General features: G+C 45.4%; 7 protein-coding genes across 10 annotated transcripts in view; 5 read left to right on the top strand and 2 right to left on the bottom strand.

Moving 5' to 3' along the window:
- The window catches only part of LOC142216237 (uncharacterized), a 17,052-nt gene extending 2,412 nt beyond the window's left edge, over positions 1-14,640 (top strand). For both annotated transcript variants that reach the window (XM_075283909.1, XM_075283910.1), the window contains 13 exons: positions 313-1,332; positions 2,866-3,079; positions 3,461-3,603; positions 3,801-3,908; positions 4,065-4,256; positions 5,077-5,606; positions 6,102-6,426; positions 9,286-9,496; positions 10,377-10,525; positions 10,943-11,056; positions 11,156-11,326; positions 12,660-12,753; positions 13,105-14,640. In XM_075283909.1, the coding sequence (XP_075140010.1) occupies positions 429-1,332; positions 2,866-3,079; positions 3,461-3,603; positions 3,801-3,908; positions 4,065-4,256; positions 5,077-5,606; positions 6,102-6,426; positions 9,286-9,496; positions 10,377-10,525; positions 10,943-11,056; positions 11,156-11,326; positions 12,660-12,753; positions 13,105-13,168 (3,219 nt within the window). In that variant the 5' untranslated portion in view covers positions 313-428 and the 3' untranslated portion in view covers positions 13,169-14,640. The remainder of the gene's footprint in view (positions 1-312; positions 1,333-2,865; positions 3,080-3,460; positions 3,604-3,800; positions 3,909-4,064; positions 4,257-5,076; positions 5,607-6,101; positions 6,427-9,285; positions 9,497-10,376; positions 10,526-10,942; positions 11,057-11,155; positions 11,327-12,659; positions 12,754-13,104) is intronic.
- Positions 14,641-15,928: 1,288 nt separating this feature from the next.
- Positions 15,929-22,887, bottom strand: LOC142216299 (uncharacterized). Of its 3 annotated transcripts, none has more exons than XM_075284036.1 (5): positions 22,866-22,887; positions 19,190-19,670; positions 18,890-19,071; positions 18,700-18,807; positions 15,929-17,096 (listed from the first exon to the last, which is right to left on the bottom strand). In XM_075284036.1, the coding sequence occupies exons 2-5, from the start codon at positions 19,620-19,622 to the stop codon at positions 16,788-16,790; spliced, it is 1,032 nt and encodes a 343-aa protein (XP_075140137.1). In that variant the 5' UTR covers positions 19,623-19,670; positions 22,866-22,887; the 3' UTR covers positions 15,929-16,787. The 3 variants fall into 3 exon arrangements, with proteins under 3 accessions (XP_075140137.1, XP_075140135.1, XP_075140136.1); XM_075284034.1 differs by lacking the exon at positions 22,866-22,887 and adding an exon at positions 22,733-22,817; XM_075284035.1 differs by lacking the exon at positions 22,866-22,887 and adding an exon at positions 22,655-22,744.
- Positions 22,888-22,974: 87 nt separating this feature from the next.
- RNPS1 (RNA binding protein with serine rich domain 1) lies at positions 22,975-29,260 on the top strand. Its single transcript, XM_075283901.1, has 7 exons — positions 22,975-23,083; positions 25,044-25,199; positions 25,285-25,479; positions 26,344-26,446; positions 26,682-26,835; positions 27,203-27,347; positions 28,494-29,260. Exons 1-7 carry the CDS (start codon positions 23,007-23,009, stop codon positions 28,591-28,593), a joined length of 930 nt encoding a protein of 309 aa, XP_075140002.1. The 5' UTR covers positions 22,975-23,006; the 3' UTR covers positions 28,594-29,260.
- A 3,422-nt stretch (positions 29,261-32,682) lies between these two features.
- IFT140 (intraflagellar transport 140) lies at positions 32,683-84,070 on the bottom strand. The gene is made up of 30 exons (XM_075286079.1): positions 83,986-84,070; positions 82,660-82,827; positions 81,179-81,400; positions 80,629-80,750; positions 79,031-79,152; positions 77,420-77,595; positions 76,718-76,809; positions 75,193-75,299; positions 74,737-74,882; positions 73,334-73,537; positions 72,913-72,985; positions 71,643-71,734; positions 70,142-70,269; positions 69,745-69,862; positions 67,886-68,004; positions 67,124-67,286; positions 66,735-66,866; positions 62,220-62,422; positions 38,643-38,820; positions 37,136-37,326; positions 36,877-36,972; positions 36,538-36,670; positions 36,313-36,456; positions 36,105-36,233; positions 35,677-35,859; positions 34,824-35,030; positions 34,272-34,484; positions 34,029-34,195; positions 33,598-33,739; positions 32,683-33,448 (listed from the first exon to the last, which is right to left on the bottom strand). The coding sequence occupies exons 2-30, from the start codon at positions 82,804-82,806 to the stop codon at positions 33,248-33,250; spliced, it is 4,350 nt and encodes a 1,449-aa protein (XP_075142180.1). The 5' UTR covers positions 82,807-82,827; positions 83,986-84,070; the 3' UTR covers positions 32,683-33,247.
- Positions 48,419-58,816, top strand: TMEM204 (transmembrane protein 204). The gene is made up of 3 exons (XM_075285617.1): positions 48,419-49,329; positions 55,066-55,221; positions 58,066-58,816. The coding sequence occupies exons 1-3, from the start codon at positions 49,068-49,070 to the stop codon at positions 58,308-58,310; spliced, it is 663 nt and encodes a 220-aa protein (XP_075141718.1). The 5' UTR covers positions 48,419-49,067; the 3' UTR covers positions 58,311-58,816.
- Positions 84,071-94,058: 9,988 nt separating the features above from the next.
- On the top strand, positions 94,059-119,957 carry LOC142216155 (kinesin-like protein KIF19). The gene is made up of 20 exons (XM_075283756.1): positions 94,059-94,112; positions 94,493-94,573; positions 97,266-97,376; positions 97,487-97,574; positions 98,169-98,305; positions 98,878-99,003; positions 100,799-100,993; positions 101,250-101,399; positions 101,693-101,815; positions 103,046-103,208; positions 107,316-107,484; positions 107,981-108,161; positions 108,707-108,977; positions 110,452-110,573; positions 111,494-111,651; positions 112,315-112,417; positions 113,113-113,523; positions 114,356-114,563; positions 115,169-115,276; positions 119,860-119,957. The coding sequence occupies exons 1-20, from the start codon at positions 94,071-94,073 to the stop codon at positions 119,955-119,957; spliced, it is 3,045 nt and encodes a 1,014-aa protein (XP_075139857.1). The 5' UTR covers positions 94,059-94,070.
- Positions 119,958-122,092: 2,135 nt separating this feature from the next.
- CHST12 (carbohydrate sulfotransferase 12) lies at positions 122,093-129,659 on the top strand. Its single transcript, XM_075286088.1, has 2 exons — positions 122,093-122,258; positions 128,005-129,659. Exon 2 carries the CDS (start codon positions 128,049-128,051, stop codon positions 129,351-129,353), a length of 1,305 nt encoding a protein of 434 aa, XP_075142189.1. The 5' UTR covers positions 122,093-122,258; positions 128,005-128,048; the 3' UTR covers positions 129,354-129,659.
- Positions 129,660-137,586: the final 7,927 nt, after the last annotated feature.

Below are 137,586 nucleotides of genomic sequence, written 5' to 3'. Positions count from 1 at the left end.
ACCATGTTTGTAAATAACTCAACCTAACCCACAATCTGCAATAGTCAACTTAGGTGCTCTAGATATCCGGGCAAGCAATGGGGCAGGTCTAGATCTACGGATATGGGTTCTGGTGGAGGAATCCCAAAGCGTTTATAGGGAACATGGATGTGGCTGTAGGGAGTTGCAGAGTCCTGGAACCTCGGAAGGCAAAGACCAAGTACAGCTCATTGTACGCCCCTTTCTCGATATATTAGCATATGATGGATGTACTATACTATATTTTGAGATTCGTTTTAGCTGTGGCTCTTATATTATTGATTTCTTCTTTAGACCTTTGACATGCTGAAACACCATTCCCAACTGTTTAGAGAAGAGAAACCATCTCCAGACCTCAACGTCATCTCCCCATATTCTTTACAAGATTGAATCCTCTCTCTTCTTTCTGTATGAGATTGCCAAATTTCTGTGAAAGTATTAGAGGACTTGGTAGAGAAGTAAAGAAAGATATGGCGTCTTTAAAGTTACTAGTAGTAGTATTGCTTGGGATGTTCTTGGTCATCGAGTGTCAGAACCTTATTAAAAACCCCAAGGAGATGCCATTGGAAGGACGACTTTACATCAGTGAAGTTAACCCAGATACCCCTGGGCACGACACTCTTGAATTCATTGAGCTTTATCATACCAGTGGACAAAACGTCTCTCTTGATGGCTTCACGTTGGTCTTCTACAATGGCAAAACCAACACAGCTTATAAAGTGCTCAACCTGACTGGATACTACACAGATAAGAAAGGGTTCTTCCTCATTGGATCCCCTGGCGTCAGACCAGTTCCCTCCATTACCCTGCCACCCAACACCATCCAGAACGGACCCGATGCGATAGCTCTATATTTTGGAAAGAGGCGTTACGACACGTCAATGGACGTTACCCGTGATGGGTTGGTGGACGCTCTGGTGCACAAGACTAAGAGTACAGATCAAGCTGATGACCTTGTCAATGTGCTGACGCCAGGAATAGAGGCCTTCTGGGAGGATGCTAGTTACCAGGCCACAGATGAGTCCATGGGACGGTGCATGGACATAAATGGCCAACTGACCTTCCAGCTGACACATCCCTCACCGGGCACTGAGAACACCTGTAGCGTATCTTTAGTCACGCTGAATGAAGTTTCATCACCTTATGCTGAAGATTTATACGTAGAAATCCATGGGCCATCCTCCACCGTCCTCTATGGTCTGACCTTGGCTTTTATTAGTGCAATGGATCAATTGGTCTATTACGCTGTGGACATTAGAGGTCAAACTGATGCCAATGGCTTGTTCTTGCTTGGAAATGGAAAGTACGATCAAGGTAAGTTTAATGGACATTGACTTCTGCATGGATTGGGTAGGACTGTTTTCTACTTGGGGTGACAACTTCTTATGGCGGCTCCATTGTCTTTTCATAGACTTTTTGGGGTGATTATTATATAACTGCCTAAATACACTAGTGTTATAGAGGGCTCCATAGACGGCTAGTGACAACGCAAGGCCCCCGGGCAAGAACCAGGACTGTGGAGTCAGAGTTAAAAACAGCTTTGGTAGAGTCAGAAGTTACCAACTCCGACTCTGTCTTCAAAATACAATTCTATTATATAATTATTGATATTGTATTATTCATTAGATTCGTAACATATTTTGTGAATTAGAGGAGCTTTGAGCTTCTCACTGACCGTGGTTGTCAGCCATTTATGAAGGAGTCAGAGTTGGGCTGTGAAAAATAGAGGAGTCGAAGGTGGCGTTTGGCTCCCTTGCTATCCATGGACAACCACCATAATTCATAAACCTTCAGAAAATAATATTTTTTTTGTTTTTCTGTTTTGTTGAACATTTTTGTAATATACTTTATTAACCTATCTAACTTCCTTTTAATAGAAAACAGGCTGTAAAGTTCCCACTATCAAAGCTCTAACTAAGCATTGCCAGGAAGACACGATCCATACACCAGTACTCAATGGAGTACATGGAGCTGAAACATTTGCCAAAGGGGAATGGTCACTTCAAATGCCTGTATCCCTGGTTTTATACCACATAGAACAGGGGTTGGGAACAGTCGACTCTCCAGCTGTTGCAAAACTACAACTCCCAGCATGCATACTTGTTCTGCTGTTCTTGGAACTCCCATAGAAGTGAGTGGAGCATGATGGGAGTTGTAGTTTCACAGCAACTGGAGAGCCGAAGGTTCCCTACCCTTGACCTATAAAAATTGTTTTGGTATCACATGTGAGCTGAGATTCTATTTCATGTGCTTCCAAGATTGCAGTACAACCTAGAAGAAAAATGTAATTTTATGTACAGCATGAACTGCCTGTTTTATAATAAAAAGGAAGTTAGATAGGTTAACTAAGTATATTACAAAAATGGTCACCAAATACTCACAACACAATATAAAAAAATAAAATAAAATGGGAGTTACACTTTAAGGTAGCAGTGGGCCCCTTTGCCTTTAGGGTTAGCTGCACAGGTTGCATATATCACGTGTCTGCCCCTGGATCTGCAATATGGTACCACTAGCCTGGACCATACCTTGCCTTATATATCACCATGGCGTGCTCCACCGTATGCTGAATCTGTAATGTAATGCTGGGATAGAGGTAGAATACTGTGTTTCATGGGGGCACTCTAGAGCAGGTGTACTATATAGGCCTCTATGTGTCAACCTATAGGGATCTTATACATGACCTTGCCCTTATTCAGTGCCTGTGAACAAAGCTAGGAAGGCTGAGGTTTGGGTAGTTTTTAGAGTTTATTGGGATGTTTCTTATAGATGGACACCAGTATAATAATAGCAGTAATTGGTTTTATCTTTGGACATATGGTGACGGTTTCTTTTCCGAACATCCAGCTCAGCAGTCACTGCCGGAGAGCGTCCATGTCCTCATGAAGGGCGGTGGAGCAGTAGCCTTGTATATGGGGAAGAGCAGTGAGGCTTTACTGAAGAAACGGTACACGACGAGCGGTCTGATCAATGCCCTGGTGTATGGCGACTACGAGGACATGGCGGCCCATCCCCTTCAGGATATGACCATAGGCAATAATATCATTTACTGGCATACATGGTAAGAAGGAAAACTCAGGCAGATTACTAATAAAGGTTTCTACATTGTTCTTGTATGAGCTGTGTGTCTGGTATTCACTGTCAAGTGGGTTGAGGTGCAATACCAGGCACAGCCTATGGGTAAGTGTGGCGCTGTTTCAGTGATTCCTTTTTATTTATAATCTCAGACTACGCCTTTAAGTAAAAAGTTTTGGTTTGTAATGAAATGCTTAAAAAAAATGAATTGAAAAAAAAAAAAAAATACAAATTAAACAACAGTATGTAAAAGTGGAAACTAAAAAAATTGGGATGTCAAAACTGGCCAGGGGTTAATCATGCAGTATGGTATATATGGATAATATCTGATGATTTCTGCTGATGTTGCTGTTTTTTGTCACCTTAGGGATGTAAACATTTCGGCCAGTCTTTGTAGTGAGGACGAGGACCCCGTCTTCATGCTCGGAGGTAGCACTCCAGGACAGCCGAATAATTGCCCCCAAGGGTTGCCCTATCAGAGTGTGAGACTTTGCTTCGAGATAACCTCAGGTAACTAAATCCACAAAGTTAAGTTAAAGGAGATACTTGAATGTGAATAAGTTGCAATACCTGGCACAACCTATGGATAGGGGTGGCGCTGTTGCTTATTATTGAACCAGATTATTCTTACTTCTCTTACTTATCCGTTTTAACATGGGCATCCAGTTATATTGATGGATTCAGTGCTGACTTTTTCCTCCCTGTAGATTGCTCCGATTGGGAGGGAGACCAAGTCTCCTCCAAGGTTCTGAATGCCGTGATCAGGTCCTGGCAGTCTCTCTGCAAATGCCACATATCTTCAAACTTATTTACAGGTGAGAGGTGGGATTAAAATGGGACTATACATTAAGGGATGGTTGGATCAGAAGAATCTTAGTACATAGCCTTCATCTCACTTCTATAGTAGTTATGTTGGACCTGAGGCTGCACTAATGTTACTATCTGCAATGTCTTATTTTCTTTGCATGTAGATGTCAACCTCACTTGCCAGTCACACCAGTTAACTCTTCATGTCAAGCCGAACACTACATTGTCTCCACAAAATGCAGAACTCGATGTCGCCCTGCCTTTCCTGTTATTGGGGCGAGTTATAACCGTGCAGAACCAGAATGCCACCTTCACAATCTGTCCACATCCAAGTCTCCTTCCAACTCTACCTTCAGGTAATGTGAGTGTAATGTGTAACCATTGAAGGTTGTTGTAGATGTGTAACCTTTGCCGCCGCTCAATGGAATTCCAGTGCAACCACTATTGCGGTAGCTTAACATATATCCAGGACATGGCCTACTTGGTGGATCACCTCCTAGACCAGGGGTAGGGTGTGGTCTGGTCTCCACATTGTCATATTTAGAACTGGACACGGGGGTGGACTGGTCCACCAATTTACCAGAAGGTTTCCCGGAGGTCTTGAAGTCTTCTACAGTAGAGGACAACACCATTTGGAGGTGACTTGAGATAATCCTTGAGTAGGGTCTATTTATGGGTTTATAGAAATTGGGTATACCTCCCTGGGAAGCAGCAATTTTCTTAAGCATGAGAGTCCAGGAGGGAGGATCCATGGGAGGACCTGAGCAGGATGCAGCCTGGAGCAGACACGGAAATCCAGAGACTGGGTAACCTCAGAAGACGGGCTTGAATGTGAAGGTGTGTGCATTGGTACCTGGAAGTAATGTCCATGAAGAGGTGGACGTAACAACAAAAAATATGGTCAGTTAGAAATTTAGATGGATGGTGGCCCTTAGAATCATCTCCTCTGATGAGACCAAGGAGCCTGCAGGTCCAGTGCTATGAGTAGCTCTCACTTCTGCCCAGTAACAACCAATAAACCCAATCCGGGGCCAAGGATGAAATGGTTCTCTCAAGGGATCTACTTAGACAGTGGAATTGTTTTGCCTTCATCTCGGATTTTAACGCGTGCCCTTGTGTTTTGTATTCACGGTACTTGCCAATAAACTACTGACCTATTTGATTCCATTTCTGCAGCACAACCGACCAACGCGCCCACCGTTCTTCTGATTAATGAAGTGAACCCAAATACCCCAGGATCGGCAGAAGATTCTGAATTTGTGGAGCTTTACCATACAAGTGGCGGCTCGGCCAGCCTGGCTGGTTACTGGCTTGTGTTATACAATGGGAAGAACAATTTGGCATACACTGTCCTAAACCTGAAGGGGCACTACACGGATAAAAATGGCTTCTTCCTGGTGGGCAGTGCCAAGATGACGCCGAAGCCTCACATTCTGTTACGTCCTAACACCATACAGAATGGGGCCGATGCTGTTGCGTTGTATTATCGTCCGGGAAAGGAATATGTTGTCAACATGCCTGTGACAAAAGATGGACTGGTGGATGCCATTGTATATGTCTCACAAGCAAAGGATGATGCTTCTGGGCTTCTAAAGGTTCTAACCCCAAGGCAGGAGGCCATACACGAAAATGAACAATTTATGTTGGAGGATGAGTCCTTGAGTCGTTGTCATGGATTTGCACCATTGGACCATTCCAGCTTTCAGGTACATTGGAAACTATGTTAGATGTTTGGGTCACAATGGTTGAGATTGGAGGCCCACCTGTATCTAGATGGAACATGTTTGGAGGGATGACTGGGATCCTCCATTGTAAAATCTATGACAAGGTCTTGCACCTAACATGTGCCATATAGAATATTGGTTTGGTAGAGGAGCACTTGACCCCCAGGCACAAAGGTTTGTGTATAGCTGCCATCTTTGTACTTCATGTAGCTACAACCATGAACAGGTTTCAAAGCTGATTTTTGAGGTCAGATGACTTCAGTGAGGCACAAGTCCTCCTGGGGTATCACGGGGCATTCACATACAGTGACTTCCTAAATCCACATAATGGTAACCCATCTGGTACCGGTGTCCTTCATCACTTTCCATCTGCAGAAGCCACCAGCATACCAGTCATATTGGTACATGGGAATATATGGCACATTGAACATAGGAGATGATAACATTATATAATGGGCCATGTGTTTTATGTTCCAGATCACTAGGATTAGTCCTCTGACAAAGAATGAATGTGAGAACGTATTAACACCCAGAACTCCAATGGTGACCTCAAGCCAGGCAACAATTTCTACATATCCTGGAACTCCTTCCACCCCCAATATGTTTTCGATCAGTGAAGTTGGGGTGTTGCCGGGATCTGTCCTATACAGCTTCATTGAACTTAAGGGAATCCCTGGAGCTCCAGTTCTGGATCACACATTGGTTATGTATTCTAGTGATGGAAAAGTGTATTATAGCATTGGATTGCAAGGAAAAATCCAAGATAACGGATTGTATCTCATTGGCATCAATGAAACTAGTGGTGAGTAGCACTTATTTTACAGCTCTGCATATAGAGCTTTAGAAGACTAAGGTTATTGGCAAATAGTGATATCAGAAGACCAGGATGTGGCCACATGGTAGTATTGGAAGACCAGGATATGGGTGCATGGTGGTATTAGAAGACTAGGATATGAGTGCATGGTGGTATCAGAAGACTAGAGATGTTGTGCATAATAGTGGTATTAGAAGACCAGGATCTGGGCACATGGTGGTATTAGAAGACTAGAGATGTTGTGCGTAGTAGTGGTATTAGAAGACCAGGATATGGGTGCATGGTGGTATTAGAAGAATATAGGTGAGGATGCATGGTAGTATTATATTACTCTGGGAACATGGTGGGATTAGCTGATAAGGGAGTGGTTGCATGGTGGTATTAAAAGACTAGGGATGTGGGATTGTTCTTCAAGGTGTAAGTTCTGATGTATTTGATCTGTGTATATGAGAGAGTGATGGTATATGGTGGGGGGTGTAGACTAAAACAACCTGCTTCCTACATGTCCCTAAGAATATGTTCAAGACAAGGGTGCTTATAGGGGGCTGCTTAAGACTACAGTAACCCCCATTATACATCTCCTTCTCAGGCCATACAGCTGAGATTTAGTTGTGAGCAGCCTATGGTATCTGGTATATGTGGGCGGCCAGAGTGTCTGCTGACAGGAGATGTTGAGGGAAAGTGGAATTGAGCAAGTTGGATTTCAGTTTTTGGTTAAAATGAACTTCTGTTCTCCATGGTCTGACATAACAAGGTTATTATATTCATGTCCTGACAAGGGATTTCTTTAATTAATTAATTGGGCAATGAAATGTTGATGATGTGACATGTGCTGTATGTATCCAGTACTGAGAGATTATGGAGGTTTACAGTGCTACAGTATCAGATATTAGGATTACATTTTCTTGGTCTGCTGCGCGGTTATCTATTCTTAGCTCACTATTGGCCACCAGTCAGGGGATGAATCCAGAGATATTCCCAGCTGGATCGTGGGCTGTGATGTTTGCTGAAACTGAAATGCTAACAAGTCACTGCTACAAGTATTTGTTAAGCACAAAGTAATCTGTCAAGGAGGTGATGAGGCTATCTATCTATCTATCTATCTATCTATCTATCTATCTCCTATCTATCTATCTATCTATCTATCTCCTATCTATCTATCAATCATCTATCTAATCTATTTATCTATCTATCTATCTATCTATCTATCTCCTATCTATCTATCTATCTATCTATCTCCTATCTATCTATCTATCTATCTATCTCCTATCTATCTATCAATCATCTATCTAATCTATTTATCTATCTATCTATCTATCTATCTCCTATCTATCTATCTATCTATCTATCTATCTATCTATCTCCTATCTATCTATCTATCTATCTATCTATCTCCTATCTATCTATCTATCTATCTATCTATCTATCTATCTATCTATCTATCTCCTATCTATCTATCTATCTATCTATCTATCTATCTATCTCCTATCTATCTATCTCCTATCTATCTATCTCTCTATCTCCTATCTATCTATCTATCTATCTATCTATCTATCTATCTATCTATCATCTATCTATCTATCTATCTATCTCCTATCTATCTATCTATCTATCTATCTATCTATCTCCTATCTATCTATCAATCATCTATCTAATCTATTTATCTATCTGTCTATCTATCTATCTATCTATCTATCTATCTATCTATCTATCTCCTATCTATCTATCTATCTATCTATCTCCTATCTATCTATCTATCTATCTATCTATCTATCTATCATCTATCTATCTATCTATCTATCTATCTATCTATCTATCTCCTATCTATCTATCTATCTATCTATCTATCTATCTATCTATCTCCTATCTAATCTATCTATCTCCTATCTATCTATCTATCTATCTATCTATCTAATCTATCTATCTATCTCCTATCTATCTATCTATCTATCTCCTATCTATCTATCTATCTATCTATCTATCTATCTATCTATCTATCTCCTATCTATCTATCTATCTATCTATCTATCTCCTATCTATCTATCTATCTATCTATCTATCTATCTATCTATCTATCTCCTATCTATCTATCTATCTATCTATCTATCTATCTATCTATCTATGTATCATCTATCCCATATCTACATATCAATCTATCCTAAAAGATTTCTGTGGACAGATAACAAGAAAAAGAAATCGTAGCAGTTGTCTAACCTTATATGCAGGTCGGTGACCTGGTGACCAGCGACGGCTCTCCATAGTTTATAATATGGCGGGCTATGACAGCAAGAGAAGCAGAATATAAACTACTTGTACATATTAACTCACAGGCAGGTCAGGGGGGTAAACATTTTGAGAAAAGTATCAGAATGGGTAAAAAAAAAAAGATGCAAAACTGATGAATCCTCTGCAGCTCCCCTTCTGACACGTCCCAGGTCCCCTGTTGGGCTCTTCTTCCAGGTCCCCTTTAATACACAGGAGATTGGCTGAGAGGAATGAAGAACCAGGAGCGAGGGATTGGCAGGTGGACCCTGGAACCGGTGGAACGGGAGCAGTGCGGGGTCAATAAGGAGAGGATTGACTAGCCTGTGTCTAATGTTCCGCTACAGTATATTAAAGGATTAGCGTCGACTTACCAGATGTGGCGAGACGGTCGGAGCATCTAAGTAGTTGTATCCCCTTTTTAGGATTCAGGTCCATGGTGAATTGATTTCTTAAATCCAACTAGCAGAGAAATATCCATGTGTCTATACACAGTATACGTGGGTATAATACAATGTATACAATTCAATTACTATAAGAATTCTCTACTTAACACTTTCCATGCTCCTCGCTTTATACTCACAGACCAGCAACTTCTTCTGATCGCCCGACCCCATAGCCTTAGTGCTGAAGCTGTGGCTCTCTACAGGGGGCGCTCTGACCTATTCCCCATTGGATCTTTCCTGACTAAAAAAAATATTTTGGACGCCCTTATTATTTCATGGGAAAATAGCTCAAGCACAGAAAATCTAAGGGATCTAACTCAACGGAGCGTCACCATCTATGAAGCTAACCAGTGAGTAGTCGCCGTTCCTATCACTTGTGTTATTTTTATTTTGTTCTTGCAATTTTTTGAACTTTTGTGGGCAGCAAATTTACTTGTAAGACGAAGGCCCCACGTTGCGGAAACGCAGCTTTTTTTGTTGCAGATTTTGCTGCGGTTTTTTGAGCCAAAGTCAAGAATGGCCACAAAAGTGATGGGAAATATCTAGGAAGTTGTTATACTTCTCCCTCCTGCTCAATCTATTGCAGCAAAAATCTGCAACAAACAAAACTGCGTTTCCGTAACAGACGGCCTTAGCCTTAATTTCCTAGACTTTGTTCTTTGGGCACCAAGTAATTGTAATACCATAAAATAGGGCACCAACTCACCTAGTAGTAACTTACCAATGCAAATGGATGAAGTTGCATTGCAACTTATTGGATGTTGCAACTGCTACTCGTCCCTGCACGATCTTCCCATAACGCCGCTCAATTTTTGGTGACTAGTAGTCGCAGTCACGGCATCCTCAGAATCACAGCCGCGACTCCATTCATTTACATTAGTGAAGGGGCTGCAGGGCGACACAGCCATCTTTGATAGCGCAACAGTTGTTGTGTAGCCCCAGCCTAAATATTACATACCCACTCAATTTTACGTGCATAATGCATTGGAACTATACCGTAAGTATCCCAATGTATTATAAAGTCCACTAGTGGGGCAAAAGAAAAAAAGAAATTTGGGAACTGATAAATTGCAATGTTCACAGTTGGTATAGCGCCTCATAGTGGTGATCAAGTCTAAGGCAGTTATAAATAGAAGACTCGCTCTCTTACACAATGGCTGCCGCAATCTTGGGCTCGCAGTTATTGATCTCTGTGCTTTATATGTTGTTTTGCTTTCTGTCTCTCTCCAGATTGGTGTCCCTGAGTCTCTGTACTCTTCCTGATAGATTCTCCACCTTAATTCTGCCCGTCCAGCAACCAAGCCCAGGCTCCAAAAATATCTGCCCTTCCACAGTCACCGCAATACATCTTGACTTTTGCAGGAAGGGCTCCAGCATTGGTAATTGAGGACTGTTTTGTGACATGGTGTGCTGTCCATAGAGCATAGACAGGAGTCACTGTATACAGTAATGTCTATCTAGTCTTCAATACAACAAGAGCCATAAGGTATCACAGCGCTGCTGTCTATGCAGGTGCTACACGACTCCATAGACGTCCCATATACAATAGCTTGCCGACCAGATGATATACAGATTTAGCAGAGTGAATCCAAAATTTTGCAGCAAGAATTTCTATTGCAAAAAACGCCAATGAAAAGTCATCAAAAATGTTTCTTCCATTCATTTTCATTGTGTTTTGTTGTTGTCCTCTATGGTCAGATATCATGGTACAACAATTGATGACGCTGCAGATGACCGGATTAACTCTGCTACATCCATCCGTACGTGCTGATGTGTCCTGTGTTCTCTCCTTACAGACTGCTCTGAATGGCAGAACGTGAAGCAGAGTTCAATGGATAGACTGAAGATCGCCATCAGCCGCTCCATGCAGCATCACTGTTCATGTCCAGCCCCGCCATCCTATATACAAGGTCGCCCCACATCAAAATTTATTTTTTTTCCCCAGAAATCATCATTATAACGCATTTCAAATGACCATTTCTTCTACTATGCTTCTTCTTCTCTTTTAGATGTGAATGTTGATTGTAGCCAGGAGAAGCTGTCCATCTCGGCCAACGTCTTGACCTCACCCGGTTACCAGGACCTCATACATAGATGGAGCACAGACCTGCTCAGCCAAGAAGACTCCTTCACCTCCATTGGCTCGTTGATGAGGTGTACTGCACTCTCGGAGAAACAAGGTAAACCAGTGGGAAGATGGAGCAGCTGCTGCGGGCAACAAGGAGAGTTTGATAAATGAGGCCTACTGAGTCGTATCTAGTGTAGGGCCTAGAAGGCAGGAATCCTCTTATTGGTTCTCCATGGACTCCCTTGGGCCCTGCACTTGGCATAACATAATATATTAGATTTGTGCAGAGTGTTCCTTTAATTCCAATGATTTGTTGTTTGATATATTTCAGGGTCATGTCGAACCTGCGCCCTGAATCTCATCGTTCTTTTCCATCTTGACCTTTAACTTGCAGTGTCATCTTTTACTTGGCTTAAGCCTTGAGTCGATCTCTTTTCCTGATACCGCAGCTACAGTCGGGTGCCAGATAAAGACACCCAATCCTTAGTTATTTATAGGGCCTGGTAGGGCAGAAGTAATGGATGATATCATGAGTATATCCTTTCCATCATCTGGCCCCCCATGTGTACTGTCAGTCCGTCTTTCAGACCCAGTATATAGGATTTTGTGTCACCTCAAGTATAAACCACATAGAGTAGAATTGTAGGACTCGGTCATTAAAGGGATTGTCTTGTCGCAACTCCCAGCGCCCCCTGTAAAGAGTGGGATTCTGCTGGGGGAAGTAGGAGGAATATGACGCAGGACATGGCGGATAGTCTAAACCCCGTACAACAGGAACATTTGCTGCTGTGTACAAGCGACTAATAAAAGGTATAAATCTGGGCGGGGGGGACTTACTACTCCCTCTACAACATAGAGCACCCCTGAATTATTAAGAAACCAGAACCCCTTGATAATTCAGCTGCGGGCAGCACAGATGTGGGAACGGATGAAGACTGGTGTACAGAACGTCAGTCTTAATAAAGTCACCTCATTGTGGGAGATTTATCGAGGCTGGGATTTCCTAGGTTAGGCTGAGGCCCCGTGTTGCAGAAACGCAGCTTTTTTTTGTTGCAGTTTTTTGAGCTAAAGTCAGGAGTGGATTGAGAAGAAGGGAGACGTGTAGGGACTTCCTAGATATTCTCCATTCCTTTTCTGGTCACTCCTAGGTTTGGCTCAAAAAAAGCAGCAAAATCTGCAACAAAAGAAGCTGCGTTTTTGCAACGTTGGAGAGGAATACTAGAGCCGGACACATCTCACTCCATTCAAATCAATAGGACATGGCCACAGCCAATGTAACTAGTCAGAATACCCTTTATAGACTGAATGATATAAAATTTGAACCCCTTTTACATCTAACATTTTGGGTATTTTTAAGAACCTTGCGTCCTATTATCTTCTAAATATTTTAATATGTGCTTTTAACATTTTGAGAATGAGAATAACTTTCGTCTTTGTGCTTCCAGCATCCATCAAAGCCTGGCAAGTCTCCCTGCTGGTGCTGCTGTTACTGCTCATGATATGTGGATTCCTGGGATTCATAATCTACCTACGTAAAAGGTAAAGTGACCAGGGGCCTACCCAAATAATATCTCAAAGGGGTTGAACTAGATTAGAAAAATATGGCCGGTTTCGGAAACAGCACCACACCAGTCCATGTCTGTGTCGGGTATTGCAGCTCAGCCCTATTGACATGAATGAGGTTGACATGCTATACTACACATAACCTGTTTTTCTGGTTTAACCATACATTGGTGCCACCAGCACTGCGGGAGTTATGAGGTCGAGCCAATGCCCAACCATCAGGTATCCAGAGATCACATAGTTGTGCGACCAACTTGCTGGGACTTGTAGTGTCATGTCTATGACTATGAAATCAATGGTCTTAATGTGTTCACTTTTGTACCCCAGGAGCCCTCAGAATTATACTACCATCGAGATGAATCCGCAGACTGAGTTAACATCTGACTACTGACAACGGTGGAATGGAGGCGTCAGACATGGACTCACCTCAAACTCGGCCACGTCCAGGATCACATCAAAACTGAACAAACATTGCACCGCAACGTGGTCTTATCTATGGAACTCTGACTTCTTTACTGGAATACCATGTACAAGGATGGACAATTACTAGGAGGACGCGGAGCAAAGACATTGGAATACGTGTCCTTGGCCTGGTATTAGGACTCAAGAATATACCTAATCCAAGATGGCATCAAGGCGCATTGACTTTAGATCCTTCTTCTGGGTGAAGTGGCCATCAAAGCAGACGCTCCTTATAGTAGGAAAGTCTTTATGTTACACTGTAGGGCAGAACTCCTGGAGATTGTGGCCTGTGGCTCTCAGCTTTACATGGAAGGTTCTTAGATCATCTCAATGAAACTAAAGACACATTGAGGAACCTTCAAGGACATTCAGTCCCTCGGCTGTAAATCACGAGTAGGTAGAAAGTAGTAAATTTAGTTCATACACAAGGTACGAGGAAGACAAATGCAGTTGGATGGTCTCGAATTGTTGGAGAGGTCGGATCTTATGATTGTCTCAGCAGTGGAGAATCACCTTGACCTTGAACGTCTGAAGATTTGTTCGGTTTTAGAACCAAAAGGACAAGATTATTTTTGTACTTTTTTTTTGTTTTCCAAGAAAATTAGTTTTAATAATAAAAAAAATTGTTGATGTTTTTGTAGTGGTAATAAGCACAAGGTCCTTATACATGGGTCAGATGAGAGAGCAATGATGGAGTGTGGACAGTGCTAGTGACGGCGACTTCTAGTCACAAAAAGATCAAGCATTGCTGGGCTTGATGGGGCTTTTGCGAGTAGAAGTTGCAGTCGTAGAACCCAAATTTTGTTTGCTGGCTGAACTGCTCACAGGGAAGGGTAGCAAGCATGACGAAACGTCACAGCTGAGGTCATTGACCTGAAAATAAATCAGATAAAAGGAGCTGGATATATATTAGGAAGTGTTTTCTATTGAAGCATCCTGTTATTTGGCCCAAATTTTGTAAAAACTGGATAACCCCGTACAGGAATGTCACGGTCCTTGTTCTCTAATTTTTATAGACAGAAGAGAAAACAATAAAAAAAGTCCAAGAATTTTTTTTATCATAATAATTCTTCTAAACCATACAGCGTGTATATTGTTACGCAGGTACAGAGACGGCTATCAAATCAGGACGGATTTTATCTACAAATAATACGGTAGCTTTCCGTGTCCTCGCTGCGCGATTATAAAAGTAAGAAAGGAATCCGTGATCTTACCTGAAGGTAACCGCCTGCTCAACGGCTTATAAGAAAGTGGCAGAAAACGAAAAAATTCACATTGCATCTGTAAAAATCATTGCTGTATGTTTGAACTTTGTAAAATCCACAGCCCCGCTCCCCTGCAGCAGCTCCAGGGGGGAGGGGGGGGGGGGCAAATAAAAGTACTAAAATTTGTGGACTAGTTTAAGGAAAATCCAAGATGTCACAGTTTACATCTACATAAAATTTTGAGCAAATGTGCAATATTCTTATTGACTTCTTTATTGCTGAACTTTTTAGTTATATTATGATTTCTACTCTGTTCACATCCAAAGCTAAATTCAGATTTCCAGGGCACAGTTAGGTTATGCTGAAGTTCGCCTCAAGTTCCTGTTCACTTTCTACAGTGTGAACTTGCCCTAAGGCAGTGGTTCTCAACCTTTCTAATGCCGTGACCCCGCAGTACAGTTCCTTATGTTGCGGTGACCCCATTCAGTTTGGAACATGCATCCATAATGGCGTGCGTTCCAGCTGAATAGCGCTGCTGCAGACAGTAGCGCGGCTTCTCAGTGGCTAAAGCCATCAGAAATATGTATTTTCTGATGGTTTTAAGCATACCTCGCAACTATTGAAGATTAGAAAGAGGGAGAAAATATGCGGCGCGCACAGCGCTTCGGCGAATTTAGCTCCGCCCACTTTTATGTTGACTCCGCCCGTTCTCATTCATTTTTCATGTGCTCCCACACAGTATAATCCTCCTACAGTCACCCGTACATTATATGTCCCCACGCCATCTCTGCCCCCAGTTTCATATAACCCCTTCATCTGCCCCCAGTTTCATGTCCCCCCTCCATCTCTGCCCCCAGTTTCATGTCCCCCCTCCATCTCTGCCCCCAGTTTCATGTCCCCCCTCCATCTCTGCCCCCAGTTTCATGTCCCCCCCCATCTCTGCCCCCAGTTTCATGTCCCCCCCTCCATCTCTGCCCCCAGTTTCATGTCCCCCCCTCCATCTCTGCCCCCAGTTTCATGTCCCCCCCTCCATCTCTGCCCCCAGTTTCATGTCCCCCCCCCATCTCTGCCCCCAGTGTCATGTCCCCCCCTCCATCTCTGCCCCCAGTGTCATGTCCCCCCCTCCATCTCTGCCCCCAGTGTCATGTCCCCCCCTCCATCTCTGCCCCCAGTTTCATGTCCCCCCTCCATCTCTGTCCCCAGTTTCATGTCCCCCCCCATCTCTGCCCCCAGTTTCATGTCCCCCCCTCCATCTCTGCCCCCAGTTTCATGTCCCCCCTCCATCTCTGCCCCCAGTGTCATGTCCCCCCCCCCATCTCTGCCCCCAGTGTCATGTCCCCCCCTCCATCTCTGCCCCCAGTGTCATGTCCCCCCCTCCATCTCTGCCCCCAGTTTCATGTCCCCCCTCCATCTCTGCCCCCAGTTTCATGTCCCCCCCTCCATCTCTGCCCCCAGTTTCATGTCCCCCCCCATCTCTGCCCCCAGTGTCATGCCGTCCTCCCCTTCATTATGTTCCACCTTAATGAAAAAAAACAACCTCTTACACTCACCTTCCAACGCTCCCCCGCTGCCCGCTCACTCATATAGCTGTAGGCGCGATGTGACGTCACCACATCGCGGCTACACATACAGAAGCCGCAGCGCAGCGTTAAAGCAGGAGCTGGCTGTGTCAGCTCCTGCTTTAATCGCCTGTGTTTTCAACTCATCGGCGTCCTCCGGGTGCCGATCAGTTGAAACCGGGACATACCTCCCACCGACCGGGACGGTTGGGAGGTATGTGGTGACCCCTGTGTTTTGGTCGTTCGACCCCCGCCGGGGTCGCGACCCACAGGTTGAGAACCGCTGCCCTAAGGCCATGTGTAGTGGAAATGGCAGAAATCTGGATGCAGCTCTGGATGTGACTGGAGTACAAGTAAGGTAATGGCTTGTTATACCCATCGCTGGAATGCAATGGGGCAGATTTATTATACCTGGAGTAAATACTTAGACAGTTATGTAATAAATATGGGTAGGGGGCTTCATAGTCACACAGATTCAACCTATTGTCATTTTACCCTATGACGGATATAAGGTGTGCTCATATAGTGTTCTGTATAGTGGGACAAATCTCCCCCCTGACAGGTAAGATGGGTTTCCTAGTGCCGGTGACGTCCGCTCTGTAACTACTGGGGGTATCAGAGGGGTGTAAGCGCAGATGACGCCAATGTGCATGTAGTGTCGCCCCCACAATACCTCTAGAGTGGAATGTATAAGAAGATAGCCAGAGCCTACAAGCATAGCCCCCTATAAAACATGGAGCCCCTATGCTCTGGCGATCTTCTGTCCTCTTATACCAAACCACCTTCACAAAAGTTCCATCTTGAAATGTCCAAAATCGGGCAGCTGAGCCTCCGTATCTTGGCCATTGCTGAATGGCACACAGGTTTGAGAAAGTTTTGCCCCCAGCTGCTGGATCTGTGATAGCACCTCCTGGTGGTTACATTGCCGCTGCCTCATCTGTTCCTGTTCCCAGCGAGCCTGCCTCTCTATAAGAGTTTGCATGACTTGTGTCAGTCTGTGCAGCTCGCCCCTTATGGAGTCCAATTGCTCTGTACTTGCTTCCGGCCTTGCAGGAGGGTAGGAGGGCGCCGTCTGTGTGCTTGCGTCTTTTATCTGGTGGGAAAGACAGATGAGCATGAGTATCTATAGACGTAGCCGCAGACTATAGGGGGTCAGTATACAGCAGGTCTGTGGTGTCAGTGATCAAGAAGGTCATGTACACTGGGCGCCGGCAGGAAACCTACAAGAGCTGCTCAGTCTCAATATATGTTTTGTCTCTCCAGGCACAAAGCTTCTACTGGATGTCGACGATGGCCAAGCACTGCGACACCGGGACGTTATCAATGACAAACATTTTGTAATGCACTTTTATCACAGGGACTGAAAGCTCAGGGAGCGTTGTGGAGTCGGGGAGGTAGTGGCCGCTGTGCAGGCGCTCATCCCCAACACCCACAAGGGGCAGATGGATTATGGGAAGCAAAATTACCTAGCACTGTATCTTTGGCATGTGTGAGGAAACCCACACACACAAGGAGAACATACAAGCTCCATGCAGAATGCAGATGTCGTCTTTGTTCGGATTAAATCCAGGACCACAGTGTTAACCACTGAGCCACCATGCTGCCCTAACAGCAAAGCGACGGTAAACAGCACGGATGTTATTAGAAATCCACTAGGCCACCAGGAACGGATTACCAACCCCACTAGACATCAGGGACAGTATTATTAACCCCAGTAGACATCAGGGACGGTATTATGAACCCCAGTAGACATCAGGGACGGTATTATGAACCCCAGTAGACATCAGGGACAGTATTATTAACCCCAGTAGACATCAGGGACGGTATTATGAACCCCAGTAGACATCAGGGACAGTATTATTAACCCCAGTAGACATCAGGGACGGTATTATGAACCCCAGTAGACATCAGGGACGGTATTACGAACCCCAGTAGACATCAGGGATGGTATTACCAACTCCACTAGACATCAGGGATGGTATTACCAACCCCACTAGACATCAGGGATGGTATTATGAACCCCAATAGACATCAGGGACGGTATTATGAACCCCAATAGACATCAGGGATGGTATTACCAACCCCACTAGACATCAGGGATGGTATTATGAACCCCAATAGACATCAGGGACGGTATTATGAACCCCAATAGACATCAGGGACGGTATTATGAACCCCAATAGACATCAGGGATGGTATTATGAACCCCAATAGACATCAGGGACGGTATTATGAACCCCAATAGACATCAGGGACGGTATTATGAACCCCAATAGACATCAGGGACGGTATTATGAACCCCAATAGACATCAGGGACGGTATTATGAACCCCAATAGACATCAGGGACGGTATTATGAACCCCAATAGACATCAGGGACGGTATTATTAACCCCAGTAGACATCAGGGACGGTATTATGAACCCCACTAGACATCAGGGATGGTATTACGAACCCCAATAGACATCAGGGATGGTATTATGAACCCCACTACATATGAAAGATCTCATTAAGGATTCCAATAATAACTAACTAGACCCCAGAGACATTATAGTGAGATGCACAAGGACACCGGGAGTAAATGCAGTTATTACATTCTGGTTGACCAGGGACTTCTCACTACAAAACCCCGGGCATTGTGCACCATACATTCTCCCCACATTATGGGGTACTGATAATTCCTCTAGTTTGTCATACCTGAGTGCTTGCTTTGGCTGACGGCCTTATAGCATGCTGCTGGCTTGTTGCTGGAAGCGAATATTGCCCCCCCTGATTCAAGGGCTGTCCTCCATTTTGAAATGTTACCTAATAACAAACCAAGATAAACCATGTCACTCTCTCGCAGCTGCGGTTGGACAGACTCGTCTTACAGGACCTTTCATCTTACCTTCTTCTGTAAGATGATGGCTTTGTCTACTAACTTCTTGGTGACAAGCAGCGCAGGGTTTCTGGGTGCGGGCAGGGGTGTCCTTGCTCTGCCATTGATGTGATTATGAGATGCCTGATACGTAGGACCGGGGCGAGTCAGACTCAGTGCGGGATGCTGAGCAGGACGGATGGCAATGGGTCCTTACAAAGCAAATGGAAAGGAGTCTGGTTAGAATATTCAATGTATCTCTTCGACATGGTCCTGAAGTCTCGGGTCGTGTCCTCCTGAGGATTCTCAATGTCACTTTGGTATACTCACGTGTCTCCTGCACCCTCTGTCCTGGTGACACCGCCGGAGGTGCAGACCTCAGAGCGCTGCTTGGTGGCTCTAGTGATGGATTTCCTTGAGAAAGAGACGTCACACTCACAATTTTGATGTTTTTCTCTTTGTCACCCGCGGTTTGCTGGGCATTGGGTACCTGAGGAACTCTCTCTTTATTCTGACCACCATTGTCCTGCAGAAGGCTCCACAGCTGGGCTTGTTCCCAGGGTTGTCCTTTTGCAGGCAGGTTTTGGGTGGCACCACTAGACTTCTCAGGTTCGATATTCTTACGCTTCAAGAAGAGGTAGATGGCTTGTGGCGTCACCTTTATATTGTCCAGCTCAAGAACCTTTTTGATTTTCCGAAAGCTGAGACCGGCTTTCCTCAGCACCACAATCCTATGTTTTGCCTGATCATCCAGACGACCCATGTCTTCAGGTGTCTATAAATCTACAAGACGTCTGGAAGGTAAAGAGTCCTGAAAGGGAATGAAAGAATCAGGTCATATAGTCATATTAGAAGCAAAGGAAATATCTATGCAGAAACCACTGTACCTTCTTATATACAGACCTCTCCTCCTAATACACAGACATCAGGACACAGACCTCTCCTCCTAATACACAGCCATCAGGACACAGACCTCTCCTCCTCCTAATACACAGACATCAGGACACAGACCTCTCCTCCTAATACACAGCCATCAGGACACAGACCTCTCCTCCTAATACACAGACATCAGGACACAGACCTCTCCTCTAATACACAGCCATCAGGACACAGACCTCTCCTCCTAATACACAGCCATCAGGACACAGACCTCTCCTCCTAATACACAGCCATCAGGACACAGACCTCTCCTCCTCCTAATACACAGACATCAGGACACAGCCCTCTCCTCCTAATAAACAGACATCAGGACACAGACCTCTCCTCCTAATACACAGACATCAGGACACAGACCTCTCCTCCTAATACACAGCCATCAGGACACAGACCTCTCCTCTAATACACAGACATCAGGACACCGACCTCTCCTCCTAATACACAGCCATCAGGACACAGACCTCTCCTCCTAATACACAGACATCAGGACACAGACCTCTCCTCTAATACACAGCCATCAGGACACAGACCTCTCCTCCTAATACACAGACATCAGGACACAGACCTCTCCTCCTAATACACAGACATCAGGACACAGACCTCTCCTCCTAATACACAGACATCAGGACACAGACCTCTCCTCTAATACACAGCCATGAAGACACAGACCTCTCCTCTAATACACAGACATCAGGACACAGACCTCTCCTCCTAATACACAGACATCAGGACACAGACCTCTCCTCCTAATACACAGACATCAGGACACAGACCTCTCCTCTAATACACAGCCATGAAGACACAGACCTCTCCTCTAATACACAGCCATGAAGACACAGACCTCTCCTCTAATACACAGACATCAGGACACAGACCTCTCCTCCTAATACACAGCCATCAGGACACAGACCTCTCCTCCTAATACACAGCCATCAGGACACAGACCTCTCCTCCTAATACACAGACATCAGGACACAGACCTCTCCTCCTAATACACAGCCATCAGGACACAGACCTCTCCTCCTAATACACAGCCATCAGGACACAGACCTCTCCTCCTAATACGCAGCCATCAGGACACAGACCTCTCCTCCTAATACGCAGACATCAGGACACAGACCTCTCCTCCTAATACACAGCCATCAGGACACAGACCTCTCCTCTAATACACAGCCATCAGGACACAGACCTCTCCTCCTAATACACAGCCATCAGGACACAGACCTCTCCTCCTAATACACAGCCATCAGGACACAGACCTCTCCTCTAATACACAGCCATCAGGTCACAGACCTCTCCTCTAATACACGGCCATCAGGACACAGACCTCTCCTCTAATACACAGCCATCAGGACACAGACCTCTCCTCTAATACACAGCCATCAGGACACAGACCTCTCCTCCTAATACACAGCCATCAGGACACAGACCTCTCCTCCTAATACACAGACATCAGGAGACAGACCTCTCCTCTAATACACAGCCATCAGGACACAGACCTCTCCTCTAATACACGGCCATCAGGACACAGACCTCTCCTCCTAATACACAGACATCAGGAGACAGACCTCTCCTCCTAATACACAGCCATCAGGAAACAGACCTCTCCTCTAATACACGGCCATCAGGACACAGACCTCTCCTCCTAATACACAGCCATCAGGACACAGACCTCTCCTCCTAATACACAGACATCAGGACACAGACCTCTCCTCCTAATACACGGCCATCAGGACACAGACCTCTCCTCTAATACACAGCCATGAAGACACAGACCTCTCCTCTAATACACAGACATCAGGACACAGACCTCTCCTCCTAATACACAGCCATCAGGACACAGACCTCTCCTCCTAATACACAGCCATCAGGACACAGACCTCTCCTCCTCCTAATACACAGACATCAGGACACAGACCTCTCCTCCTAATACACAGCCATCAGGACACAGACCTCTCCTCCTAATACACAGACATCAGGACACAGACCTCTCCTCTAATACACAGACATCAGGACACAGACCTCTCCTCTAATACACAGCCATCAGGACACAGACCTCTCCTCCTAATACACAGACATCAGGACACAGACCTCTCCTCCTAATACACAGCCATCAGGACACAGACCTCTCCTCCTCCTAATACACAGCCATCAGGACACTGACCTCTCCTCCTAATACACAGCCATCAGGACACAGACCTCTCCTCCTAATACACAGACATCAGGACACAGACCTCTCCTCCTAATACACAGCCATCAGGACACAGACCTCTCCTCCTAATACACAGCCATCAGGACACAGACCTCTCCTCTAATACACAGACATCAGGACACAGACCTCTCCTCCTAATACACAGCCATCAGGACACAGACCTCTCCTCCTAATACACAGCCATCAGGACACAGACCTCTCCTCCTAATACACAGACATCAGGACACAGACCTCTCCTCCTAATACACAGCCATCAGGACACAGACCTCTCCTCCTAATACACAGCCATCAGGACACAGACCTCTCCTCTAATACACAGACATCAGGACACAGACCTCTCCTCCTAATACACAGCCATCAGGACACAGACCTCTCCTCCTAATACACAGCCATCAGGACACAGACCTCTCCTCCTAATACACAGCCATCAGGACACAGACCTCTCCTCTAATACACAGACATCAGGACACAGACCTCTCCTCCTAATACACAGCCATCAGGACACCGACCTCTCCTCCTAATACACAGCCATCAGGACACAGACCTCTCCTCCTAATACACAGACATCAGGACACAGACCTCTCCTCTAATACACAGACATCAGGACACAGACCTCTCCTCTAATACACAGCCATCAGGTCACAGACCTCTCCTCTAATACACAGAGCTGTCACATGACTGGACATGCTGAGCCTTGTAGTTCTTGTAGTACCAGCCGCACATACCCGGGCCCCCTCCTCGTCTCTGCCGCCGCCATATTCCAGTCTTTGTTTGTTTACATGGTGTGAAGGGCTCAGCAGAGATTTCTGGGAATGGGCGGGGACATGGGGGGTGAAGTTAACCCTTTAGTGACGGGACTACACAATCCTTCCCATTGGTTCACGCATTCGCGCTGCCTTCCCCTTTAACAATTTCCTCCCTGCAGCCGCCGTAGACACGCCTATTTTCTCACCACCGTGACGTCATTTCTGGAGCGACCAGAGTTCTGTAGGCTGTAGGATGGCGGCTCAGCGTCATAACGAGCGCGACAGCTTATCAGAGCTCAGGAGGGAGAAGCAGAGAAAGTCCGGGAAAATGTAAGTGCTTGCCCCGCCATCCGCCTCCATCCTGCCGACTGGTCACCGCGGTCACCCCGGGGTGATATGACTGGAGGTGTGCGGGGGCTGGAGGTCGGTTATCGCGCTGTATTGCCCCCGGATGATGGATGGTTTGCGCTGGGCCTTAGCCTTGTGTATATGAACCCTATTAGCCTTTCCTGGGGTAAGATGGCGGCTCCCAGTGCGACCCTTCCCCCCGCCGGCCTATAGGGGAGCAGACGGGGCTGCAGCTGTTGTGTAGACACAGGGTAATGCGTTTTAGGTTATTTTTTTTATGACCTTTTCATTGTGTCTGAATGGTGTCGTGCGGTTATTGTAACCAGTGCGTTTTTGTTGCAATGTTGGGCTTCCGGCTTTACTGATACACTGCAACAAACCCTCAGTGCTGAGGTTTCCTTATGGTGCATATTCACATGAAGCAGCAGTGCAGGTTATTTTCTGTCCGGGTAGAAAATCCACTTTTTGGAATCTCGTCCGTCTGCCCCATAAACGCATCAGAGAGGAAATGAATCTGCGGCGTGAAATGTAACCCCTCTGTGTGTGCGTTTATTGTGGATTTTCACTATGGACACGGTCCTGTAATGGTTAAATCCAAAGTGAATCTGCTGCAAAATCTGTAGTGTGTGTATTATGTCCAGGGTTCACAATGCATTTTGCATACGGAACGCTGGTTTCAGGCAAACATTGTGATGGAGACCTGGGTGCAAATGTGAACATGGTCTTACTGGTGTAGGAACAGAAAAACTGAGATGTCTGTGTATGGCTCCATCGTGTGTGTAATAAATAAATAAATAAATATATATATATATATTATACACACACTCTATATTATTTTGATCCCATGGACTGTCAGGTTTTCCCTGTGGTGTCCGTTATTCTCCCAGATGACGTTCTGCACACAGAGACTGTCCGGATATTTTGATGAAGTCTGACGTTCCAGAGATGTGACCACAACCAAACAAGCTGTAATACTAAGCCTATGTTCACACATATGAGGATTTTGGTGCGTTTTCTGTGCTGAAATCAATATTAAACCTTCCACACTGATGTTTTCAGGATTGTAATGGGAGTCACTGATGGGATGTGACTTTTCTTCAGTGCCCTGGAACTAGAAGCTCCTTGTTCTATGTTGCAATGGTTTCAGTGCCAGACATAGCAGGGGCGACGTAACCCCTCTAAATGGGCGATTTGGGCCATTAAACCATCCATAGGTCCTTATGGACTGGGGGTTCTAGTGACCACCGTTCTACTCAAGCTCCTGGTGAGGGGTCCTGGGGGGTGAGGAGCCTTATTCTAGTGATCAGACACTTGTCCCCGATCTGAGCTGTATGTGATTAATGTCATTCTTCTAATATCTGTTGTGCCTTGGAGGATCCCGGATACCTTTACTTTGTCGCTGCCTCCCCCCCTCCTTATTTTATATATTGTATACAGAGGTAGCCATCTTCATCTTCAGTCTGATAACTCACAGCATAAGCCATGATGGGTGATAGAAAAAGTTTGGTCCAAGCAATGGTTTACCTAACGCATTGAGTCATGTTCAGCTTGGCTCCATGTGAGCCCTGCAGTGTGGTCTCCATTTCCACGTGATGCATTGTAAGTGCAGGCTGTTCCTGTTTGTGTCATGGGCTGCATTGTGTAGTTTGTGTAACATTGGAGGTCGCTATTAAAGTGTTAATCACGTCTGACTCATTCGTCCATAGAATACAATAAAGGACCAAAATATTTCGCACCCCTCAAGCTGGATCTGATGCTTCCTTTATAGTCGGGGGATGCAAAGTAACTTTCATTCCAGGTCTGTGGATATTCCAGGACTTGCCGTCATCTTTGAGCCCTGATGCCCTCCATGCCCAGGCTCACACCTATGGACCCGCTGCAGGTTGATCTCATTTTAGGATGTGACCTGTAAGTGATTGTTCCTTTGTTGCTTTCTTTCCAGGGCTCCCTCTCCCAGCAAACGTAAAGAGCGCTCTGAGGACCGGGCTAAGGAGCGAGCCAAGGAGAAGGCCCCCAACAAAGAGGCAGGAGAGAAAGATCGTGGCCGGGACAAAACCAGAAAGCGGCGCAGTGCGTCCAGCGGCAGCAGTAGCAGCAGGTAGGAGCCATCCCTGTGTAACTGATGTTCTGACCGCTCTAGTCACTGACTAATGGCTCTTCTTCTCCCTGTTCCCCTCCTTTAGTCGCTCCCGGTCGAGCTCGTCATCCAGTTCATCCTCCGGCTCCAGTTCTGGGTCAAGCTCAGGATCAAGTTCTTCATCTGCTTCAAGTCGGTCGGGCAGCTCCAGCACATCGCGAAGCTCCAGCTCCAGCAGCTCCTCCGGGTCACCGAGCCCTTCCCGGCGTCGCCATGATAACAGAAGGCGCTCCCGGTCCAAGTAAGACTTGACTTGTAATGGTTTGCAGAGCTGAGGAGATTGCGCTGTTTCTTAGCTCAACTATAACTGACATCGGGGGCGGCTCCATTGCTCCCATACTGCAACACCCCACACTGCCAAGGAACGTTCTCCTTCCCCTTATTCTTTTTTTGAGTGACAGGGCCAGGGAGCGAAGTTGAAACTTGTTCCGGCCCTGTCCCTGAAAGAAAGGAGGGGGCATGGAGGGCATATTAGAGTAGTCTGGGGGGGGGGGGGGAGAGTAGTTTTGGGCAATAGAACGGCCGAATATCTCCGCAACAGAGACATGAATGTTCATGGGTAAGAAGGTGACGCATTCAGGTGCACTGACCCTATCCAGCCATTGCTGGTGTAATGTGCTGCACCCTGATGTCGCTCTTTAACTCTTTGGGGTTGGGGTGGGAGCTGTTATACCCATCTTGGCAGTGATTTGCTGAGAGGAGATTAACCCTTTCACTTTTAATGAAAGAATCCTGCAGTCCCTCCATATTCCTGGCTCTGCCCCACCACACCCCTTTGTTCATAGTGTGAAGTTGTAGCGCCCGTGCAAATATTTTGAGCTAGACCCTATAATGGTCCTATTGATTTACATGTAGGCTCTGATGCAGATGGCGATTGATTGAGGTGTTGGCGTGGGGGCAGTAGAGCAGGGCAGCAGCTACAGCCGGGTACTTGCATGCCCTGTGCTCTTCAGGAAGTGTTGTCATAGGCACATTGTACAATGTAACGTGCAGTAGATGCTTCCTTGTTATTGACACACCAGTCTTTTAGTAATGTCAGGATCCTAGAACAGATATTACTTGAAACCTACAAATGCAATAACTTTGTTTTTTTCCCATTTAACAGATCAAAACAACCAAAACGTGATGAAAAAGAGAGGAAGAGGCGGAGTCCCAGTCCGAAGCCCACTAAGGTGCACATTGGGAGGCTGACGAGGAACGTGACTAAGGTTAGTGAGGCATAATAAAGGGCCGGACATTGACTTATAGGGTTGCTCTCCTATAGGGGGCACTAGAGAGTCAGCTTTCCTCCTCTTGGGTGAGATCTTATTTGCTGCACATCAATAACAGTAAAGCTTTCTAGACTTCTGTTCCTTTCCAGCGTTTGTTATTTTAGTGCTCTTCGGCCCCACCAGCCAGCACACGAGTGGTTAATGTCTGCCCTTCTATTTCCTCTTCTCTTAGGACCACATTTTGGAGATCTTTTCTACCTATGGGAAGATTAAGATGATTGACATGCCTATAGATCGTCTGCACCCGCATCTCAACAAGGGCTATGCCTATGTGGAGTTTGAGGCCCCAGATGAGGCGGACAAGGCCTTGAAACACATGGATGGAGGTAATGGGGTGGGGGAGGTGAATTTTATTGTACTGTCCTATTTATAGGGGGGTTCTGGTACAGATCTCTTGTATCTAATAAGAGGTTGCCTGTGGAGTCCCTTTAGGTCTGCAGTCCCTTAGGCATTGTGTGTGTCACATTATAGAAGTGACCATACAGCAAAGAGGACCACAAAAGGATCGGGCACCTGAGCGTTACCACCTGAGGGTCCCATGTGTATGGCCAGCTCTAGGCTTGAAATACTTGTATAGCCAAAGCAAGAAGTAGAAGTCGTCTTTATATTTGCAATAACTTAATGTGATCGTGTGTGTGCAGGTCTATTGGGATGTACCAGGGACTGACCGTCCATGTTTTCTATCACTTTCAGGACAGATTGATGGCCAGGAGATCACCGCTTCAGCCGTGCTTACCCCTCGACCCATGCGGGTGGTGCCTCGAAGGTTCAGCCCTCCCCGTCGGATGTTGCCCCCTCCCCCCATGTGGCGTCGTTCTCCCCCGCGTATGAGGAGGAGGTAGTGCATACTCTGTTTTGTGCCAGCTTTGAACACTAAGCAGCCATGTGTTCTCTGCACGCTCCCTTTATACCCTGTAACTCTCATGACTTCAGCCGTCCTTCTTATGGCCTGGCGGGTATTTCCTCGTACCCCAGTGCCCCCTCTGAGCTTTGCCTAACCTCTGGATCTGTCAGTAACTTTGCTCCTTCCTCTTCCAACTGCCCGATCTATTCCTAATTTCTATTCACTGATTCTCTGTCATTTCTTACACATGGGCTGATCAGCAGGGATTGGACACCAAGCACAAACTTCCCTTTAAAGGGTTCCTGCAGGCAGTAATACTTTATTAAAGGGATCATCTTGAAATTGATGCTTAAAGGGATCCTGAGCACTAGAGGTGTCACAGCGGTCACTGGCAGTGTTGGGTGTAGGTTATTTGGGACACTGACCCATCTGTTCTTAAGGACCTGTTGGTGGTTTAGTGTCCTTATAAGACCTGAAATGTTCCCTTTTAAAAAGGACGATTCGCCAAACCCAACTCCTTTCTGCAGTCAGGTGGGCGGTCCCAGGCTCTCTGCTTAGGCCAGGACTGCCCACCTGACAGTAGAGAGCCTAATTAGCATGTTGGGTGCCGCAACTAATAGCAAGGACTGCTCAGGAATTGCGGGGGCTAGAGAAGCAATTCCAGCTGTGTCACAATCAGTGGAGCGCCACCTATTGAAAGAGGCAAGGCGGTGCATGGTTCTCTTTTAAAAAAAAAAAAAAATGTCCCTTTTGCCTATAGTGTCCCTTTAAGGAAGGAATCTTTCGCTTTGTAGGTGTCAGGTGTTTTAAACCAGGTTTTAGTAAGCATTGAAGAAACAGTGCCACTTTCGTCCTTTGGTTGTACCTGGTACTGCAGCCAGGCTAATTGATGACACATCCTAAGGATTAAAGATTGTCCCTGGTCGCTCACCTGTTAGAAGAGGCAGTATCCTCTTCAGTACTTGCCAAACGCAGTGGAAAATCCCTTTAATTGGGCCTGAGCTGTAATAATACATGCCGCCAGCAGACAAGGGTGGCGCTGTTTCTAAGCCTTTATTTTCCTACTCCCATATAAAGTATTGTCCACTTTAAAAAATCTAAGTCTATGGTGTAGCAGGTAACACTGTGTTCCCTCTGCAGGTCCCGTTCCCCTCGTCGACGCTCCCCTGTCCGCCGACGCTCTCGGTCCCCTGCACGCCGCCGTCACCGCAGCCGTTCCAGCTCCAATTCATCCCGGTGAAACTCCATCTTCCCTCTGTCACAACAACCTTCCCACCAGGACATCACAAAGCCAAAAGACCATGTTTGACAGCCACGTCATGGACTGTTGTACGGGACAAGGCATCAAACACGGCTGTAGCCTAAAATATGGCGACGAAGGACTTGATGCTGCGGAACATCATTGAATTCTCAAAAGTCTGTCTTTGTCATATAACGCCTTTAAGAATTTTTTTTTATTTTTTTTTTGTTATATTTTGCCCACACTTGACTGAATATCTGCCCTAAGTGAAAATTTGGAGACCTGTTCCATTATGTGACGTTTGGTTCCCCTTAGATACTGCCCATAGTGCTGAGTACATATAACAGACGCCTGGTCTTACTTGGCAGCCATGTTTGTTATTTAACCCTAAATTAAGAGACCAAACCTCCTGATTTATATTGTATTATTTCCGGATAACGCTGACCCTAAGCATGACCTGTAGGGATCCCCAATGTTCTGGAGCCTTTTAGGGTACAGTCTGTCCCATATTCCCGGTTGCATTGTGTGTCCTGAGACCTTCGTATGGAGGTAGATCCTGTACAGTCGACCTTTTACATTCAATGTTTTATTTTTTATTTTGTAGTGTAACTTTCTATGTCTGGTCCATATCTGTAAACGGAGAACTGTGGATTAAACAGACAATTTAATGGTGCCGATGTCTCATTGGATTAAATGGTTTGGAATTGACTACGCATTGATCTGTTATGGTGCTGTGATAGAGGGGGGGGGGGGGGGGGTATGCGTGCGCCATCTGCTGGACAGTGAGTGAACTACACAACCTCTATACATTGCTTGTATAGTGGGAGGCGAGCTGCAGTGATGGCGCCCGGCTGCTCTATAGGGGATACAGATGACTGGTTCTGGCCCTATGTTGTGTAAGGTGGAATTGTACCTCAGATCACTGTGTATATATATATATATAATCTCTGGCTATAAGTCCACTGCATAGCGGTGCTTATGGGGAGTCGCTGCTCTTATTACTAGAATAGTGCTGGTCTTGTACATGCTCCCTGACCAATAGACCTGGCACTAGGAATACCTAAATAAGGTTGCTCCTCCAGCCTATAACCTCTTCACAGAGGGAAGGATTTGATGGTGAGTACAAAAATCCATTTTATTTTTTTTTTTTTTTACTTGGGTGCCTTTTGGTTTGCACCACGTCCTCGTGTCTACATTAGTGACGCCCACGAGCTGCCAATTGCATGTTTTTGGTGAGAATTTGTGATGATTCTTTGGTATAATCCGCTTCCCTGTACCACAAGGGGGCGCTCAGATTTAAACAAGCAGGGGCTACGATACAAAAATTGGGCCTAGTAGAGACTAAATGAACATTTCAAGGGGTTGTCCAGGATATATATAATTTTTGGGAAGAAAAAAAAAAAATCCTGTCCCCGATGCTCTGGAGTCTCCCTCCACCATCTGGACCAGTGGTGCCCCAATGCTGCTTTGGGCAGAGAACGTCACCTCACATGGACCACTCAGACAAAACGGCATCTTAAGGAAAGGAACCAGGACATGAGTCACCTATATCGCCTGTGAGGTCTCCTGCCCTTTCCATAGGCAGCTGATTGGACTCGGCGATCACGTGTGATGGGGACTTCTGCCTAAACAAGGCTCAGGAGCAGACAGTGGTGGGAGGTCAGTGGGTGCAGGTGAATATATATGGATCCCCCCCTTCCTCCTCCTCCAGCCTCCTTGCCAAAAACTATACATATCCTGGACAAAACCCTTTAAAAAAAAACAACCTGCTGCTGTGCTACGCCTGGAGGTCAGAAATGGTTTGCACGTTGTCTTCTATGGTGCCATTTACATGGCGGGGGGCTATATTTCTATAATACAGTATATTACCTATACTCCGTGTGCAATGTGGATTGTATAAGAAACTGCTTTTAGCTGCGGTTCCTGACTAAATCTATTAAAGCTGAACTGACGTCTATGTACAGAAGTCTATGGAGGTGGAGCTGATTGAGCAGATAACTCATGCCCGGGCCTGCTGTGTTTGCAGACAGGTCTACTTACCTCTCTACCCTCCAGGTATGTACACAGAAAGATCAGTTTACAGAAACCAGGGCGGAGGGAAATAATATGGCAGTGCAGTTCAGGCCACAACTAAATAGGTCTCTCCTAAATGTAATGCTAATCTGTCCGTGGGCACAGGGTGGTGTCCAAATACTGGAGGTCACATGAGGGGATGTGGACACATGATGATGCCTTAACCTCCTATGAGCACATACATTCTAGAAAGCGTCCTACTGTCATGGAGGTAAATAATAAAGGTCTGACTACCTGTTTCTACCACAAGGGGGAACTAACTGCATACAGATTTCTCAAGTTCCCATTGATGGATGTCGATACACAAGATTTTTTTCCCCCATACCTTTTGGATGCATATTGATAATGAGTCCATACACGTCACTGCCTACTGTAGCCTGCGGCTGGTCACCTGCCCCTGTCTCCTCTATGGATAACGTAGTCCTGTACATTGAGTTGTATTAAGGACCCTCCATATTGTGTGTACAGCACTGAGGCCGTATCAAGCTATCCCAATTTGTTTCTCCCCTACAGTAGCAGGGGCGAGAGCGGCGGCCATGTTTGCTGTAGGAAATCAAACTTCCCTTTTCATGTTGTTTGACTGAATTTTACATCCTGAACAAAGAGTCCCAGGGAAGGAAAAAGGAACTGGCAGACGAAGAGTCACTCAGAGGACACACTATATTAAGCCAGGCTCATCCCATGCAAAAAATGGCTAAAAATACTTGTTGGGATCATCTTCTCACGACTCTGCGCACAGGGCGGCTCCTCCTGGCATACAAGCAAGTGGGAGACACCTTAGCTAGGATTCTGGGAAATCACTGGAGCCGACTAAAGAGCTGCTGAGCATTGGCTCTCCAGCAGCTGTAGGACTACAACTACCAGCATGCTTTCAGAGTCTCAGGCTGGGAGTTGTGGTTTTGCACAGAGTTGGAGAGCACTGTCCAAAAGAGATTTAATCTTGAGACTCCATGAGCTTGTGATTGGTGGTGAGTCCGAGTCCAGAGACCCTCAGAAAGCCTGGAATAAGGAGACCGTGCCAGAGGCCATGTAGGGAATATCAGAACAGCCCCATAACAGGGAACATCTGGTCACAAACCTAAGTGGCCTCTACTAGGAAATCTGGTCTCCTAGGAACTGGACCCCAGCACTGACCCTGCAAACCCCACAAGACGAGAGGACTTGAGGTTTGTTAGGATTATAAATACAGATTGACCTTGTTTATGACATGTCTGCAAAATACAGACTCTCTTTTACGGCAGCCTGTATTCTGCCAAAATGGATGTATCTCAAAATGCCATCAATAAAAGTCCTGCAAAAACTGAGCCCTAAATGGAGCTTTGTTGATGGAAAAATAAAAATGCTCCAGGTCTTGCAATCTGGCTCCTATCCTGTGAGACGGGGCATATGTATGGGGAATAATAAAGCTTACCACTGCATTCCCTGTACTATTACTATATACACCCTGGTCCCCCAGAGCCCAGTTCATTACCTGTGTGTAAGGCAGCGGGGGAGGCCAGAACTCTTGTTCATCTGCTGACGCTGCAACTCTTGTCTTGAGTCCACTCTAATCAATGGACCTATGGCCCAAGTAAAGACGAGTTGGTGACGACATGAGCGAGAGCCGGAGCAGGGGAGACAAAGGACAGAGTCCTGGCCTCCCCCACAGCCCTCCACATATGTAATACATGGGACTCCAAATGAATGGGTTTGAAAGATGCCGGCAGGTTTCCGTCTCCTGCCCAGTTTTGTACAGGAAACGGAAACCTGCAGAACGGAGACCGGGCGCAGATGTGAACGAGCCCTAACAAGTGTAGGGAATGCACTTGTACGCTTTATTATTCCCCTATAACCCCTTGAAGTATCATAAGGAACTACCTTGACAGTCTTTGTGTAGGTGAATGCTCAGCTTTCCCACCCATAGACTGTAGTACATATAGTGACGGCAGAGAATACAGAGCGACAGGTAATAAAATCTTTTTATATACACTTATATAGAAACACAATAAAAAATAATTTACTTACGTAGAAAAAAAAATGTATCTGCTTCTCCTTTTGTTGTGAATTTTATATCTCGTATAAAAACTAAGAGCGGGCGGGCGCTTTCACTTCTGCGGTGTCATATTTTTTGGGGGGTGATGGTCCTATAAATTACCCCGGACACTGAATTGACCTAGAAGAAAGTTGTTGGACTTTGGCTACATACTGGTAAGTGGCTGATATGATGAAGCTTCGTGTATCCCTCCCGTGCACCTTATCACAGGGTAGGTGCACTTTTACAACCATATATTTATTGCTATAATGCGTCCACATTAAAAAGGAAGCGACTTTTTTTTGTCTTAAAATCTCCCACCAGCTTGTATGTAGAGCTGTGTCTCTCCAAGTGACAGATTTTTTCTTTTTTTTTGGTAGCAATAAATTTTCTTTGCAAAAGTATACCTACCCTGTAATATAAGTGCACGCCATGAGCTCATGACTTTACAGAATACCAGTCTCTTGACATTTGTGGTGTCATTGCTGCGAGGTGACTGGGACATTCACTATAAAGGCCTCCAGTGTTTTTAAGGAAAACAATGTGCTGACCATGAGTGACGGGAAAGGGTTAACCATCAAAGTCTATGTCAGGCGCCTCTTCCACCTCCTCACTGTCTTCTACGCTGTTGTGTCGCACATGCTCAGTCGATTGGTGCGCGAGTGGGATGGACAGGGCCCGGTACACGGCTTCCACCGTGCTCTGCGATACGTAGTAGCTGAGATTGACAGACGGCATCTTGGACCTCATTTCTTCTAGGCAGCGGTACGCCTGGTGAGAAAAGACGTGTTTAGGACTAGAGATATTATATAAGAAGATTACATGAGACACTACAAGAAATACAGCAATGTAGGAAAGCCATGGTGGGCATCTTAAGGGGACAGTAGAAAGGACACTGAAGAATACAAGATGTATGGTACCTTCTGAAAGTCTGCCTGCTGTGTGTAATGCTCCACCAGAAACCCGTACACATCGCCAATGCGGACAGCGCTCTCCAAATCTGGCTCCTCTAAGAGCAGCTCGCACTGTCTGATGGCTTCTGGCTTGTCGGCGGAGTATGTCCTGCGGGGACAAGTATCAGCATTGGCTCACTCATAGCAATACATTGAAATCTTGGGGGTGGGGATAGTAGGTACTACACCCGAGATAAGGCAGATCCTGGCTATACAGCGTAGGTGTCCCAAAAATGACTGATTGTGTGGAGTGCACTGTAGGACCCTCCTCCCCAACCCCAAGAACAGGCAGTTACCCAAGCAGACCATCAGAGGAGAAGGGGGCCATTGAAATGAATAGACATAATGGACATGGCCCCGTTGTCCTTAGTCCTTCTCTGTGTTTTAGGACTTGTTACCTTCGAGCCTGGATAAACCTCTTGACCAGAGTGATTTTGTTCTGCATATCAGACAGTCGTCTCTCTTGCTCCTCGGGACTTCGCATTTTGGCCTTAGATAAACACTTGTAGGCCTCAGTCAGAGCCCCGATGGCTTTCTCATAATTCTGATATTCATCAATCTCCACCTGAGACAGAGACAAGGTCAGGAACAGACAAGGAGGATTTGCAATTCATGGAGAAGTCCTTGTACCGGGCACTGACCTGAGCGCAGGCATCATAGAAACCAGCCAGAAGGTCGAGGGCTCGTCCTTTGGTGTAGAAGTTAATAATGTTATTGACAATATGGGGATCTTGTCGCCAATCCAGAGACTGCAGGTAATTGGCGGCCATGATGTAGATTTCCTTCTGTCGGGAGACTCCGGCAAAGAACACGATCTTCTCAGTGTCACCTGACTTCAATAAAGATCTCATGGCCTGGAATAAGGAGGACATAGTAAGTTACAAGAGCTCCTGCTCCTCTCTGCACCCGGGGAACTAACTGCAGAGGTGTAAAAGGAAGATCCAGGGCCCCAATGTAAAATCTGTACTAGACCCCACACCAACTATAACCGTATCATATATAGTACTGGTGTCGTCATGTCAGGAAGACAATCCAAGACTCCTGGGCCCTTGGCACATCCTCAAGTTACACCCTTAGCTATTGCAATTTCTTATTTACCTAACAAAGGGGCTCCATTCTACCAAATGTGATACAGCGGTCACACGAGCAGAATCGGGGTGCAGTGTATTTTTCATATCTATGTCACCTCTTACCTTCAGCTTGTTCCCAGCCTGAGTGTATTTCTTGGTGGCGAGGTGATAATTCCCTTGTCGCATGCAGCAGTCAGCGATTCGCTCGAGCAGTTCCCGTCTTGCTTCCTCACTAAGCTCCTTGGAGTTTTTGGATACGGTCATCTTTTCTGCCATATCCTCTGTGATGATGAGATTCTGCTCCAGGCACAGCTGCAGGGCATCGTAGTACTACAGGACAAGTATACGGCGCACACTGGACCATGAATCGATCACAACCATAGTGATGGCATCTTACAGTCCCACATCTGAAAGGATTGGTGCTCGGGCATGGCCAGGGTGCAATAAAGCATCTTATAAAAGGGGTTGTCCCAGGATAGGGGATAAGTGTCAAGAGTGGCACAACCCCTTTAAGTGTGATAGCATAGCAGGGTTTATTATAGCCAGACAGGATACACCAACTCTTACATTATATGTTTATAAGCCCTGAAAAACCTCTTTCTTACTTGTGTCTAATAGTTGGTGTATGCTGTCTGGCTATCATAAACCATGCTATGCTATCATGCTTAAAGGGGATGTGCCACTATCTTTAGGACAGGCTATGAAAGGATCAGACAACTGGTTCACAGGCCAATGACATGATGTTCATTGGTCAAATGGCCTGATCACATCCCAATCCCATTCAAATGAGTGGCGTTGGCCATTATAAGCAATGAAGAGTCTGCAGCAGCCACACCCCCATGTCAGCGCAGCTTTGACCCACATTTTATCCAAATAATAGCTGCTATGTATGTCTCTACAGGGATCACTGCCTGCCAATGACATCAGGCTGTTCCCACCGTCGTCGTGCTCATAATACCGCATATAAACACTTTACCTTTTTCGCTGCCAGTAATAATTCCACGGCCTTCTCAAACTGGTTGTGCTGAATGAAGAAATCAGAGCACCGAGCAAGGAGCGCCGGGTCAGACTTCTCATCCAGGTCCTCGGCGATTAGCTGAAGAGCCCCAAACTGTTCAGTAGCAAATGCCAACTCCAACGCCTTGGAGAGATGTCCTGACTGGAAGCAAGCGAGGAGAAAACACAAAACTCTTAAGGCTTAAAGTAACCCAATACTCCTTTAGCGTATCTTAGTAAATCCTCCTTCCCTTCGTCTAAGGGTTACTGAAGACACACTATGTATAAAGATCCATTGTATATCTGTCTTCAGAAAGCTCCCCCTAGTGGCAGCAAAGGGCAGTCCAGATACTGTCTATCAGAAAAACAGAGCTCAGACCCCCATGAATTGAAACGCTACTCCTCTACCTTGTGGTACAACATGACGGCTCTATCCATTTGCTCTCCTTTCTCCTCATAATACCGAGCTGCATCCATCATGTCCTCCGGAGTGCTCAGCAATGCCAGGTTCATGAGCTGGTCATCCAGATTATTTTCCTGTGTGGGAATAAGAACCTGGGTCACAACTTATACTGAGGTTCACCTGATAAAGTGGTAATACACTGTATGCATCTACCTTGCACAGCCTGATGGCGTTATTATAGGCTTGGGCTCTGGTATAGAAATGCACGGCCTGTTTCAGATCTCCTTGGCTTTCATACTGACGTGCCAGGTGGTAGGAAGCGGCCAGGTTACCAGTCTCATTGGCGATTTCTGCAGCCTAGAAAAAAAAACGCAGTTACTACTAGGCTAGGAAATGTATATATATTCTGTATACTGCTACAGTGCCAAAGCCCCATACCTTCTGAATGTTACGCAGGAAGCAATGCACCCGCACCAGGGACAGGTAGTCTTGCGCCAGCTCATAATATCTGAGTGCAGAGTCCAGGTCTGACTGGCTCTCAAGGTACTGAGCCCACCATTTCCAGAGAATTCTGTATGAGGACAACCATAGAGAAAACCATTAAGATACAGAGTTAGAAGTAAAGGATCATCCTAGTCCTTGACTAATGCTTGGCACAATCCATCCAGCAATAGTATATAGCGATGGTCAGTCACTTGCGACTGAGGCTCTGACCTACAACAAGGCGTGCATAGTCCATGCTTCTTATAATGTCCGCCACACTGATGATTGTCTTACTTGTCTTTCTTGTTATTAATGTAGGTCTCCAAGTTCTGGGGGTTGTCCAGGAGCATCCTAGGAACCTCAAATCGATGGGTGTCCGACTTCTCATAACTGAGGAATAGAAAAAGACCAGCTCAGTGACAAGTCATGTATGACTTTCCACAATATCTAATGCAAATTTCCCGTGCGTATGTGGTAAGCCCCACAGTCTCTTGTATGGGTATACGAGCTGACCCCTGTGATTTCTCTTTTCCCCATATATTAGTGCACTTACTAGTTAAGCGATACACTTCGGTCTCCCATGGCTTCCAAGTGCTTTGCATAGTGATAGTAGGTGGTTCTCAGGTGGACTCGGTCATGGTTCTCCGCAGTCTCAATAGCTTTCTGCCACTGGCCCCAAGCCTGGTACAGCTTATTCAGAAGATCGTAACGTTTGCAGGTTTTATATAGCTGTTCTGCGTCTTCCTACAAAAGAGAACATATACTGTATACGCAGCGTACAACCAACCAGCCATATCATATATAATCTATGAATGATGGCCTATACACGGGACCCTGCAGATCACCAGTCCTGAGGAAGTGCAGGAGAGCCGCGCTGTTCACTTGCCATACAAACTGTAGCAGCGAGTGTAGGTAATGCACCTCCGCCCCAGTGAAGTCTATAGGGCTATGCTGCAGTACCTACACCTGCCACTACAATTTGTGTGGCGCTGCTTTAGTACAGGACAGGCCATTCTATCTTGTACTAAAATACATTTTTCATATCCTTGGTGGTGCTGCTAGGGCCAGACTCCAGGAATAATCAGTCTCCTTCCTCCTCTGGCAGCTACAATATATAACTTCTTCTTACTTCCTCCACAGAAGTAGTGTCTTCAGTTATACTCCTTATACTGCCATATACGGCACAGGTTCTGCTCCTTCCCCGACTAACAAGGTGGAAAGCTATTTCTATTGTCTGCCTTGCAGTGAACAGAGGATCACTATGTAGAGACTTGGCTGTACAGAGAGTGACAAGGCACATGTGTCCGCCAGCAGTCAGTACATGCACATTGTTATACTCTTCAAACTGTCTCATTTCATAAATCATGTGATTCTAGACTAAAATGTAATGCACTTTAAGTAAAAATGTTGCTGTTTTCTGCCTGAAAAACCTCTCTAAAGTTCCTGCCACTAGGTGTCTCCCTTCTGGCTAATTTACAGTTCACTCCCTATGGAAGTCATATCAATAGTTGCAAGAAGGGTTCACAGTGAGTGCAGATGGGAGGGGCTGATTCTCCTCACACCTCTGTAAACTGTTTCTCTGTGCACTGGACTGAAGATTCTGCACATCTCACCACTTACAATGTAAGAATAGTCTTCTATATACTTCTTCTCAAGCAGCAGCTTTACTGACTGTGCTCATAGCTGGCTCTGTTCCGGTGTCATGCCTGTGTATATGCAGTTCAGTGTTGCTGGATCTCCTATAATAGGTTCCTTTGGGCTTTTCTCAGTTATTTGTTTGCTATTGTACAGTTACTCCTGGCAGAATTACTTGTAAACAAACTAATAAACCAAACTAGTTATAATAGATAGGGGAGGGGACTGTTGGCTCCTTATTATACATGCCCCCTGCCTCAGAGACAAAGGTAAAATGTGCTGCAGCCATAATGTGATTATTAACAGAAGAAGGACACCATATATGAAAACTTATATACATACAGAACAGACTGCCCAGAAATGACAAAGGAATTTTTCATTTTGTATGATCTCTACTGAGATTTATTGGCAGGACAAATCCTTACCAGCATTCCAAGCTGTACGGCCAACATGGCTACTCTGGCTTCAGTCTCAGGCTCCTGCTCTGCCTCCCGTAGTGCTTTGGCACCCCTGGCATGTCCCATTTTTCCCAGGCACACTTTGGCCACGTCCAGCCGTCTCGTCTTGACGCACATGCGCGCCATGTTTTCCCAGACTGTTTCACTAAAAAAGAGAAAAAAAAAAAAGTTATCACATAATATGAAAAGCTGTATGACAACCGATATATCGCTACGCTGACAACTTACACAGAGGTTTTCCAAGCACCGGTCATGTAGCGGTAGCCATGTTGGTGGCCTCTTGATGTTTTGAGTACCAGGATATATATACATACAGTGATAAATGCCCAGTATATTTATGGAGAGGGGCGCTCGCTGCCGGTACGTGGTCGTGTGACCTTTGAATCTTGGCTTGGCCTCACAGTTATGGCTATGTGCGGGATGTTTAGTACATGGAGTGATGAGTGTTTATGAGCGCGTCATGACATGGCTCTACACGAGAACACGTACACACAATCCCTTCCCATCAGTAAACACCTTCCTATTCCCATCATGCTGTAGTAGGAGGATATCCTGTTCCTAATCTAAGAGGAGAGCGCCCTGCCCGATATACCCTGGGCATGACTGACAGGAGGAGCTGCGCAGGATAGAAGGGAGGAGAGTGACAGAGATGTATGTGCGGTCATAAAAAATAATTATAGTACAATATTGGAAAAGCATGACCGCTCTTTTCCAAAAACAACGCCACCCCTTTCTACAGGTTGTGTGTAGTATTGCAGCTCAGTTAAATTCACTGTAATAGACCTGAGCTGCAATACCAAACACAACCAGTGGACGGGTGTGGCGCTGTGTATGGAAGAAATCATCTGGTTTTCTAATTGTGCACAAAAATATAAAAACGTGGACATCCTCCAAAAGAAGGTCGGGTTGGGTTGGCCCCAGTGTAAAATCAGTAATGGGGCCCCTACTCTCCATGTGCCATTTAGAATAGCAGAGTATTTTATGTAACAGGGGGGTCCTTTGCGGCCCTCTGAAGGGCCAGGGTCTAGTAGGGGCGGCCACTGCTGTACCCTCCATATAACTTCACTCCTGGTGTTGTATGAAGAACACTGCAGCCATGATTTTCTAATTTCCTACAACCATTCACTAGTAGAAGTCTAAGGCCCCATGAGGGGGATCTAAGCTGGAAAGTTGGGGTCGTACTTAAGCCCAATTTTCCCAGTCCTCCTTGGATCACTGCGATTGATCATCATAGGAATCCCTGCCTTCTCGTGACTTTGCTGCTCTATACTATACCCTGACTGGGTTCGGGCCGGATATTCCACCAGATGGACGGACTGGATTTTTCGGACTGGTTTCCCCCATGTGCATGGGGCCTTTAGGAGCTTCCATCAGGGCTATGCACAGATTGCTGGGACCCTATTATAAGTCAATGGCGCTGCTGGTGGCCATCGTCAGACATGTCCTGCACACGTTGCGGTCTACTTTGGAGACTGCATCGCAATATTTGTTGTAAATCACCCAATGGATCCTATAAAACTCAATGGGGTGTGCGGGCACTGTTGGTATCCACTATTTACGAAGCCCATGTGTCCATTCTCCTGATCCTCTGACGGACCAGAACAACAAACAAAGTGGCACAAATAAGACCACAGCCTCGGTAAAGACAAACTGGACACTTGTGGTATAGCCATTCACCCAAATGAGGCCAATAAGGGGGTGTAGTTGTAATGGGCTGTCCTGTTGACGGGTTCCCTTAACATGGCCGCGCCACTAGTGATTGCCAATTTGGTAACCACCCCGCAGGGCAGTATAACCTCTCAATAAAAGAAAACCGCCAGCAGACGGAAGACGCACCTGTTCCCTCCTCCTAGATTTAACCTTCCCTGCTGACAGGAATGCTTGCTGATGGTTTCCTCCGCATAAGCATGTCATTCCACCAGGAAAACACTGATCTGACAGCAAACTAGATGAAGATCACACGATGAATAGAAGCTTCAGAAAGGTGGAGTGTCACTTTAAATATTAATACTGTATGTCCATGTGTATTGTCGTATTTGTGGTCGGTTTGCGTGTCGTGCTACGGTGCGCCTGTATAGTATTAGTGTATGGCACAGAGAGGATAAGGTGTGTACCCCGCTCTTCCTCTGGACACTCATCACATTAGTAGATTCTGCCGAGCTGTTCATGATAACATTTTGGCGCTGAGTGACGCAGCTATAAGGTGGGGTCCATCCCTGTCAGTGAGAGGTACGTGACTACAGAAGGGGGGGCTATATGTGAAGTCCTTAAATATATAGGATCTATCTGCCATCCTGACTCGTCTATTCCAGCAAATGTTTACAATAACAGTCGTATCCTCTGTTATTCAACTGTGGAAAAGATCTTGCGTGGTACCAGTCCCAAAGAAACCCAACCTGATGGGCTACAATGACTACCGACCAGTAGCACTGACATCCCACCTGATGAAGGTCCTAGAGAGACTGGTCCTGACACACCTATGCCCCCTAGTGAGCTCCGCTCTGGACTCCCTCCATTTTGCCTACCGGCCGGGCATTGGGGTAGATGACGCCATCATCCACCTTCTTCATAGAGCTCTCTGTCACCTGGAGAAACCCGGGAACACTGTGAGAATAATGTTCTTTGATTTCTCCAGTGCGTTCAACACCATTCAGCCAGGGCTACTGAGGGAGAAGCTGAACCTTGGTGGAGTGGACCATCACCTGTCCAACTGGATCCTAGACTACCTGACAACCCACCCTCAGTATGTGAGAGCCCAGGACTGTGTGTCTGACACTGTGATCTGTAGTACGGGGGCACCACAAGGTACAGTACTTGCCCCATTTCTCTTCACACTGTACACTGCTGACTTTAGGCACAACTCATCCAGCTGTTACATACAGAAGTCCTCTGATGACTCTGCTATAGTCGGCCTTATCACTGATGGTGACGATAGGGAATACAGGGACATATACCGGGACTTTGTAGAATGGTGCCAGCAGAACCAGCTCAGGATTAATGCTGGGAAGACCAAGGAGATGGTGGTGGACTTTAGTAAATGGAGAAGTGCTCCGACCCTGGTGGAGATCCAAGGGACATGTATTGGGATAGTCAGGACCTATAAGTACCTGGGTGTGCTCCTCAATAATAAACTAGACTGGGCTGATCACCTGGAGGCGCTGCACAGAAAGGGCCACAGCAGACTCTACCTGCTCAGGAGGCTGAGGGGCTTCGGAGTCCAGGGGACACTTCTTAGGGCCTTCTTCAACTCTGTGGTAGTTTCAGCCATCTTTTCCGGTGTGGCCTGCTGGGGGAGCAGTGTACCAGCCAGGGACAGAAATAGACTTGACAGGCTGATCAGGAGGGCCAGCTCTGTCCTGGGGATCCCCCTGGACCCAGTACAGGTGGTGGGTGACAGAAGGATACTGTCCGTGGTGACCTCCATGCGGGAGAACAAATCCCACCCCATGTATGAGACCCTGATGGGACTTGGCAGCACTGTAAGTGACCGTCTGCTTCACCCCAAGTGTGAGAAGGAGCTATCGCAAGTCCTTCCTTCCAACCGCAACCAGGCTGTATAATCTACATCAGACCGAGCGAAGACACTCCGCACAGAGAACTAATGATTATGACTATGAAGTCTTCCTTCTTCTGTTCCTTAGCTGCTATGGACTCCTAGTATATCTTCTCTTCTCAGCATATGTGTGTCTGCTTCCGTAATATATTCCTGTGTATTATCCTGTATCTGTATTACTAGGCTGCTGTAACATGCTGAGTATCCCCACTGTGGGACTATTATAGGATTATCTTATCTTATTCCTCCTGGACATGTATGATAACCGGGTGCTAACAGTTAGGGGTCGTCCATACACAGTCTGATATTTTCCAAGCCAGGACATAAAGAGAATGGTAACACCAAGTTGTCAATTTATCCAAAAATATATAAGAGGAATAATAGGGGAACGCACGACACAGTCTGACTACTGAGACCCCCAGAGATCTCGGGGGTTTAGGATGGAAACCCAGGGCAAACAGTGACGGTAGTGTGAACGCTCCCTTAGTCTATTCTGGGGCTTAAAGGATACAGATGACTGGGGATTACATTTATCTGCTGCATTAAAATGTCCACAAAGTGAGTGACTGCTCAGTACTGGATGGCCAGAAGAAAGAAACTTTCATATATCTGAAGACAACTACAACTCTGCACAATGTGCTTATGTCAATTATTTGACACGCAAACAAACAATGATACACAATGCTGATGATAAAGGATGTGTCTGTGTTTATGGAATAAGTCAGCTCTCTATAGCGCCCTCTTTTGGTCTGATTCCTAAGTGCTGAAAACGGTTCAAAACTATTTCTTGTAAGTTTTGAATTTGTCAGCAAATTACTATGTGAAAACCTGATCGCACATCACTAGGATATCAATAGTGTTGGCCAAAAGTATTGGCCCCCCTGCAATTCTGTCAGATAATCCTCGGTGTCCCCAGATAATGATCACAAGCACAAACTCTTTGGTAATATCTTCATTTATTTTGCTTGCAATGAAAAAACACAAAAGAGAATGAAAAAAAAAGTCAAATCATTGATCATTTTGCACAAATCTCCAAAAATGGTCCGGACAGAAGTATTGGCCCCCTCAGCCTAATACTTGGTAGCACAACCTTTAGACACAATAACTGCGCACAACCGCTTCCGCTAACCAGCAATGAGTTTCTTACAAGGCTCTGCTGGAATCTTAGACCATTCTTCTTTGGCAAACTGCTCGCGGTCCCCCCTGAGATGTGAAGGGGGCCTTCTCCAAACTGCCACCAAGAGATCTCTCCCCCTCCCCCACAGGTGTTCTATGGGATTCAGGGCTGGACTCATTGCTGCCACTTTACAAGTCTCCAGGGCTTTCTCTCAAACCATTTTCTAGTGCTGACCTGAAGTGTGTTTTGGGTCCTTGTCCTGCTGGAAGACCCATGACCCCTGAGGGAGACCCAGCTTTCTCACACTGGGCCCTACATTATGCTGCACAATGTGTTGGTAGTCATCAGACTTCATGATGCCATGCACACGGTCAAGCAGTCCAGTGCCAGAGGCAGCAAAGCAACCCCAAACATCAGGGACCCCCGCCATGTCTGACTGTAGGGGGCGTCTTCTTCTCTTTTTCCCTGTAATCTCTATGTTGAGGCCTTTTCCTACTTCTGTCTCATCTGACCAGAGAACATTCTTCCAGAACGGTTTTGGCTTTCTCAGGTAAGTTTTGGCAAACTCCAGCCTGGCTTCTGTCTGTGGGTAAGAAGTGGGGTCTTCCTGGGTCTCCTACCATACAGTCCCTTCTCATTCAGACGCTGACGCTGGATAGTACGGGGTGACACTGTTGTACCCTCGGACTGCAGGGCAGATGGAACTTGTTTGGATGTTAGTCGAGGTTCTTTATCCGCCATCCGCACAATCTTGCGTTGAAATCTCTTGGCAATGTTTCTTTTCCGTCCACATCTAGGGAGGTTAGCCACAGTGCCATGGGCTTTACACTTCTTTATGACACTGCGCACGGGAGACACAGGAACATTCAGGTCTTTGGAGATGGACTTGTAGCCTTGAGATTGCTCATGCTTCCTCACAATTTTGCTTCTCAAGTCCTCAGACATCTGACAAGTCATCTGACAGAATTGCAGGGGTGCCAATACTTTTGGCCAACACTGTATGTCTGCATGTCACATCATTAGAATTACTGCCTACACATGCTTTGATGTCAACATACTTCAAGATCTTTTTAAGTGTGTATTATCTCTGTACTGTGACATCACTGTGTGTATTATCTCTGTACTGTGACATCACTGTATTATCCTGTACTGTGACATCACTGTGTGTATTATCCTGTACTGTGACATCACTGTGTGTATTATCTCTGTACTGTGACATCACTGTGTATTACCCCTGTACTGTGACATCACTGTGTGTATTATCCCTGTACTGTGACATCACTGTGTGTATTATCCTGTACTGTGACATCACTGTGTGTATTATCTCTGTACTGTGACATCACTGTGTGTATTATCTCTATACTGTGACATCACTGTGTGTATTATCCCTGTACTGTGACATCACTGTGTGTATTACCCCTGTACTGTGACATCACTGTGTGTATTATCCCTGTACTGTGACATCACTGTGTGTATTATCCCTGTACTGTGACATCACTGTGTGTATTATCCTGTACTGTGACATCACTGTGTGTATTATCCTGTACTGTGACATCACTGTGTGTATTATCTCTGTACTGTGACATCACTGTGTGTATTATCCTGTACTGTGACATCACTGTGTGTATTATCCTGTACTGTGACATCACTGTGTGTATTATCTCTGTACTGTGACATCACTGTGTATTACCCCTGTACTGTGACATCACTGTGTGTATTATCCCTGTACTGTGACATCACTGTGTGTATTATCTCTATACTGTGACATCACTGTGTATTACCCCTGTACTGTGACATCACTGTGTGTATTATCCCTGTACTGTGACATCACTGTGTGTATTATCCTGTACTGTGACATCACTGTGTGTATTATCCTGTACTGTGACATCACTGTGTGTATTACCCCTGTACTGTGACATCATTGTGTGTATTATCCCTGTACTGTGACATCACTGTGTGTATTATCTCTGTACTGTGACATCACTGTGTGTATTATCCCTGTACTGTGACATCACTGTGTGTATTATCCTGTACTGTGACATCACTGTGTGTATTATCCTGTACTGTGACATCACTGTGTGTATTATCTCTGTACTGTGACATCACTGTGTGTATTATCTCTGTACTGTGACATCACTGTGTGTATTATCCTGTACTGTGACATCACTGTGTGTATTATCCTGTACTGTGACATCACTGTGTGTATTATCCCTGTACTGTGACATCACTCTGTGTATTATCCTGTACTGTGACATCACTGTGTGTATTATCTCTGTACTGTGACATCACTGTGTGTATTATCCTGTACTGTGACATCACTGTGTGTATTATCCCTGTACTGTGACATCATTGTGTGTATTATCCCTGTACTGTGACATCACTGTGTGTATTATCCCTGTACTGTGACATCACTGTGTGTATTATCCCTGTACTGTGACATCACTGTGTGTATTATCCTGTACTGTGACATCACTGTGTGTATTATCCTGTACTGTGACATCACTGTGTGTATTATCTCTGTACTGTGACATCACTGTGTGTATTATCTCTGTACTGTGACATCACTGTGTGTATTATCCTGTACTGTGACATCACTGTGTGTATTATCCCTGTACTGTGACATCACTCTGTGTATTATCCTGTACCGTGACATCACTGTGTGTATTATCCCTGTACCGTGACATCACTGTGTGTATTATCCTGTACCGTGACATCACTGTGTGTATTATCCTGTACCGTGACATCACTGTGTGTATTATCCTGTACCGTGACATCACTGTGTGTATTATCCTGTACCGTGACATCACTGTGTGTATTATCCCTGTACCGTGACATCACTGTGTGTATTATCCTGTACCGTGACATCACTGTGTGTATTATCCTGTACCGTGACATCACTGTGTGTATTATCCTGTACCGTGACATCACTGTGTGTATTATCCTGTACCGTGACATCACTGTGTGTATTATCCTGTACCGTGACATCACTGTGTGTATTATCCTGTACCGTGACATCACTGTGTGTATTATCCTGTACCGTGACATCACTGTGTGTATTATCCCTGTACTGTGACATCACTGTGTGTATTATCTCTGTACTGTGACATCACTGTGTGTATTATCCCTGTACTGTGACATCACTGTGTGTATTATCCCTGTACTGTGACATCACTGTGTGTATTATCCCTGTACTGTGACATCACTGTGTGTATTATATCTATACTGTGACATCACTGTGTGTATTATCCCTGTACTGTGACATCACTGTGTGTATTATATCTGTACTGTGACATCACTGTGTGTATTATCCTGTACTGTGACATCACTGTGTGTATTATCCTGTACTGTGACATCACTGTGTGTATTATCCCTGTACTGTGACATCACTCTGTGTATTATCCTGTACTGTGACATCACTGTGTGTATTATCTCTGTACTGTGACATCACTGTGTGTATTATCCTGTACTGTGACATCACTGTGTGTATTATCCCTGTACTGTGACATCATTGTGTGTATTATCCCTGTACTGTGACATCACTGTGTGTATTATCCCTGTACTGTGACATCACTGTGTGTATTATCCCTGTACTGTGACATCACTGTGTGTATTATCCTGTACTGTGACATCACTGTGTGTATTATCCTGTACTGTGACATCACTGTGTGTATTATCTCTGTACTGTGACATCACTGTGTGTATTATCTCTGTACTGTGACATCACTGTGTGTATTATTCTGTACTGTGACATCACTGTGTGTATTATCCCTGTACTGTGACATCACTCTGTGTATTATCCTGTACCGTGAGATCACTGTGTGTATTATCCCTGTACCGTGACATCACTGTGTGTATTATCCTGTACCGTGACATCACTGTGTGTATTATCCTGTACCGTGACATCACTGTGTGTATTATCCCTGTACTGTGACATCACTGTGTGTATTATCCTGTACTGTGACATCACTGTGTGTATTATCCTGTACTGTGACATCACTGTGTATTATCCTGTACTGTGACATCACTGTGTGTATTATCCTGTACTGTGACATCACTGTGTGTATTATCCTGTACTGTGACATCACTGTGTGTATTATCCTGTACTGTGACATCACTGTGTGTATTATCCCTGTACTGTGACATCACTGTGTGTATTATCTCTGTACTGTGACATCACTGTGTGTATTATCCCTGTACTGTGACATCACTGTGTGTATTATCCCTGTACTGTGACATCACTGTGTGTATTATCTCTGTACTGTGACATCACTGTGTGTATTATATCTGTACTGTGACATCACTGTGTGTATTATCCCTGTACTGTGACATCACTGTGTGTATTATATCTGTACTGTGACATCACTGTGTATTATCCTGTACTGTGACATCACTGTGTGTATTATCCTGTACTGTGACATCACTGTGTGTATTATCCTGTACTGTGACATCACTGTGTGTATTATCTCTGTACTGTGACATCACTGTGTGTATTATCTCTGTACTGTGACATCACTGTGTGTATTATCCCTGTACTGTGACATCACTGTGTGTATTATCTCTGTACTGTGACATCACTGTGTGTATTATCCTGTACTGTGACATCACTGTGTGTATTATCCTGTCCTGTGACATCACTGTGTGTATTATCCTGTACTGTGACATCACTGTGTGTATTATCCTGTCCTGTGACATCACTGTGTGTATTATCCTGTATTGTGAGCTGCTCACGGTTCTAGTCTATTTAGATGAAGAGAACATTGCTCAGTAATGCTTTCCTTATGACTTTGAGGGGAGGTCGGAGCCTTTTCTACCCACCAGCTCTGCCTCTCATAAGAAGATGAATACATAATATACAGATTTGGGAGGGGGGGGGGGGGAGGTATATTGGGCTTTGGACAGGGAAAACTCTGCCTTCCAGGAAATGCATCCTGCTTTGAGGTTCTTTGCAGAATATCTATCTACACCCAAAGCTTGACCAAAACTCTCCGATGAGGAGGGGTGATACTGGGAGGAAAGGGGGGTGGGAAACACAGCGACAAAAAAACAACCATTTCCTCTGCTCGGAGAGAGACAGTTAGGAAACAAATTAACAAAATCCCATGCCAAAAATATATATATCCGTAAAACAAAAACTTCCTATCAGCTGCTGCCTCCCCATCCCCTGGCTGACTTGCATGGCTTGCACACACACACTATCGAGCTCTGGCTGAGCGTCCATCCTCCGGCTGCTGCTGCTACAAGGACAAACTCTGCTTTCTGCTCCTGAAATTCGCTTTCTCCCTTGAAATCTGCGGAGGGTTCACTATTCCTGTCGAATATGGAAACGGTTGCTGCTTAAGTGACTCCTGCCTGCCGCCCACTTTAGTTGTGAGTGGACCGAGAGGAGCCACATCTGGAACACATCTGTCTTCTCTGAGCGTGGGAAGAAGAGAGTCTGATTTCCACCATTCGTGGGGGCTCTTTGCTTGGTGGGGTCCAGACGGGAATGCTGTTGCATCTCCGAGGGCAGGAGGTGGGGGTTGCCTTGCAAGAGTGTGGATAAAGAGGAGACAGAAACTTCTTGGGATTCTTTACTTCACATCCCCCTTTCATGGGACTTCCAAGCCGGCCTGCCCAGCTACGCCATTTCTGGGGGGCTTATACCTCTCAAAATGAGCGGAGATGTCCTCTAGCAGCTCCTGACCCTGTACGGTGCAGCAGGGCTCGCCCCATTTAAGTGGCGATGGGCATGCAAAAACTAGTGGCTGCGGCTGTGGCGGTAGCGTTGGTATCACTGATCCTCAACAATGTGGCTGCCTTCACCCCAAACTGGGTATACCAAACAATGGAGGAAGGGCGCAAGCGCAGCGTTGGTCTCTGGAAGATGTGCTTGGCTGGCAGAGGAATAAACACCAGGCCGGGACAAGGAGATGAAAGGGTATGCCAATCGATTGGTTGGGGGTCTGAGCCATCCGGCTTACAAGAATCCCGGAACACGGTCAAGTGTAAGTATAAGTGTGAATATTATATTATTATATGTGCGCCTCATGTCCCCATCAATCTATAACATATCAATGTCATATCATAGAAAGTGCAAACACCGCTCTACCGTACAGTGGTTGTATATATAATAGGTGTCTGTACTGAAGAGGCTGTAGAGATAGCAAAAATATCCAAAATAAACCCTTGGACTGATGGGAGCAGTTTCTCATGGTTATGTCTACAAGTCAGGCTTAACTACAGGTGAAAGGTGAGGTATAGAAATATACAGTCTGAGGTATAGTACGGTATTATTCAGTCTGAGGTATAGTACGGTATTATTCAGCCTGATATATAGTGCGGTATTATTCAGCCTAATATATAGTACGATATTATTCAGTCTGAGGTATAGTACGGTATTATTCAGCCTAATATATAGTACGGTATTATTCAGTCTGAGGAATAGTACGGTATTTTACAGTCTGAGGTATAGTACGGTATTATTCAGTCTGAGGTATAGTAATGTATTATTCAGTCTGAGGAATAGTACGGTATTTTACAGTCTGAGGTATAGTACGGTATTATTCAGTCTGAGGTATAGTACGGTATTATACAGTCTGAGGTATAGTACGGTATTATTCAGTCTGAGGTATAGTACGGTATTATTCAGTCTGAGGTATAGTACGGTATTATACAGTCTGAGGTATAGTACGGTATTATTCAGTCTGAGGTATAGTACGGTATTATTCAGTCTGAGGTATAGTAATGTATTATTCAGTCTGAGGTATAGTACGGTATTATTCAGTCTGAGGTATAGTACGGTATTATTCAGTCTGAGGTATAGTAATGTATTAGGGCGATATCATTCATGTCAGCATCGGTGAAACATCTCATTCACATTTCTACATTTCCCTGAATGGAAAGTTCCTGGAAAGTTGTAGACCTGTAGAGTATTGAAGTGTCACAGCCAAAGGCACGGACTTGTCCTAAGAGATACGGTAAGTGGGATCTGAGAGGCGACGACATCTACTGACATGGTCAAGTTCACATTGAGGGAGGTGAAAGCAACATCGCCAACTTATCTTCTGGTTACTCATAGAAATTAATTCTGTAAAGATATTACATAATAACATACGTATATCCTTATCTCTTGTATCTATCTATCTATCTATCTATCTATCTATCTATCTATCTATCTATCTCCTATCTATCTCCTGTCTATCTATCTAGCTATCTGTCTATCTATCTATCTCCTATCTATCTATCTATCTATCTATCTATCTATCTATCTATCTATCTATCTATCTATCTCCTATCTATCTCCTGTCTGTCTATCTATCTATCTATCTATCTATCTATCTATCTATCACCACTTGAAGTCCCAATATCTGCATATTACAAGCTATAATTTCCATTTTCCCCCTATTTTGATAAATCTTCCTTCAGTGTTAGAATTGTTGAGCAGCCATTTATACCAGTGGTATATACATGCAGTATACCCTATGTATACGCTACACCCACAGACACGGACTTTTGGCCTATATTAAGATCACGAGTTGCACCGAGGAACAGAACAGGGACACAATTCTGGTGACTATCGGGTCATTGGAGCACCCCCATATTCACTATCACTACACAGTGATCTTATATTTCTCTATAACATGTCACCCTGTAACTCTAGTCCAGTCTCCAATAATATCACAATGTCGCCTCCTGCCGAGACGCCCGGTGATCACCTGTAATTTATGGGGTAACCTGGCAGCAAGCATTCAACTCTGGTCCACAGCGCCACCGCAGGAGACACAAATCATTACAAGTTGCATCCACGTGGAGTCAGTGTCACACGTCAGGCCGCTATGGTTTATACGGTACGGTCCTGACCTGGACGCCCCAATCTAATAGGGCTTTGTAGGGCTTTAAGAAGCGGCCTTTGTATTCCACACAACCACTTCACAGTTTTCAGCTGCAAATCTTATAAACCTCACTTAAGATGTGACAAATATCAGTAAGAATCCATGTCATTGTATAAAGAGTGGGCCTCAGCGAGGTGGACCACCGCAGTCTATGGACGCCCATTGATTGCTAAGGCTGCCACAACGCGCTTCATTCCTCTGCCTATAGAAAGTGGGCCCTGTGACAAAAACTTAAAGGGGATGTCCAGAAAAAAAATGTATGCAACCCAATAGGGAATTATGAATGAACAGAACTCAGGCTTATTCGTTGCAATGTACCTGAGGCCATGGCGGAAAGCTGACGCTCTACTTTTCGACACAGGGATGGAATTTGGAGCGGAATCTGAGGTGGAAGGCTGACGCAAACTCCTCTCCAAATACCGCCTTTAGTCGCAACTCACCGAAACCTCCCAGAAATCCCTAGGCCCTGCATTCTCCTGTCTCTCCGTGAGCCTGGTTTTTACAAAAAAAATGATATTTCATTCACATATTAGTGCGACGCTGGTTTAATACGTCCGTGTTATGTTTTAGGGCGATAACCAGAACGTCACGCTAAACCCTGCAACAACATAAAAAACTGGAAAAAAAGGAAAAGTCTAGGAAGGCGTCAAAGTTAAGAATATAAAACTCCACGGTTGGATTCTTCCATCCAAGAATGAGGCCTATTCCTCAGCGTAATAGGGGGGTTAGGATATTAACCCCTTCCGCTAGCAAGAAGAAAGCGAGCTGTCATGGGATGCGCTTCTCACCAGCAAGGAAAGGGTTACGCAGAAAATGCACAGCATGCATTAGGTCACTGGTAATAAAACATTCATCATTCACTTTCCTTCCCCCTCCGCTGCTCCCCCAAAGGTCAAATACCACATGTAGAAAGCCGTGTGTTACACAGTGCGCAGCTTTGTAAAGTGCATGTTACAGGATAGTGTGCCAGCGCACAAAGCCAACTCTCTAACAATCTGCTATACTGTGCTTTATAACATGTGTGACCGCTGCCCCGGGATTAGTCAGTGTCTATGGCAGTGTGCAGACTTCAGTGATCCCACTGGAACCCCCAAATAGCTAAAGCAGATCAAATCTATAATGCAACATGAATATATCACGGCTGGGGCATACACCCTCTAGGGGGCACAGTTTTGACATTGAGGACGCAGGGGCTGGTGTTTGCCAATCCCTAGACTTGGCTTGCCAATAATGTAGTTTGTCTGTAAAGTCCAGAGCTCAGTAGTCAAATGGATGGACTGGGCCCCCCTTCTCTCAAAGGGCCACATAGCAGCTGCATGGTGTTTCTATGATATCACCTAAAGATCCAAGATGTAGAACAGGGAGGAGGATCTCTAAGTCCCTCAGCATAATACAGGCTACTGTAGTCTGCTGACAGGTTGCAACACAGTCTGAAGTCTGCTGACAGGCCTAATCACAGCCGTATGGAGTCTGCTATGGAGCAATAGACTTGACTGAGCCTGTTTCTGACTTGATTTTTACCTTTTTCTGCTGCCCTTACCTCTCTTCTGAATTCCTAGAAGGGGACATGGCCGACGCAACACAGAATAGTGACTAAAATTGACATCAGAAATTGGCTTAGCACAAGTCTACGCCAGTCTCTTCACGCAGACGGTCAGAAATGCAGCCGATTTATAAGGAGGCATTAGGTGTAGCTCACCCCAGTACACAGGGGGATCAAGACAAGATACAGGGGGATCCGACTATCCCATGACTTTAGGATCAATAGGACAGGCAATGGGTATAAAATTGGTGGGATTCTGACTGTTGCCGAATAATGTAGAGAGTCAGTCCCTGCCGATTGGATACTGATCTATCCTAATGATATCTCATCAATTTTACGTCCTTGCAAAGCAAAAACCATGACTTTATAGGTCTGAACTATTGAACTATTATGGAACCGGCTCCTTATAGTAGTCATTTCAGTGATGTAAAGTACAGAAGGTCTAATATCAGCTGCTTATCTGATGACGAATGAAAATACGTCTTTAAGCCGCTGCTTTTCCCAGGACTTGAGACCAAATGGGTCTACGGTATCCTGTAATGGAAACCATAAGGAGAACAAATGTGGCGGTAGAGCGCTGCTAAACAAGACGTCATATGCAGATTTATTTCGATCTACAGTTGGACCTATAAGTCCTAGGTCATCTCACTGGTGTGGCATCGGAGGTCTACCTGCACTACATATGGATGTGTTTCTTAACTTGAAGAAGGCGCTTGTTCCACCATATCTACCCATAAGACTACTCGCACCTACCATCACCTCCTCTTCCTAGGACATCATGTTACCCAGCGCTCTACAACTCCATTGGTTCTCCTTTTGGTAAAAAATTAAATACAAAAGTAATCAAAAATGTACTTGTACCCCTAAAATAGTCCCATCAGAAACTACAGCTCACCCCACAAGAAACAAGGCTCCTTATGACTGTGTGGACTGAGAGGTACGTAAGTTACGGCCTTGGAAGATGGATCTGAAAAAAGTAAATTGACAATGAAAAAATGTGTGCGTTTAGGGGTTAGAACAGTGAGCAGAATAGTGAGCGCAGCTCTGGGTGACAATACAGACCAGTAAAACATAGAGTAAGTAGTGCTGGACAGGATATCCACAAGCACATGTGCAGGATACAGAACAGCATGTGCATATCACACAAAGACTGCGAGTGTAATGTACGGAGATCCTTAATAGTAGAAGTTACCATAGCAGAACGCCATAACATCCATACACACAGTAGTGAGGAGGCGCTGACATACACTACTCTTACACAGGGACTTAAAGGGGTTGTCTGGGGGCAAAAGAAAATATTTTCATGTTCCCAAAATGTAACTTAATTCCGATTTCAGACTCCTTTTCAGCCTTATTACATAACTCATTAAACACATTCGCCCCCCACCCCCAAAAAACCCCTCCAGTATATAAACTCTTAAAGGGATTTTCCATGAACATCGGGGGTCTCCTTCTTTGCTAGCTAAGTCAGTCTCAGAAGACGCAGGGTTAGGCCGCTCCTGAAGAAGATGGAGGTGGTGCTGGAGAGTCCTCTTGCAACATTGGGGACACTCCCAGTGCTGTTTGAGCGCTGGGGCCCGCCCTCAGTGCTGTGAGAGAACTCATTTGCATACCGAAGAAAACCCGGATTTCTACTGAACGGCGGCCCGGAGAAGACATCTAAAGGTAGGAGAAGAATAGACTTTCTTAAGGCTATTCCTATGTGTTATCGCGAAAAAAAGGGTATCCAACGATAGGATCCTTTTAACGCAAGCAAGTTAGCTCAAAATAAGAGAAAGCTACACCTCACACGCCACCAAGGCCGCAAGTCAATGCTCGTCATGTCTTGGGACCCAGGTATGACACAAGCCAAACCAGACAGTCATCTGCAGACAGCTGTTTCGGGGTGACTTCCCATCATCAGTGCAGAGTAGACTTCTGGTTTGTCTGGGTAAGAGTCTTTGCGGGGACCTGAAAGGGGCTCCTTAGGCCGAGATTAAAGGCTCAAACACTAAGATTGCTTCCTTCCAATAGCTGGAGATAGCCACAGCTTTCTTTGACTCGCCGCACATTTGTAGTGCTGGGTTTTTGTGTCACAAATTTCAATGGGACCAAAACCTGTCACTGCCTATCGTACAGCGAGTGAGCAACGCGCCTCCTGGCTCCGTCGTTCCATTTATCTTGGCTTTTAGCAAGACTATTTTAGCCGGTCTCTCCCTGAATTTGCTTCTTTGCAGAAATCTATTTTTGGGTCTAAATGAAGAAAATTGTGTAAACATAAAATGGGTGTAGTGCCCTGACGTTTCCTGTTCGCTCTCCTTTTACAGTGCAGTTTGACATGATGAGGGCGTGCAATCTGATAGCGACGGTGGCCCTGACGGCCGGTCAGCTCATCTTCCTCATGGGTCTAGTGGAGCTGCCCATTATTACCCAGGATTCTCAGTGGTGGGAAGAAGCCATAGCTGCCGTTTTTCAACTTGCAAGTAAGTACAATGTGAAAAAAATAGGCAGGTCTATGGGAACGTCCAGTAGAGTCCATTGTCCATTGGTTGCTGGTGGATTTTTTGTATTAACATAGCAGATAGAAACATGCAGGGCTGCGGCAATAGAAGCCGATGGGTCAAAATGGCAAGAAATCCATAAAAACATTCCACAACTGAATCCCAAAAGTTGTTTTTGATGGGTAATGGTCCTTGAGGAGATCCAGCTGGTGTAGAAGGAAGACAATGTTCCATCTATATAACTCTAAGTAGTTGCCCTGTGAGTCAATGTCCGAGCCATTGAAGAGCCTTGAAACATGACTAGGTATATCAGCCAAACTAGAGCTACCTATGTCCAACCAAAGAAACTCAGGAGGGCAAAGGTCACCCCAAATATTGGTGGGATTTACATTTCTCTTTTCTTCTTTCACTTCAGTCTAATTGACAAAAATAAACGATTAACCCTTCTATTTCTGATAGCGTTCTTACTCTGAGATACCTTACCACACCTGCCTAAAACCTTTGCACATTACTGTATGAGCAAAAAAAATCCCAGAAAACTAAGCAGATGATGTTCCACTAAATGCCCTGACATAAAGCCTGTGAACACCTGCACGGCGATCACAGGCCTAATAGGTTATACAACAAAGAATTTTCCATGATCTCACTATGGCATGCTGCGGGACTACCCCTTTAAGCTGCTTCCTCGACAATTTTTCTCTTCCAAGGCCCCCCCCTTTCAATATTTCATGTCCCGAGCTTTCAAGGCCCAGTTTGCATAACAGGTAGTAACAGGCATTTCCTCCTCCTGTGAGGGGACATCCTGGCGCCCTTCAGTCTCTGTCCCTTCGCCCAGTGTACAGAGCAGACTGCAGCACAAAAAAAGGAAGCTAGGGGAGGCTAAATATAGCTGGGGAGTGCGCATGCCGCTGTGTGCCATGAGAGACTAAATAACAACACACTCAGCTTCCTTCCCATTCAAAACAGGCAGAAGGACAGCGGCCGCAGCGGCAGAGAAAGCCTCGGATGCGTCCTGCTACTGGCGGCTAGGCCTGACGGGGACAGCATTGCTGCAGTCCAGTATATACATTATATATCTATCGTACTGGCAGCTGGTAATGGAAGAGGAATAAAAACATTACATAATAAATAGAGATGAGCGAAATATTCGAGATTCGATATTTGTTTGGAGTAGAGCCTCAATATTCGATTACTCGATCGAATATCGAATCCCATTACAGTCTATGGGAAAAAATGCTCGTTTCAGGGGAAACCACTATAAGACTAAAGGAGAGTCACCAAGTCCACGAGTAGCAGGAGGAGAGTGTTTAGGAGGAGCGCTGTGCAGTTAAAGCGCACGGACCCCATAGACTATAACGGGTCCGTGCGCTTTAACAGCACAGCGCTTGCAGTTGCGCTGATATTCTATTCGTTGGTCTCCTCCTGTGGATGAGAGGCAAGCGCTAATGTGAACTTATTCGTCCTGCAGAACCAGCATTGATTGACAGTGTATAGCATTCGGCCAATCAATGCTGGTTCTGCAGAAGGCTCGTCCTTGCTAGTCGGGAGAGCTGGCAGCTTGCGGTTATGCGGGAGCTGACTTTTTCTCATAGGAATCCATTGGCCAGCATTGATTGGCCAAATGCTATACAGTATACAGCATTCGGCCAATCAACGCTGGTTCTGCTGGAGGCTCGTCTGTGAGGAGGCGGAGTCTAAGAGCGGACCACAATGGAGACTGCTGTGGTCCGATCTTAGACTCCGCCTCCTCACAGACGAGCCTCCGGAAGAACCAGCGTTGATTGGCTGAATGCTGTACACTGTATAGCATTCGGCCAATCAATGCTGGTTCTGAATTGAATCTTTACTGTGCATAGCGAGTAGTATTCGATCGAGTACGAGTATTTCTTTTCCAACTGTAATTTTTATTAAATTTTCAAACAAAGTATACAACCATACACAATAGAGATGCAAAATACGAGTATGAGTATTTCAAATACCGTAGTATTCTATCGAATACCTACTCGATCGAATACTAATCGCTCATCTCTAAAAATAAACAAATATTAATAACAATTTCCCCCCCAAATTTTTTTAGAATCATAATAATAATAATAATTATATATTAAAAAAACCTACCCCCCCCAATAAAGATAGTATAGAACCCCACAAATAAGGAAATATGTATAAAATTTGGGCAGTCCCATCTTTGTTGGAATGGTCTCCTGACACGACGCTGACCACAGACTGTCCCACTATTTTGGATCCCAGCGATCACTTTTACTCTATGAGTGAACTTGGTGATAAGTGTTCAATTTTCCAGCAGCGCCACCACTGGGGAAATGAAGTACTTCAGGATGATTACAAAAACCAAATGTGTTGTACAGATGTGATCCAGACCTCCAGACCTCCTGGAATGGTTGACGAATAAGGGGACTGGACTAGGACGCCCCTACTACCATGAAGTTCACCAACAGAGTCCCATACCATGATTTACCTGTTAATTCTTTGCTAACTCCAGAACTGCCACCCTGGTGACCCCCTCCCCCTCTTTGCTTACTTTTCTATGGCGGCGACATGATGTACCTCCACATGACCACTACAGCCAGTCATTGGCTATTGATTATTTATATTTGTCTATAAGACAAAATTGTGATATCACAATGACTTCCATATTTTCAATAGAGTGCTAGCTCCCAAACTTATAGCCGCTTTACCAAATGATACAAGTGTTGAAACTGTGGGTTTGTGACCTCAGACCTAGAAGATACTAAAAATGGATTTGCCTTTAAAATCTTAAAGGTCATTTCTCCATACACTAATAAAAGCGATCCCATTCTTTTTCAGGTTTTGTTCTGGTTATAGGTTTGGTGACCTTCTACCGGATCGGACCCCACACGACTCTATCCTGGTCCTGCTACCTAGATATTGGTGCTTGCCTACTGGCGACATTGGCAGCTGCTATTCTGATATGGAACATTCTCCACCGGCGGGAGGACTGCATGGCGCCCCGAGTCATCGTCATCAGCCGTACCCTGACTGGTCGCTTACGCAGAGGCCTGGACAATGATTATGTTGAATCTCCCTGCTGACGGCCATTGCTAATCCTCACCTGGTATACGGATCAACATTGTGGTGTAAATCCATAGGTATCACGTGCACACATCAGTATCACGCCATATAGTTGCACATAAAGGGTCTGTTCTGTTATTTCAGTCTATCTATTGCCGGAGCTCTCACTTATGTGCCTGGATACAATATGGAGAACCTGCCACATGGTCATGTATACATCACCATGCATATGTTGTGCAGTACAGACTGCCCCGTAGCCATGACCTTTCCTCTACCCTGTGGTGGACCATAAAGCTTCACAATAGCCACAGAAGAGAAGATAAACCTTACAGGACCAAGTCGCTCAGGATTCTCCATTTATAAACCTAGCGGACAATGAACAGACTGGACGACGGTTCATTCACTGTATTATGCATTGGAGGATCTGCATAAGGAGCCGAGAAAGTGACCAATGTTATATCCTATTAATGTATGAAAATAACCTATAGCCATATATTGTAATGTTTTGTTATTTATCACCATTTGGCGTTATAAGTAAAAAGAAAAAAAAAAAAAAAGTTTGATTTAACGGAGTTTTGTACCAGCCTATGTAATACACTCTATCCTATCCTTCCTACTAATCCTATCCTACTTGGATGTTTGTTCCTCAATCACGCAAAAACGGCTGAACGGATTTGGCTGAAATTTGGCACACAGATAGATAGGAACCCCGATTAAAACATAGGCTACTTTTTATCCCGGTAAATGACGTCATTACATGACCGTTAAGCACGAATTTACAGACACACTATGTTTGAGGACCTTTGATGACGTCATCACAGGCCATTCAGCCGTCCCATAGGATCACGCTATGTGGTGGGCAGAGCTACACGCTAATTTGTGGGTGGAGCTAAACAGGAGGGAGCCAGGCAGTGTGACAGCCGAAGAAAATGGAGTCTCATGGAAGATCAGGAGAGTACAGAACATACAGGCTGTGTCTGGACAAGAGGAGTATATTGGCTGTAGAGTTTCAGTGAGTAGGACGGGGAATCTGTTGTTCTGCTTCAGATGGGGGAGGGGGGAGAACTATTGTACATTTCAGCAACATCCGTTTAGCTGTGTCTAACACACAAGCTGCTCAGACACTCTCACACAGCACAAGCCCTGCATTTAAAATCAGCAGATTTAGCAGAGCTGAGGCAGCGCGCTACCAGTTTGTGTGCATAACACAGGGGCATGTGGTCTTCGGACTTTGCTGGGGGGGAAAAAAGGGCAAACTGTGTCAAATTTCACCAGCAGCCATTCAGACGTGTCTAACACAGACGCAGCTAGGACACTCAGACAAGACAACCCCTGAGATCCAAATTTCCTGATGTAGCCAAGCTGAGGCAGCACGGTACCACAGCTTGCTCTGCTCTCCATACGGATGTGCAGACAGCTGGGGCTGGGGCTGCTGCGCATATGCACAGATGTAGCAGAGCCAACAGTCGGACGCAGGCGGATCAATGCCAACCACATTTGGCTAATTATTAGCGGCTCATTGCCAACAACAACCCGCAGATGACGTCACGGGCAGAAGCTAGTAGTAGTTAATCCTAAAAATATACTGATCACAAATAACCCCAATAATATGGGAACCGTGAGGGTAAGTGGATTCCAATACAGCAGTCATGCAGACATGTAGCAGTACATGGCAGTCTTTCATAGGAAGGACATAGATGGATAGTCTAAGTCCTGCTTCTTATACTGCCTATTTTAGGGTGTCTTGGGATAGGAAACACACTGGCCACCATGATAGTCAACTAGAGAGAAGTCAAGAAGGAAGGAAAAAGATTTTGGTTGCGTTCTCTGGTGCTTACACCGCTTACTATCTGTACTTTCTCCCTCTTTCTTCCTCCGATCCTCTCCAGATCCTCAATACAAACCAAAGTTATTTCCTTTCCAACTCATCATTTACTGAGCACTTCCTAAGTGCTGTGAAAACATCTCTATTAAGGAGACAATTTGCACCATGGTATGGACTTCCCTCTGAAGTCACAGCTTGAGTGGATTTCCTTTGTCAAGTGAGAGATGCCTCGGTCTCCTGTAGGATCGATGTCCGCAGTGAGGAGGGTTCCCTTTAAATGAAATGGTCAAATCCTCATAGAAAAGACGTCCATGTGACTATAACCTGTGCGCCTGTCATACAGTGATCATCAGCAGAAAAAAACAAATATTAAAGGGACGGTCTAATAATAGACACAGATAAAATATTGCTAGGAAATGCCTAGGACTTCCGACCAGAGGGTGCCCTACAATTTCTATAAAGGTGCGGTTTCACTTTGTCGCATGTTTGCTCTGCCAAGAATTATAAATGGCCAACCGTGTGGCTCTGAAACAAAAAATAATAGAGAAGCGAGGATATGAAATGGCCGGGGTGTAGTGCTGGTGACTGTAAAGCACAGTGGTCGGACCTCATAGAGGGGTTTGTTCATTTTATTAGGGATAGAGTATGCCATCACTTTCTAATCAGTTGGGGTCTAATCTCTGGGACCCCTATCAGTCCTGTAAATAACGGGGACACAGTACTGGTATAGAGTTGTGTTCAGGCCTAGTTTTTTCCTGACCACTTGGCTCTGCCGCTGACCTATTCATTTGAATCAGGCTGTGCTGTAGTTTCCTGCACAGTGGGCAGTACAGTGAAGGGGAAAAATAGCAAGGGTGCACAGCACTACACCACCATCGCACCCCTCCGGATCATAGATGGATGTCATACAACACAAGTCATACACCATCACTTTTCACGGCATATCCTGGTGCCAGATGTGAGCTTGGAAATATCACATCTTGTAAGTAAATGGTCTTGTATAAGTGAACACTACTTCCTATTGCTCAGTGGGCATCTCAAGAAGCCTCCATGTAAATGGTGTATCCTATCCTATCCTATTAATCATATCCTATCCTACTAATCCTATCCTATCCTATCCTACTAATACTATACTAATATTACTTACTATTGCTTACTATACTAATAATATACTAAAGCTTGGATGTTTGTTACTCAATCACGCAAAAACGGCTGAACGGATTTGGCTGAAATTCGGCACATACATAGATAGGAACCCCGATTAAAACATAGGGTACTTTTTATCCCGGTAAATGACGTCACTACATGACCGTTAAGCACAAATTTACACACACACACTACGTTTTAGGACCTTTGATGACATCACAGGCCGTTCAGCCGTCCAATAGGATCACGCTATGTGGTGGGCGGAGGGTGGAGCTAAACAGGAGGGAGCCAGGCAGTGTGACAGCTGAAGAAAATGGAGTCTCATGGAAGATCAGGAGACTACAGAACATACAGACTGTGTCTGGACAAGAGGACTATATCGGCTGTAGAGTTTCACTGAGCAGGACGGGGAATCTGTTGTTCTGCCTCGGAGGTGGGAGAACTGTTGTACATTTCAGCAACATCCGTTCAGCAGTGTCTGACACACAAGCTGCTCAGACACTCTCACACAACACAAGTCCTGTATTCAAAATCAGTAGATGTAGCAGAGCTGAGGCGGCGCGCTAGCAGTTTGTGTGCATAACACAGGGGCATGTGGTCTTCGGACTTTGCTGGGGGGGGGGGCGAACTGTGTCAAATTTCACCAGCAGCCATTCAGCCGTGTCTAACACAGACAGTGCTAGGACACTCAGACAAGACAACCCCAGTGATCCAAATTGCCCGATGTAGCTGAGCTGAGGCAGCGCGGGTACCACAGCTTGCTCTGCTCTCCATACGGATGTGCAGACAGCTGGGGATGCTGCGCATATGCACAGATGTAGCAGAGCCAACAGTTGGACGCAGCCAGATCACCGCCATCCACATTTGGCTAATTATTAGCGGCTATTCACCAACAACAACCTGCAGATGACGTCGCGGGCAGAAGCTAGTGTATATATACATATAAGGTTCATCCTACCTCTTTATGAGCTTGATTGACTTGAAGGCTTCATCCATGTCTCCTACAGTGAGGAAGAAACTGAAGTTCAGCAACGCATCTCGTGTTGCTTTCTCACAGTCCTCTAGTCCAATGAAGTCTCGCAGTGGCTTCTTGGCCACCATATTGGGGATCTGTGGTGTGCCCGCTTCTGAATTTTCCGATTTATCCTCATCCTCACCAGGCTGTAAATGGATTATATCACAGTGAGCACATCTGGTCAAAATGTGCATCTTACAACACTGGTCACAGATTGCAGGGCATTGCAGCTAATGGAAGTGAATCAGGGGGTGTTGCAACTCCCACATTGCCACCATCAGGACACAATGATCACAAAACTTCTACACATCATAGTTTATTTCTGCAATTATTGTGTCTCGGCTTGTAAGTCACAACACAACCACAGCCACTTTCATGAGCTGCCATGAGCACTGTGATATCCTAAAAATATGTATTGCATAATTGGGGGAGCCATAGTCATCGTGTAGCCTTGGCATTAAAGGAACTGTCCACGTTTTTTTTTTTTTAAATTTATGAACTATCCTTAGGACAGATAACCAACTAAAGATTTGAGGGGGTTCAACGAGTGATTGCAAAACCATGCACGGCTGCTATACAATGTGTTCACCCGAACACTGCGGTCTCTTCACACAGCTTATTGGTGGGTGGCCTGGGTGTCAAAACCCTGACAATCTTCTACTGATGACCTATCCTATATAAATGTTGTCAGGAGTGCTGCTTTAGGATGTCAGTTTGCAAAGGTGGAATAAACTCACAAAATTCACATGTATGTACGTAATGTTGCACTGAAATACAGTTGGTCTTTCCCTAACCACAGACAGCTGATAACAGGGAACAATAGATGATATGTATCCAGTTTTATCCAAGCAGACTGCTATAACAAGTATTACACTGTACAAGTCATTTGCTTCTGTTGTGCTGCCTGACAGCAGCATTTTCCTTGCTGGTCCTCATAGACTAGGAGTCTCAAAAAATGTGGCCCCTGAGGCTGTCATCTGCGGCCTGCAGCAGGTAGAAATAAAACCCAACACAGTTCTAAAGCTTCCCGATTTTGCAGGCCACATACTTAGCTCTGTTTCCCGACACCTCCCACCCTCTTCCCCTGCTCCAGGTGCACCGCTATGACTTATATGTGCGCCTGGAGAAAGGGAAAGAGAGCGCACCCAGGAGCAGTGAGGTAATACAACCTAGAGGATATTTCGGGGAGAAATAAACTATATGGGGACACCGCTGGAAGACAATAAACTCTACGGGGCCACTGTAACAATACCTTTGTAGTGTAAAGAAGCTGAAAGGAATGCAGCCCATTAACTTCAAACTTTTTCTATGTGCAGCCCATTTGTCTCGCTGAACTTGAGACCCCGTCATAGACCATTAACTACAACCTCACAATCACTGGATTGCTGAATGTTACCGAGTCCTGCTCTAATAGCTACACTGTGTTCCAGAGTAAGGGAGCTGTGTCTTTACATTGCTTTCTATAGTGCAGCGTGTCCCCATCTAGCTATACGTTAAAGGGATCCTATCAGTCAGACACAATTTTTTGTAGGTACCACGTCGGAATAGCCTTAAGAAAGGCTATTAGTCTCCTACCTTTCGTCGTCTTCTCCGCGCCGCCATTCGCCTCCAATCCCGGTATTTAAATTAGCTCTCTCGCAGCACTGGGGGCGGGCCCCAGCGCTCAGACAGTACTGGGGGCGTCCCCAATGCTGCGAGAGAACTCTCTCCAGCACTGCCTCCTCTTCTTCAGCAGCATCATCTTCAGCCTCTTCTTCCGGCGGTGGCTTGTAACTTCTAGGCCTCGGGCCTTGGGCAGAGCAGACTACGGATGCCCACAAGCTACAAGAAAACGGTCGCTTACAATACTGTGCAAGTGGCCATTTTCTCTTGGCCTGTGGGCATGCGCAGTCTGCTCTGCCCAAGGCCTTAGAAGTTACAAGCCATCGCCGGAAGAAGAGAGTGAAGATGATGCTGCTGAAGAAGAGGAGGCGGCGCTGGAGAGAGTTCTCTCGCAGCATTGGGGACGCCCCCAGTGCTGTCTGAGTGCTGGGGCCCGCTCACAGTGCTGCAAGAGAGCTAATTTACATACCGAGAAAAAACAGGATTGTAGGCGAACGGCGGCGTGGAGAAGACGATGAAAGGTAGGAGAAGAATAGCCGATGTGGTACCTACAAAAAATTGTGTCTGACTGATAGGATCCCTTTAATAAAGTGCAAATATGACTGAAGCCAATCCCTGCTTTTTTGCAAAGCTCCACAACAAAACGAGAGACAGCTAAATGATAATAAGCTCATATGGTGTGCCTGTAGTAAGCTGCATGTGATGCATCACTTGTATGTATGGGAACGCAGTAACATAAAAGAAAATCTATACAAATGTTACTAAAAGATTTAGGTACACAATACCAAACATGTCATGGGACATCTGTATACTTACAACTGGCTGATAAACACAGCCTCTCCGGAATAACAACTGAAGGCAAATGGCAAAAAACACAAACAGAAAATAAATATAACACGCAAAATAAACACTGGAAATAAAGAAAGAAGCAGACAGACATGTGGACGAGAAACTGAAGGCATGAAAAAACAAACAAACACAAAATGCAGGTCCTGTTGGTTTTCTCTTTAAAGGAAAATTCCAAGTCTTTATTTTTTTTACCCATCAATGTTTAAAATAATACACACTATATACTCTCCTGCCCGTTCAGGATTCTATAGAGGGTCTCCGTTCGGGTCTGCTGTCTTCCTGACCATTGGCCCACACGGGAGCCAACTGGTGAATAAGCAGTTCTGTTCTGGTCAGATGGAGACATTGATTGGCTGATGTGCTTGTGTGGAAGCAGAAGCCAAACAAAGACCAAGGACCCAAAAAAAGACTCTCTGCTGGATTCCGAGATGAAAGAAGAGGTAAGTGCATACGGTTTCCTATTTTACGGGGCAGAGTAAAAAAAAAAAAAAAAAAAAAAAGCCAACCCTTTAATAATGTAACCCTGCACCTTACTGTGGTTAAATAACCCGAAGTCCACTATCTGTACTGCTGCTATGTTGTGTTGTCTATAATAACTCTGCCCTCGCTGTAGTATAATAGTTCTCCATGCATTAACTACCTATCTTGTGTTTATACACAGCAACCAATCAGAGGTGGCAGAGAGCAGCAGCCTGAACCAATGATAAGACAGGGGGTGTGTCTCAGACCACCTGTGACTGCCTGCAAGCACTGCAGCTAAACTGTAGCGATGTTCTAATGGAACTGAGCTAAATGTAGCTAAGGAGTAAGATCAGAGGAAAATAAGTAACTGGTGATTATCCCTTTAAATATTATTTTACACTCCTGACTGGACAGTCAAATCAATTTAAAGGGGCCCTATCAGGAAAACGATGCCGTACGAGCCCCACATATGCCTGAATAGCCTTTAAAAAGGCACTGCTAATCCCCCCCCCCCCCCCGTTTTAAATTAAGTCCGTATAAACATATATGCAAATTATACTTACTGTGCACTAGTGGACGTCATCTTCGGTCCCGCCTTCCTCTGGTGTCTTCTTCCAGCGATGTCCTCCTGGGCTCTTGCTTCCCCGCCTCCATCTTCGTTTCTTCCGGCTGGTTTCATCCAAATCACACGCGTGCGCAGTAGCGCTACTGCGCACGCTCCGGTGCCATTTTTGATAATGGAAGTTCGCGACCGTAATGCACATGCGCAGTACGCTCGCGTAGTTCTAAGGGGAACTGAGCATACCAAGCATCCTCAGTTCCCTTTAGAACTACAACAAAAATGGCACTGCAGCGTGCATAGTAGCGCTCCAGAGGCGGAGCCGGAGCACGAGCGGGATTTAAACCCAACCAGCTGTAAGAAAAGAAAAAGAAGGCGTGGGGAAGCAAGAGCCGACGTCGCTGGAAGAAGATACCAGAGGAAGGCGGGACCGAAGATGACGTCCAACAGTGCACGAACCGCCCACCGTGCACGGTAAGTATAATTTGCATATATGTTTTTACAGTCTTAGTTTATAATGGGGGGGGGCGCTTTTAAAATACCATTAGCGGTGCCTGAATAGCCTTATGTGGGGCTCATAGGGCTGAACTTTGCTCATAGAGCCCCTTTAAGTCCTATATATAAATTGGTGTACATCTAGTCTCACATGGAAAGCATATGCATATGAGTTTTCTTGTGCTTTATAACCACCTGCATCTTCACAAAGAATTCACCAATAGGTTCTGTAGCTGTACTGCTCCATGGCGCCCTCTATCCATACATTAGTAAAATGCACATGACACCAAAGCCAACAAACCCAGATGAAACACCATGCCCACCGTCAGCTTCCTAGCGGCAAGTCCAATACCCACAGGTTACGAAAACGTGTGTCTTTAAATATTGCATCATAGACAAGAGACGCACAAACTAACAGGGCCTCTTAAAGGTGAGATCATATATATAATATCCCTGGATAGCAGTGATCGTCTTACACAATAAACACTCACCTTTCTCGTAAAATAATAATGTGGCACTTCAATGCCAAGAAGAGACTGGAAAGACGCAGGCCGTGGAAAGCTTTCCTGAAGCAGTAGGCCATGTTCCTGGGTACTGAAAAATGACATAACCAAGACGTCTTCCTGTAAGTAAAGAAAACGGAGCTATTAAACTCTGTGTGAACTTGCTTTTACACTTTAGGACCTCGGGGACCCCCCACCAATCCTGAGAACAAAAAAGCTTCAGCATTGCGTTAATTCTGCATCTTCTCACCTGCAGAAGTCAGAGCCCCCCCCAATCATAAAGTGATGGCATATCCTAGCTATAGTCCACACCTGTATAAGACAGAAGTAAGCCTACGCCTTTGTCACCTTTGCTACAGATTATATGAAATGATTACCTTTCCATGTGGAACTTCTACAACCTGGTTGTGTTTTGGTGATGGGTGCACTGAATTTGGGACGGCCAGCAATGCCTCGCATACTAGAAGCCGTGGTTCACTTTGATCCCAGAAGTGACTAATGGGGATGCGGTCAAGAAGCTTTGTGCTTTCTGGAAGGTTCCTGTTGGTATGAAATGGGTGAAAAAATGACTTCAGGTAACAACATTGAATCTTATAACAGGTAGTGTGCCATTTTCCAACCAAGGTTATCTCACAAAATACTTTTATTTCGTATCCACAGGAAAGGGGAAATACGACAGCAAACCTCCACAAGACTGGGGCCTGCAAATGCCCCCCACATATTCTAAGTGAATGGAACAGTGCTGCATAGGCTTGACCATTGCCGCATTTACTTTCAGCCCCATAAGTGAATAAAGCAAGGATTGAGCGTGTTCACCAGCAATCCATTAGCATGGGGCTCTTGGGGCAACTTGTGGTCACCCATAAGGATCAGGTTCTTATTCACTATCCTGTGGCTAAAATGGAAATAAAAGAACCTTTAATACTAATTTTATACTTTCATTTAGGTTATATGTCGTCCTATACCCATAACAGATGATCCAATATGTTGCGATCACACACTTGACACCTATGCAGCACCAACAATAAGCCTTTACCCCTCGTGTAGTCTTTATACTAATACACAGTATACTAATACTGACTCTATCCAATGAAGGAGCTGACAAGGCCTCAGTACATAACCCTCCCAGAATTTCTTACGTCTCAGTATTGGATGGAGACTCGTGTTGGTCAGCTTGGCCATTCCAGAAATCAAAGAAGGATATGGTGTCCAAGTCAACATCGTAGAAGTACATTTTGGAGTCTAAGTGACCATCAGCCTGGAGAAAGAAACACAGGGTTAAATGACATGGGATGAAATGTTTTTATGTAGATGTTTGTGATAGGTCATCAATGTAACATATAGAGAACCTATGTAAGGGGTATTCCTAGCTCATAACATGACCCACATCCTCAAAATAAAGGGTGTGTATTGCTCATCTGGTGTTGTGCGCTCTTGGCCCCCCACTGTGCAGAGGAACTACAGAAGGGCTCCCTTAAAATAAATGGGGTTAGCTGTAGTTCCCTGCACAGCTCGATGGACAATGTGCAGGGAAATAAAGTGACATCAACATCGCGGCCTCTTTATTCTCCGTGGGGGTCCACAGGTCCAACCTCCACCAACCATAAAGTGAGGGCCTACCCTAGCATCTAGGTGCAAACCATTTTAACAATGCGTTAAAGACGTCTTCATCAATATCGGTTTCTTTACAGGAAGTTTTACTGACATTACATACACTGATCGCCATCTAGTGGTCACTAAAAATGTTGCTAAATGGGGTCAATAACGAAAAAAAAAAATTATAAGATTTTTGGGAAGATAAACTTTAACTTGAAGCCCCTTAAACCCACAAGTGCAATCTTACACAATTACAAGATTACACAGTCTTCACACAGGGAAAAATGGGACTGGTTTGGGATCAGGATTTGTAGGGTCATAGAGGTCAGAAGATTATGACTTCTGTGTGCAAACATAGCCTAAGACCGTGATGGCGAACCTATGGCACGGGTGCCAGAGGTGGCACTCAGAGTCCTCTCATTGGGCACCCATCTGATTGTACTGTGTGGAGGCCACTGTGCAGCAGATTGTACTGTGTGGGGGCCACTGTGGAGCTGACTGTACTGTGTGGGGACCACTGTGGAGCTGACTGTACTGTGTGGGGACCACTGTGAAGATTATACTGTGTAGGGGTCATTGTAAAGCCGGTTATACTGTGTGGGGACCACTGTGAAGCAGATTATACTGTGTAGGGTCACAGTGGAGTAGATTATACTGTGTGGAGGCCTCTGTGGAGCTGATTGTACTGTGTAGGGGCCACAGTGGAGCAGATTATATACTGTGTGGGGGCCACTGTGAAGCAGATTATACTGTGTAGGGGCCACTGTGAAGCTGATTGTATTGAGTGGGGGCCACTGTGAAGCAGATTATACTGTGTGGGGGCCACTGTTAAAGTGATTGTAGTATGTGTGTGTCACTGTGCAGCAGATTATACTGTGTAGGGGCCACTGTGCAGCAAATTATACTGTGTGGGGGTCACTGTGAAGCAGATTATACTGTGTGGTGTCAATGTGAAGCAGATTATACTGTGTGGGGGCCTCTGTGGAGCTGATTATAGTATGTGTGTGTCACTGTGCAGCAGATTATACTGTGTGGGGGTCACTGTGAAGCAGTTTGGACTGTGTGAGGGTCACAGTGGACCAGAAAGCCTATAAAGCCCCATTCGTATGTCCATATTTTGCAGGTCCGTAAATGTCTGCAATTGTGGATCTGCACATTATTAAGGTTAAATTCCTGTATTGGCACTTTGTGATAAATTAGTGGGTTTTGGGTTGCAGTTTGGACACTCGGTCTCTAAAAGGTTCGCCATCACTGGCTTAAAGCATGCTTGCCACGTCTGGACAGTATAGGGGAACAAAGCTTTTTACTATAAAGCTGCAGAAACGGTCATGTACAAAAATGCAGGGAGGCTAAAATGCTTTGGTCAACGCTTCTAACAGGGATGACAAGCCATTAACCTTACCCTATTGGCGAGGATGCTGACTTTACTGCCATTGGCGTTGCACCTGATAGACACAATGCTATCCAGTCCTGGCACCAGCTCGGAGAGGTTCTTACAATTGCTGTGGGCTTTGGCCTCCCTTTACATAAACAAAATTAATGTCAGTACAATCACAAAGCAGTAATATAGGAATGAAGACGTGACAAGGAGAACATATTACAAGGGTATTCTGATTGTCTCGGGTAAGTTATTTATATACACATTCACGGCATGCCAGCTCCTGCCCTCCGCTTCCCATTCTCCAAGATAAAGATCTGTATATTTAGATGTGTTGAGTTGGCAGCAATGACAAGATCACTGGTATCTGGGCTGTTACCAGAAGATTAAGAGGATTATTCTTCCAAAGCAATTACCGCACCTCCTAGAGAGGTCAAACAGCTTGAAGTGGGCGGCATCAGTGGCAACCACTAGGAAAGTACCGCATATGTCCAACATACAGGGGTTTCCCTCTGACACAGAGAACGGGAGCAGCTGCTTCACTGTCCCCTAAAAAATAAGAAAGACATTGACATCAGTGGACGTGACAAGGACTGTGCTGGTCTGGTCAAACAATAATCAGCGATGTCTAATATGTATATAATGTCTGATATGCCAACCCAATAGAAAGAGTTGACAGAAGATCCTTGAGGAAGACCCATCTCACATAGGGAGTCTAAGGAGCAATGCAATGCAAAGCAAATAGGGAGCAAAGCTCTCTGGGAAATGTATGCAAATTAACTCACCTCAAGAAAGAAGAAACCTGCCTCTCTACTGCCATCTATAGGATATAACTGCTGTTTTGAATGTATCCCCACCCCAGTCAATTGGAACCCCTCTCTGCATTGCTGAGGAACTCCAGTGCGGTCCACAGATGTATGTCTTTGGCTTGGATGATATCCCTAGTCCTGTCTCAGTGCTTTACTGCGTATTTACCTATAGGTGGCACTAGGGAGACAGATTCCTTCTGGAATCTGAATTCCTTATCAGGAGTACACTACATGTATGAGAAGATAACCCGACCACAATAAGGACATCATGGCTGGTTATCAGGAGGACACTACATGTATGAGAAGATAACCTGACCACAATAAGGACATCATGGCTGGTTATCAGGAGGACACTACATGTATGAGAAGATAACCTGACCACAATAAGGACATCATGGCTGGTTATCAGGAGGACACTACATGTATGAGAAGATAACCTGACCACAATAAGGACACCATGGCTGGTTATCAGGAGGACACTACATGTATGAGAAGATAACCCGACCACAATAAGGACATCATGGCTGGTTATCAGGAGGACACTATATGTATGAGCAGATAACCTGACCACAATAAGGACATCATGGCTGGTTATCAGGAGGACACTACATGTATGAGAAGATAACCCGACCACAATAAGGACATCATGGCTGGTTATCAGGAGGACACTACATGTATGAGAAGATAACCCGACCACAATAAGGACATCATGGCTGGTTATTAGGAGGACACTACATGTATGAGAAGATAACCCGACCACAATAAGGACATCATGGCTGGTTATCAGGAGGACACTACATGTATGAGAAGATAACCTGCCCACAATAAGGACATCATGGCTGGTTATCAGGAGGACGCTACATGTATGAGAAGATAACCCGACCACAATAAGGACATCATGGCTGGTTATCAGGAGGGGACGCTACATGTATGAGAAGATAACCCGACCACAAAAGGGACATCATGGCTGGTTATCAGGAGGACACTACATGTATGAGAAGATATCCCAACCACAATAAGGACATCATGGAAAGGTCTTTGGATTACATAACCATGCAAAGAAATCTAAGATTTTTCTAAAAGAAAAAACAAAAAACAACAGTGTGTGCTTACCTGCAATGTGCGAATTTGGACTCTGCCAGGCTCTACAGTGTAGATGTTCTCCTCATGAACTGCCAGGACAGGAGACTCGCTGGCAAAGGAACCTGAATACAAAATTACCATTACATAACACAATGAAATCATGAAATATTAACATGACATTTATGTCTAATGTTCATTGATGAGAACCACCATAATATCAAGTATTGTGAAGCTAAAGTAAAAAATGCATATACATAAAATTTCCCAAACAGTGGAGGATACTTAATCCTTTTAATCCTTTAATAGTCCCACAGTGGGGATACTCAGTATGTTACAGCAGCCTAGTAATACAGATACAGGATAATACACAGTAATATATTACAGACGTAGGCACGCATATGCTGAGAAGAGAAGATATACTAGGAGTCCAGAGCAGCTAAGGAACAGAAGAAGAAAGAAGGAAGACTTCATAATCATTAGTTCTCTGTGCGGAGTGTCTGCGCTTGGTCTGATGTAGATTATACAGCCTGGTCGCGGTTAGAAGGAAGGACCTGCGATAGCTCCTTCTCACACTTGGGGTGAAGCAGACGGTCACTTACAGTGCTGCCAAGTCCCATCAGGGTCCCATACATGGGGTGGGATTTGTTCTCCCACATGGAGGTCCTAAGAAGTGTCCCCTGGACTCCGAAGGCCCTCAGCCTCCTGAGCAGGTAGAGTCTGCTGTGGCCCTTTCTGTGCAGCGCCTCCAGGTGATCAGCCCAGTCTAGTTTATTATTGAGGAGCACGCCCAGATACTTATAGGTCCTGACTATCTCAATACATGTTCCTTGGATCTCCACCGGGGTCGGAGCACTTCTCCGTTTACTAAAGTCCACCACCATCTCCTTGGTCTTCCCAGCATTCTGCTGTCACCATTCAATAAAGTTCCGGTTTAAGTCTCTGTATTCCCTATCGTCACCATCAGTGATAAGGCCGACCATAGCAGAGTCATCGGAAGACTTCTGTAAGTAACAGCTGGAGGAGTTGTGCCTAAAGTCAGCAGTGTACAGTGTGAAGAGGAATGGGGCAAGGACTGTACCTTGTGGTGCCCCCGTACTACAGATCACAGTGTCAGACACACAGTCCCGGGCTCTCACATACTGAGGGCGGGTTGTCAGGTAGTCTAGGATCCAGTTGGACAGGTGATGGTTCACACCACTAAGGTTCAGCTTCTCCCTCAGTAGCCCTGGCTGAACTAAGCTAATGCCCCAGAAATCTAAAGTGAAAACACAAAGTGGACGGATGAGAGCAATGCACATACCTGCATTCCTGAGTGTGGGTCCGCTAAGTTCATAGACTGTTACCAATTTCCCATTCCAAACCGCAACAGATTCCTGAAAATTATAAACCAAAAATTTTTATTATTCTGCAGCTCCGGTTATAAGTGCTATGTGCCAAAAAAAAAATCTAAAATGTAATCCACCACCACATAGGTATCAGTAGCATCTGATGCAGGGGGCTCTAACCAGAGGCCCGCCAGGTATTGTAAAATTACAGCTACCAGAATGCCTATACCGGAGAAGTCAGTGCACGCTGAGAGTTGTAGTTCGCCACCGTAGGTTGGCCATCATGTTATCCAGTGTAAATGGACTAAATGATCAATCATTTGTTAACTATGAGAATTAACAAACATACATTAAAGGTATAGTTTTACTGACATTATATTCTCGCACTCCGCTCACCTTAGTGATGAAGACCCCTTTAATGTACATGTCAGTCTTCAAGCTGTGCCTGGTTCCTGTACTGAAGTAGGTCAGGCTGAGCTGAGAAGGCGCCACCTGGATTGCGGCCACTTGTTGATGGAAATGAGAGGACATGACGTGTTCGCTGAGGACCAGCACCGAGCTGAGGTTGTTCACAGCTAACAGATTCTTAGATGATCCCCACTAAATCAAGATAAAGCAAAAATTCGGGTCAATAGAGGAGAAGGAAACATCTGCTGGTCAACCATGAAATAAGAATGAACAAAGCCATAAAGCTGGATCAATAAGATGTAGGAGAAAACTGATCACTTTTGGAAAAGTGGCGAGCTCGGTGCAAAAAACACCACTTGTGACTATTTTAATTAAATAGTTGCAGGTCAGTTTGTGATTATTTATGTCACTGTCGTGGTGTAAGACATGTCATGAATCCCCCCCTATGTGTTACCTGATGAACAGGAGGTCAAACTCACAATGCAGGTCCATTGCAGCGTCGATCTGACTCCCATAGACATACATTGTGAGGATGACCTCCTGTGCAGTAGATGGGTTTTCTTCTAACTGGGCCACTTAATACAAATTTGAAGATGAGAAGAGACCGGAAGGGATGAAAAGCAGCCCCAGAAGACTACCCTGACAAACCTTTACAAGAACAATACCTCCTTGCACAATCAGAATAAGCGACTGCACCAGCAAAATGCTCAATGCAGCTCTGGAGTATAATACAGGGTGTAAGTCAGCATAAGATGAGTAATGTTATTTATTTACAAAATGGCTTAAGGGGTTTTCCAGGACTTATGGATAGGCCATAAAAATTTGACTGGCAGGAGGCCGACATGGATCAGTTGGGAAAACTTGCAGTAACAGGGCCCAGCCACTATACAGGGTACAGATCTATCTGCTTCTGGCTCTGTGTACTGTATATTATGGGTGTCAGAAGCAACCTCAAACAGCTAATCCATGCAGGGGCCAGCTGTCGCCGCCCCCTTTCCCAGGTCAGATTTTATTTGTATACTGTAAAATGGTGTTTAAAGGAACATATTTATTTAAGACTAGCATCTGCCCGCGAACGATCCACTGACTAGAATGATCCTATCTGAGAATGGCTCAAGGACCTGTGATAACATCATCACAGGTCCTTTAGTGTTGTGTGAACCTAAATTCCTTCACAGCGGTCATGTAGTGATGTCATTTACCGTGATAAAAAAGTAGCCTATGTTTTAATCAGGGTTCCTATCTATGTATGTGGCAAATTTCATGCAAATCTGTTCAGCCGTTTTGCGTAATTGAGGAACAAACATCCAAACTCACAAACATCCAAACCCACTAGTAGGATACAATTTATAATACTAGTAGGCTGCACATGGCTGCACCAAACCACTCACTTTGATCTGTGTGATACTGCCTTCCAGTTCTGTTGGGGTGTTAAGTTTCCAGCTGTTTTTTCCTTCTGCCCTCAAGGACTTTCGTCCATCAGTGACTTTGCTCCACATGGCCACCCTGCCCTTACTGGTTCCAGCTGCCAGAATTGCTGCAACACAAGAAAAACAATGAACATACATACATACGCATACATAGGTAGGCTATGTCTATATCTGCAATAGATCAGATGAAGCCATGAAGAATCCGTGACAAGATCAAGCAGGACGCTTATTTTTTCAGTGTCCTCCTCCGATTTAAGCCTCCCATTGTAATCAGGGTGGAACCTGCCGCTGACTTGTGGGTGGAATCTCCCTTAAAATGGACACCAAATAGGCAAATAATTTTTTCTTAAAAACTCCTGTGCTACTAGTAACACATTAGTCTGCATAATGACGTTTTAGAGACAGGAGCAGCCATACCTTTGGCAGGAGAGTAAGATATACAGTTTATGGTTTCTTCTGCTTCAAATCCCAATTGCTCGTCCAAGAAGAGCACGTAATTGTCCTCTCGCTCCAGATCCCAGAACCTGAGGGATAGTATATCATATGATTTATACTTCATTCCATGGAAGTTATAATAGACAGTGAAATAAAAGTTCACAGCACTAAGTGTGTTCCTAAACAAAAGTAAGACCAGCTGATCTGACCCCCTCATGTGGCTGAAATCTGCCCCCTTGTGGTGGCCAATTGCTGTACGATACTGCAGTAAAATCGTGCAGCCAGGGTACACTGTGACACTACATTCACACCTGCACCTGGGTGTCCTTTGTTCTGGTGCAGACCACTAAAACAGACCCCATTGACTATAAAGAAAACCGCTGTACGAAAAAGTCAGGTGTGCAGCACATCATGCCGTGATTTTTAGCAGTCGCTGCAATGGAGTCTTGAAACGTAGACTCCTGCGCAGACATGAACCCAGCTTGAGGGTAGCAGAGTTGTGGATGTGTGTGATTGCAGGACTGCGTGCCTGTATCCTCAAGTGGATTCCTGGTACCAGGACAGAATTTAGGGAAGGGATTACAATAATAATATTGACTGGCTGCAGACATCATCCCGTGAAAGTCAGCACAGAGGACTGGGGCTGTAGACCAGGACAGCGGACCTAGGCGAGTAGACTTTCTTTTATTATTTGAATCCCTTTCCTGCTCTCCCATAAATTTTTGACTGCAGCCAAAAAACACCTTTAAAAGGTAATTTCTTAATTATTTATCCCATTCACAGCTGTTCAGTAACATACCCTACATTTTCAGACTGGGCCAATACTCCGTTCTTCGTCTGTCTTCATAAAGCTACTATGAACTCTTAAGAACTTTAAAAGGGAGTCTATAAAGTGGCCCCCAACCCAACCCAATAACAGGGGGCTTTAATAGAAGCAGAAACATGACCACAATCCGATGCAGCAATATAGAGATAATCATCTTTTTATGGAGATGCAAATAAGACTGCAAGTGCACTGGGGGCGGGGCCTGCTTTACCAGATTTATCTCAAGACAGCTCTTCTCCTATTAAAGGCTCCTAGACAGCACTATTAATAATTTGGAAAGGATTTGGGGGGTTTAAAACTGATGGGGATTTGAACTACAGATTTCGAGGTCTTCCGAATCCCTATTCACTTCAACTATATGTGGTGCAAATATCACAACAAAGGTTCTACAACAAACACAATAATGTGCAGGTAGAGCTGAAACCTACACATTTTTCATGTGGAAAGCTGGAAGGGGTAGACCACTTTGGGCAATAACTTTTCGCAAACTGATCGCAGCACCTCCTGCTGGTGGAACGTGGCAGTAAGTGTTCTCTTGCATCACCTGCATGCATGGAAGAACCAAGGAGGACGGAGCCGCTCCCTGAATTGCCAACTAGATGAGGGTCTTTTGTTGGCAAACCCCTATGCGTGGAACATATTATTTATGTGTATTATGTACTTGAAAAAACAATGACTTACCTTATGACGCTTTCTCCTGTTGCAGTGATCAGTAAGGAGTTACTGACACAGATAATATCCGATGTTTTGCTAATCCGGCCAGACAGCTTCACCTGTTCAACAAAATCAATTTTGTCATTTAGTTGACCCAACATCACAGGTAACAAGGGCCACCTATTTTTCCCTCCCTTTTATAAAGCCATTTTGCATTAACATTTGATATGAAGCTGTGTTAGAATAAAGACATACGATATGACCACCGCCTAGGTCTCCTGCAGAGGCCAATGGCCAAATGATGTTGCAGGAACATACCCGCAAGAGCGTGCAGGCATTGACCATTGTGGGTTGGCATTGCTTTGCATGTCCCTATCTTCATGATGCAAGTCAATGATATACAACCTATAATATACCCAGAATCAAGCTAAACCTTTGACCATTGTCACTGTTACACAAAGGTAATCTGATAAGAAGAAGCCCATTCATTCTGCACTTGGATAAGGAGGCTGCACTAACAAAAGTTTTGGGGAAGGTTCACCATATAGGCAGACGGGCCAGAGACAGAGCCTGCATCTATCAGCCACTTATAGCATATTCTGTGATTTTGTGACTATGTCAGCTTTTGGTCAACAGCTATTCCTCCGAACCTCCCCATACACACTCAGTAGGGAGAGGGGGGAACTACCATTATAACAGGTAAGAAGTATATTGTAATGTATGACCCACCTTTGATATCTCCTCTGTGTTTCCTTCTGGACCCACAAAAAATTGTGACAGCAGCAAATTCTCTGTCACCACCACAAGTACGGATTTCTTCTCCAGGAAGAGCAGCTTCCTTGCAGGACTGTCCATGCCGATGACCTGGCTGCTCTTTGCCTGTTCGTTCACCCAGTGTATGGAACCTGACACCAAAAAAACATAGAATAAATCTATAGGTTATTGGTCTGTGTAAAACCAAATGTTTGCATGAACTCAAACAATAAAGAATATATATGGAATAAGTGACCAAAAAATCATGTCATAGAAACCGTGTTACAGTATTTTAGCTGTATGTGACTCCCAAGTGAAGCTGCCCATACACACAAGATAAAGGAGTGATCCTCTGTTTGATCCGTCTATCTACAGTGTATAAGGGAAACCCGACAAAGATTGAGCATGTCGCGTTCCAATGTGTCCCATCTTTTGTTCCGCATCTGTCATGTATTCCCTGACATATATTTCAAATACCAGCCACCCCGTATACTGCTATATAGGCAGAAAGGCATCTATATCCTACTAATAGAAAGTTTGTGTGTTTGGATGTTTGTGTGTTTGGATGTTTGTTCCTCAATCACGGCCAAACCGCTGCACGGATTTGGCTGACAATTGGCACATACCTAGCTTGGACCCTAGAAGGAAACATAGGCTGCCTTTTATGCTGCTAAATGGCCGGACATCGCGACCGCAAACATCGGAATGCCGTCCGCGCTCGGCTGAAGGGCCTGAGATGACGTCATCCCAGGGTCCTTCAGCCCTGCGCCGATAGGTTCGGGCCATTGTGTGGATACTGTGCACGCTGGAGAAGATAGCGGCTGCTCGCGGCTCCGGAGAGTGCCGAACATGTGGCCTTGCTGTGTGCGGTTCCACAATCTGTTTCGGCTGTTGCGGATCGGTGTGAGTGGTGGAGGATACAGCAGCTGCTAAAGGCTCCGGCGAGTTGCGAACATGCGGCCTTGCTGTGCGCAGCGCCTCACGTGTGTCACCTGGCTGGGATGTGTGTGCGTACTGAAGATGCTGGCTATTCGCAGCTACGGAGACTCGCAAACATGCAAATTAGCTGTGCGCAGAACCCACAGTGCCTGGTGTGCGTGAGTAGCCCGGAGGACTGGAGGGTTCGGGGCCAGGGGGGGTGCGGGAGGAGGGGGGCCGCGGAAGATGGGTTTCAGGTGGGGCCAAGGAAAAGGTGATCGCAGAAGAGGAGAATTGGTGTCTGGAACGGGGGCAGGTGAGAAGGGGGAACATAGGAGGGGGGGGTTGGGAAAGGGGGTGTCTGGGAGGTGGTGGCGTGCTTACATACAGACATGTGCAACAGCCGACACGCCGGTGCAGTCGTATCATTACCAACAACGACACGTGGACGAAACCGCGGGCAAATGCATGTTTATGGTATACTTGTAAAACAAAAAAAAAATCCCCCTCCTTTATTATGCAGCCACTTATGGGGCACAGAGGTAGTACAAGTGACTGAATCATTAGAAAACAACCATGAAATAGCGTCGTAATCTTCAAAGCTGGCCTTATAGAGAAAAACTCACCTCCTGGAGGTATATATATCTACTCCACTGTACCGCTACGTACCATCTCCTGTGCTGATGAAGAAGGAGAACTCCTGCTGAACGGCTGCCTTCATTTTCCAATTAAACATATCTAAAGCCTTTTCGTCCCCGCTGACTGCGGCTTTAGCCAACTGTGCCACATCCCTACAAAACAGGGCAATAACAATCACATAATGGTGCCAATGCAGAAGAGCTGCTCTGAAGCGATCGGCTTTGCTCACAGCAACCAATCAGATCGCTCCTTTCACTTCCAAACTTGATCTGCATAAATCAAAAGAATGAATCTTATTGGCTGCTCTGGCAATACTGGCAGACTATTAGGCTTAAAGGGATTCTACCACTAAAACACATTTTTTTCTAGTTAACACGTCGGAATAGCCTTTAGAAAGGCTATTCGTCTCTTACCTTTGGATGGGCTCTCCGCCGCGCCGTTCGTTCAAAATACCGGTTTGTACCGGTATGCTAATGAGTTCTCTCGCAGCGAAATTGCGGTCCCAGCCATAGTGCGGGCACTGCAATTTCACGCATGCGCAGTACGTTCGGCAATCTTTGCCGAACAGAGTGTACTGCGCAGGCGTCCGACAGAGACGCTGAAGAAGCAAGGGGAGGATACAGAAGACCAGAGAGGAGGCGCTGCGGTCGGTTTTCGAGCTGCAATGGGGACGCCCCCATCGCTGCGACAGAACTCATTAGCATACCGGTACAAACCGGTATTTTGAACGAACGGCGCGGCGGAGAGCCCATCCAAAGGTAAGAGACGAATAACCTTTCTAAAGGCTATTCCGACGTGTTAACTAGAAAAAAATGTGTTTTAGTGGTAGAATCCCTTTAATAAGACAACATTTACATTAGTCTGCGGACTTACCGGTGGCAGCTTAGGCCTCGTAATAAAATGGTGCCTTTTATTTTGGCTCACTTCTTACTTAAAGGGGTTGTTTAGGTTTAAAGGGATCCTATCATTGGATACCCTTTTATTCTCTCTAACACGTAGGAATAGCTTTAAGAAAGGCTATTCTTCTCCTACCTTTAGATGTCTTCTCCGCGCCGCCGTTCAATAGAAATCTGGGTTTTCTTCAGTATGCAAAGGAGTTCTCTCGCAGCACTGGGGGCGGTCTTCAGCGCTCAAACAGCACTGGGGGCGTCCCCAGTGCTATGAGAGAAGTCTCCAGAGACGCCTCCATCTTCTTCTGGAATGCCCTCTCCCTGTGTCTTCTTTCGTCCTGGGTTTCAATCTTCTGGGACTTGGGCAGAGCTGACTGCTTACTGTATAAGCGGCCATTTTCTTGTGGCCCGGCCATGCGCAGTTGCTCTGCCCGAGGCCTAGAAGATTGAAACCCAGGACAGAAGAAGATACAGGAACAGGGCGTTCCAGTGACGCCCCCCAGTGCTGTTTGAGGGCTGGAGACCGACGGTTTTTGAAATCGTACCATGTCCGCTGTGGATATTTTTCTGCAATGTGTGGATGTGATTAGCCAGAATCCCATCCATCTTGCAGGTAATGTAAAATGTAGTGGTTTCTGCCAGGGCATTTCCACCACAGCATTTACCATGGGGCCCCCGGCCTAAAGATGGAAAGACAGAGCTGTGTATGGGAGAAACACTGTCAAGATTAGGACTTACTCTTCTGGAGATGCTGGTTTGAAAAGGCAATGAGTCAAAGGCTTGTGGTAGTCCAGCTTCAGTAATGGTCCTCCCTGAACTCGGCCTCGCTGGTCCAGCCTCCACATAACTAGTAAGCCATTCTATACAAATACAATATCCATTACAACAGCACTTTACCTTATTATTTTTTTTATTTTACACATCAAAAAAGTTCTAAAGCATTTGCTTGCAGACATATAATAGGTTCAGGATGGAAATCAATTATGGTTATGTGATAATCACACAGCTATATGGCTTTTTACAAGATGTGTAGTGGCTAAACTGAGTCATTCCATCTTAGGTCTCATTTTAATAAATGGGAGCTGATCTGCAATACCTGATCTGGCCACTACTCAGAGAACAGCACTATCTGCTTCCTGTTCCATTCTCTTTGTATCAGCTAGGGATGACCTATCCTTAGGACAGATCATAAATATTTTAGCACAGAAAACCCCTTTAAGACGGGGGAATTTATTAATAAAAACATTCATCTGCAGAACACAACGTGATAGAGACTAGAAATACTCACATGGTCTCCTGAAATGAGGCGGCTGTTGTTACTGCTCCACTCCAGCAATGACACCTCGGCGCTGTGTGTTGATGGTACAGCATGGTGCTCTTTGTCTGGCTCATTTATAATTAAGACTTCTCCCATTGCCCAGCCGACAGCAAGTAACTTTTTTGTGGGATGCCAGCTCAGGAGGGTCGGCTGGTAGGACCTTTCGACATGTGAACCACTCACATGGTCACCCTGTAACAGAAGCAGCAGTACAGAATTATGCTACAACACACAGTGTGTAGGTAGGTGTGCGGTTTCTTTTTTTCAGGAAAAAGCAGCCATGTTTTTTTCAATCCTGAAAAAAACCCCTTTAATTAGATGGAAAAGCCCTTTAAATGATGTGAAGCCAGGGGTTCAAGCTCTCATCATTCATAAGATGACTTTCTATTTCGGATTCCGCAGCTCCGGCGTCCGCCTCGCGACAGCACCCTCCGGACTAGGCCCATTCACTTGAGTCTACTCCGGAGGGGGAAGCTGCAACAGTCGTGGCAGGCACATTTTGGTCCAATTCTGATGCGGCTTCTTGCATCGGAATCAGGACCAGAATGCACAGCACTTATCCCCTTGTGAACTAGCTCTAAATTACCACCTGCTTTAATCTCTGCCTCCCACTGACAAAAAAATCAGAGGTACATTAAAGCCGTGTCCCCACAGGACGTAAACGCCGTGATTTGCCGCCGTGGGAAAAACTGCAGCGTTTTACAGTACTTGGAAAGTGGATGGGATTCATGCTAATCCCATTCCCACTTTGTGGAAAAAAAATAAAATCGCAGTGCGGACACCTCGCGGTTTTGAAAATCTCAGCAAGTCATTTATATCTACAGAAATGCTGGCAGCTTTCCGTAGATATAATTTTAAAGGGATTTTACCACTAAATCGCTTTTTTTTGTGCTTTAGACGTCGGAATAGCCTTTAGAAAGGCTATTCCGTCTCTTACCTTTAGACGTGGTCTCCGCGGCGCCGTTCCTTAGAAATAGCGGTCCGGTGTGCAGCTGTTTGAGCGCTGGGGCCCGCCCCCATTGCTGTGGAGAACTCATTTGCATACCAGTTAAAAACCGGTATTTCTAAGGAACGGTGCAGCGGAGACCACGTCTAAAGGTAAGAGATGAATAGCCTTTCTAAAGGCTATTCTGACGTCTAAAGCACACAAAAAATTTAGTGGTAGAATCCCTTTAACAAAAAGTCCGCGGAGGAACACTCCGTGAACTTTCTGTTCAAAGCGCTGCGGGAAGAACGGCAATGCGTTCACGCCATGGTTCTTCCGGCAGTGCTTTAGCACTGAGTCTCTGGCCCGTGGGTCCTTAACCTAAAGGCAGAATCTGGAGCTGATTTTGAGGTGGAATCCATCTCAAAATCAGTAACAAATTCTGCTGGGTAAACTTGCCCCAACACTATGTCTCCCTGTTCCGTGCTCCCCAAGTCCACTCACCGTGGAACATGGAAGCACCTACCAGTTCACAATAGATGTCGACACAACCACCAGAAGTTGGACTGACAGAGCCCACAGCCAGCAAAGTGTGAAGATTATGCCAGGTGATGATAGACGGCGATGCTGCAAGATTCGGAGTTTCTATACGATGATCAAAATACACAGCCATTGCTCAAGAAGCCTTGGAGACCTGTGTGTACACGAAAGCAGAACAATGTGTTAATATATTTGCACAATTATATCCTATTGTGGCCTGATAGGCTTGCAGTGGATCACACAACTGCATTATACTTACAATACTCGTACAGACAGTAATGTCTGGAGCCATCTGTACACTGATCTGATATTGACTACCTTACCTTAGGATGGGCCACCGAAATGAACTCTTGAACTACCACTTTAAATGCAGCTGCCCCCACAGATGTATTAAACGGGGGTTACCCACAATTGACATTATCAGCTATCCCAGATCACTAGAACATGGATGTGAGGCCGATCACTGCACCACAATGAGGAGGAGTATGAACAAAGTGGAGGCCATGCATGTACGGTGCTAATTCATTCAAAGTCTATGGGACTGACAGAGACAGCCTATAGATAGGGGACAACTTGTTTTGCAAGAAATCCCCTTTAATTACCGGTACTCGGCTTCTGACTGATTGCAGCAGCAAAGAGCCTTATGAGTTGATCCGGCCACAGCCATATTCACTGTACAGCGGTGGCGGTGGGCGACGACACTCTGCGTCCATTACTTGGGTGCAAACCAGGGCTGCCCGGTGATTTTGGCCGCGACCGCCATCACCACGTCACCCTGTGACTCCTTCACTAATGGAATGGCTTCCCATGGCGACCCCCGACGGCGGCTGAGACTCCATTTCCTTAGGTTAGTGAAGGAATTACAAGGCGAGACGCCGATCTTTGGTCGCACAACGGCAGTCACGGAGAAAATCGTCTTAGGCTCGGGCTAAGCAACATGACGATCGCCTCAGATCACTGACACACGGCAGATTATTTGTGGCCGTCATGTCGCGTCCCCTCAACCCCATTGACTTACATCAGCTGTAATCAGCGCAGGGCTGGACCGCCATCTTTGCGCCGCAGCTAAAGTCGCCACTGCCTAACGGGTCCGAGACATTGTAAATGATAATGGAACTGAATCTCCAAAAATGGCAGAATAATAAATGTAAGTAACTAGTCAGACACAAGTAAACCCCCGCAGGGAAAGTGACATGGTATGTCCCAGCCGTACACAGAGGGGGCGCCCTCGGGCTATTACCCTGTGTACATGTATACAGCAGCCCCCTGACCCCCCTGGGTACAGTCACAGCCCCCGCTCTATAGTTCTTACCCTCCGGCCTCCTTCTTCGCTTCTCTCCCTTCTCCGCTCAGGCTTCAGCTCCAGAACCAGGCCGCTTCGCTTTCCCGTTACCCTGACAACGGGCTGGAGAACCACGTGCTTGGAATGCTCCAATCATCGCAGCGTATGAGTATAGCTCCGCCCAGCAGGGGGAAGGCGAGATGCTTTGAATGAAAGGTCTGTGGCCGTGTGATGACGTCACGTAGTCACGTGATATTTTTTACCCCTACAGTCCTGTTCACACGGATGCAGTTTATGTTTTAGGCCAAGTCTTTTCAGGATTCAGAGTTTCTGCTTTCGGCTGTCCGGCCGCTGTCAGGGGGCATTCACACAACGCAGTTGGGGGTGTAGCAAAAAACTAAACGGGAAAAAAAACGCACATAGTTTGGATGCGGTTTTTTATTTTGTAAAAAAAGTTAAGTAGAAGTATTTTAGGCGAGGTTCACATTTGTGTTAGAGAAAGGTGTCACGGCTTTACAGTCTATGGGGTTCGCGGGTAACGCTTTTTTAGCAGATAGTATGGCGGATAATAGGCATTTAGTGGATCTGTCTTTCAGGTCCCCATGAGGAGCTGAACGCTAGTGTGAACCTAAGGCCTCATTCACATGGGTCACGGGACCGCGTATTTTGGTCCTGATTCTGATGTGGGAAGTTATGGCTTCTGACAGTCACGGCTTCCCGCTCCACAGTAGGCCCAAATGAATGTCTGGAGGGTGCTATCGCGAGGCGGACGCCGGGACTGATTCAGCCGTGGAATCCGCCTGAAGAAAGGGCAGCTCGCTTCTTTATTGTGTTAGCCAGAACGTACCACTCACGGAAAAACGGAAGCTAGCGGTCTACATAGACCCCTATTGTGAGGGGGCGGATTCTGAGGTGGATTCAGTGTCAGAATCCGCTCCCTCTTGCCCCGTGTGAACGTGCCCTAACATTACCTTTAAAGGGATCCTATCATTAATATCCCTTTTTTTTCTGCCTACCACGTAGGAATAGCCTTTAAAAAGGCTATTCTCCTATCTTTCGTTGTCTTCTCCATGCCGCCGTTCGCTTCAAATTCCGTTTTTTCTTGGTATGTAAATGAGTTCTCTCGCAGCACTGGGGGCGTCCTCAATGCTGCGAGAGAAATCTCCAGCGCTGCCTCCATCTTCTTCTGGAACGAGGTCTTCACCGCGTCTTCTTCCGGCGGTGTCTTCTAACTTCTAGGCCTTGGGCCTAGGGCAGGCCAACTGCGCATGCCTGCCAGCCACAAGAAAACGGCCGCTTACCATACTGTGTAAGTGACCATTTTTCTTGTGGCCGCGAGCATACGGAGAAGACAACAAAAGGTAGAAGAAGAATAGCCTTTCTTAAGGCTATCCCGATGTGTTAGAAAAAAATGTTTGAAAGATCCCTTTAAATCTAAATTGAGGACGGTTGGGAGTTACAATTTAGTGTCCCCCTTCTAGTTCCCCCACAGTATTATGTCCCCCTTCTGGTTCCCCCACAGTATCATGTGTATTGTTTGGTGCCCGCACAGTATCATGTGTATTGTTTGGTGCCCCCACAGTAGTATGCCGCTCTTCTGATGCCCCCACAGTAGTATGCCGCTCTTCTGATGCCCCCACAGTAGTATGCCGCTCTTCTGATGCCCCCACAGTAGTATGCCGCTCTTCTGATGCCCCCACAGTAGTATGCCGCTCTTCTGGTGCCCCCACAGTAGTATGCCGCTCTTCTGATGCCCCCACAGTAGTATGCCGCTCTTCTGATGCCCCCACAGTAGTATGCCGCTCTTCTGATGCCCCCACAGTAGTATGCCGCTCTTCTGGTGCCCCCACAGTAGTATGCCGCTCTTCTGATGCCCCCACAGTAGTATGCCGCTCTTCTGGTTCCCCCACAGTAGTATGCCGCTCTTCTGATGCCCCCACAGTAGTATGCCGCTCTTCTGGTGCCCCCACAGTAGTATGCCGCTCTTCTGGTTCCCCCACAGTAGTATGCCGCTCTTCTGGTGCCCCCACAGTAGTATGCCGCTCTTCTGGTTCCCCCACAGTAGTATGCCGCTCTTCTGATGCCCCCACAGTAGTATGCTGCTCTTCTGGTGCCCCCACAGTAGTATGCCGCTCTTCTGATGCCCCCACAGTAGTATGCCGCTCTTCTGGTGCCCCCACAGTAGTATGCCGCTCTTCTGATGCCCCCACAGTAGTATGCCGCTCTTCTGGTGCCCCCACAGTAGTATGCCGCTCTTCTGATGCCCCCACAGTAGTATGCCGCTCTTCTGATGCCCCCACAGTAGTATGCCGCTCTTCTGATGCCCCCACAGTAGTATGCCGCTCTTCTGGTGCCCCCACAGTAGTATGCCGCTCTTCTGATGCCCCCACAGTAGTATGCCGCTCTTCTGGTGCCCCCACAGTAGTATGCCGCTCTTCTGATGCCCCCACAGTAGTATGCCGCTCTTCTGATGCCCCCACAGTAGTATGCCGCTCTTCTGGTTCCCCCACAGTAGTATGCCGCTCTTCTGATGCCCCCACAGTAGTATGCCGCTCTTCTGATGCCCCCACAGTAGTATGCCGCTCTTCTGGTTCCCCCACAGTAGTATGCCGCTCTTCTGATGCCCCCACAGTAGTATGCCGCTCTTCTGGTGCCCCCACAGTAGTATGCCGCTCTTCTGGTTCCCCCACAGTAGTATGCCTCTCTTCTGGTTCCCCCACAGTATTATGTCGCTCTCCTTGTGGCCCCACAATATTGAACAACCATACCAAAAAAGGAAAACCTCTCCCAGATCCCCCTGTCTCTGCTCCTGTCTCTGTTCCTGGAGACTTCAGTGACATCATTACATCGCGCCGACTGCTCACAAGAATCCGGGATCAGAGACGGCCTAATGGTGCAGCAGAGCGGACTCTCCCTTCTAGGAGCAGAGGATATGTCACCACATAACCGGACAGATTTACTGTTCACCAGTTTCTAGAAGTTTGGTGACATCTGGGTTTATACGCTGTAAGAAACCCTCACTGTTTATGATATAACCAATAACCTCATTGTCTCTCTTAGAAAACCCATTTTATACTGCCCCAGGGAATTCTGAGGTAATAGAGGGGGGGTCCTCCAGCCAGGACCCCCAACTATTACCCAGAATGGAAAAAGACTAAAAGCAGAGACTCTTGTTCTAGAAGACCCAACATGTCCATGGACAACCCAGTGATGTCAGTGAGAAGTGTGTTATACGTCATTACCTCTAGAGGCGCTGTAGGGAAAGTGAACGGCTGCAGTCAGGTCCGACCACAGGTTACAGGAAGGGACGGTAAAGAGCCTACAACCCTTTAGGACTCTGTTCACACCACCTATAGACATCTAGAGGTAACATGACTTAAAGTGAGATTGGAAACCCCTGAAGATCCCGAGTGCTGGGAAAGGACATCGAGGCCTGAACAAGATTTACTACAAGGAGAGACAATGAGAATAAAGACAAGGACAAAGATGTAAGAGGTAAAGGGGGGAACATTTTATTTATAGATGGGGGAGGGGTCATATTATATTAATATATTCTTATTATATTACGTGTATATATATATATATATATATATATATATATATATATGTGTATTATACTAATCTTATTTATAGATGGGGGCGGGGTCATATTATATTAATATATTCTTATTATATTATACTATGTCTATATGTATGTATATAAAACTAATCTTATTTATAGATGGGGGCGGGGTGATATTATATTACTATATTCCTATTATATTACATCTATATATGTGTATATAAGGGAGCGTTCACACTACCGTCGGTGTCCAGGTAGTGTCCGCTCCTAGTGTCCGCTCAAAATCTGGCACGGACATTAGGAGCGGACACTAGCTGTGCCCGTGACACCTGTCATTTATTTAAATGGGCATTGGGTGCGTTCTTTTGCACTCCGTGCCCTTCCTTCCCTGTCCGCAAGTGAAGATGTCCGACTTCTCAAGCGGACAGAAGAACCCTGCATGTCGGGTTTTTCTGTCCGCTTGAGAAGTCGGACATCTTCACTTGCGGACAGGGAAGGAAGGGCACGGAGTGCAAAAGAAAGCACCTGATGCCCATTTAAATAAATGACAGGTGTCACGGACACAGCCAGTGTCCGCTCCTAATGTCCATGAGAGATTTTGAGCGGACACTAGGAGCGGACACTACCTGGACACCGACGGTAGTGTGAACGCTCCCTTACTAATCGTATTTATAGATGGGGGAGGGGTCATATTACATTACGTCTATATATGTGTATATTACTAAGCGTATTTATAGATGGGGGAGGGGTTACATTTTATTACTATATTAATGCTATATGTCACTACTGTATACCTGTATGTGTATATAGATATACTATTTTTTCCTATGTGTGTTTATGTGTGAACTATAACCTATATATATATTTTTTTTTTTCATTTTTTTTCTTTTATACTATAATATTAAATCTACATATTATCCTATTTTTCTATACTAAGCTAGTGTATATATATATTCTATATGTGTGCGTGTTTATGTATGAGTTATAACTTATGTCTTATTTTTTTTTATTTTTTTTTTTATTTTTTTTCCCTAGATTTCTATTCTACTATTTCTGTTTCCAGATTCTTATTTATCTAATCTTTATATTTTTGTAACTACATTTTTTTTCCTATTAATTCCTATTTTTAGCTTACTATTTATTATTATTATTTATTATTATTATTATTATTATCATTATCATTATTATTATTATTATTATTACTTCTCATCTAATCCTATTTAAGGCCGTGTTTTGATCCTAAGGAAGGCGAAAACCCTGTGAGGAATGGGCCAATTGTCCTCAGTATAGGGGAAAATTCCTTCCTGACCCCAAATCTGGCAATCGGAATAAATCCCAGGATCAATGGCCACTATCTCTATGTGTCTACATGTGCTGCCTATACCTATCATGTAGTGTGTGCTGCCTATACCTATCATGTAGTGTGTGCTGCCTATACCTATCATGTAGTGTGTGCTGCCTATACCTATCATGTAGTGTGTGCTGCCTATACCTATCATGTAGTGTGTGCTGCCTATACCTATCATGTAGTGCGTGTGCTGCCTATACCTATCATGTAGTGTATGTGATGTGTGTTGTGCGTCATACTTACCAGGCCTGTGCTGAGCCGAGCACAGGCCGCTCCCGATGGACGCAGACGATCTTCACGCTGTTTGGCAAGTGTGGCATGGCGATGGAGAGAGTCGGTGTTTCAAGGCAGCCTTGGTCGTTCAGAGCAGCAGAGACATGGAGGAGTCGTGTAGTTCTGGGCTGTAGGCGCCAGTTCGTTCTGTAAGGCATCCCAGCTTGGTGACGTGTAGTTATGGTGGTCCATGGGATGAAGGGCGCTCCTGTCCTCCGGCCACTCCAGATCTTCCTTCTCCAGAACTGGCTGAAACGGTGTAAATGGTGGCCGCGCTCTCCTCTGCTCCAGTTCCTCCCAGCCGATGGTAGCAAAGAATGGATGCTCTCTGATGTTGCGGCACAAACCCAGGCGATGCGTAGGAGACTTGTGTAGCAGATTTTTGACAAGATTTTTCAAGTCCGCATCGATGTCATCTGGTAATTCTGGCTTCTTGGTGAGCTTGGCTCTAAAGGCTTCCCGTTGGTTTTTACCCTCGGAAAACGGGTGTTGTCCTGTTGCCATCTTGGATGTCACTATTCCCAAGCTCCACCAGTCCACTGCTACACTATATCCGGTGTTGAAATGCACCTCTGGGGCCATGTAGTTGAAGGTGCCCGTCACGTCACAGAGTTTGGAGGAGGTGGTGACTCCATCTTGGGCCAGCCCCAGGTCGATGATACGGGTGTGGCCTTCTGCATCCAACATGATGTTTCCTGGCTTGATGTCACTGTAACGAAATAAGAGAAGAAAATGACAATCTGAACAATGACAATGGAGACGGGGGATGGGTGACTACAAACCAGGCAGGACCCTAGGAAAGCCGGGTGCATGAAATACAGAATGTAAAGGGGAGACATAGAAGGAAGAAAGTTCTTACCGATGGACGATGCCGTGTCCATGGAGGAACTGAAGTCCGCAAACGATCTCTGCCGCGTAGAATCTCGGGGGAAGAACAAAGAGAAATGTCAGTGTTAGCAAATCCCAGACTACAACCCCCGACCTCAGCTTTTATCTTCTCCCCCTCCCCCACTCCCGGTATCTACCCCTTTTCTTACCTTACGTTGCCGATGTTCAGGCAGCCGCACATCTTTATCAAATCCTCCAGGCTGCCGCCAGACAGATACTCGGTTATTAAATATGCCCGCTGCTCAGAGTGGTGTGCGGCATAGAGGTGGCATATGAACGGGCATTCTCTGGCAGCGGCGAGTATCTGCTGCTCTCTCACGATGGTATCCATATTGTCCTCTCTTTTGTCGATGGTCTTGATTGCCATGAATGTTTGTCGGCCAGGGACTGATGCCAGGTAAACCTGAAGGAGACAAATAGAAAATGGTTACTACATCAAAAAGGAAAAGGGGCTCCTAGGCATCATGTAGTGTCACCTCTGGGATTGTGTATGGAAAGGCCATAAAGGGGGACTCTACTATTACCATATGGGAATGGACAGAATAGGCACAAGATGGCTGGGTGGAGCGGTTTGGGGTCAGCATGGAAATAAACAGTCCACCCCCCCAGCTCTGATCCTGAGATCCTCCATGAGTCAGAGTACTCCTTTATATTAACACTAAACCTAACTATGGTGATACACAGAGCAGATGAAATATGGGGCACAAAGCAGTGGTCATGGGGGCAGGAAAGTGTCTGGGAATCCTAACAGTCACCCCATAGACCTAGACTACAATTAATATTTACCCAGTCTGCAATGTTGAAAACACAAAATAAAATAGGGGTCAAAATGAATAAGAAGTGATATAACTTACGTTGCCAAAGCTGCCCCTACCCAACATCTTGTGGAGGATGAAGCGGCTGATGGTAAGGCCGGGGTAGGGGCCTGATGTTCCAGCGTCTTGACTCCTGCCAGGGGTCGGCTCTTGGTCCTCCGATCCTTTATCCTGGGATCTTCTCTTCTTGTTCTTCTCCTTTAGTCCATCATCGCTGTCCTCTTCCCTCTTCCTCTTCTCTTCCCTCTTCTTCTCCTCTCTGTCACTCTCTTCTTCTCTCTTCCTCTTCTCGTCTCTCTTCTTCTCCTCTCCGTCGCTCTCCTCTTCCCTCTTCCTCTTTTCTTCTTTCTTCTTCTCCTCTCTGTCACTCTTCTCTACTCTCTTCCTCTTCTTCTCTTCTCCGTCGCTCTCCTCTTCCCTCTTCCTCTTCTTCTCCTCTCCGTCCTCTCCTCTTCCAGTGGACACCATCCTGGTTGTCTCACTCAATCCAAATAATTCCAAATTAATCCAAAATGAAATCTGTAGAAATCCTTAGAAATCTTTCTAATCGCTTCTTCTCTCCGCCGTCGACCGTTAAGCTCTGAATGTCAGTTGGCCGTGCGCAGGTGACGTGATGTCATGGCCGTGAGACCCTCAGGTAGCTCCTGCCTGGCAGTGTCCATTGCCCTGCACTGACATATACACTGTGAGAGACAGTCCAGTGTCCTGAGGATTGGGAGAGACCTTTATGGCGACTTCTAGTGCTGCCTTATTAGTAGATGGGGAAGAAGTGAGCGCTGTATGAGGGCCGGCCGTGCCCATAGTCCATTATTATATAGTGTTACTACTAATGTGTATGGAAAGAATAGATGTGTAATACATGTGCCTGGGTGTCTATAAAAACATAATCATATGAAAGGGCTCTGACAATGGTTATTGGGGCTCTCTACTCTTCTTTATGGGGACACTGTAATTTTCTTTATGGGGGCACTGTAATCTTTAAGGGTACACTCTTATCTTCTTTAGGGGAGCACTCTAATCTTTATAGGGACACTAATCTTTATGGGGGCACTGCAATCTGCTTTAGGGGTACTGTAATAATCTTTAGGGGGCACTCTGGCACTAAGGGTACAGAAAATGAAAATTCTGTCCCCTCTTACAATCAGCTTAAGGGTGCATTCACACGGAGTAACGTGCCGCGTGACCTGGCACATATACGTGACCTGGCACGTATATTTAGTGTATCCGGGATAGAGAGGGGTTAACCATTTCGTTGTAATAGCGCCCCTGGTGGTTGCACCTACAGACCTGGCTTCTATGCATTGTATACAGACCATTGATGCTATATATACTGTATATGTATATGATCCCTCCCCCTATAGGTACAATGCATTCCTATACCTGCAGTGTATCCTGGCCTTTGCTTTTCATTCTGCCCCATGTCAGTTTATGTTGCCGGCGTCACCGAGGATTTCACCCTTTACATATAGTGAAATCTGCACCTCCCCCACCGCCATGTGTTATGAATACCGCCAGAAACGTCGCACCATTTGGTATGATTTTGGCTACTGTGAAATTTGGCAAATATTCTAGTGTTTTGGCCAACTGTGGGTGTAGTAAGATGGCTGCTCTTCTCTTGAGCCAAAGCCAGGAGTGAATTTGACAGAAGGGAAACATCCCTATTTTTTCCTGCAATGTTTTAGGATTATGCAGTGGGTTTGGAGCTTTGTATCAGAAAAAAAAAAATGTGCATGGAAATTTATCATCACCTGCACATCAGTATTCAATCTCACAAGGTTTAAAAAAGTTGCACAATATTGCAAAAGTCTGTTTGCCACGTTTTCTGTGTGTGCGCCACCCTTGCCACTGGACTGTAAGGGGTTCGGTATGTGCGGGACCACGGGCCCTGCCAAATTTAGGGTCCATTTATTTTGTAGATGATCCCTGAAATCTACACAGCTACAACGCCAACCTTCATAAATCTACCCCACGGCCCCAAGAAGTGGGGCCTACTTATATGGGGCCTACTTATATGATATAAGGATAAACTGAGAAATTAATAGGAAGAAGATTTGGGCCTTAAAGTGCTATGATGATACAGGTGGAAATCGCTTAAAGGAGTTTCCCCATCTTAGAAGGACATTCTCTATCCTGTGGACAGGGGGTAACTTGCAGATCGTTGTGGGGCCTCCAATTATCAGGGGAATGGGAATTTTCGTCCCTGGTTGTAAATGGCGTTGTGGCCGGGCAGCACGGACCGCTCCATTCATTTCAATGGAAGTGACATAGATAGCCGAGTGCTGTACTTTGGGTATTTTCCCCCGGGTCTCCTGACCGATCCCCTCTGATTTGCAACTTATAACTTGCTATGATGGGAAGACCCTTTTAGGACTAAGGCCTCATGTTGCACGATACTGCTAAAAAACACTGTGGGAACATTGCGTTTGCAGCATTTTTCTTTGCAGGTTTTTTCCTTATTAAGGGCCCGTTCACATGGGCACAGAGGGGGCGGATTATGGTGCATAATCCACGTCATAATCCGCCTCCTCACAATGGTGGTCTATGGAGACCGCCAGGCTTCTTTTTTCCGTGAGCGGCTGCCCTTTCCTCAGGCGGATTCCGCGGCTCAGTCATTCCGGAGTCGGCCCATTCATTTGAGCTGACACCGGGGAAGGGGGGAAGCCGCGAACGTGGCAGGCGGGTTTTGCTCACCGCATCACTATCGGTGCCAAAACCCGCTATACCGCCCCCCGTGTGAACTAGCCCTAAATCTATAGGGGAAATGCAAGTATAAAATTGACTTGATTTTTCTGCAGCATCCTCATGTCTGCAGCTGACAGTTGGCAGCCGCAGGTGGGCAGGTGCGTCTTGTCGGCCTCGCTGTTGCTGGGCAGTGGTATACTCATGTAGCTCTTCCTGGTATTGGTGGTATTATTGTACTGCATAGTTCTGTTACTGCGCTACCACCTGCAACAGGTAAAGATAACTCTGGGCACACAGGATGATCACTTGGTGCGGGCACAAGACGCCAGGTACTCATCACACTGTACATTGCATTACCCGCTCTCATGTGCTTATGTCACATTCCCTGTGTCCCTGTACACACAGGAGCCAGTGTTGATGTCATGCTACCATGGGACCTTATGCTTTCCTCTGTGTCTATATGCCGTGTAGATCAGCCAGCTGAGTACGTCTTGGGCTTGTAGCTCCTATTGTAGATATTGCACGTCTCGGTACAGAATCTGGGACAATGAAGAATGCGAAAGACGACATTCAGTATCATCAGATCACGGTAAGTGCGTCCGACAAGGCGCTCAACACCTGCCTTACATCTAATAGACAGCTGGATGCAATCTGTTGCTCCCTGTTATCAGCCACATCAAGATGGGGAGGTTATATGTAATGTTCTTCAATCCAGTAAATCCTTACCCCCGTAATCGCCCCTTTTATCTGATGTATCTCCACTACTGAGCGCCCCAGATACATCTACATACATACACTATGTGCGACTGACAGCTGCGGCCACAGGTAGACTTCACCCTGGTTTCTTCTGCTTATTATCCGTGGCAGGCTGCGTAATCTCAGGAGTTATCTATGTATTCTCTCTTCATGTTGGCAGTATCGCACCACTCACGTAGCACCAAGTATGATTGGTTTTCTGTACCTTTCCAGGTTGCCGTGCGTATTCGACCTCAGAGTCAGACTGAAATAGAGGAAGGTGTGAAATGTATAACCTATAAACTGGGAAAACAAGTAAGAAATGTCTATCTATCCAATATCTATCTATCTATCTATCTATCTATCTATCTATTTATCTATCTCCTATCTATCTATCTATCTATCTATCTATCTATCTATCTATCTATCTATCATCTATCTATCTATCTATCTATCTCCTATCTATCTATCTCCTATCTATCTATCTATCTATCTATCTATCTATCTATCTATCATCTATCTATCTATCTATCTCCTATCTATCTATCTCCTATCTATCTATCTATCTATCTATCTATCTATCTATCTATCTCCTATCTATCTATCTATCTATCTATCTCCTATCTATCTATCTCCTATCTATCTATCTATCTATCTATCTCCTATCTATCTATCTATTTATCTATCTATCTATCTATCTATCTATCTCCTATCTATCTATCTATCTATCTATCTATCTATCTATCTCCTATCTATCTATCTATCTATCTATCTATCTATTTATCTATCTCCTATCTATCTATCTATCTATCTATCTATTTATCTCCTATCTATCTATCTATCTATCTATCTCCTATCTATCTATCTATCTATCTATCTATCTATCTATCTATTTATCTATCTCCTATCTATCTATCTATCTATCTATTTATTTATCTCCTATCTATCTATCTATCTATCTATCTATCTATCTATCTCCTATCTATCTATCTCCTATCTATCTATCTATCTATCTATCTATCTCCTATCTATCTATCTATCTATCTATCTGTATCCTATCTATCTATCTATCTATCTATCTATCTATCTATCCCATATCTATCTATCTATCTATCTATCTCCTATCTATCTATCTATCTATCTATCTATCTATCTATCTCTATGGAAACCTTCCGTCAGTGTCACAATGATCATTGTAGCAAAGTAAAAAAGAGGCAGCATTCCAAAATTGATGCAAAATAATGGACTTTATTAACCAAGTAATTCAACATTTTGGTTCATCTAGAACTTTTAGCAATTCCCCCTAGCAGAACCTGCACACATAATAACTGACCTAGCGCGGTCCATCTCCTTCCATCTCCTCCTCTTATTTGATCTTATTTAGTCCCATTTTAAAGGAATACATAAGGAAAAATCTTCAGTCTGTCTTAGGATCTTGGCCATGTCTCCTCCTCCCTGTCCTGTGTCTGGCTGCAGCAGGAGCCTCTCCCCTTCGCCCTGGCCAGTGTACAGAGAGCAGAGAAATCTGTAAGTCCTTCGCTCTTCTCCAGGTTAGCGGGAGTTAACCCTTGAGCTCTCTGCAGGGCACGAAACGTTGTCACGTGTGCTTGGGCATTTGTAAAAAAAAAAAAAAATTTGCAACGATTTCCATTTTTCAAAAAGCTGGGCGGAATGATGCACAAATCTAGGTCTGCTGCATTTGGTATAACCTATGGCAGAAAACAGGCCTGAATGATACAAGAAGTCTACACCAGTCCCTGAAACTTTTAATAATGTTTGCACATCTTGGACCAGCGCACAGAGAACTGGCCTTAATCCGCGGCCCCATTGTACGATGAGCAGAGGATTCCTGATAATATGGCTGTCTTATCCGCTCATATTACATGGCGCTGTGTACTGGTGAACGTCCCTCTGGGCCTGTTTGTTTCTAGTGATAATGTAAGACATGTCATGTTCCAACCAATAACATCCAGCAGTTTCTGAAAAGTGTCTTTCCCCTGTGGAGCGGCTCCTGCTGTTCTGTTCCCAGTTTCCCTATGGAATAGATTAGTCCACATATTAGTTCTGTCGCCTCCTTTATCTATATGTAACATCTTCCATCAGACAGAGGAAACAATATCAATTACATGCTGGGGACTTGTAGTGCGCGCCGTGATTTGCTGATGGTCTTGTCTTAACCTGTTATAGGGTTAATGGCACGAGCCATATTTACCTACTGTATTATCCATATTCTGATCGACGGGATCAACGGGTCTCAAATGATCACGAGGGGTGAGATTACAGTTGTGAGAAAGACAGCTGAAACCCTGGTGGACCCAGAAGACCCCCGACCCATTCATTGAAATTGGGGCTGCATCTGCAATCAGCATGGGTTGGTGGCCATGCACGCTAGATTAATGTCAGTCAAACTACCAACTTTGGCAGTAACCGGCAACCATTAAGGGGTTTGTGCAAGACTTGATATTGATGGTCTGTCCTTGTCTGTTAATATGGTGGTGGTCTGGTTTGGGGCCAGAGGGCAGAAGGTAAGTAGGGGTGGGGCAGATTGCACATGTGGAAAGGGGAGGGGGGGGGGTAACCGGGGTCACGGGTGGGTGGTAGTGGGGGGAAGGTGTGGATGTAGGAGGTACTGTATTCTCTAAAGGGGGCCGGGGGCGCAGGTGGGGGGTAAGGGGAGGGCCGGGAGGCGCGGTTGGGGGAAATGGGAGGGCCTGAGGCACAGCAGCGGGGCCGTGAGGTCCCAGCCCACAATGCTGTGTGAGGGGCCACGCGCCAGCCGCAAGGAAACGGCCACGCGCTGCAGGTGGTTCGCACAAGGCTGAGGGGACAGCGGACGAAGTCGCGGGCTATAGCTAGTTCATTCCTATGGGTGCATGCTATTCGAAACGGCCGTTTCGAATAGTACTCACTCATCTCTAGTTCCCATTCCTCATATTCCTCCCCCATGTATAAATGGCCGGTAGATCCGGTACCTGGTATAACCCGCTGAGCCTTTCTTATCTTTCAGATGTTATTGTTGAAGGATCCCAGTGAAGATCTGGATGATGTCTGGAGGGTGAATCATTCCAGACAGAGAACCTTTGTATTCGATGAGGTCCTGGACCAGTGGGCATCGCAGGTAACCCTCCTGTATAGCAATAAGAGAGATCTGGACTGGGGAGAGATCCAGGAACCAGATCAAAAACCGGACGATGTCATGTAGGATCAATGATCTTGTCTCTTCTATAGGACTGTGTGTACGAAGCAACTACACAGAGCCTGGTGGAAGGAATTGTCTCTGGGTACAATGCTACAGTCTTTGCTTATGGACCAACAGGTAATCTATCTATCTATCTATCTATCTATCTATCTATCTATCTCCTATCTATCTATCTATCTATCTATCTATCTATCTATCTATCTATCTCCTATCTATCTATCTCCTATCTATCTATCTATCTATCTATCTATCTATCTCCTATCTATCATCTATCTATCTATCTATCTATCTATCTATCTCCTATCTATCTATCTATCTATCTATCTATCTATCTATCTCCTATCTATCTATCTATCTATCTATCTATCTATCTATCTCCTATCTATCTATATCCTATCTATCTATCTATCTATCTATCTATCTATCTATCTATCTATCTCCTATCTATCTATCTATCTATCTATCTATCTATCTCCTATCTATCTATCTATCTATCTATCTATCTATCTCCTATCTATCTATTAGAAAAACATGGCTGTTTTCATGCAAAAATAGTGCCACACCTGTCCACGGGTTGTATGTGGTATTGCAGCTGAGTCTCATCCAGCTGATCTGCTCAACCAATGGACTCTTCTGAAACCTCTTCTGAGAGTGCTGCGGGTAAATACTTGGCTTTTCTGTTGATGATGTATGTAATCCCTCTTCTGTCAGGGACAGGGAAGACGTATACTATGCTGGGAGTGGATGGCGAGCCGGGAATATTCATAAGGACTCTGACTGATCTCTTCAGGACCATCGAGGAGATTAGTGACAGTGCGGACTGTTCTGTATCAATGTCCTACCTGGAGGTAAACGTGCCGTATACACATTGATATTCATCCCCAACATACAAGGTCCTAGAGCGACTATGTCACATGTCTATATGGCGGATTACATTATACGGACTGACTATCCTTAGGATAGGTCATCAATTAAGATTCTTGGGGGGTCTGAAACCTGGGACCCTCGAGGATTTGTTATGTGAAGTGGCAGCAGCGCTCCCTGAGGTCATTCGTCTTCACGTTCATTTGTCACATAGCCTGATCGCAGCTCAGTCCCATTCAAGTGAATGGGCTGAGCTGCAATACCAAGTACAACCACTATACAAATGTACGGCACTGTGCTCACCTGAACACTGCAGCCCCTTCAAACAGCTGATCGGCCAGGGGCCAGGTATTGGGCATCTGACAATCTTGGATGACCTATCCTAAGGAAAAAGCATTATAAGGAGTGATATAACTGACCAAAACGCTCCTTGTTGCGTTCACTGACTCTTTCCTTTGCGTTTCTTATTATAACACTTCCCTTTTTATGTAAATGCCATTTAGAGATTGCATGGGTTAACCCCGCAATGACTGATGTCGCTTCTTGAAACTTGCAGATCTACAATGAGTTAATCCGCGACCTCTTAAACCCTTCTTCTGGATATCTGGATCTTAGAGAGGACTCCAGAGGAAATGTGCAGATTGCTGGGATCACTGAATTCTTCACTAGCAGCGCTGAAGAGGTGACTATTAGTAGATGTACCGACAACCAAAGCACATTGTGTAGTGATCAGTTTTCACCACAAGTTGGTGCTGTCTGCAAAGAAACCAGTAACCAGGCGTGGAGCAGCGGGCGCCATCTGATGTCAAATGGATGCAAAATGTCAAATCCTGGTTAAGGTATAAATAGATAAGTGTATAGATTATGAGAATATGCATATCACGCCTTCTAGCAGAGAACATTACTCTGCAATGCAATCATAGCTGAAGTATATGCATATTCCCTATTCCCAAATTTGTAACACATACTGTATATTACTATCCTACACAAAAACACCCACCAGCCAGTGTCTCAAGGCGAGTAAGGTGCGACTACAATGTATCTCAGTAATTCACTCCCTCAGCTGAAGACGGATTCATGAACAAGGCACACGGCCAACTTGTCGTATAGGACTCAGACTGAAAATCGTATCAGTTTGAACAATTCAATTAAAAGCATCAACCACTGTGTCCTCTCTGTTGTAGCATAAAATGCCAGACAGACAATATAAATGCAGGGTTTCATGTATCATTAGGATGGATATTAGGATATAACATAAGACCAATATCCACTGGTTGATGCTTTTAATTGAATTCTTCAAACTGATACGATTTTCAGTCTGAGTCCTATGTGACAAGTTGGCCGTGCGCCTTAGTAGGAGACATTGTTCATGAATCCACCTCCAGCTGACGGAGTGAATTGCTGAGATACATTGTAGTCCAGTGGTTCTTAACCTTGTTCGAGGTACCGAACCCACCAGTTTCATCTGCACATTCACCGAACCCTTCTTTACTGATAAATCAAATATGATTTTTTTTCCAAATTCAAGACATAGGTATATGTTTTTTTACTGCTATTCAAAATGAACTGTGCATATGGCCTAGGGTTCAATCGAACCCTGGTTAAGAACCACTGCTCTAGTCACACCTTACTCGCCTTGAGACACTGGCTGGTGGGTGTTCTGTATACACCTAGGTATGGTAATATAGGTGTTACAAATTTAGGAATATGCATATACTTTAGCTATGATTGCGTAGCTTTTGTATATGCATATACTTATAATCTTTTTTTTTTTTTTATGTAGATTGTGAGCCCCACATAGAGCTCACAATGTACATTTTTTCCTATCAGTATGTCTTTTTTGGAATATGGGATGGAAATCCATGCAAACACGGGGAGAACATACAAACTCCTTGCAGATGGTTTTATGCCCTTGGTGGGATTTGAACACCAGGACTCCAGCGCTGCAAGGCTAACCACTGAGCCACCGTGTGGCCCACCTATAATCTTATAATCTATACGCCACACTTATCTGTTTATACCTTAACCAGGATTTGACATTTTAATGCCTATCAATAAAATTGAGTTTTATTAGCCATTATTTATGGACTGTTAGGTTCACACTAGCATTCGGGACCTGAAAGACGGACACCCTGTCTGCTTAAAAAGTGGTAACACGTGGAAGCCCTCAGACCCCATAGACTGTAATGGGATCCACCGGGTTTGCGCCCAGTTTCCTCCTTGAAGGACCCAATGGATTCTGCTACAGAGACTCCAATGTGACTGTGAAGCCAACCTATTCTGACACTGGGCATGACCTGGACAGGCCATTGCCGAGGAAAGGATGGATGTCCAGCAAGTAACGTGCACGGGTCTTGTTAATAAGTATAGGATGTGCATGGCCTGCGGACCACCGCCATAACCTATTGTAGGGTACACGATACAAGAAGTGATGGTTACCTAATAAGATCTTATGACTAGACTCCTTTTCCTTTCAGTCCATGGCTTTGTTAAAAAAGGGAAACCGACATCGGACGCAAGAACCTACCGCAGCTAACAAGACGTCTTCCCGGTCCCACGCAGTACTACAAGTCACTGTAAAACACCGGAGCAGATCGCACAATGTCCACGATGAAGTGAGAATTGGAAAGCTGTTTCTGATAGATCTGGCAGGCTCGGAGCGAGCGGCCCAGGTATGCCATGTATAGTGTAAGCCCATAAGACTCCTAGGGCTGCAGAGGAAGTGGCCCCCAAGTTTTGGGGTTACCATGGCCATATAATACTGTGAATGTGAAATGGACCCCCCCTTCCGCTCTACAACACCAAGGTCGCTTCACTTCGAGGTTCCTGCATGTATTACTATAGATATATACACTGGTATTGGATGTAATAAATCAAGAAATTCACTTTCTACGATGTTATTTATGTTCTTATTACATTTCTTTATAGACACAAAACCGTGGCCAGAGGATGAAGGAGGGGGCACATATTAACCGCTCCCTCTTAGCCCTTGGGAATTGTATAACAGCGCTGTGTGAACGAGGAGGAAACCATACTCATATCAACTACAGAGATAGCAAGCTGACCCGACTCTTAAAGGTGCGAGCGCGTCTACTGTACAGACAATCTTATATTGTATAAATGGAGGTCAGGGCATGCTGGGGGTTGTAGTTCCACAAGCTGCAGACGTCTTATTCTCTGCCGCTGAATACATTACTATAATTTCCTACCCAGTAGACTCATTATAGACGGAATAACAAGGTTTTTAATATTCCATGAAAATCTCTGAGCCGGGGCCAATTTATATCAATGATGTCTTTCTAATTAAATGGAAGATTCACTGTAAACTCCTCATTATAAATGCTAATGGCAGCAAATGCTCTGTATCATAGGACGCATTAGGTGGGAATAGCAGAACAGTCATGATCGCGCACATCAGCCCGGCCGCTGCCGCCTTCGAGGAATCCCGCACCACGCTGATCTATGCCAGCAGAGCCAAAAACATCAAGACAAGGGTAAGCCGGGGGGAGCGGTATATGGAGGACGGGTGGAAGCAATGGGATGACAAAGGCCACAGCCATATATAGCATAGTATAATGAAGTTGGATACTACCGTATATGATATGAGAAGGGGGATGTGCACCTTTGTTTGGGAAAAAAAAATTAGCTTCAGAGGTGGCCTGCCCTTAAAGGGGTTGACCAAGGCCCAGCAAAGTAGTGAGTAGTGATGACCAGTATAAGATTGGTTGAGGTCTGATACCTGGACCCCCTGCTGCAAGTTGTTTTTGCTGCAAGAAGCTGTATATTAAAAGGTATATAGCTGGATACAGCTCTGCTCCTATTCAAGTAAATAGGAACAGATCTGCAGTTCCCCTGTGTTGCCGCGATAGTGTACAGAGCTTTGTATACTGTATACAGCTTCTTATCCCTACACTATAGTGTTGGCTCCAGGGAACTGTATCTCAGCTTGCATTTACCTGAACCAGAGCAGATCTGCAGTTCCCCAGTGCTACCACTATAGTATACAGAGCTCTGTATACAGCTTCTTATCCCTACACTATAGTGGTGGCTCCAGGGATCTGTATCTCAGCTTGCATTCACCAGAGCAGATCTGCAGTCCCCAGTGCTACCACTATAGTGTACAGAGCTCTGTATACTGTATGCAGCTTGTTGTCCATACACTATAGTGGTGGACCCAGGGAACGGCATCTCTGGTGGCATTCACCTGAACCAGAGCAGATCTGCAGTCCCCAATGCTACCACTATAGTGTACAGAGCTCTGTATACTGTATACAGCTTGTTGTCCATACACTATAGTGGTGGACCCAGGGAACGGCATCTCTGGTTGCATTCACCTGAACCAGAGCAGGTCTGTTTTGGCCCCTACACCTTGTAATCGGTTTCTGATCAGTGCAGGTCCTGATATCAGACCCTGATCAATGAGCAAATAGCAGATTTATAGGACGAAAATTATGGTTGCATTTGTGCACATAGATTTCATACATAGGATAACTTTACATTGATCTGTACAGTGGTTTAATATTTATTACGGGATGCTGGACATTTTCCTGGGGTGGCAAAAATTGCGCCCCCACCTGGTACAACCTCCAGGAAATTGGTATCATAAAATAATATAAAAAATCAGTTTTCTTGGGCCAATGTCACATTGTTTATACCTGCTACATCATCTGGACTTATAGATCGTTTTACCTTGTTCTCTCCATAAATAACCTGCACGGAAACAGGTGAAGAGGAACTACGAGAGTGTCAGACATCACATCGCTCACTACGGGGGATTAATCGTCAACCTTCAGCATGAGATTCATCAGTTGCAGAGCAGCATTAGACAACACGAGCGAGAACTCAGAGAGCTGAAAGACCTGGGACTAAAGATCCGAGAGCGGCAAGGTATTGTCATCACTAAAGCTTAGTTCACATCTGCGCCAGGTGTCTATTGGCGAACTCCAGAAACTATATTATTATACTCGGGGGTCTTTTCAGAGGTAAGAGGTCTTTTCAGTAGAGGTAAGGGAACTTAAAAAAACAGCATTACTTACCTCTCCGGGTAGGCTTCGGGCCTACTTGTGTAACGTCTTGGACCACTATGGGGTATAATACTGTGTGCAGGGGCAACTATGGGGGATAATACTGTGTGCAGGGGCCACTATGGAGTATAATACTGTGTGCAGGGGCCACTATGGGACATTATACTGTGTGTAGGGGCCACTATGGAGCATAATACTGTGTGCAGGGGCCACTATGGGACATTATACTGTGTGTAGGGGCCACTATGGGGGATAATACTGTGTGCAGGGGCCACTATGGGACATAATACTGTATGCAGGGGCCACTATGGGGGATAATACTGTGTGCAGGGGCCACTATGGGGTATAATACTGTGTGCAGGGGCCACTATGGGGTATAATACTGTGTGCAGGGGCCACTATGGGGCATAATACTGTGTGCAGGGGCCACTATGGGGTATAATACTGTGTGCAGGAGCCACTATGGGGTATAATACTGTGTGCAGGGGCCACTATAGGACATAATACTGTGTGAAGGGGCCACTATGGGGGATAATACTGTGTGCAGGAGCCACTATGGGGCATAATACTGTGTGCAGGGGCCACTATGGGGCATAATACTGTGTGCAGGGGCCACTATGGGGCATAATACTGTGTGCAGGGGCCACTATGGGGTATAATACTGTGTGCAGGGGCCACTATGGGACATAATACTGTGTGCAGGGGTCACTATGGGGGATAATACTGTGTGCAGGGGCCACTATGGGACATAATACTGTGTGCAGGGGTCACTATGGGGGATAATACTGTGTGCAGGGGCCACTATGGGACATAATACTGTGTGCCGGGACCACTATGGGGGATAATACTGTGTGCAGGGGCCACTATGGGGCATAATACTTTGTGCAGGGGCCACTATGGGACATAATACTGTGTGCAGGGGTCACTATGGGGGATAATACTGTGTGCAGGGGCCACTATGGGGCATAATACTTTGTGCAGGGGCCACTATGGGACATAATACTGTGTGCAGGGGCCACTATGGGGGATAATACTGTGTGCAGGGGCCACTATGGGGGATAATACTGTGTGCAGGGGCCACTATGGGGCATAATATTGTGTGCAGGGGCCACTATGGGGCATAATACTGTGTGCAGGGGCCACTATGGGGCATAATACTTTGTGCAGGGGCCACTATGGGACATAATACTGTGTGCAGGGGCCACTATGGGGGATAATACTGTGTGCAGGGGCCACTATGGGGGATAATACTGTGTGCAGGGGCCACTATGGGACATAATACTGTGTGCAGGGGCCACTATGGGGGATAATACTGTGTGCAGGGGCCACTATGGGACATAATACTGTGTGCAGGGGCCACTATGGGGGATAATACTGTGTGCAGGGGTCACTATGGGATATAATACTGTGTGCAGGGGCCACTATGGGGCATAATACTGTGTGCAGGGGCCACTATGGGGGATAATACTGTGTGTAGGGGCCACTATGGAGCATAATACTGTGTGCAGGGGCCACTAAGGGACATAATACTGTGTGCAGGGGCCACTATGGGGTATAATACTGTGTACAGGAGCCACTATGGGGGATAATACTGTGTGCAGGGGCCACTATGGGGCATAATACTGTGTACAGGAGCCACTATGGGGGATAATTCTGTGTGCAGGGGCCACTATGGGACATAATACTGTGTGCAGGGGCCACTATGAGGCATAATACTGTGTGCAGGGGCCACTATGGGACATAATACTGTGTGCAGGGGCCACTATGGGGCATAATACTGTGTGCAGGGGCCACTATGGGGCATAATACTGTGTGCAGGGGCCACTATGGGACATAATACTGTGTACAGGAGCCACTATGGGGGATAATTCTGTGTGCAGGGGCCACTATGGGGGATAATACTGTGTGCAGGGGCCACTATGGGGCATAATATTGTGTGCAGGGGCCACTATGGGGCATAATACTGTGTGCAGGGGCCACTATGGGGCATAATACTTTGTGCAGGGGCCACTATGGGACATAATACTGTGTGCAGGGGCCACTATGGGGGATAATACTGTGTGCAGGGGCCACTATGGGACATAATACTGTGTGCAGGGGCCACTATGGGACATAATACTGTGTGCAGGGGCCACTATGGGGGATAATACTGTGTGCAGGGGCCACTATGGGACATAATACTGTGTGCAGGGGCCACTATGGGAGATAATACTGTGTGCAGGGGCCACTATGGGGCATAATATTGTGTGCAGGGGACACTAAGGGACATAATACTGTGTGCAGGGGCCACTATGGGGTATAATACTGTGTACAGGAGCCACTATGGGGGATAATACTGTGTGCAGGGGCCACTATGGGGCATAATACTGTGTACAGGAGCCACTATGGGGGATAATTCTGTGTGCAGGGGCCACTATGGGACATAATACTGTGTGCAGGGGCCACTATGAGGCATAATACTGTGTGCAGGGGCCACTATGGGACATAATACTGTGTGCAGGGGCCACTATGGGGCATAATACTGTGTGCAGGGGCCACTATGGGGCATAATACTGTGTGCAGGGGCCACTATGGGACATAATACTGTGTACAGGAGCCACTATGGGGGATAATTCTGTGTGCAGGGGCCACTATGGGGGATAATACTGTGTGCAGGGGCCACTATGGGGCATAATATTGTGTGCAGGGGCCACTATGGGGCATAATACTGTGTGCAGGGGCCACTATGGGGCATAATACTTTGTGCAGGGGCCACTATGGGACATAATACTGTGTGCAGGGGCCACTATGGGGGATAATACTGTGTGCAGGGGCCACTATGGGGGATAATACTGTGTGCAGGGGCCACTATGGGACATAATACTGTGTGCAGGGGCCACTATGGGGGATAATACTGTGTGCAGGGGCCACTATGGGACATAATACTGTGTGCAGGGGCCACTATGGGGGATAATACTGTGTGCAGGGGTCACTATGGGATATAATACTGTGTGCAGGGGCCACTATGGGGCATAATATTGTGTGCAGGGGACACTAAGGGACATAATACTGTGTGCAGGGGCCACTATGGGGTATAATACTGTGTACAGGAGCCACTATGGGGGATAATTCTGTGTGCAGGGGCCACTATGGGGCATAATACTGTGTACAGGAGCCACTATGGGGGATAATTCTGTGTGCAGGGGCCACTATGGGACATAATACTGTGTGCAGGGGCCACTATGAGGCATAATACTGTGTGCAGGGGCCACTATGGGACATAATACTGTGTGCAGGGGCCACTATGGGGCATAATACTGTGTGCAGGGGCCACTATGGGGCATAATACTGTGTGCAGGGGCCACTATGGGGCATAATACTGTGTGCAGGGGCCACTATGGGACATAATACTGTGTGCAGGGGCCACTATGGGACATAATACTGTGTGCAGGGGCCACTATGGGGCATAATACTGTGTGCAGGGGCCACTATGGGACATAATACTGTGTACAGGAGCCACTATGGGGGATAATTCTGTGTGCAGGGGCCACTATGGGGCATAATACTGTGTGCAGGGGCCACTATGGGGCATAATACTGTGTGCAGGGGCCACTATGGGACATAATACTGTGTGCAGGGGCCACTATGGGGCATAATACTGTGTGCAGGGGCCACTATGGGGCATAATACTGTGTGCAGGGGCCACTATGGGGCATAATACTGTGTGCAGGGGCCACTATGGGACATAATACTGTGTGCAGGGGCCACTATGGGACATAATACTGTGTGCAGGGGCCACTATGGGGCATAATACTGTGTGCAGGGGCCACTATGGGACATAATACTGTGTACAGGAGCCACTATGGGGGATAATTCTGTGTGCAGGGGCCACTATGGGGCATAATAGTGCACACAGGAATGCGGGGAGGAGGTCGGTCGGGGATCCTAATCCAGATCCATATACATGTAATATAGTATTCCTTTCCCATAGACGATGGGCATCAGAACGATCTCTCAGACCAAGATGGCGTCAGTCTGGAAGAACAGCTCATCCTCGCCTTTCAGGAGCATCTGGAAGTGAGACGCAGCCTCCTGCAGCTGAACAACGCTAATATGGAGATGCGTATTGATGCCATCAGACATCTGACTACCATTGCGGAGTGAGTGGTCTTTAATGTGGATTATATTGTATCATCTGTTACTGAGAAAGCTGAGGGATAAACAGAACTTACTCCCCTGTCACCGGTGTCTCCATTGGCTGAATTGTAAATAGATGAAATTTTGGGGCTTTTTTGATTTCAGTGTGCTTTATGTGCACGTCCACGGTTTTAATCCCTTCCCTTCTCGTAGACTCAGGAGGGAATGTATTGCGCCCAGCATGTGGGGGATAGATCGCTTCTTACTTCGCCAGTCTTAGTTTACGTTTCATAGACAAATGCAGCAAGGAACGAAAACAGATCGATCTTGATGGATTTGTATCTTCTTCCACCCGCTGTCACTGCCCGTCTACCCTTGTTTATTCCCGCTGTGTGGGCGCGGGTCCAGAATATACACCGAGGGGGTTGATGGAAATTCAGCACTATACTATTAAGTACTAAACCGCCTGAATTTTACTGTATTTGACATCTTGTCCCATTTTTTCTCTGTGTGATGCAGCTGGGAGCAGGAGAAGGTCCGGGAATCCTCCAGAGATAAGGACACTGAGGACTTGGTGATAGATGCAGAGGATGAAGAGGATGAAGATGAAGCAGAGGCGGCCGAACCGCCTGAAGTCATGGTCGCCAGGGAAGAAATTAATATACTGCTTTCTGCACAGAAGAAAACTACAGCCATGATGGTAAAGATAACGGGGAGGATGTGTCGCTAGATGAGCAAGGAATAGGAAAAATTTGTGTCAAAGTATGGTCCAAGCCACCTCATGGATGGGAGGAATGGAGACCAGGAGGGGTGGCCTATAAGGTCACCTCTATCTGCAGAGGCAATAGAAGCTCCTGGGGTGGATAGAGTTTAGGAGTTGCAGTCTTGCAGATTATGATCAAGGGTTGTCCACGGAGTCTTTTGTTACTTACATACATGCAGGTTTTTAGATGCTGGACCTGGGGTTCAGAGCTGTTCCGAACCTGGGACACTTGATCAGAACCAGCACCTGCCCCTGCTCCCAAAGGCTTTACTACTGTCAGTCAACCCCCATAAAACGAGTATTTAACCACCTTCAAACAAGGAGGTGGAGCGACCCATGGGCCGGTTGCTGGATCCAATAACATGATCTAGCCCGGAACCAACCTGGAACCCCTAGATCTAGCGTCTAAAAAAAACCCTTAAAGACTACCTGGACAACGCCTTTAAGGTGCTCTGTAGAAATGTGAATTCTTTCCCTCCTAGGCAGAACTGGAAGAACACTGGGCCAAAGCTAAAATGAAAACGTCTCGGCTGGAGCAGATGATCCCCGAGCAGCTCAGTAGTGACCAGCGCGAGGTCTTTAGGTTGCTGCACAAACTTCATGAACTGCAGGTCTGGAATACAGAACTACGGGCCCGCAGCGGCTGTAAGGACAATAGTGTTCTCTACCAGAAGGACTTTGTGATCCTGAGCTATCAGCAGTACCGGGCCTTGTGTGAAAAAATCATCCATCTGCAGAAGGCTCTAATAGAAGGTGACTACAAGGGGCCACAACATAAGGAGAGGGGCGAGATAATGCTGGGCATATACAGCTGGAGGTTATAGGTCATGTAATGGCAAGAATCTGTCAATAGATCTAGTCAATAGATCTAGTCAATAGGGGGCCACACGGTGGCTCAGTGGTTAGCACTGTAGCCTTGCAGCGCTGGAGTCCTGGTGTTCAAATCCCGCCAAGGGCAGAAAACCATCTGCAAGGAGTTTGTATGTTCTCCCCGTGTTTGCATGGATCTCCATCCCATATTCCAAAGACATACTGATAGGGAAAAATGTACATTGTGAGCTCTATGTGGGGCTCACAATCTACAAGATGAAAAAAATAAAAAAATAAAATAGATCTAGTCAATATAGTGATCCTCTAGCCCCATGAACGTGCATGCTAGGATTGTATGACCTTGCACGTTCATATAAGCATCTGCTAGTCATTTCTGGAAGCATTGTACCCAATAGAAGAAATGCAAATTTGCTGTCCTCCAAAAGGAAGAATACCGCCTGTCTAGCGCCACCTATTGGTAACTACTGAGTAAGTCAAGGTATGGCCGAAACAGCTGATCAGTGCAGGATCTAGGTGTTGGACCTCAACTGATATGATACTGATGACCTATTCTATGGATAGGTCATCAGTGTCCATTTTGCCTGGGTCTCTCGGGCAACCTCTTTAAAATGTAATCTACTTATAGGTGGCACTAGAGAGACAGTTTTTCTTCTGGAAGAGAGCTCATTTGCATACATTCCCATGATGCACCAGCCAAATCTCCTCAATGAGAACCAATGAGAACAGGGCTGACATTTGCCAACAGGAGACAGCCAGGAGACCCCTAAATGCATAAGATTATTTGCAGAGCCCCCAGAAGTTTATATAGTAAGCTTTATATAGCAATTATAGCAAAAATGTTTTGACCGCAGTCCCCAGCATTAATATCTATAATATATCCACATACGTACGGTGTTCATTGCACAGTCATCTTGCCACGTCCTTAGTCGCCCATTGGTCCTTACAGCTCCCTTACCATTGTCCTATGTGCTTGCATTTGTGTCAACCAGCTATCAGCTATCTATGTGCATGCTAGGATTGCAATGTACAATGCTCTATGCAGGAAGCTGAGGTATGGGGAGCTGTGGGGTGGGGTCCTCACACAATCATATGGAGGAAGTGCAGTGCTCAGGAAGGTTTTTTTGCAGATTCTTAGACTCCTACAGACCCTGATCATTGGGATCCCACCAAATAACTCAGATCCTTTGAGATGCGGTCACAATGCAGGAGACGGTATTTAGGGTTACTGTCGGTCACACCTGAATTTCTGACCAGAACCCATGTTTCTCCTTCCCCAGTACTGAGATACCTGGACATCCCCTTTATTCTGAGCATTGGTTTGATAGATGGTGAAATTCTGCCTTTCCTTATTTCCATATAATGTCATTCTCATGTCTGCGCCCTGTTCCTCTTGTAGATGATAAGGTGCACAGTCCGGAGCTGCTGGAGAAGCTTCATCAATCATACTCCAAGGAGATGGAGGATGGGACGATAAGCCGACTGGAGGAGCTACACTCTCTGTTATCAGGCACACTTAAAGTATATCAACGTACATTAACATATAGAGTGTTATTATTCCTGCTCAGGTGCTTTACTTAGACATTTACTATTCATTTACTTCTATCCGACCCTTTAAAGGGACCAGTCACATCAAACATGGCGTCTGATATGCAGGCAGCGGCTTATAGAGCAGGAGGTGCAGGGCAGATTGATATATACCTTTGTAGATAATATTCAGTATAACCTATATACTGTTCATGTAAATTCCTTCTCTTTCTATGCTTAGGACTCCATTGGGCGGTCCTATTGATTGACAGCTGCCTCTAAGTGCACATTAATATAACGGAGACTGTCAATTATTGAGCGGGACCGCCCACTGGACTCATAAGCATCGAATCAGCAGGGATTACAATCAATAAATGTCAAGTTATACTAGATCTCTTCCCATACGTCACAGGTTCACTTTAAAGAGGTTTCTGGGCTAAAATACTATCAATATTAAATTGTTGGGGGGGATCTGATACATTACACCCCATATCGATCAGTTGTTATGTATAGACTGGAGCAGGAAGCAGACAGCGCCGTTCTCTGTGTAGTGGTCAGACTTGGTACTGCAGATCAGCTGTCATTCACTTAACTAGGAGCTAAGCTGCAGTGACTCAGTTAGGCCACCACACTGAGAACAGCGCTATCTGCTTCCTGCTCCATTCTCTGCATATCAGCTGTTGAAGGATGACCCCACAAATCTATATTTTATATGGGCAGTCATAGGTGTATGTGGACCCTTGGCCGACAGTCACAGAGGATCCCCCATGTATGCTTCCTCTATGGCCCCACCAAACCCATTGCTGTTAGTCCTAGATGATCTATCTGACACATATATATATATATATATATATATATATATATATATATATATATACACCTGCCTCGAATCATTGCATTGTGCTCAATTACAGGACGGTACAATACAAAATGGGGTTGACCCGGAGAACTGTGGGGGTTCACTCCTGCACCTGGATATAGAACAGCTTGAAAAGGCAGTAAGTGACCGGAAGAAGAATGGCGTCGGCCGCACAAGACTCATCCTGTCTCCTTATACCTGTGATTCAGACAGGTATTACACTTAGTATTGTCCTTGTACAATATTATGCTAATATTCCCGTTACTGCCACCTCTATGGATTTTATATCACTTCTGTGCAGATGTTTGTGAACTTTCCTTCCTTCCTGTGTCCGCTCCTTATCTAGTATCCACCTGCCATCATCCCGCTCTTCCAGTGATATACTGTATATTGAGTTGCTGATGACTAGATACATGTACGCTCCTACTCCTACACCCCTCATCCCCAGTTCTATTATCCTTCGCTCACCATCAGATCCGTCATGTCACTTTTGTGGCGTAAACTAGTCACAGTGATTTGCGACAATTTAACGTCACTTGGGACTACAATGGCATCTTTGCACCAGCGCCATATTCATTATAATTTAGGCCCCAAAATTGCTTTGTGCCTAAAAGCAATGGACGGGTGTTGCATTGGTTCTGAAAGCAAACAGCCATGTTTTTTCTCATACAACCCCTTTGATCACAAAGAACATCTTGATCTCTTAGAAGAAGGGTAATATCATGGTACCTACATAGACTTCATCCTCCATAGATCACAATATATAATTTATAATACCTTACCCATTACCATCTGTATTCCTGGCAATCAAATGCAGAGTTCACATCTGTTGCATATCAAGCTTAAAATTGAATGGGTCAATATTTTTCACTCCAGTGACTCTAGGACGTCCAAATCGAGTCCAGGATTGAAGCCCACCAGACAGAATTCTTCTTTGAGCCTGACACCTTTTCACCATTTGAGGACCCCTTTAAATCCGGTAGGTTATGAGGTTCTCTGTGGGTTATCATTGGTAGCAAAGTTGTGGATGTTCAAGGACTTGGTTGATATATACACCAATATGAGGAAAAGCCCAATAGCTTAGAGAGCAACCAAGGACATAGGTATTGATGGTGGCCTTCAGTATGTTATTGGTGATGCTCGGACACCTGGGACGCCCACCAGATACCTAGATGAGCTCTGCAGCATCTTAATTGAATACAAAGCACCGTGCCGTGCATATTGTAGTAGCTGTGCTTGGTATTGCTGTTCAGCCCCATTCCCTAGAATGGGATTGAACTGCTGCTGTACCATGATCGATGAAACTGATGTAATTGCAGCCACTTCAAACAGCTGATCGGCGGCGGTCCCAGATATTGGACCCCCGTGATCACATATTGTTGAACTCTCCTTATATTAGGGGTCATCAATATGTAACTACCAGAAACCCCTTTAATTGGGAATAGCACAACATTGCTATATGAGCACCACAACAGGAAGGGCCGAGTTGATGAATAATCCAATACCCTAATCCAAGGATAGTGGAGTGGTGGTGTAAGCCAGAACCATTATAGGGTCTGCATTTTTACTATCGGGCTTCTGCAAGACTCTCCAGAACAACAGCTATTCATATGTGTACATTATTATGAAAAATATTAAATTTTAGATTTTATTCTATACTTTGACTTTCATTAGGCAACTAATAACCCTTCTACAGAAGGCACGCCGACCATGATGTTCCCAAATTCCTTTGATCGGAGACGCTCCTTATCAGTCCTGCCGTTCAGCCCTGAAGCCCTGGAAGAGATCGCTGCTGGGACCAAAAGCATTTCCCTGGTTGCGGCCAGAAGACGTTCCAAAGTTGCCAGCACCGAGTCTTCATTCATCCTAAAGCAGGAGAATGCCCTCCCCTCATTGCATGTACCAGAGACCCCAAGGATCGTACTTTTTCCCCCTGTGAGGAAGGCGGCGAGCATTGAAAGCCTTACAGCTATAACGCCAAGGAAAGGCGAGGACACCAAGATCCTCACGCCTCACAAGAAGCTGCAAATCCAAAAAAACTTCTGGGAAAAAAGGTCACGTTCATTCGAAGCCGCAACTTTACAGGTAACTAAACCATAATTCACACTGCAGCCATAGACCTAAGCCTCCCAATAGTGGTGTAACAATAGACGATGACAAAAGTGCGGATAAGTCATCAGTATCCAACTTTGCTGGGTCTTGGACAACCCCGTTGTCTAGAGAGAGGACCTATAAGGTTAAAAGGGGACAGGTGTCTGGGGGTCGGCGTCAATAGTTTAGGGGTAGGGTTCGCTGGCCAAGTAAGGATGTAGTGAAAAATTTGTCTTTCAGTCCATTGAAAGAGTCAGAATATAGCGCTATATACCGTCTTATAGTGTTACAGGACTGGTTCATGGCCTACACAATTCTACTAAGCAGGAAAGTGACAACAATTCCAGGGTCACGTTCCTTTCACTCATTTAAGTTAATGATAAAACCCACTGACCCCACCATTAGAGATACACCTATAGGACGGATCTGTAAAGAATTGCTGTGAGTGTATACATTGCGATAGGTAATGGCCTAGCGGGTGATAAGAGTCTTAAACTGGAGCATAGTATTTTGCTCTGTCATTCATTAATGACCTTTGAATCCAAAGGGTAAAGGTCACACCAGATATTGATGAGATTGACATTTTTCTTTTCTTCATTCGCTTCATTTCATTGACAAAAATAAACAATTAACTCTTCTATTCCTGATTCCCCCACCCCTCACATGCCTAAAACTTTTGCACAACACTCTTTGTTCAGTGGGGTTCTCACCCACAGGACCTTCTCCGACCAGCAGTTTACATGGGCTCTGCAATAGTCACTTAGGAATAGTCGTAGCTGTGCTACCACCTCTGTGAGCGACATTGCGTTTCTTTCAAGTGACTCAGAAGCCGCACGGTGCACTCAGAGTAAATCCTGACAGAAGTCTCCGGACGTCTCCACATTCTAGACTTCCGACCAAACCTACACGGATGGCCTCTAAAGACAAGGTTGGTCTGAACATGAAGACGTTTGTGAGGCCCAAGGGGAGGAAGAGTATTCCTGACAACGTGCCAGCGGCGGCCATGATGCCAGCGAGCTGCGACCAGCAGAGCGGTATATTCATTTCCTCTGACTTATGTTATATAAGATCTTTCCATCCCAGATTCCAAAAAGACATACTGATAGGGAAAAAGTGTACATTGTGAGCTCTATGTCGGGCTCACAATATACATTGAAAAAAAAAAAAAAGACCTTATATAGCGATATGGGATGTATTGCGGCAGCGTCATCCAGATGGGACCTATAGCGCCTGCAGCCATTGTTCTGTTCCATATACCTGGCTGTACACAGTGTAGGGCCTGTACAACACCTAAGGTCAGGGATAGCGATAACAAACGGTTCCAGGTCCTTTATCAGAATTTGGGATGACGCCTCTCTTATGACATTACTGGGTCAGAGGTCCCTCGGAGTCTGATACTAGGAAGTAGTTGTGGTTGATACCTTTGCACTCCTAGTATAGGGCTGATACAATCCTATACAACTATAATAATAAGATAAGACTTTCTCTTAGGCACTAGATCCCGTACTCATCCGGGGAGTCAGTATCGCCTATGGCATGTGGATTTGATACTGGCTTTAGTAGTGCACCCTATAGGACACTGTAAAGTGCTGGGGAATATATTGGCTTCTTAATGAATAGGATTCCTTTATCTTCTCAGATGACGGCCCTCTTCAGGTTCTTCAGGTCAACCGGACGCCTCCCAGTATGATCCAACAGATCAATGCAGGAGCGGAGAAAGGTCAAGTCTTACACAAGAGAGTCAAAGGTCAGCCACGAGGACAATTATCCTTGGCTCGATGATCCGTGTTTGAAAGTTCTCTGCTATCATTTTAAGATATGGTCTTATCTGTAGAACTAATGGCTGACGGCTTTGTGGAGAGTGAAAGTACTTTGTATCAAGTCATAGACCAGCAACACGGAGCTCTAGACAAGGTGTGCACAAGATGGCCGTCTCTAAGGTCAATAGCTGGTGACCCCATACTCAAGTTAGATGTCTACCGCCTAATCCTTTAATGCTTGGAGGAGATGAGTTTCCACCGGAGGTGTCTGACAGTAACTTTCTCTGTTTAAGACACAAGCACGGCCGAGCTGAGAATACACGGTCGAAAGTTCCGGTTTATACGCGACCAAGCCGTGTTCTAGACCCCTGTCTATGATAACTTTACTCTCTAATTTACAACATGGATATTCCGTACCTTGATGTTATAGAGATGGCAGTCTTGGTAGGATGCAGAGAGACGTTACTATGCTCTTATGTATATCGAACACAATGGGGACTTGCTATACATCTGGAATGGCCCTATATATTATTCTTTTTAGGGTTAATCCCCTAATAGGTCTGTGACGTCTTTCCACCAACAATATACAATAATAACCACGGATGAAGACAATTGGGCTTATGGAGGCCATGAATATTTTATACCACAGCTGGCGCTGTCTCTGGGGTTGCTTTGTAGCTGACATATGTTTGCAGCGTTGAGCGGTTTATAGCCTCAGTAACGGTTAAAGTGTTTCCAAAATACCGTACATTATACCAACGCCATTATTAAATAATGCCTAGACTTAAAGGGCACCTGTCACATTGAGGATGTAGTGTGAACGGTGGGCAGTGTGTTATAGAGCAGGAGGAGCAGACTGATAGATACTGTAGTATAATGTGTATTGTATTCACTTCTACCTTTGCTTAGTCCAATGGGTGGTCTTATAAGTGACTGATAGATGTCTCTCTATACACACACAGTACAGAGATAATACACACAGTGATGTCACAGTACAGAGATAATACACACAGTGATGTCACAGTACAGGGATAATGCACACAGTGATGTCACAGTACAGAGATAATACACACAGTGATGTCACAGTACAGAGATAATACACACAGTGATGTCACAGTACAGGATAATACACACAGTGATGTCACAGTACAGAGATAATACACACAGTGATGTCACAGTACAGAGATAATGCACACAGTGATGTCACAGTACAGGGATAATGCACACAGTGATGTCACAGTACAGAGATAATACACACAGTGATGTCACAGTACAGAGATAATACACACAGTGATGTCACAGTACAGGATAATACACACAGTGATGTCACAGTACAGGATAATACACACAGTGATGTCACAGTACAGGATAATACACACAGTGATGTCACAGTACAGGATAATACACACAGTGATGTCACAGTACAGAGATAATACACACAGTGATGTCACAGTACAGGATAATACACACAGTGATGTCACAGTACAGGGATAATACACACAGTGATGTCACAGTACAGAGATAATACACACAGTGATGTCACAGTACAGAGATAATACACACAGTGATGTCACAGTACAGGATAATACACACAGTGATGTCACAGTACAGGATAATACACACAGTGATGTCACAGTACAGGGATAATACACACAGTGATGTCACAGTACAGAGATAATACACACAGTGATGTCACAGTACAGGATAATACACACAGTGATGTCACAGTACAGGGATAATACACACAGTGATGTCACAGTACAGAGATAATACACACAGTGATGTCACAGTACAGGGATAATACACAGTGATGTCACAGTACAGGATAATACACACAGTGATGTCACAGTACAGGGATAATACACACAGTGATGTCACAGTACAAGATAATACACACAGTGATGTCACAGTACAGGATAATACACACAGTGATGTCACAGTACAGGATAATACACACAGTGATGTCACAGTACAGGGATAATACACACAGTGATGTCACAGTACAGAGATAATACACACAGTGATGTCACAGTACAGGATAATACACACAGTGATGTCACAGTACAGGGATAATACACACAGTGATGTCACAGTACAGGATAATACACACAGTGATGTCACAGTACAGGATAATACACACAGTGATGTCACAGTACAGGGATAATACACACAGTGATGTCACAGTACAGAGATAATACACACAGTGATGTCACAGTACAGGGATAATACACACAGTGATGTCACAGTACAGAGATAATACACACAGTGATGTCACAGTACAGAGATAATACACACAGTGATGTCACAGTACAGGATAATACACACAGTGATGTCACAGTACAGAGATAATACACACAGTGATGTCACAGTACAGGATAATACACACAGTGATGTCACAGTACAGAGATAATACACACAGTGATGTCACAGTACAGGATAATACACACAGTGATGTCACAGTACAGGGATAATACACACAGTGATGTCACAGTACAGGATAATACACACAGTGATGTCACAGTACAGGATAATACACACAGTGATGTCACAGTACAGAGATAATACACACAGTGATGTCACAGTACAGGGATAATACACACAGTGATGTCACAGTACAGAGATAATACACACAGTGATGTCACAGTACAGAGATAATGCACACAGTGATGTCACAGTACAGGGATAATACACACAGTGATGTCACAGTACAGAGATAATACACACAGTGATGTCACAGTACAGAGATAATACACACAGTGATGTCACAGTACAGGGATAATACACACAGTGATGTCACAGTACAGAGATAATACACACAGTGATGTCACAGTACAGGGATAATACACACAGTGATGTCACAGTACAGAGATAATACACACAGTGATGTCACAGTACAGGATAATACACACAGTGATGTCACAGTACAGGGATAATACACACAGTGATGTCACAGTACAGGATAATACACACAGCGATGTCACAGTACAGGATAATACACACAGTGATGTCACAGTACAGAGATAATACACACAGTGATGTCACAGTACAGGATAATACACACAGTGATGTCACAGTACAGGATAATACACACAGTGATGTCACAGTACAGGATAATACACACAGTGATGTCACAGTACAGAGATAATACACACAGTGATGTCACAGTACAGGGATAATACACACAGTGATGTCACAGTACAGAGATAATACACACAGTGATGTCACACTACAAGGGTAATAAATAAAGGGTTGTCACAGTACAGGGGTAATGTACGCTATGATAGGCCTCAATAGTAATATGGCCCTGACAGTCTCAGGCTTCCACCTGCCATAACAACTGAATGGCTTCCGTGATCTCATTCACTGCACCGAAGACTAAAAATCTGACCCTCGGGTGCTGTAGTCCTGTGATCGCAGGCACTGCCACTGTGTAAAACAGCAGAGAGCTCACAGCGATGGCGCCTCCTCACTACAGTGTACACCAAGTGCAAAAGATACAATGAAGACAAATATTAGTCAGTGTGTAACCTTCAATTTATCTGACGAAAACAAGAAAAGACTCTGCAGCAATAGATGGGATACAGCACATACATGTATTATAGCAGGGACATTCTAGAGGAATAGGATTACTGACGGGTCATAGAGCGCTCATTGTCAATGGAATCGGGGTCATTGTTGGATGTTTTTTTTTCTTCTTTAAATTATAAAATAAAAGTTTTTAATCAGAGGTTTAGTGAATTTGTAGTGATTTTGTATATACAGGTCTCAGTTTTAGGCTACATGTACACAACCATAGTGGTTATACTGTCTGTATACCGCACAAAAACCATGTCCGCATTGAATCTGTGTATCATCCAAAAAGACTTCTTTTTTTTTAAGATTGTGAGCCCCATGTAGGGTTGGATATAGGGCTCACAATGTACATTTTCCCTATCAGTATGTCTTTGGAGTACGGGAGGAAATCGAGGTAAACACGGGGAGAACATACAAACTCCTTGGAGATGTTGTCCTTGGCAGGATTTGAACCCAGGACTCCATCCCTGCAAGGCTGCAGTGCTACCCACTGAGCCACCGTGTTGCCCGTGTCCAAAAAAAGCTTCTATGATCACAATCACTAGTGTGGTCGAGTCTGCTGCAAATACAGACAGGAATATAACCTGCTCCATGTTTTGCAGATGGTTTCAACAATCCAGACACTGATTTGTAAGAACGACGGACGTGTGTCTGGGGCCATAGGGATCAATGAGTCTGTATACTGTTTGTTTAGGATAGGTCATGAATGGAAGATCAGTGGGGTCTGATGCTCGTGTTAGAAGCAGCAATAGCTCTCTCTGTTTTGGGTCTGTGATAAGACGGATGACAACCTCTAAGGGCGGTATTATAGTGGTTGTCACCCAGCATCTGGTATCCATATTGGAGGGCGATACTACTCAGAAGTGGGTGGATAGAGTACGAACATATTGGAGAAGCTTGAGGCACGTATTGTCAGATAGCGCCCGTCTATATCGTGTGTAGTAAGACTGACATAATACCTGTTCATACCCGTGTCTCATGTTTTGTAATATCATAGGTCCAGGAGAGGTCACGGCTGGAAAATCCAGATCAGCATTTCTCGGAAATGTCCACCATACGTACGCAGCGGGTAAAAAAAAACTCATCAAGACCTGAGAACAAAAGAAAATGACCGGACTGTAAACAATGACGAGAACTTGTGAACTGTATAGCAATAAAATCTCTAATAAAACCAAAACTTCATCAAATGAAATGGTCAAGTCCATTTATGTGTCTGCTACGTCGCCAGGGTTTGTGATTGGAGCGGGTACGACCTCTGGGGCACCCACAATCCTGAGAATGAAGAGGGCCCCGGTGGTATTGTCTTAATACATCCCAGAATTTTATTAGCCTTTTTTGCAGCAGCACCGCACTGTTCAACATGAGCCAACAGTGCGGTGCTGCTGCAAAAAAGGCTAATAAAATTCTGGGATGTATTAAGACAAGCATTGAATCTAGATCAAGAGAGGTCATTATTCCGCTGTACTCTTCCCTGGTCAGACCACACCTGGAATACTGTGTACAGTTCTGGGCGCCTCAATTCAAGAAAGACATCGATATATTGGAGCAAGTCCAGAGAAGAGCAACCAAAATGGTGGAAGGTCTGCAAACCATGTCCTATGAGGAGCGGCTAAAAGAACTGGGATTGTTTAGTTTGCAGAAGAGAAGGCTGAGGGGAGATTTAATAGCAGTCTACAAATATCTGAAAGGTAGTCACAGTGCAGAGAGATCTCCCCTATTCTCATTAGCACAAGGAAGTACAAGAAGCAATGGGATGAAACTAAAGGGAAAGAGATACAGATTAGACATTAGGAAAAACTTTCTGACAGTGAGGGGAGTGAGAGAGTGGAATAGGCTGCCACGGGAGGTGGTGGGCGCTCCATCAATGGAAATCTTCAAGCGGAATCTGGATAAACATATAGCTGGGATCATTTAGGAAAACCTGCACTCGCAGGGGGTTGGACCCGATGGCCCTTGAGGTCCCTTCCAACTCTACCATAAGTAAGTATTTTTACTATTATTGATATTAGTTTACTGATTTTTCCTGCATAGCACGTATGGAAATTTGCAGCACAGCTCCATGCATATGAATGGGGCTTCCAGAAAATTGCTGCTTGGCCAGGATTGCCACCATGAAGGAGTCACAGCAGAACAGCAGTGATACAGTCTCTTCATTCTCAAGCTACATGCGACTTTGACCAGGACTCCAGTTGTGTGACCAAAGATCACTACCATAGATTGTCCTGCAATCCCTTTATTAATATAAGTGAATGGAGTTGCATTGCCATCACTACCGTCGTATGCTGCGACTGTGACCTCTAATTGAAAACCGCTCGACCATTTCGTGACTAGGGGTTGCAATGTGACTTCATTCAGTAACATTAATCGACCTTGCAATCTTTGGTTGCGTGATAGGAGTTGCAGCCAAAGTCGCCGACTAGCCCTAGCCATAATGCCACAAGCGGCATTACCAAGTCCATTACTCTACCTAAAGAATACCGCCATACATTACACTAACAATAGCATCAGAGTTGTTCATATAGTGTTGCATTTGCCTTCTCTATGATCTGTCCCGTAGTGTCATCTGTAAATTCTGGCGCCACATCGCATCTCGGAGGAGGATGACAGGATCAATGGACACTTAGGTTCACATGTCTGTGGACAACGATGTGACGGGCCGGTGCTTAGTGTGGACTTGTCAATTTACATCTTGGAAATGGCAGAGGTGGCGACTGTCCATAGACTGTCATATATATAGTATAAGGGAGCCTTCCTACGGAGTCATAGTGCAACATGGTGATGGTTAGCCTCGCCACGGCCAAAGTCGCCACCCATGATGGCGGGAGTCCTCTCCAATCTTTGTTTCCTCCACATGTTACAGAACTACAACTCCCATCATGCTCTGTATGACAGTCTGTTTTGTATCCCTCTTACAGAATATACGGCGGCGTTCTAAGCCAATGGCGTCAAACCGATGGCAGAACTACAACTCCCATCATCACATTATACTTGGGAATTGCTATTCAAGCAGCCCCCCTAATATGTCCCTTTAAATTAGAGGTTCAGGTTAATTTTTATGATTTTTGTTTGCACAATAAGAGATAAAGTAAAACCTGACCGCGATGTCCAGTCCCTCTGTACACAGGCATGCCCTCACTGCCCACAAGAATGATGGCGGCCGCCGGCAGTCACGTGGTGCGCGCCTCCTCTCTGGTCCTGAGGCAGTGGGCGGCGCTGCGGTCCCCGGCTCTGTGGGGATGGGGAGGCTGTGTGTGTGTGGAGGGCTGGGGATCCGGGCTGAGCTGGCTGGGTAGCGGCTGCTGCTGCTGTCTCTGGCCTCATGTCGGCGACCAAGTGCAGCAGGGAGACAACATGGAGCGTGTGTCGCGATAGAAAGACATCCCGCTGGCCGCTAAGGTGCAGTATATCATGACCAATGACGGCTCTGGTTACACTATCGCGATCAGAGACCCCTCTGTGGCAGGGGCCTGGGTACGGGGGAGCTGCCTCAGGGCTGTGACATAACGGCGGGAGCGATCGTGTCAGCGCTGAAGGGGTTAAATGTGAAGGCTACAAAGAAAGCGGCTATAGGAGATGCATGTACAGTATATATGGCCATAGAGATGGACTGTATGTATATACTGACTGTATATAATCACTATATGTATATACTGACTGTATAATCACTCTATGGATATACTGACTGTATATCCTGACTGAGAATATATATATATACTACCTCTATATGTGTGCCCTGTATGTATATACCTGCTATAGGTCTTCATATGTGTGTTTATTATATCTATATACTCCTTGTATGATTCTGTATGCGTGTACTGTATGTATATACTGACGGTATGGTGGGGTATTTACGTATAGTCGCTGTATGTGTTCTTTATGTACTTGTGGCATGTAAATATGATATACGGACCTGATATACCTATACACTGCAGACAATAAGACTACTTATATGTGTGCACTACATATATACTGTATATACTGTATACCCACACGTGTCTGAGATTTATCTGTATACCACCCATGTCACTGTTTACATCCGTAATGTTGTAATATATGTATGTGTGTGTAGTATATATATATATATGTGTGTGTGTGTATATATACTGTATATGTATGTATGTGTGTATATATATATATGTGTGTGTGTGTGCGTGTATATATATATATATATATACACACGCACACACACACACATATATATATATATATATATATATATATATACACTACACGCACATATATATATATATATATATATATATATATATACACACACACACAGCATCTAAACTGCTTGTGCAGATCTCTTCTACCTATGGATTGCAGAAATGACTATTGTAGAGTTTTGGAGCCAGCGGTTCAGTATGTGTGTGTGTATCTATCTATATATATGTGTGTATATATACTATGTATGTGTGTGTGTATATATATGTATACATATACTATATATATGTGTGTGGTATATGTGATTTTTATATCTAAGCTGCTTGTGCAGATCTCTTCTACCTATGGATTGGAGGAATGACTATTGTAGAGTTTTGGAGCCAGTGGTTCAGTATGTGTGTGTGTATCTATCTATATATATATGTGTGTGTATATATACTATGTATGTGTGTGTGTATATATATGTATACATATACTGTATATATGTGTGTGTAGTATATATGAGCTTTACATGTAAGCTGCTTGTCCTACCTATGGATTGGAGGAATGACTATTGTAGAGTTTTGGTTCAGTATGTGACGGCCACGTGCTGTGGGGTGAGACTATGGATGCCGCCCAGTATAGAGACAAGTCCTGCTGCTCTCCTATTATCTCGGGGTACGGCGTCCGTCATATGAGGGGGTGTTATTCCCCAGTAGGGGTGTGCAGGGTTTTTAGTCCTGGGGGTCACTATAGGAAGGGGAAATCTAGGACCTGCAGTGACTACTGGGGAATAGAGGGCTTGACTGCGAAACCCAATTCACAATGACCGGGGCACTGCTAGAACTTCATACCCCCATCTATCTTTGGGGGGGTTTGTCCTAAATATTCATAAACTGTCCCTGCAAATTTGACTTGTTTTTGGCAAACGCTGGACATTATGTAAGCCAAAAAGTGAGACCTACATGTCCCGATCTTACCAATGGCAATAGCAGTATGTTAGAAAGCTCCATTGTGGCTGCTGCGGGGCCAACCCCAGTGATGTGTAGGGCCAGGCTGGCACCTCTCCAGCGGCTGATCAGCCCCGGAGCCCGGTGGTGTTTTTAGCTGGTAACTTGTTTGCACCAGCCCTGGTGAGGTCTAATGTCTCGAAGAAATTTGTTGGTTCCGGACTTTGAGTCGCTCCGGACACGTGATACTTTGTAGCTGTAAAACTTGTGTATCTGTGGACGTCTATAGCCATTTTCTTGGAAATTTGGCCTTTTCCAGTAAACCTGGCAGCGATAACGGCAGAATCCTCCGTGTGCACATGTGTTTCTGTTTTGAGTGGATGAAATCGATCCAACATTTTGCTGAACCCGTTGCCTTGGTGTAAACCCTTCCCAGTCCCTCGTGACATCAGAGCCTCTCCTTAGTACAGATACAAAGTAGAAACGCAAGCAGAATGCAACGGCTTGCTCTTCTAGGGTTAACCTCCACCCATCTTTCTCACAATCCTGTACGGAAGAAGAAGAATGGCATAAACAATGTAGAGGTGAACTGAGCCCAAGGCCTCATGCACAAATCGGTGTGGGGTCCAATTACTCAAAATTTAAGAAAATTTTCAGCAAGTTAAAAAAAAAGCCGTAGGAAAAACAGTGCCATAGATTAAAAACCAGGCCAAAAAGTTTCAAAGGGTATTGACTAGCTGACTTTTTGGGTTTTGTCTGAGCCTAACATAATTAAAGGGATCCACTCAATTTTTTCTGCCTACCACATAAGAATAGCCTTAAGAAAGTCTATTCGTCTCCTACCTTTAGATGTCTTCTCTGCGCCGCCGTTCGGTATATAATCCCATTTTCATCGGTATGTAAATGAGTTCTCTTGCAGCCCTGGGGACGGGCCCCAGAGCTCAAACAGCACCCGGGGCATCCCCAATGCTGCAAGAGAACTCTCTTCGCATCTTCTTCTGGCGCTGGCTTCAAACTTCTAGGCCTCGGGCAGCCGACTGCACATGCCTGCCAACCACGAAAAAATGGCCTCTTACAATACTGTGTAAGCGGCCATTTTCTTGTGGCCAACAGGTATGCGCAGTCGGCTTTGCCTGAGGACAAGAAGTTTGAAGTCATCGCCGGAAGAAGACGTGAAGAGAGGCCGTTCCTGAAGAAGATGGAGGTGACGCTGGAGAGTTCTCTCGCAGCATTGGGCACGCCCCCAGTGCTGTTTGAGTGCTGAGGACCGCACCCAGTGCTGCAAGAGAAACATGTGCATACTGACATAAACTGGATTATATAACGAACGGCGGCGCGGAGAAAACATCTAAAGGTAGGGGACGAATAGACTTTCTTAAGGCTATTCCTACGTGATAGGCAGAAAAAATTTAGTTTTAATGATAGGATCCCTTTAAAAACAATGGGACAGATTTGTCAAGCCCGGGGTTTTTGACACCAGTTTTCATAATCCCTGCCGGGGTCTGCGCCTAAGTTATGACTAGGCTCCTCAATATAACTTAGGCTCGTCCTCCAGAGACTGCGCCTGCACGGAATTCTGCTGGTGTAGATTTCTAGCATCATTTGCACCGAAAAATTGGCATAAATGATGATAAATCTGACAGGGCCACCCCTTGCTGTGCTACGTATCTTGTGCAAAAAAAAAATTTCCACTCTTTTATTTTATACAATTGCAAAAGTCACAGTAAATGAAGCCTAATATATGTTCCCTGCTCGGCCTTGTTCAGATTGGCTCCTTTATATTAGCACAAGCCCACCAGGGATTCTCCGCTTTCTCCTGTGATTTTTCCTTACAAGCTGCAAAACTGCAGAAACGAGAGGCTTATGAAATAATTGCCTGACATAAAAGGGATGCGTTACGGGAATGTTCTAGAAATAGTTGTGCTGCTTTATAGTTTTCTTACAAGGAGACGGCCTAGCTGGTAATTCTGTCTCCACTTACACAACAGATTGACTAAGTCACCCAAATGAATCTCTGGCGGTTTTACAAGGCGCACACTTGTCGTAAAAACTTTAAAGGGGTTGCAGGGGATTAGAAAAACATGGCGGCTTCTTTTTTTCACAATCTATATCTGGTATTGGAGCTCACTTCAATGGGGTCACATTGTAATACCGGATTACGCCCATTGGGGCGCTGTTTTTCTAATTTTATGGAATTCCTTTAAGGCTTAGGCTCCACGTAGAGGTCCACTGCGGGAAAAGCCACGGCGACAAGGCCTTCTTAGTCATTGAGTCTGGGGAACCCCTTTCACTTGCTGTTGATTTCCATTCCTTACCCAAAGGCAAACTTTCTTGGGAGAATCCAGATGTCTTAATTTCAGGCCTAATTTGCTCCTATTAACCCTTTGTCTAAAATATTATCTCGGTGATTTCATTCTTGTCACCTTTCACAAGGTTCAGCTTCAGCCTTGGATAGCTCCTCTTATTTTTTTGCACGTTTTTTTGCATCACTGCTTCCCTTTTTTGTGCTCCAGCGTAGTATTTTACTGGTGTAAGTCATGTGTACGTGTGTCCTATAAAGTGTGACGTCGGTACACAATGTGAATACTTACTAGTATCTGCAGCAGGACGGCTCTTTGGTTATAGGGCTGGTGATCAGTGCTGAGTAGGGACAGATTAGATGGTATTAGGTTATTTGTGCTTTTCCAGGAGGAATAACAGAGCAATATTACAACGAACGGTTATTACGTGATATGCAAATGAATCTATTAGAGGTAGGTTCCCTTTAAGTGAATATGCAAGCACTGACTCCCTTTAATGCCTGGGTTATTGTGTCTGTAGCTGCCTTGGATCTGGGCATTTACTATATAATGACGTAACTCACGTATGTCAGATCCTCACCGCATGCTACTTGTGGCTTCTCCTATACATCATATAGTCGGGGATGTCTCTATCCCCCATTGTTAACCCTTTCCTTTTGCATTGTCTAGTCTTGTTGGACCTACATATCCACGCCCCGTCCCCTACCCCCTGCACTAGACTAGTTACAACTTGCTATCTTGTATTTTAAGAATCCGCCCTATTTACTATCCTGATACTGTAACAGTGCGAATATTGTCTTAATGTCACACTACGTTCCTGCCAGCACAGAGCTTTGTTCCTCAGCATCTCCTCCTGGCATTTTATTATCTCTCGTTTACCTTTACACAGTAGATAACTTGAGAATCCTGAGCTTTCTTATACAATACCTCCTTGTTCGTGAGTGACTGCAGTCTATTGTTTCGTGTTGTCAGCCATGGCGGGGAAGACGATTGTAGCGTTTCCAGCACCGCTGACAGACCTGTGGCGCGGCTCCAATGGGAATGTCACTTGGGTCTGAGTTTGCATTGTCTGGACAGGTTATATAGGGAAGGGAATGACTTTTTGTGCTTTCTTCTGTACAAGGTAAGCGATGCGACACGTGGAGAGGGTCGCCGTAGTCCTCGCAGATTCTTGCAAATCCACCCAATCTCTACGATGTCGCTGCTCCTGCACATCCACCTACTTTATTACTTTATTGTCTACTTAGCCCCTGATGAAACGTGCCTGTCCGTAGTTGTAATATTACCTTGTATACGGCTTTCTCGGAGAATGGGGTTATAATCTCTGTCCTCTATCGCTCACACTTGCAGTAAATCTAATCAGTATTCGGTGTGATTTTTGCCCTTTGCCCTTCCATCAGTTCTTGCAGATGGTTTTTGGCAAGGGAAGTTGTTCCCGCCGCCATCTTGGAGAACGAAGCACAGATCTTCTGTGGATGTTGCTTGCTCCAATCCGTCTGTCTCTTCATGTCATCCCAGACAGACTGGACGATGATGAGATCAGGGCTATATGAGATCATCACTTCCAGGACTCCTCCTCCAAATGGCAAAGGTCACACCAAATATGTGCAGCAGCCTGTAAAGATAAGCAACATGGAGGTCCCTAACCAGAACAGCGACCCTTGTTATTGCAGATTTATTCGCGTAATGCAAAACCTTTGGAACATCCTTTAAGAAATAATTCTAACATCTCATTTGTTTTTGTTTTAGGATTATCCAAACTGCCTCGGTATGGAGTTAGGAGGAACCATTTCATGAGGTCTCTGAGCAAATTTTTAGACAATCGGAGAAGAATGACCAAGTCACGTCTCTTCTGCTTGCTGGTGGTCCTCGGCTCGGCTTTTATGGTCCTTTTAATCATCGTTTATTGGGACAATGTTGGGACGGCAAATTTTAACCACCATACGTCCTTCTCCAAGTCTCTTCCAACGTATCTAAGTGCCGAGCATCCTTCTGATATCTCAGCCACGGAAGACAATGGTCTTTCAGACGTGGACAGGTTTTTAGATAGTTTTCTTAACTCTGCTACAACGAAAAACGTGAGGCCAAGCACAAAGGGGGAGATCTTGGCCCAACCAGGAGGTGTGAATAGCTTCGAAGAAAACGTAAGAGGTTACGACTGGTCCTCCAAGACCAAACTGGAGGAGAGCGTCTTAGATCATGAATTAATCCAGGAGGAAAGAAAGTTTAACTTACGCAGCTTCTGTGCTAATTCCAGTTTTCATTTTCCTACCAAGGACCGGGATTTCGATGACATTCCAAACAAAGAGCTGGATCACCTCATCGTAGACGATCGCCACGGCATTATTTATTGCTACGTGCCGAAAGTGGCCTGCACCAACTGGAAACGGGTCATGATCGTGTTGAGCGAGAGTCTTTTAAACAAGAAAGGAGTCCCGTATCAAGATCCCCTGGAGATCCTCCGCGAGGACGTCCACAACTCTAGTAGTCATCTCACGTTTAACAAGTTCTGGAGAAGATACGGAAAGTTCTCCCGACACATGATGAAGATTAAGTTAAAAAAGTACACCAAATTTTTATTCGTCCGCGATCCCTTCGTGCGTCTTATCTCTGCTTTCCGCAGCAAGTTTGAGCTAGAAAACGAAGACTTCTACAAGAGCTTCGCGATACCCATCTTAACCCGATTCTCCAACTGGACCAACGTCCCCCCGTCGGCGGGAGAAGCGTTCTCTTCTGGGGCAAAACCATCCTTTTCTCAGTTCATCCAGTACCTTTTAGACGCCCGGACTGAAGAACAGAAGCCTTTTAATGAGCATTGGCGTCAAGTGTATCGTCTCTGCCACCCGTGTCAGATCGATTATGACTTTATCGGGAAGTTGGAGACCCTCGACGAAGACGCCGCTCAGCTCCTAAGACAATTGAACCTCGATTCCCTCTTCCAGTTTCCTCCCAGTTACAGGAACAGGACTGCCAGTAGTTGGGAGGAAGACTGGTTTTCCAAGATCCCTCTAGAATGGAGGCAAAAACTCTACAAATTATACGAGCCCGATTTTGTTCTTTTTGGATACCCCAAACCCGAAAACATATTAAAAGTTTAAAAAAAATAAAAACTGATCTAAAATACCAAAAATGAACTCTCACCTGCTGCGTTCCCTGGAATGGCCCCTCTTTTCTACACCTTTCTCTACTCTCCGTTTCGTGGGCTACGAGAGGCCGAGGTCCGCCCAGAGTTGGGATTTCTTTACCTGGATGCATTTTTAAGAAGGATATTTTTTTTAAAATTCCACTTTTAGAGAGTAAATGTATAAAAAAACAAACAAAAAAAAATGTCTTTGCAATTCTACTTTCTCAGGAGCAGTCCCCGAAATGCTTTTTACTGTTATTTTATAAATTAATATATTATTTAAAGTATTTAATACCGTGTCGTATGAGGACTGGACTGAGTAAAGGCTTGGCTGGTAAAGCGATGCTCTTCTTGTGGTTCATAGAGTCCTATAATACCCAGTTCGGGGTAACCCCGGTACATATATCCTGTGTAATATGGGGGTGACCATTACATGTGCTCAGGGGGGAGGGGTGGTGTGGACTCTCTATCTGTGTATATAGGTAACGCAGAGCTGAGTTTGTCGTTTGCTACAGCTCATTGCGATATTAAGATAAGACCTTTGTGGTTTTCTACTATCGATAAACCAACAAGTCATCTTGATAAGTTCTTACAGTGAACAATAGAAACCGTTAAATGATGACACAGAAACCGCAACGTCTGCAGGTTTCATCATTGCTTGACTTTTGGCCCATCAGGTTTTGATGCTTCACCAGTTACAGATGAATCAGTTTTTTGTTCCTTTTTTTTTTTTTTAATTTGCATTTCAAAAGCCACCATTTTTATTCCTCCATTGACAAAGCCGTACAGGGACTTGTTTTATGTTGGACAAGATGTATTTTTAGATGCAAATTCTGCACATTTTTTTTTTCTTATGTTTCTTACTTCACACCCCTTACTTCAACTGAATTTTATTGTTGTACATTTTGCATTGAATTTGTTTTTTGGGGGAGTTTTTTTTTGTGTTTGATTAATACGCCGATCTCACGCTCATACACTATGTGATCAAAAGTATCCAGACAGCCCCAAAAACCTACGTTTTACATATTAGGTGCATTGTGCTGCCCCCTACTGCCAGGTCCTCCATATCAGCGACCTCAGTAGACATTAGACCTGGTGAGAGAGCAGAATGGGGCGCTCCGCGGAACTCACGGACTTCTAACGTGGTCAGGTGATTGGGTGCCACACATCACGCAGGTCAATGCCAAATAACGCCTCACTTGGTGTAAGAAGCGTAAACATTGGACGATTGAACAGTGGAAAAACGTTGTGTGGAGTGACGAATCACGGTACACAACGTGGCGATCCGATGGTAGGGTGTGGGTATGGCGAATGCCCGGTGAATGTCATCTGCCAGCATGTGTAGTGCTAACAGTAATATTCGGAAGCGGTGGTGTTATGGTGTGGTGGTGTTTTTCATGGAGGGGGCTTGCACCCCTTGTTGTTTTGCGTGGCACTATCACAGCACAGGCCTACATTGATGTATTAAACCCCTTCTTGCTTCCCACTGTTGAAGAGCAATTCGGGGATGGCGATTGCATCTTACAACACGATGGAGCACCTGTTCATACTGCACAGCCTGTGGCGGAGTGGTTACACCACAATAACATCTCTGTAATGGACTGGCCTGCACACAGTCCTGACCTGAATCCTATAGAACACCTTTGGGATGTTTTGGAACGCCGACTTCGTGCCAGGCCTCACCGACCTACAGCGATACCTCTCCTCAGTGCAGCACTCCGTGAAGAATGGGCTGCCATTCCCCAAGAAACCTTCCAGCACCTGATTGAACGTCTGCCTGCGAGAGTGGAAGCCGTCATCAAGGCTAAGAGTGGGCCAACACCATATTGTATCCAGCATTACCCATGGAGGGCGCCACCAACTTGTAAGTCATTTTCAGCCGGGTGTCCGGATACTTTTGATCACATAGTGTATGTCCTCGGTTCCTCACCATCGACCACTGAGCCCAATGATAGTTCTCGTGGTCTTGTGAGCCCACAAGTCCCATCATGGAAGGGAAAGGGATCCAGGACGGTACATGGTGATCTATATTTTTCAGTTTTGTCTTGGTTTACCATATTATTTTTTTTTGCCACTAGTGAGATCATCTCGTTCCTCAAAGCCAATCTTGTAATCCTCGTGTCCTGTTACTGAAATAGTGGAATGATCTTCTTATTCTTACATACTTGGGCCAGCTGCTAACAGATGTTGAGCTTTTATATTATTTATATGTAGTTATTCATCATTCATATTCCATTTGGGGCGACATTTGGCGGTCACCAGTAACATAGCGCCTAAATCTTCCTATCATAGTCCGCCTGAAGAAGGACATGACGTCCATCAGCCTGAAGAAGGACATGACGTCCATCAGCCTGAAGAAGGACATGACGTCCATCAGCCTGAAGAAGGACATGACGTCCACAAGCCTGAAGAAGGACATGACGTCCATCAGCCTGAAGAAGGACATGACGTCCATCCACTTCAACCTCTTCTTCTGTAATGTTGATCCAGAAAAAGGCAAAATCTCCCCATGAATCCTTCACTAAATGTTGCTCCACTGATTTCAGTACAATTGGAATTTTTTTCTGTAGTCCCCTCCATTCCTGAGCAACCAGTGCTGTTCGTTTCAGAATTCAATATGCTAATTAGGGTCTCTTCTGACACATGGGCGGTCCTTGTCTACTGAAGCTGAAGACCGCCTGCCTGACAGTAGAGAGCCTAATTAACATATTGGGTGCTGAAGCACTGATTGCTCAGGAATGGTGGGGGCTAGAGAAAAAATTCCAACTGTGCCGGAATCAGTGGAGTGTCAGGCATTGAAGGATGCAAAGAGCTGGTGGTGGAGGTGGTGGGAGGTCCTCTTTAAGGGTGTCTGTCAGTTCCAATATGTCTCCCAAACCAATGATAGTTCTGTGTAGGACCCTTTGTGGCTACAGACAGCAGAGATGATCATCTCTATAAGGTTATTCAAGGGACAAATTCCTGCCGTCGGGGCAGCTGTTTCCATATGCCGTAATGATAGAAGCAGAGCCCGTCTGGTCATGGCCGCCTGCAATATCAGCAAGTGTGATTCTCCAGGGCAGTGAGCTCACCACAATAGGTGCAGCACGGGAGAAGTCTAGAAGGGAAGTGAGAAGATGACTAATATGTCTTATATACTCACAGGTCCTTACCACTGCCTCTATATTACCTCTTTGCTCCTTCATGTGGTCTATTGATGGGTTCTGGACATGTACATTTCCATCGGGTCACTGAGTACGGTGTATTTTGGCTATTATATTGAACTGTTGGGGGTAATAGCGATGGAATAACAGACGTGGGGACTTTGGTGTCCAAGATTTCTAGTAATTCCTCTTAGCCCTGTTTTTCTAAGTCCTTCTTCCTTCCATTTTTCCGTCCAGTGCAGTAAGTTATACGGTTCTGCCTGCAGCTATGATGGCAGATAACACGCTCTCTTCTCTGAGCTCGTCTTCCAGATGTCTTTGCTGTTTAGCTGCCAAGTTTTGCATTCTCTACGCTGCGCTGGGCTTAATGTAGATTTTAGTATGTATAATTTTTTGGCCTCTTTTACAGAGACGTAATATAGCCTCATCCTATCCTTGTAATACCTGGAGCTCCTGCTATAATCTCCGGTCTTACTGTGGGTCGAGCCACGTCGTCAATGGCGATTACCCAATATAGGGTTACGGTTAGTGTCATCAGAACCAACTTGTCTATCTGCAGGACTGGGGTGATATGCTGGTTCTGGTGACAGTAACCTATCTATCTGCAGGGCTGGGGTGATATGCTGGTTCTGGTGACAGTAACCTATCTATCTGCAGGGCTGGGGTGATATGCTGGTTCTGGTGACAGTAACCTATCTATCTGCAGGACTGGGGTGATATGCTGGTTCTGGTGACAGTAACCTATCTATCTGCAGGGCTGGGGTGATATGCTGGTTCTGGTGACAGTAACCTATCTATCTGCAGGACTGGGGTGATATGCTGGTTCTGGTGACAGTAACCTATCTATCTGCAGGGCTGCGGTGATATGCTGGTTCTGGTGACAGTAACCTATCTATCTGCAGGACTGGGGTGATATGCTGGTTCTGGTGACAGTAACCTATCTATCTGCAGGGCTGGGGTGATATACTGGTTCTGGTGACAGTAACCTATCTATCTGCAGGGCTGGGGTGATATGCTGGTTCTGGTGACAGTAACCTATCTGCAGGGCTGGGGTGATATGCTGGGTCTGGTGACACTAACCTATCTATCTGCAGGGCTGGGGTGATATGCTGGTCCTGGTGACAGTAACCTATCTATCTGCAGAGCTGGGGGGATATGCTGGGTCTGGTGACAGTAACCTATCTATCTGCAGGACTGGGGTGATATGCTGGGTCTGGTGACAGTAACCTATCTATCTGCAGGGCTGGGGTGATATGCTGGGTCTGGTGACAGTAACCTATCTATCTGCAGGACTGGGGTGATATGCTGGTTCTGGTGACAGTAACCTATCTATCTGCAGGGCTGGGGTGATATACTGGTTCTGGTGACAGTAACCTATCTATCTGCAGAGCTGGGGTGATATGCTGGTTCTGGTGACACTAACCTATCTATCTGCAGGGCTGGGGTGATATACTGGTCCTGGTGACAGTAACCTATCTATCTGCAGGGCTGGGGTGATATGCTGGGTCTGGTGACAGTAACCTATCTATCTGCAGGGCTGGGGTCATATGCTGGGTCTGGTGACAGTAACCTATCTATCTGCAGGGCTGGGGTGATATGTTGGGTCTGGTGACAGTAACCTATCTATCTGCAGGGCTGGAGTGATATGTTGGGTCTGGTGACAGTAACCTATCTATCTGCAGGGCTGGAGTGATATGCTGGTTCTGGTGACACTAACCTATCTATCTGCAGGACTGGGGTGATATGCTGGTTCTGGTGACAGTAACCTATCTATCTGCGGGGCTGGGGTGATATGCTGGGTCTGGTGACAGTAACCTATCTATCTGCAGGACTGGGGTGATATGCTGGTTCTGGTGACAGTAACCTATCTATCTGCAGGGCTGGGGTGATATGCTGGGTCTGGTGACAGTAACCTATCTATCTGCAGGACTGGGGTGATATGCTGGTTCTGGTGACAGTAACCTATCTATCTGCAGGGCTGGGGTGATATACTGGTTCTGGTGACTATAACCTATCTATCTGCAGGGCTGGGGTGATATGCTGGTTCTGGTGACAGTAACCTATCTATCTGCAGGACTGGGGTGATATGCTGGGTCTGGTGACAGTAACCTATCTATCTGCAGGACTGGGGTGATATGCTGGGTCTGGTGACAGTAACCTATCTATCTGCAGGACTGGGGTGATATGCTGGGTCTGGTGACAGTAACCTATCTATCTGCAGGGCTGGGGTGATATGCTGGGTCTGGTGACAGTAACCTATCTATCTGCAGGACTGGGGTGATATGCTGGTTCTGGTGACAGTAACCTATCTATCTGCAGGACTGGAGTGATATGCTGGTTCTGGTGACACTAACCTATCTATCTGCAGGGCTGGGGTGATATGCTGGTTCTGGTGACAGTAACCTATCTATCTGCAGGGCTGGGGTGATATGCTGGGTCTGGTGACAGTAACCTATCTATCTGCGGGGCTGGGGTGATATGCTGCAAAGCACCTCTCCATGGTTTTTGTCTGTCATTGTTGCTGAGCTCTATAAAATAGAGTGGGCCTGTGCCGTAATACCACTTACAGCCTGATGATAGGTGGGGCACTTGTTTTGGTTGTAGGGAGCCATGTTTTTGTTATCCTGGACGATTAAACAATTCATGGCCGATGAGTGTTATAGCCGCCGCCGACAGACTGACGTGTTAGACATTGGCTTATGGTTCTCTAGTAAAGACTTTGTCATCTGTGCATTTACTGTCTATATATGCTGAACAGATGAGCCTGAGATCTTTATAGGCGCCATAAAGTGTTTCTTCTGATCTCGGTAGATGATACGATCTTCTCCATATGGGACTTTTAGCTGTTTTATTGGCATTTTATTTTCTGCCAAACATCAGGCAAAGCAATTATTTTATCTAGTCCGAGGTCACATTGGGGTGTCAGGCTGGTCTTACACGGCCATAATGAGGGTTTTCAATTGCAGACACATTATATTCAATGTGGCCTCTTACACCACCGGATATTTTATCCATGGTGCGGCCGGGCCGCAATTTATAGGACATGTCTGTAATGGCCGTGAATTGCGGCACAGCACGGACTCGCCCATAGAACTCTATGAGTGAGTGCGGCAGGACACGGACATCTGCGGAGCCTATGTTGCTGATCAGCAACTTGCAGACCGTACATTCAATACGGTCGTGTAAGACCAGCCTAAAGGATTGTATGTAATAGAGAAGGTGTAAAGGAAAACTGCATCTATCTCTCCAAGTGCAATGGCCACACCCCCGTTGCACCAAGGAGCTCATTTGCATATTGACAAAAAGACAATTTAAAAGTCCCCATCATAACCATTGCTGACATATGACTACATCTGGTGGGATCCGGACATTCAGATCTGAGATTGATTTTCTTCATATCCCAAGTACATGTTGTGTTGCACATGCTCGGTCACGCCCGTTTTTTGCAAAGTCGAAAGGGGTGTCCCTTTGTTTTAGGAATTGGTTGCTGACCCAACGGCCCCACCTCCACTACCTTCAAGCACCTCATCCATGTCTCATGTGAAATTGCCTTTAAAATTCTAATTTTTGCAAAAATTTGGGCGACTTCGAGGCTATTTTTCATCAGTGCAAATGAGACCACTTTTTGGATGACTGTGTGGAAAAATAGAAATGTTGTGCAGGAGAAGGAATTGTATCCCCTTCAAATGGAAAGGCGAAAAAAAATCTTAATGAGAGCCAGAATAAGCAAGAACCGGAGCCAAAAATTGTATCTCGTGCAGCTGTAAAGCATCAGGAATCCTACATGGAACGGCTGCGCTGAAATTACCCCGAGACGGCCAAAAGAGGACTGCAAACTGCGCGGCGTAAATCACCGAAAATATGTTTAAAATAGAAAAGGTTAACCCTTTACTGCCTACAAGCCACAGCTTATACCAAGAGCATGGGTTGTGGTTGTCGTCAAAATTCGTAAAAATCACAAATCCAAGAAGTAGCAGAAAGTGAGAGTGGTGTAAAGGAGGAAAGAAGAAGCCGCCGGGGTGTAAGTGAGGGATTGGGGCGCAGAGAACGCTATGAAATTTTAAAGGGACACTAATAAAACTGAATGAGAAATTTTAGGTAAAAACAAAAAAAAAATGGATCTGCTGCAGGCCCTGCTTTAATCTTGTGATGGATACATACTTAAAGAATTTTCCATGCAATTCTCAATTTTCTCTGCAGAGGATAAGGAGGCCGATTCATGACAGAATTTGGCCAAACTACATCACATGAGTATACCATAAAGAGACGGAGGTGTAGACACAGGGTGCGGAGCAGCGGTTGTACCCAGGCCCAGGCGGCTCAAATGCTGTTCCTATCAATGGTACGCAATGGGTGGTGGTCTTGCAGTAGATATTGTGCAGACTAAGTCACAATAGTATATTAGTTTTCTAGTGTTACTAGGCACGCAACGGTTCTTCCCAGCCTCCTCTCTTAGGTCTTCCTGGCAAGTGATCCCAATAATGCACAGACATGTATTTCTGGGGTGACCCCAGTGAGGGAGGACGTAGCTAGCTTCTTCCACCTGGATTTAAACCTAGCAATATGTCAGTCTCTTCCCTATTCTCTGTGCTTTGTAAATCTTATTTCGTATACCTCTGATTCTTGACTGTGCTTCCGTTTTCTGTCTTATCGCGTTGTGATCCTTGTCCTAGTGAAGACGCTGTAGCTTAATATGCAACAGCGCTTGTAACAGCAGTCCATGACTAATTGGGGACTGTAATTTGGTGATCCTCCAGTTGGAAGGCCCATAACTACTTTATGAGGTTAAGATCAGGATACCCTTTAGGCCCTGTGTGTCATACATTGGATAGATCAGTACTTAGGACTAGAGATGAGCGAACAGTGTTCTATCGAACTCATGTTCGATCGGATATTAGGCTGTTCGGCATGTTCGAATCGAATCGAACACCGCGTGGTAAAGTGCGCCATTACTCGATTCCCCTCCCACCTTCCCTGGCGCCTTTTTTGCTCCAATAACAGCGCTGGGTAGGTGGGACAGGAACTACGACACCGGTGACGTTGAAAAAAGTAGGCAAAACCCAT

Source organism: Leptodactylus fuscus, chromosome 8 (genome assembly GCF_031893055.1).
Source record: "Leptodactylus fuscus isolate aLepFus1 chromosome 8, aLepFus1.hap2, whole genome shotgun sequence".
Classification (NCBI taxonomy): Eukaryota; Metazoa; Chordata; class Amphibia; order Anura; family Leptodactylidae; genus Leptodactylus; species Leptodactylus fuscus.
The sequence above is the reverse complement of the archived record's forward strand: the minus strand, read 5'-3'. Positions and strand labels throughout refer to the sequence as shown.

Excerpts from the sequence above, each read along its gene's own strand:
- IFT140 (XM_075286079.1), bottom strand. The coding sequence starts at position 82,806 with ATGGCTGTGTATTTTGATCATCGTATAGAAACTCCGAATCTTGCAGCA. Across the intron at positions 68,005-69,744 it reads TCAGCATCCTCGCCAATAGG|GCTGATGGTCACTTAGACTC; the intron begins GTAAGGTTAATG and ends TTCTTTCTCCAG. Across the intron at positions 37,327-38,642 it reads CCGTACAGCTTGGAATGCTG|GAAGACGCAGAACAGCTATA; the intron begins GTAAGGATTTGT and ends TCTCTTTTGTAG.
- CHST12 (XM_075286088.1), top strand. The coding sequence starts at position 128,049 with ATGAGGTCTCTGAGCAAATTTTTAGACAATCGGAGAAGAATGACCAAG.
- LOC142216299 (XM_075284036.1), bottom strand. The coding sequence starts at position 19,622 with ATGGGTCGTCTGGATGATCAGGCAAAACATAGGATTGTGGTGCTGAGG. Across the intron at positions 19,072-19,189 it reads ACAGAGGGTGCAGGAGACAC|GACCCATTGCCATCCGTCCT; the intron begins GTGAGTATACCA and ends TTGCTTTGTAAG. Across the intron at positions 17,097-18,699 it reads CAGCCAAAGCAAGCACTCAG|ATAAAAGACGCAAGCACACA; the intron begins GTATGACAAACT and ends CTTTCCCACCAG.
- TMEM204 (XM_075285617.1), top strand. The coding sequence starts at position 49,068 with ATGGGCATGCAAAAACTAGTGGCTGCGGCTGTGGCGGTAGCGTTGGTA. Across the intron at positions 49,330-55,065 it reads ATCCCGGAACACGGTCAAGT|TGCAGTTTGACATGATGAGG; the intron begins GTAAGTATAAGT and ends CTCCTTTTACAG. Across the intron at positions 55,222-58,065 it reads TGCCGTTTTTCAACTTGCAA|GTTTTGTTCTGGTTATAGGT; the intron begins GTAAGTACAATG and ends ATTCTTTTTCAG.
- RNPS1 (XM_075283901.1), top strand. The coding sequence starts at position 23,007 with ATGGCGGCTCAGCGTCATAACGAGCGCGACAGCTTATCAGAGCTCAGG. Across the intron at positions 25,480-26,343 it reads AGAAGGCGCTCCCGGTCCAA|ATCAAAACAACCAAAACGTG; the intron begins GTAAGACTTGAC and ends CCCATTTAACAG. Across the intron at positions 27,348-28,493 it reads CCCCCGCGTATGAGGAGGAG|GTCCCGTTCCCCTCGTCGAC; the intron begins GTAGTGCATACT and ends TTCCCTCTGCAG.
- LOC142216155 (XM_075283756.1), top strand. The coding sequence starts at position 94,071 with ATGAAGAATGCGAAAGACGACATTCAGTATCATCAGATCACG. Across the intron at positions 101,400-101,692 it reads AGCTGACCCGACTCTTAAAG|GACGCATTAGGTGGGAATAG; the intron begins GTGCGAGCGCGT and ends TCTGTATCATAG. Across the intron at positions 110,574-111,493 it reads TGTTATCAGGCACACTTAAA|GACGGTACAATACAAAATGG; the intron begins GTATATCAACGT and ends GCTCAATTACAG.